Raw genomic sequence first — 144,179 nt, forward strand, 5'->3', positions numbered from 1 at the left:
ACAGATCAAACAGCTTAATGAAAAACATGACAGCCTTAATGAAAAATTAGACAACAATTCTAGACAGCTTAGCGAGCAGATTACAGCCGTTGCCGCGCAGTGTCATGATACTAAGGAACAGTTACGCGAGGAAATTGAGGCGTGTTCAAGAAAAAGTAGAGAAGAAATTAGATCTGTTGCGCAAGAATTAAGGGAAATGCAAACAGCTACAACAGAAACACTTAGAGCGGAAATTAGCGCAGTCGGTAAACAATGCTCTGAAAAGGCTACACAATTACGCGACGAGTTTAAACTAATGACAGCAGAACTTTCGCGCACAATGGATGCAAAGATAGACGCGAAATTCGACCAACAGAACACTCAGATTGACGAACGTTTTAATCACCACATACAAAACAGTGATACGCGTTTCCGCAAATTCATACAGGATCAAAATAAAATAAAACGTCAAGTAATGGAAACAATCACAGCACAGAGACAGGAAGACAAACGTAAATTGTTCGCGAAAGCAAAGACATACGTAGACAACAATATTGCTACAGTGTCCGACGAAATTAATACCATCAAACAGTCGAACACAGAATTACGTGACGAAATTTCCGATCTTAAATCGAAAACAGACACATACACAACAGATTTTCAAACAGTGACCGACAGACTCGAACAATTAGAGCTAACACAGGATTTCGATGTCGTCAAAGCTGACGTTAAAAAACTGAACGAAACTACACGTAAATTGCAAAAACAGATTAATGCCTCTGATACTAAAACCGATGATCAGGTAAAAATACTGACTGAAAAATGTGATGAATTGGCCAGTCATATTGACGTTATTGAAAGTAATAATGACAGCAAATCAGACGATACCTCACCGGTTTCATTTAATCAAACACCTGAATTTCAAAATCTACAGCAGTCGATTAATGAGATCGATTCGTCTAATAACACGTTGCGTAGAAAATTGTCAAGTTTACAGCAAGAAGTAACAGAGATGAAAAGTATTTCAGTTAATTACACATCACAGCAGACGTCATTTGCCGAACATTTGTCACGCTCATACAGCCAGTATAAATTAAGCAATTTACAGCGACTACGCGACTTAAAATCTGAAAAGCTACGCAACTTGAAATCCGAAATGACACAGACAAACAGATTCTCACACGAACCTGAACGTGTTCTCAAATTCAGAGACGATAACGTCGATTACGAGCAATTTTTATCTGTAAGAATATTTAAGGTATTTGACAATGACAGAGCACAGGTATACGCTTTGAACCGTATACGACAATTTGTTTTTGTGTTTTCAGTAGCATTGCCTATAATGCAGAAACTGGCATTAGTATGGATACAGCAATTTATTTCTGAATTTTTACCGCCATTGCCTGTTACACAAAAGCTGAAGTTTATTTGCAGCGCGTAATTGACCTCAGGGGATTCATTACGCTTTAATGCCGTAGCGTGCATAGGGCCCCGAGCTGTAGTAGTGCTGTTTCATCTTTAGTTTTCTGCACTGCTGCCTTCTCTTCTACTATCCTTTATATCTATCAAAACAGCTCTTTAACTATTGCTCTATCTAGAATTAAGAATATGTAATGAAAACCCGATAAGACGAAATTTTACCGAAAGTGACAATTTTCATTAGGCACTCCAGAATCACGAGAACTTTAATTACAGATAAAATCGTAATCATCAGTATGTACAAAATTTTGAGCAGTCGCAACCACATTTTTGTAACAATAGATGTTTTTCACCACAATAGCATGAAAGTCAGTCGCTTAGCATACGTAACCAACAATGCAGTCTACAAGGTCAACCAAACTTTAATGTTTCGCCGCGTGCACGTATAGTCCCAGCTCCAACAAATAATAACGCACGACAGCAAAGAAATAACTAAGTATAGAAACACACTACTCCAATTCTTATCGCACTACACTGTATAGAAGTGACTATCATGACAAACGTAAAAAAATAATGAGCACAATTTTCAGCGTACATTTAATAACAGTCGATCTTTTCAGCAGCAAGAACATTAGCAACAACATATTATCATGAATGAACCAGACAATAGGTGTCATCTATAGCGTAACACGTCAGTAAGAAATAACAGAGCAGTTCAAATAGTGGATATGCCACAGCATCCTCCCGTAAAATAAATAACAGCACGTACGATAGAATTTGACCACATACAGTACAGGTTGCATATTCCAGTAACGCAAGCATTAATTTTGACACGCAGAATCTTGTTCACGAGAATGTTATTTGAAACACGCCTTGTTGAATGCACCACTTTTATCGCACCCAGACCTTACCAAAATTTTTCCGTTGCCACCGACAGTTCTAACACCGCTTTAGGCGTACATATTTTTCAGGAAATTGAAGAAGATGGTTGTTTGTTGTTTGTTGTGGTCTTCAGTCCTGAGACTGGTTTGATGCAGCTCTCCAAGGTACTCTATCCTGTGCAAGCTTCTTCATCTCCCAGTACCTACTGCAGCCTACATCCTTTTGAATCTGCTTAGTGTATTCATCTCTTGGTCTCGCCCTACGATTTTTTCCCTCCACGCTGCCCTCCAATACTAAATTGGTGATCCCTTGATGCCTCAGAACATGTCCTACCAACCGATCCCTTCTTCTGGTCAAGTTGTGCCACAAACTCCTCTTCTCCCCAATCCTATTCAGTACCTCCTCATTAGTTATGTGATCTACCCATCTAATCTTCAGCATTCTTCTGTAGCACCACATTTCGAAAGCTTCTATTCTCTTCTTGTCCAAACTATTTACCGTCCATGTTTCACTTCCATACATGGCTACACTCCATACAAATACTTTCAGAAATGACTTCCTGACACTTAAATCTATACTCGATGTTAACAAATTTCTCTTCTTCAGAAACGCTTTCCTTGCCATTGCCAGTCTACATTTTATATCCTCTCTACTTCGACCATCATCAGTTATTTTGCTCCCCAAATAGCAAAACTCCTTTACTACTTTAAGTGTCTCATTTCCTAATCTAATATCCTCAACATCACCCGACTTAATTCGACTACATTCCATTATCCTCGTTTTGCTTTTGTTGATGTTCATCTTATATCCTCCCTTCAAGACACCATCCATTCCATTCAACTGCTCTTCCAAGTCCTTTGCTGTCTCTGACAGAATTACAATGTCATCGGCGAACCTCAAAGTTTTTATTTCTTCTCCATGGATTTTAATACCTACTCCGAATTTTTCTTTTGTTTCCTTTACTGCTTGCTCAATATACAGATTGAATAACATTGGGGAGAGACTACAACCCTGTCTCACTCCCTTCCCAACCACTGCTTCCCTTTCATGCCCCTCGACTCTTATAACTGCCATCTGGTTTCTGTACAAATTGTAAATAGCCTTTCGCTCCCTGTATTTTACCCCTGCCACCTTTAGAATTGGAAAGAGAGTATTCCAGTCAACATTGTCAAAAGCTTTCTCTAAGTCTACAAATGCTAGAAACGTAGGTTTGCCTTTCCTTAATCTTTCTTCTAAGATAAGTCGTAAGGTCAGTATTGCCTCACGTGTTCCAGTATTTCTATGGAATCCAAACTGATCTTCCCCGAGGTCGGCTTCTACTAGTTTTTCCATTCGTCTGTAAAGAATTCGTGTTAGTATTTTGCAGCTGTGACTTATTAAACTGATTGTTCTGTAATTCTCACATCTGTCAACACCGGCTTTCTTTGGGATTGGAATGATTATATTCTTCTTGAAGTCTGAGGGTATTTCGCCTGTCTCATACATCTTGCTCACCAGATGGTAGCCCGCATCTCGTGGTCGTGCGGTAGCGTTCTCACTTCCCACGCCCGGGTTCCCGGGTTCGATTCCCAGCGGGGTCAGGGAAGCTTCAATCTACTTAATCTGTCGTGTGTGAATTTAGCTGAAAGTAAAAATTGTATAGCTCTATGGTCTGTGTAGACGGTGGTATGTCTGCCATAAAGGAAGTGCCGAAATCTCGTAAAAGCCCATAAAACACATAACGTTTCCAGTTCTCTAACAGAATAATTTCGTTCCGCAGGTGACAGAATGCGACTTGCAAATGCGATGTTTTTAATTACTGTACAACCATCTTAGTGAACGCATTATTGTGGCCAAGATAGATACGAAGCCCACACCTACTACAGTAGTACAAGTTTATATGCCAACTAGCTCTGCAGATGACGAAGAAATTGAAGAAATGTATGATGAAATAAAAGAAATTATTCAGATAGTGAAGGGAGACGAAAATTTAATAGTCATGGGTGACTGGAATTCGAGTGTAGGAAAAGGGAGAGAAGGAAACATAGTAGGTGAATATGGATTGGGGCTAAGAAATGAAAGAGGAAGCCGCCTGGTAGAATTTTGCACAGAGCACAACATAATCATAGCTAACACTTGGTTTAATAATCATGATAGAAGGTTGTATACATGGAAGAACCCTGGAGATACTAAAAGGTATCAGATAGATTATATAATAGTAAGACAGAGATTTAGGAACCAGGTTTTAAATTGTAAGACATTTCCAGGGGCAGATGTGGACTCTGACCACAATCTATTGGTTATGACCTGTAGATTAAAACTGAAGAAACTGCAAAAAGGTGGGAATTTAAGGAGATGAGACCTGGATAAACTGAAAGAACCAGAGGTTGTACAGAGTTTCAGGGAGAGCATAAGGGAACAATTGACAGGAATGGGGGAAAGAAATAAAGTAGAAGAAGAATGGGTAGCTTTGAGGAATGAAGTAGTGAAAGCAGCAGAGGATCAAGTAGGTAAAAAGACGAGGGCTAGTAGAAATCCTTGGGTAACAGAAGAAATATTGAATTTAATTGATGAAAGGAGAAAATATAAAAATGCAGTAAATGAAGCAAGCAAAAAGGAATAGAAACGTCTCAAAAATGAGATCGACAGGAAGTGCAAAATGGCTAAGCAGGGATGGCTAGAAGACAAATGTAAGGATGTAGAGGCTTATCTCACTAGGGGTAAGATAGATACTGCCTACAGGAAAATTTAAGAGACCTTTGGAGATAAGAGAACCACTTGTATGAACATCAAGAGCTCAGATGGAAACCCAGTTCTAAGCAAAGAAGGGAAAGCAGAAAGGTGGAAGGAGTATATAGAGGGTCTGTACAAGGGCGATGTACTTGAGGACAATATTATGGAAATGGAAGAGGATGTAGATCGAGATGAAATGGGAGATACGATACTGCGTGAAGAGTTTGACAGAGCACTGAAAGACCTGAGTCGAAACAAGGCCCCCGGAGTAGACAACATTCCATTGGAACTACTGACGGCCTTGGGAGAGCCAGTCCTGACAAAACTCTACCATCTGGTTCAAAAAATGGTTCAAATGGCTCTGAGCACTATGGGACTCAACTGCTGTGGTCATAAGTCCCCTAGAACTTAGAACTACTTAAACCTAACTAACCTAAGGACAGCACACAACACCCAGCCATCACGAGGCAGAGAAAATCCCTGACCCCGCCGGTAATCGAACCCGGGAACCCGGGCGCGGGAAGCGAGAACGCTACCGCACGACCACGAGCTGCGGACACAATGAACATTTCCTGATCCTAATGAACACATAGACACTAATCCCTCCCCTGCACCTTCTACCACAACTTCACTTTATCCCACCATGACCCCAAATTCCTAAACGCCAAATCCCTCATCCCACAAATCAGGAAGTTCATCCTTCACATTCCCATCATCCAAATCAAACTCCCGAAGGATTCAGTACTTATCAAATCGACGAATTCCAATTTTCGCCGGCCGCGGTGGTCGTGCGGTTCTGGCGCTGCAGTCCGGAACCGCGGGACTGCTACGGTCGCAGGTTCGAATCGTGCCTCGGGCATGGGTGTGTGTGATGTCCTTCGGTTAGTTGGGTTTAAGTTATTCTAAGTTCAAGGGGACTTATGACCTAAGATGTTGAGTCCCATAGTGCTCAGAGCCATTTGAACCATTTGAATCCAACTTTCACTCAGACCTCCTCCTTAATTTTCCACATGTTGCCTTTGGCTCTCATGCCTCCCTCCCGCCCTTAAATACTGCCTCACCTTGCAACAAACCCAGCCTCCTCACTGTCCAACCAGCCTAACGAAAGTTGGCCCTGAGATCATGTCGGTAGTCTCTCCCATGAATTCTAATCTTGTCTTAGAAATCGGCATAGCAAGCTGTATCTACAGTGACCTAAGTCTCACCTTCCTTATGCAAGTCTTTACACAGTCTGTCCTAACCATCGATCATCTCCTCATGGAGGGGGTCATGATTTACAATCACTGTCATCAAGTCACACTCTCCAAATGCCCCCCCCCCCCAGTCCTGCAGTTGCCAAAAATGCCTCCTTTAAAATGATCTCACTCCTAATTCTAACATCCACCCAACTGTCTTCACTGTAAAGCCTCCAACTTCCTAAAATAAAGTCCAAACCTCGCTTTCTGTCTTCCATGCAACACCTGCAATGGTAACCACTTGACACACTTTGGTAAACGCAAAGCCAAACACCAATCTGTCAAGCCATAATTAACTGTCCCTGTTCATCCTATTGATCATTCTGTCCTTCCCAATAACTATCTCCACACACTTTCCACTGTGAAAGATTTCAGATTCCTCATTGCCATCCTCCAAAATATCCATCCCTTCCAATGACTGCATACCTTAAGCAAATTTCCCTTGCCACCCACTCTGTTTTCCACCTCAATGCCCAAGCCACCTACTCTGCAAACCAAGTCCATTATCTTTTTACCTTCGTTTAAAATTCTCCATGCTATCATCCATACATCCTACTCCCTACTCTCTCAACAGAGTGTAACAGTTCTGCAGCACTCTACATCACAATGTCCACTCCCCACCTACCAACAAGTTCCTTTTAATGCATACCCTGTCCCAATGCAACGTCGATACCTTTATTCTGAATGAAACATTTCTTCATTTCAATCCTATCTCGCCATCTGAACCTCTCCCTATATGGTCCCTCATACATATAGTCCCCTTCCCCTGGCCAGAGCTAGAGTTGCAATCGGCGACCACAAGGACACCCCAATTTGGCCACAAGTGTTACTCAATAGTTATACAAAACAGCTTATGCTTTACTTCAGAACTCTGTTACCTGTGCTACTATCTACACGTGACCTAATAATCCTATCCCCTACATTCATTCATCCACATAGCCCATACCTTTTCCAACTATATTATTTCTGCTGATCTCAACATCAATAGTAGATTCCCCACACAACTCCAGTGGCAGTGCCCTTTTACAGACCCCCTCCAAGGTATTGTTCCCATTTTGCAGCACACTTGTCCTGAACGCAACACCACAACAGATGTCGTCCTAGCATCTCCCAGCCTCCATGGACACTTCACTGCAGAAATCATCAACCCAATTGGAAGTGACCACCAAGCCATCCTGCCCACCATGTCCTTGCAACCATGCAATTCATCCCAATCTCTAACCAAAAATTATCCATGGCTACTCCCACTACAACAAGAATGGCTACTTGGGGGTGCATAGGTATCAAAAATGGCTCTGAGCACTATGGGACTCAACTGCTGCGGTCATCAGTCCCCTAGAACTTAGAACTACTTAAAACTAACTAACCGAAGGACATCACACACATCCATGCCCGAGGCAGGATTCGAACCTGCGACCGCAGCAGTGCATAGGTATCCTGATTGGAAGCAATCCCCTAACCTTCCAGCAACCTGACGGTATAGGCCATGCCATGGTCTTCCTGCAGCAGACCTTGTTGGACAATATATCTATCCACATCTCTACCAAGGGAATATATCCTCAACATACCAGTCTCCTCTCACAAGCCACTCACCTTCTCAAGATCCTGACGCTCATACTGCTCCGAGTCCTAAAGCCTTGTGATCCAGGATACAATCACGCGACACTGGCAAATACAGAGACACATCGGTATTTGCTCAATGATAAAAAATGACGTGACTGACGCCATTCATTCACTAGACTCAATGTTACACTCTCCATACCCTTTCTAAGTACTGAAAAGGATCACAGTGACTCACTGGCAGTCATTCCATCCTTCACTACCCACTCCTCCACATCAACCATGCCTTATCTGACAACTTAACAAAGCGGACCAATTTGCATCTTATTTGCCTGATATCTTCTCAACCCTCAACGACAAACACTTCGATTACTCCATGTTTTATACCATCCATGAATGCACAAATACAACTGTCCCTCATCTAGCTCTCTGCTTTCAGTAATTCGATAACATAACACAAACAGAATTAAAGATCCCAATCACAGCATATGATGTAAGAAAAGAACCTCATCGAAAACGCAACACACCCCCTGGTTATGACTTCATTGCCTATCGACATCTATACCCTGTCTCTTTTCTAGTCACCCTTGCCACCCCTTAAACCACTATGCTCTCCACAGGTTTCTGTTCCAAAAAATAGAAAGCCTACAAAATCCTAGTTTTCCTCAAACTTCACAAACACTCTGCTGATGCCTAGTCCTGCCACCGCATCTGCTTCCTTCATCATATAGGAAGGTCTTCGAATCTATCCTCTCCTGAAGCATCCATCAACAACTGAACCAACATCGCCTACTTCTCATTAATGAGTGTAGTTTCCACCCCACCGTCTCCTCTGATGATCAGCTCTTGCACCTCACCCCTCTCCTATTCCACCAGTTCAATACCTGTAAATCCGCTATTTTTATCTCCTTCGACCTAGATAATGCCTGCAACAGTGTATAGAATTCCAGTTTCCTTTTTAAACTTCAGACTTACACACTTTCAATTAATTATGCCCGTCTTATTGCATCCTTCCATTCTAATCGCCCATCCTTTGCCACTGTTAGCAACGCCAATTCCCATATCTTAATCCCAGTGTAGGCATGACCCAAGACTCAGTCCTCTCTCCTCTCCTCTGTTTTACACTGCAATATGCCCAAACCACCTCCACCAGTCCAACTTCTTCAGTATGCTGATGGCAACACTTCCCTTGTGCTCTATCCTACACTCCAGAAATCCCAACAATTCTGACAATCCCACCACAATCAGTTTATTTCCTGGCGCTCCCGTTGGCTTCCCAAGATCAATTATTCCTAAACCCAAGCCATAGTTATAGGACAAACCACTCGCACCTTCCATCTCCATGATTTCTACTTTATCATTTACAACCGTCTTGTCCAATTAAGCAATACACTAAAATACCTTGGACTAACCATTAAGTGGCAACTAACGTGGAAATCTTACCAACTAATCAACCAACACAATGTCTACAGTAGATTAAAACTATTAAAGCTATTATCTGGTCGAACTTAAGGATTGCACTGTCCTCCACAGCTACGAAACCTTGATGTCTCCCATCCCTTGCTACACAAATGTTCCGTCAATATCCAGCCCACCTAAATTTTATAAGTCGCTCCAGCTCATGCAATGTCATGTGCTCTGCCATGCTTTCCTGGAACCCTTACCGATTCATCAGATTCCCGCCTCTGCTCACTCACATTGAGCAATTCCGAACAACCTACACCACCTGCAAACTCGATTCCTACAATCCTACAGTTTCCCATCTACTTTCCAATTCTCGTATGGTAATGCGCCTCTAACAACACATCCCGCCAAGTGTACACCTACACACACTCCACATACTCTTCCAAAGAAATTTCGATCATCTCTCCCTCCCACATTATGAACTCCATCCTTACATTTACCCACCCTAACAACTTCAAATCCGTCCTACCCATTCCACCTCATCACGGCTCTCCCTCCACACCTTTTCCTATTTCCTGTACCTATTTTTCTCTGTTCTCTCCCTATCCCTTTTCCCCATCAAAATTTAGCCTTACTGATACTCAATCTACTCCTCCCCTCTTATATCCCAATAGACAATCCTACCCCATCGACACTGTGCACCAGTCCTCCATCCTTAAACCACCACTCCTCTACCCTCCTCAGCAACCAACCTTTTCCCCTGGAGCAACAGAAGACCTATCCCAGGGCAAAGCCTTCCAGTTTTAGTAAGAGTGAAGTGCTTTTTTAACATCGGTATTTTTCATCATGTTTTAAATGTACTCTTACTGTGTTTCGTTTCTACCAGTTAATATTATTCATTTTATGTTCACCTTCATTGTAAATATCTCACCTTTTGTTAGTGTTTATTTTCGTCTCAGTGCTGACTTGTCACTTGGCTGACGAGCGCGTTTAGTGTATCGCTGACAGCTGCCCCCGCCTCCCACCCCTCGCCCCCTGCTGTCCGTCACATATCGGGTGAGGGGAGGATGAAATTACGATAAAGAACTCACTTTCAGTTGAGTGAAGAATTGAGTCCGTGTTTGTGGATCATCTAACTCTGCTATTACTTTCTGCAGTACTTTGTAGAAGAAGTTAATAACATAACTGGATCAAAGATAATTTGAGTACAGAAAATCCATCTGCGCTTACCACTGAAGAACAAGAGCAATTTATTGATATTTTTTAGACTCAACGTTGAAACAGAAACTCGTCTTCTCACCACTACCTGAGTTTCGAAGCTTGGTGAAGCAGGAGTATACGAAAGATTTAGCACCTTTCGCAACCTCCTATTTCAGAGATATGGTTTTCACCATTGACAGTCACCGATACGAACATAGATCGCTAAAGAATGTGAAGAAAGAGATGCGAGTAGCAATTTCCAGTTTAGTGCCGACATTAGATGAACTGATGATAAGGAAACGGGCTTATTCTTTCCACTGATTTAGTTCCAAGAATAAGATGTAGTGACAATGAAAGTTGATTAAAATTTCTCATCTAACATTTATTAAAGAAATAACTACTCTTACTCATTCTTTTCGAAGGCTTGTTTATCCCACACTTCGAGTCGGATGTCACTTGGGAAAGGAGCCACGGATGTTTAAGTCAAGAGAGTTCTGGATCCAAAAAGTTTGAAAACCACTGGTATATTAATGAAACTTGCTTCATATGTGCTAGATGGTGAAATAGTTCTTCTTTACTCAGCCATTATAGCAAAAACCATCAGCAGCAGCAACAGCAGCAGAAGTAGCACCTACTTGTCAACCACTGTTCCAGTTGATCTTTCCATGCACTAAGGTCTTTTGCCATACACATCCATGTGGCTGTTGCATATTTTCCAATTTCCTCTGCCCATCTTCAATTGCGTCATCGTCCCTGTCTTTTCTTATATGTCGAACTGTCTATTATTCATTTCCCAGGCTACGTACATATCCCTCGCAAGTCTATTTAATTTTCATTAGGTCAGCGTGACGGACTGCCGTCCTAAGTGGCCCGGGTTCGATTCCCGGCTGGGTCGGAGATTTTCTCCGCTCAGGGACTGGATGTCGTGTTGTCTTCATCATCATTTCATCCCCATCCGGCGCGCAGGTCGCCCAATTTGGCGTCGAATGTAATAAGACCAACACCAAGGCGACCGGACTTGCCCCATAAGGGGCCTCCCGGCCAATGACGCCAAACACTCATTTCCATTTCCATTTTCATTTGTCAAAATTACATCTAGCAGTCCAGTCCATTCTTTGAAACACTTGACTTTATTCCAGTCTCGTCCTGTAATTCGCAACTTGATGACAATAAAGAGACTGTTCTGTTTAAAATAACTTTGCAACTGACGTCAGTGTGTGCCACTAAACTGTTGCCACAACGGCTGTCGTCAGCTGCTCAAGTAGGGAGCAGGTTGCTGCTGTGGGTACAGCGCATTGTTGCCGGCTGCTGTCTGCTAGCATCTGCCGTTGGGAGCTCTCGGTGGAGGAACTCGGTAACAAAGGCAGAAGAGCAAGCTAAGAAGTAATTGTAATCGATTATGGTAGTGATGCTTGAATACCACGAAAGGAAAATGTTATTTCTTGCATACAAATCCTACGTCTCTGTTATATTTATTTAGGAGTTCATTTTCTCTTTGTTTTCAATACGTTGATTGCAACATGATGAATAAATGGACAACCGTTGTCAGGTGCACTTAGCTGGCCACTTGCAAAAACTATGCAGCCCCAAAGTACTGACTGCACTCAGACCAGCGCAACGCTGCAATACAGCATCAAGAAGGCACTGACCCGCGAGCCAGTGGAAAGAAAGTGGGCAGGGCCACACCTCCAGGAAGACAGAGGTCAGTGCCTCCTGTCAACGCCGGCTTTACCAGCCTCCCACCGCTGATCTGTCTCAGTTCTGTCTCAGTCTTTGAGAGCGTTAGTACCGAGTAATATCAAGACGACGCTTAGCCTGCGTTCTGTGAGTGGCAACAGAGAGTAAAGTACTTGTGTGCAGGCGACAATAAAGAGGCACAGGAATCAGGTTAAGTTATGGTTTTCTAATTTTTAGAAATAAAGTCTAGTATTAATCAGCATGTGATATGTACAGATCCTTTTGGATTCATCCCACTGGTCATCGCAACTTCTCTCCTTCCTTGTTTGAGTCGCTGCTGACACCCACGGTAATTAATTCATCGAGAATAAAATAAATAAATGGAACATATAGTTCTAAACCAATTTCCCAAGCTCCCAAGAGAGCTGGAAAATCCTTTCACGCCACCATATCAAAAGTCCTAAATGTCCCTATTAATCAGAATCTAAATCGTAACAATGTAAATATCATGCAGTAATTTACGGCTACTGCTATGTAGGATAAATGTAAACCCACTAATAATGAAAGTGGATCGTACATCCTAAGTGCATTGATGAGTCAAATGAATCTAATTATTGGCTGGCAACAGATAACCACTTATTAATATAACAATCGGAAATAGACCTACGACCACATTTGCTATATCTGTGATCATGACCAACCTGTATTCATGGAGCCAAGATCTAATTCAGGAACAAATGAGGATCCAGAGTAGTAAATTTGAGTGGAGATTTCGTAGAGGTTCGTAAAATTATTGTCGTATTTCCTAACAATGTCCACATGCGGTTTATAGAATAATGCAGGAAGAGACCTCATTAAACACAAGCTACACAAAAATTACTACATGAAACTGGTCCCAGCGTTTAAGAAACTTAGTTTTGCTGTTATAGAGAAGACAGCATTTCCTTATAAGTATGTGATCATAAGTTTGAGGATGGATACGGGGCAGCACATAGCACAGGTATGCTAAAACGGACAGCATTCATTCTTGCATGCATACAACATACCAGACACAGTAGATTTCTCTTCTATAGTTCAGGATCATGTAAACACTTCGAATGACACAGAAGCAGAGCTGTGTTCTCAGGAGACGTCCTTAATTCCAGCAAAAAGTTAATTCGAGAATAACAAAAGCACACAAAATTTACGGTATCAGAAGGAATCAGAAAACTGATTTCTATTTATTAAGCAACATGACAGGGACCTACGCACTGACTAATACGAAAATGACTGGACATGTGTGAAGCACAAAGAAAGACTAAACATTCAACTTTAAATTAAGTAAGAATAGTATATACACAAATTAAATAATTAAGACACTTATTAAAGTCTTAAGCTCAATCGTCATATACTGCCCATGTGGATATTGGGTCGACAAAAAGGGTTATCTTTTTAAGTACTCTCATAAAATATAGTGGATTTATGTTCCGTGTTAAGCACATATCTCTCCTTGATATTATTTCTACATTATAGCAATGAATTTACTTTGAGAAGCAATCAAACAAAACGCGATTCCTTTGTGTGATAAAAAGCACATGTGCACCTTGCCTGAACGCAAGGAATTTCTGTGAAAATCGCAGGAACTCTTATAAAAGCAATATCATACTCATTTCAACAACTAAACCTTCTAGTTATATTCTAGTGCTGAAAAAAAGTGTTAGTAAGGATACTTTCTCACCTAAGCACCATTATCATACTTTCGTCATACAGGTTCCAGAGTAAATTGCAACCACGTCTCCCTTACCCGAAGTCCAGACGAAGAGTGTCGTACATAACCGTGTACGTTACCTTGCCCGTGTTAAGCTGTGGCAAGAAGGGGAACAGTACTCCAAAGAGGCTCTCCGCTCCCTCGCCATCTAGCGAAACTACTTTGGCAAGGGAACCGCTCCTGCCGCCACAGTTAACCTCTCTTTGCACATGCCAGTATCCCCAAGATGAAAAAAACTGAGTTAACAGAACGCGAATACCATCACCCACAAGGAATTACGTTCGATTCAATTTATCACGTATTCAGATTCATAGAGATGTTCGGAGTAAAGAAAATAATGCGATACTCTTGATGCAGAACTGAAAATAAGGAAACAAAACTCTTTTCGTTCCATGAGGTCAACTACTATCAAAAACATGTAGCAAGAGGGAGAGAGAAAACAAAAGAGAAGATTAACTACTATGGGAGAGATCTAACAGATCCCGTTCAGAGGAAATTTTCTTTATTGCCGCACATAGTCTACAAACGGATGTTCTTCTACACTGTGACGATTTCTGTGAAAATGAATTGTGTATGGAATAGAAATTCTGTGCTGACACACAGTCGGCTTGTAATGAGAATGAAAATGGACCTGCCACATCCCATGGATGTATCTGCAATAACAAATATTTTACGTTACTATTGTAGGAAATATTGTTAAGATTTTGCAATCTTTATCCAGGATAATGGCACAAAATCTCATGTGCAGTAAAAGCATGTTACTGATCGTCATATGACCACGATCCAATAGTACTCATTTAGTTTCTTTTACGTTACCAAACGTTTAAATGAGAAACGTCCACTTCCTGTCAAGTCGTCTGTGGTGACATCTTTGTCCCTCAGATGCTTTTTTTTGCAGGAATATGGATTTCAAATATTAACAGATGTTACACCGATATATTCTTGTTTTTGAATTTTCACTACGTTTAATTCAGTATATCGGTAGATAAATACGCATAGGAGTATTCCTCTTTGCGCACTATCGCTTATTGTAAAATTTCAAAATTTTAAATAGTTCATGAAACGTTAGGAATGTCTACAGTATATTAACACATTAAAGATCGTGTCATAAGGGCAGAGGCATCAAATAAGTTTCATTGATCGTGGTGTAAATGACATGAATGTCTCAGCGTTCAACACTATCACATTAACCAATTTCCAACATATCTTCTAAAAAGACGTCGTAACTAGTTAACTTTACTCAAAGCCCGTAAAACCACAAACTGAAATACTTTTTATAAGTACATGTGAACTCACTGCTTACAAATTGTTAGTGAAATATATATTTATACAGCATAATATCCCCTCTAGCACTACAGTATTAGTGTGATTGTATGTATCAGATGAATCGTAGCATTCAGACTTCACTGTCACTTGATACACATTTTCAAATCTCCCGCTTGTGCCATATTTAATGAGAATCAGCGTTCTCATCGTAATTCTACAAATCGCACTGCAACACTTGTCAGTGACATGCCGATTCCGCTTCCTTCTCTGAACATCTGATCCCTTCTTACTTGGTTGTAAACCCAGAAACAACAGACATTTGTGTGTTTCCGAGCGATAATATTATATCTTGGTTGGTGCATAAGTTCGTAGCGTTTTCAATAAATACAAGAGATATACGTAACAGAGACTTTAGTGATCAATAATGTATTCTCCTTCACTGTTTACAACATTCTGGCAATGATGGGATATCTTTTGATTCCACGAGTGTAGAAATCACGTGAGTATGAGGCGAAGAACTCGTCGAACCAAGTACGAAGCGAATTTTCAGCCAGAAACGAAGGTCCTTGAAAGTTGTTCGCTAGGGAGCGGAAAAGATGAAAATCTGAGGGCGCAGGATCAGGTAAATGTGGTGGGTACGGAATGACTTCCCAACCCAATTACTGCATAATGTTTCTGCCAGTGTAGCAGAACAAGGTTGGGCGTTACCGTGGAGTGGCATCACTTCACGTGGTCTTCCTGGTCGTTGTTCTTGGACTGCGTCAGCAAGACGAATCAGTTGTTGACAAATGTCAGCAGTGATAACTAAACCTCGGGAAAGTAAATCGTAGTACGCGACCAGACGTATACCATTCTCCTTCGTCGATGCGCGCGCTCTTTGTACGGGAAGTTGCTGCTTCATTTGGACCCTACCATTCCTTTCTTCTTCTTATGTTTGCATAGACACACCATCTGTCGTCACCAGTAACGATACAGGATAAGAATGATCGGTGTTGTTCACGAGCCAGTTGATGACGAGCAGTCAGAGAGGCACATACAGCCACTCGCTGAGTTTCGTGATTGTTGCTTAGAGCACGCGGTATGCATACACCCGATTTTTGAACCTTGTCCATTCCATGCAAATGTCGCACGATAGTGGAACGATCATAGTTCATCACATTTGCCAGTTCTCGAGTACACTGACATGGATCATCATCGATTAATGCGTTTATACGGTCTTCATCAAACCCCGTAAGTCTTCCTGAACATGGAGTTTCAATACTATCCTCCTTAAAACGAGAAAACCAGTTTCTTGCTGTGCAATGTCCACTGAAATTATCTCCATATATACCGGAGATGTTTCTGGCTGCCTCTGATGCTGTCACCCCTGTAATCAACTCAAACAAAAGAATGTCGAATTGTTCGATTTGTCCACTTCGTACTTCATTTTCTACCGATCCACTTTCGATCTCCGAAGCAACCGGAATACCAACACGCTAAACAAAAACACCACGAACATATGCACTAACGTGATAATTTACAGCGCATGTCTGACTTGCACGCCATTTATCGCAAAATAAAAGCTTTACATGAAAAATTGTACATTAGTGGTTTTATTTGTAGAGAAAGAAAGTACAGATTTATACACAGAAAAAATATAGCCATATAGCTTTGAAACATACAAAATGGCTAAATACAGATTTTCTAACATCTGAATGTGAAAAGGCTTAAGTTTAATACAAAACATATACATACCTATCTTTTTTTTTACACGTTAAGTATATTTGAGACCTGTTCGTCTAGCGCAAGGTGTAGCGAATTAGCTTGTGTGGCAGAGACATGAACTAGAGCCAGGCAGAATCCGCGTGACGCATTGAAGGCCGTAGGCTGGTACAATGACCAACCCGGGTGTTGCTTCCAGGCGGTTTCCCATGATCATTTAGGTCCCCAAAATCCGCCTCAGAGGACAAAATACAGGAACTTTTAAAGTAGGATAATACACAGAATAAAGTTCACACAATTCGCAATCAGATGGCGCGCGCGACTTCCCTCTCTTAGGTCGTCTTCGACGACTGTGACGACAGGCCACAAAGTTAAATAATAAAATAAAATAGAATTTTCCAAATTCTGAAAAACGGGAACACCGGATTATACGGGATAAACGCTAGGAAAACGAGGAAGAAGTAGACGAACAGATTTTAATTCAGTTCACAGTCAATTCAGATCTTGTGGGTAGATGTATACGCTATAAAATAAGTTTCCTGTTATTAGCATTCAAGACGCCACATGCAATTCATTAATTATCTCTGCTCATTCGCAACAGCACTAATCGCGTTGAGACGTATATCCTCTTCCCACAGAGGAGAAGCACGTCTAAGTTGCTTCGACAAAAGAATAAACATCGCATGTAGAGAGTAGACTCAGTATTGGTGGAAAGATTTAAACATTGGATTTTCAAGGATTTCGTCCTAGAACTGATGTCTTCCCATCCGTCTCTGTCCCTCCGGCTGCCTTCCCGCTCATCTCGGCACTTATGTCCTCGAGCGTTCGGCCCTTCGTTTCTGGAATCAAGAAGAACGTGAATATGAATTCTGCAAAGGCGCATGCTCCGAAGAACCAGAAAGGAACGTAGGTGCCGAGAGCTGACGAGACGATCTGGAAGAGTTTCATGATGGCGAAAGTGACAACCGCCGTCAACACCGCCACTGCTGAGTTGGCTAGACCTCGGATCGAGGTCGGCACGATCTCGTTCACCACTGTCCACGTGAGCGCGTGGGCGCCCATGTTGTAGGTCACCTGCGGAACACGACAGCTGCTTAGTTCTCGAATTACTGCAAAGGGACTTGCTATCCGTTCGAGTCCCTAATGATAGAGACCGCAAGGTTAACAGGAAGTAGTAGCATTTAACTTACTAATCGAGGAGATATTTGCTAAAACAGATAATTGATTATATAGAATCAAAGTGACAGATATGAACATGACCGAACTATCAGTTTAATAAGGCATGGCTGTAAATACAGGATGTAACTAAATTCCATTTGTTGACTTTGAGGACTTGTAGTGGGAACAAAGATAGTTATGTTTAGCACAGAAACTCACATCCAGAAATGTACTGTTTTCCAGATACATAAAATATCAACAGACACACTGCTCCCTGCCTATTGCTGCTTGTGGTTTGGATCCAGTATCAAGTAGGGTTCGATGTGACTATCATCGACGTCAGTACAGATACGGTACATCTATACCATGTTCCGGTGCATACGATCACCAATCCCTGGTCCTCCGGGATTCACCGCAGTCGCGACCCGTGCCACTAGGTTTTCCTCGGATGCCACAGGGGCCTCGTAAATCAAGGATTTCATCTGACTCCACAGGTAACAGTCAAGCCGGTTCAAGTCGGGAGAACGTGCAGACCAAGCAGTCGGGCCACCACGACCTATCCACTGCTGTCAAGATCTATGGTCCAGATGATCTCGGACAGTACGAGAAAAATGATGTGGTGCGCTATCGTGCTGGAACCACATGTTTTGATGTACTTGCAATGGGATACCTCCCAAGAGACAATGCAGTATCCCGTTAATGAATTGCAAACTCGCGGTACCCCTGAGATATGTCGGAAGAAGGTTTAGCCCAGTCACACGTCTATCCAGGAACCCTGTCCACTTGTTCACACCATATAGTTCCTGAAACCGATGAGAGTGTTCAGCATGTGGGCTTTTCACGCGTGACTGTTGTGGAAATTGAGAGAATTTTCCCTAGTAAAGTTGACTTAATCCGTGAAAAGGATCCCCCGTGGGAAGTCGTGCTCGTCCACAGAATGGTGAAAGAATCACCAGCAGAAGTGACGTAAAATCGCGTGGTTACATTGTCTGTGCCTTTTGGAGGTGTATTTAATACTCATGCTTAACAGGCCAAACAGTTTGGTGATCCAAAATTCAATCTACCTGCTACGTTCCTGGTACTCGCCGTCCTCTTCCACTGCGTGGAATACAGTCTTTCAGTGTAGGGTGCGCTGTGTCGGCGTCGAGCACTACAGTCGGCTCTGATGGTGATGAATTTACCCTCTCTAAGGCACACTTGTACACCGTAGCAAAGAGGGACTGCGAAGGTATTTGGCTGTGTATAAAACGCTGCATGCACGAGTGACGAGCAGGCTTACTCTTGCACGGAGCTTCGCCGTTCAGTAACATCATGTCGGTGTACGTGTAGTTCACTATGGTCAGTAGCAACACACTAAAAATGAAATGTACGTACAGTTTGCATTCTATACTGAAGTGAACGATTACTACCACACAACAATACAGTATGACCAAATACAACAAGCAAAACAGGAGGTATAAACCTTTCTGATCACGATCTCAACTGAATGACATTTAAAGAAACTTGTAGTGTGCATGGGACATTAGGTGATCGGTGAATGACGTACGTTATAACCTAGTCAGTAACGCCGAAAATGCTGGAGGGTTGAACTTGTGTTGTGGTATTTTGCGTCTAGCGAGAAAACGGCACGTATCTGGACATGTGTTTCTATGCTGAACTTAGTCGTCTTGGTCCCAACGTCTGTAAGACAATTTAATTATGCTCTGTGTACTAGCACAAAATATTAACAGAAGAATAGAAAAACGGCTAGAAGCCGACATCGGGGACAGTCAGTTTGAGTTCCGAGAAATGTAGGAAAGTACACGACAATACTGACCCTATGATAGACTGAAGAAAGGCAAAAATACCATTTGTAAGTATAGTTAAAACTTTTCGCAATGTTGCCTGGGCCACACTGTTTACAATTCTTAGGGTAGCTGGTGTTAAACACAGCAAGCGAAAATTTATTTAGAACCTGTACAGAAACCAGACTGCAGGATCATGTTCTTCGACTCTACAGTCGAAAGACATGGAAGGAAAGCATTGGTTCTGAAGGAAGTGAGATATGGTTGTACAAGTCCCCGGTGTTGCTCAATACGTGCGTTGAGCAAACGTTCTTTATCTTTAGTCTTCGTTCCTATATACATTTTATTTCTCAACGTAGTCATTATGGCGAAGAAAAAATTTCTCCCGGTGAGACTAATTTGTTGTTTCGTCACTGTGAATGTTTGACTATGCTGACGGAGCCACACCTCTGAGGGTCAAGTCGGAAATGTATGGAGGCCGATTGATGACAGTGAACCCAAAGCGTCGGATTGTTTGAGAGGTCGCAGCAGAGTGGCATTGTCACAGTGAAGGAGAGAGTGCTCCATAAATGGATGATCTCTTACAATTCGTGCTTTCAGTTTTCTGAGCCGACACACGTTAACACACCGTCAAGTTACACCCTACAATATGGAGCCCTCCAGCGGCAATGAGCTGCGAATTGCGTCAGCGAAGCGGAAAGATCGACCGAGTAATATGCATGACATGTAATGCCTCAGCCGATATTAAGAATGCAACAAAAATTCGGACGCATTACTTTTCAGCACTGTCTCATAAAAAAACTGAGGTTTTCCGATGACAATGTAATTCTGCCGGAGACAGCAAAGGACTTTGAGCAGTTTAATGGAATGGATAGTGCACTGAAAAGAAGTTACACGTCGAACATCAACAAATGTAAAACAAGGGTAATGCTAAGTAATCGAATCAACTCAGACGATGACGGAGGAATAAGACACTAAAATATTGTTTTTTTCTTTTTTTGGGGTGGTGGTGTGGTGGGGGAGGGGGTTTGAAGCGGCCCGCCATGAATTCCTCTCCTTACCTCTTCATCTCTGAGTAGCACTTGCAACCTACTTCCTCAATTATTTACTGGATGTATTCCAATCTCTGTCTTCCTCTACAGTTCTTGCACCGAGCGAGGTGGCGCAGTGGTTAGCACACTGGACTCGCATTCGGGAGGACGACGGTTCAATCCCGTCTCCGGCCATCCTGATTTAGGTTTTCCGTGATTTCCCTAAATCATTTGAGGCAAATGCCGGGATGGTTCCTTTGAAAGGGCACGGCCGATTTCCTTCCCAATCCTTCCCTAACCCGAGCTTGCCCTCCGTCTCTAATGACCTCGTTGTCGACGGGACGTTAAACACTAACCCACCACAGTTCTTGCCCTCTACAGCTTTCTCTAGTACCATGGAAGTCATACCCTGATGATGTTTTAACAGATGTCCTATCATCCTGTACCTTCTCCTTGTCAGTGTTTTCCAAATATTTCTTTCCTCTCACATTCTGCGCAGAACCTTCTCATTACTTACCTTGTCGCCTGTAGCACCACATTTCAAATGCCTCGATTCTCTTCTGTTCTGGTTTTCCCACAGTCCAAGTTTCACTACCATCCAATGCTTTGGTCCAGACATATTTCTCAGAAATTTCTGCTTCACATTAACTCCTGTTTGATACTAGCAGACTTCTCTTCGCCAGGAATACACATTTTGCCAGTGCTAGTCTGCTTTTGCTGTCCTCCCAGCTTCGTCCGTCATTGATTATTTTGCTGCCTATGTATCAGAATTCCTTATCTTCATCTACTTTGTGGCCATCAAACCTGATGTTAAGTTTTTCGCTGTTCTAATTTCTGCTACTTGTGATTACTTTCGTCTTTCTTCGATTTACTCTCAATCCATATTCTGTACTCATTCTATTGTTCATTCCATTCTGCATATCGTGTAATTCTTCTTCACTTTCACTCAGGATAGCCATGTAATCAGCGAATCGTAACACTGAAATCCTTTCACTTAAATTTTAATTCCACTCTTGTTTTATTTCCATCATTGCTTCTTCGACGTACAGATTGAACCCAGTAGGGGCAAAAACTACATTCCTGTCTTACACACTTTCTAATCTGAGCGCTTCGTTCTTGGTCGTCCACTCTTATTATTCTTCTTTATCTCTTGTACATATTCTATACTATCATCAATTAAATTTTCCATTATCCTTATATATAAAATTCTCGTGTCAAAGTGTTAGCTGCCATACTCCTCCGAAACGGCTTGATCGTACATGTATATTCGGTAGGTCTGAAAATTGGTCGTAATCTATTTTTCATACCCCTAAGTGATAAGGGGTGGACCACCCCAAAATCTTTTTCTTATTTTTTGGACAGAACTTTTTATTTTTAATAGCGATTTTAGTAATTTAATAATTTTTAACCCCAGTCGATAACTGATCAGTTATCACTTGATCTACGGCTGGATCGATTTTGATGAAATTTTACATGTATATTCGGTACGTCTGAGAATCAGTCGTAATCTATTTTTTATACCCCTAAGTTATAAGGGTGGTCCACCGCAATAATTTTTCCTTAATTTTTGGACAGAAGTTTTAATTTTTTTTTTTTTTTAATGATGTGGCATTACAAAATACACGCAGCCCTAAATTTTCACCCTTCTACCACCAACCCTTATTTTTTAATAGCGATTTTAGTAGTTTAAGAAAACGTACCAAAAGCAACGACTCGAATATCCCTCTTTGAATCGACGTAACTAGACCGAGAAGTTTATCTAGGTAGCACCCGTCGTTCGCCAAACCAACATTTAGGCCTAGCGCACTCCCATCGATTTTTATCGTACGGAAATATATCGTACGATCGAATTCTTTTAGTGGAACAAAGAAGTTCCTATGTTCTCTTTTGTTCCTCTAAAAGAATTTAATCGTACAATATTTTTACGTACAATAAAACTTGATGCGTGCGCGCTTGGCCTTATTCATAATGCTGGCGAACACGTTTCGACTCGAAATTGCCGCTATTTTTGTATGCTCATGGACGAGCCGTGTATCAGCTGCAATTGTTAAATCCGCGCTATCTACCGTAGAATCGCTAGAACTAATAGTGGCCGATACTACCGGACTTCCCCCTAAGCCTTTTCTCACTCCCTATACAGTTTTCGGCCATTATTATTGTTTGTGTCACGAGCTATCGGCAACAACGACTATTGTGTTACACGTATACATTGTGTTACACGTATACATTATTCTTACAGACTAGAGATAATTTATATGGCAAAACAACGTTTCCCGGGTCAGCTATAACATGTAAAGATTTTCAGAGGCAGAACGAAGTTAGCCGGGTATAGCTAGTTATGTATATTATTCTTGTCAGCAACTTGGGTGCATGAGTTGTTACTGATTGTGCGATATTTCTCGCACTTGTCAGTTCTTGCAGTCTTCAGAATTGTGTGGATGATATTTTTGCGAAAGTCAGATGGTATGTCTACACACCAACGTGAGTAGTCGTTTTGCTGGTTCAAATGGCTCTGAGCACTACGGGACTTAACATCTGCGCTCATCAGTCCCCTAGAACTTAGGACTACTTAAACCTAACTAACCTAAGGACATCACACACATCCATGTCCGAGGCAGGATTCGAACCTGCGACCGTAGCGGTCGCGCGGTTCCAGACTGAAGCGCCTACAACCGTTCGGCCACACGGGCTGGCCGTTTTGCTGCCACATCTCCCAATGATTTTAGAAATTCTGATGGAATGTTACCTATCCCTTCTGCCTTATTTGATCTTAAGTCCTCCAAAGCTCTCTTAAATTCCGATTCTAATACTGGATCCCCTATCTCCTGTTTCTTCATCTATCACATTAGACAAATCTTCCCCCTCTTAGAGGCCTTCAATGAACTCTTTCGACCTATCCGCTCTCTCCTCTGCATTTGACAGTGGAATTCTCGTTGCACTCTTCATGTTACCACCCTTACTTTTTGTGTCACTGAAAGTTATTTTGACATTTCTGTATGCTGAGTCAGTTCTTCGACAAAAATTTCTTCTTCGATTTCTTCACATTTTTCACACAGCCGTTTCGTCTTAACTTCCCTGCACTTCCTATTTATATCATTCCAAAGAGATTTGTATTTCTGTATTCCTGTAATTCCCTGAACATTTTTATACTTCCTTCTTTCATCGATCAACTGAGGTAGTTACCTTTCTTGTACCTATGTTTTTCTTTCCAAATTCTGTGATTCCCTCTTTAGAGATGCGCATTCCTCTTCAACTGTATTGTCTACTGAGCTAGTCCTTATTGCTGTATCTATGGGCTTAGAGGACTTCAAGCGTATCTTGTCATCCCTTAGCACTTCTGTATCCAACTTCTTTGCGTGTTGATTCGTCGTGACTAATTTCTTCAGTGTACTCTTCGTCACTACTGCATTGTCATCTGAGTCTATATCTGCTCCTGGGCACGCCTTACAATCCAGTATCTGATTTCGGAATCTTTGTGTGACCATGATGGGTCTAACTGAAATCTTCCCGTATCACCCAGCCTTTTCGAAGTATATCTCCTCCTCTTGCGAGTCTTGAACTGAGTATTCGCTGTTACCACCTGAAGTTTATTACAGAACTCAATTAATCGTTCTCCTCTGTAATTCCTTATCCCAAGCCCATATTGTCCTGTAACCTTTTCTTCTTCGAGTCCTACACGACTATTAGATTTTCATATCCCTGTTTTTACTGTATTACCCTTTCAATATTCTGATACACTTTCTTGTCTCTTCATCTTCTGCTTGCAACGTCGGCATGTATACCTGAACACCGACAGTGTTTGTTTGCTGTCGATTTTGACAAGAACAACCCTATGACTGCACTGTGCACTGTAACACACTCTTTCTATTCATAACGAATACTACTCTCGTTATATAATTTTCTGCTGCTGTTGATATTACCTTATACTCATCTGACCAGAAATCCTTGTCTTCTTTCCATTTTACTTCATTGACCTCTACACTATCTAGATTGAGACTTTGCATTTCTCTTTTCAGATTTTCTAGCTTCCCTACCACATTCAACATTCCACACCCTGCCTCGTAGAACGTTATCTTTTCGTTGATTTTTGAATATTTTTTCACGGTTACCTCCCCCTTGGCAGTCCCCTCCCGGAGATGCGAAAGGGGGACTATTCCGGAATCTTTTGCCAATGGAGAGATCATCATGACACTTTTTTAATTACAGGCCACGTGTGCTGTGAATACACCTTATGTGTCTTTAATGCAGTGGTTTCTATTGCCTTCTGCATCCTCAAGCCATTGATCATTGCTGATTATTCCGCCTTAGCGGGAATCTTCCCACCCTAAGGGCAAGAGCGTGCGCTGAACGTCCGCCCTCTCCTCCTCTTTTTTTGACAAAGCCGTTGGTAGAATGAGGGTGACGCTCGCCAACGCTGATTATTCATAAAAATGTAAGGGGTGGCGTGTGTCGAAACTGGGACCGAAGAGGTTTCGATTACTATTCAAAGACGCTACCCCCACTTGTTTTTGTGGATCTTATTTTGTTCATTAATTGTTAGTTGTATTTGTTGGGGGCGGAGGTCCCATGACGCTTGTTCAAGTTCTCCGTTGATGCATTAACTCAGTTTTTCTTTTTTTTTTATTACAGAGGGCAGCTAACCCTTGTCCGAACACGCTGAGCTACCGTGCCGGCAATCCATAGATCATTGTGCTGTTTAGGCAGCAAGATAACTGATAATAGGAGACATAGCGAGTATACAAAATGGAGACTGACTATAGCAAGAACAATATTTATGAAAAAGGGGAATTTGTTAAAATCCAGATTAAATTTAAGTGTTAGGAAGTCTTCTCTAAAGATATTTGTTTGAATTGTAGCTTTGTAAACGTGTACGATAAACAGTTTAGACAAGAAGAGAATAGAAGCTTTTGAAATGTGGTGCCACAGAAAAATGCTGAAGATCGGATAAGTAGATCGAATAAGTAATGAGAAGACACATAATCTACTTGGAGTTAAATGTATGACACAACTTGACTAAAATAAGGGAGGGGCTGATAGGAAGCAACCTGAGGCATCATGGAATCGTGATTTTGGTAACTGAAGGAAGTATGGGGGACAAAAACTGTAGAGGGAGACGTAAGCATGAATCCAGTGAACAGGTTCAAACGGGTACCTATGCAGAACGACGCTTGCACACGGTAGACTAGCGAGGAGAGCTGGAGGAAACAAGTTCGCCGGCCCATGTGGCCGAGCAGTTCTAGGCGCTTCAGTCCGGAACCGCGCGACTGCTACGGTCGCAAGTTCTAATCCTGCCTCGGGCATGATGTGTGTGATGTCCTTAGGTTAGTTAGGTTTAAGTAGTTCTAGGTTCTAGGGGACTGATGACCTCAGATGTTAAGTCCCATAGTGCTCAGAGCCATTTGAACAATTTTTTTTAAACAAGTTCTCGGACTGAAGAGCCACAACAACAAGATCAAAATCTGAAATCAGGACAGGATGAAGAATAAGAAAACAGAATTCGCTATAGCACAACTCAGGCACACAAATCTGGTGCCCCCTTTCACTAATAGCCACCTTAGTCGTGACAAGAGTAGGTTTTTCTGAAAATGCAGTACTGCTAGATATTTTTCACTGTTAGGTAAGTATAATAGCAACAAAACATGACACAAAATGTCTTCCTAGTATTAAATGATCATACTCAGTTTCTTTTTCTCCTTCCTTAAATTAAGTTTTCGTTACAAATACTAGACTCAGATTGTAAATTCATCGTATTTCTCATCAGCCGTTAAATGTATCTCCACATAAAAGCCTTATTTTCCCCCTTTTTAGTTAATATAATGGAACTTAACATCTGAATTGTTGATTACCACAAAGCAGATTAAGTCAGGGGATTCTGCTACCTAAACCTATTGGGACGGAGTAACGAGGACATAAAAAGCAAACTAGCACAGGCAAAAAGTGAATTCCTGGCCAACAGAAGTATACTTGTGTCAAACATAGGTCATACTTTGAGGCAAAAGTTCTGAGAATGTACGTTTGGAGCATAGCATTGTATGGTAGTGAGACAAAGACTGCCGGAAAACCAGAACAAAAGAGAATCGAAGCATTTGATATGCGGTGCTACGGAAGAATGATGAATATTTGGTGGACAGATAAGGAAAGGAATTAGGAGGTTCTCTGCATAATCAGCGAGGAAAGGCATATATGGTGTAAGTAGGCTGTTTAGGTTTTTTTATTGGTAACGCCACCTCTGTATGAAAATCACTGGCTGTGCTGTGTGCAGTCTGTGGCTGCTTTGCATTGTTGTAATACTCGCCATTGTAGTGTTAGGCAGCTGGCTGTGAACAGCGCATAGCGTTGCGCAGTTGGATGTGAGCCGCCAGCAGTGGTGGATGTGGGGAGAGAGATGGCGGAGTTTTGAAATTTGTCATGAACTGCTGTATATATTATGACTATTGAGGTAAATACATTGTTTGTTCTCTATGAAAATCTTTCATTTGCTAACTATGCCTATCAGTAGTTAGTGCCTTCAGTACTTTGAATCTTTTATTTAGCTGGCAGTAGTGGCGCTCGCTGTATTGCAGTAGCTTGAGTAGCGAAGATTTTTGTGAGGTAAGTGGTTTGTGGAAGGTATAGTTTAATGTTAGTCAGGGCCCATTCTTTTGTGGGGATTATTGAAAGTCAGATTGCGTTGCGCTAACAAAATATTGTGTGTCAGTTTAAGCACAGTCGTGTAAAATTGTTCAAAGGGGACGTTTCATATGTCGACCCTTAGCCGAGGATACCTCACTGGAATCTTCTGATTTTTTTTTGTAGTTTGTGTAATTAGTGTAGATTTTGTTTATTGCTAGCGCGTAATTGTAGAGAGAATCTCCTTTGTAGTTGCAGTCTTTCATTGTTGTACAGTAAAATAGGTGTGGCACGCATGTAGATTTGCACCAAGTATTTCGCTGCTGCAATTAACTAGATATTATTTTCAGTGTTATGTTAATGTGTTCTCTTATTTTTGCTCTTCAAATTGTGCTTTTCTGTGTTGTCGTGTGAAATATTGTGACAATAATGGCGTGTGAAAAACGTAATACTAGGCTCCAAAGTAAACTGAGAAATGACAGTGAAGACGAAAGCAGTGTGTTAGCGCCGCAGAGTAATGAATTAACTATGTTCAAAGTAGTAATTTGGTAATTGTGCATAGGGAAATGGAGCGGGCGGCAAACAATGGCATGGACAGTGAAACAATTAGTGAAGAGGGAAGCATTATCGATCGATCGGTCGGCAACAGCTTGCCTCAGGAATCGGGAATGACAGAACACAATATTGCAAATACTGTACATTCAGGTTTTGCGTCCTCACCCTTTTCTCAAATAAGTCAAGCACATTTTCTGCTTTTCAAACTGCGAATATTACCGGTTCAAATGCATTGCCGAATAGCACTGAGGAACATGTTTCAGACACCAGTGCATTGCTATTACAATTAATGCAACAAATGGGACAAAAGCTTCAAAAGTTAGACACAATGGAACAAAATCTTCAAAAGTTAGACACAATGGAACAAAATCAGAGACAAACACAGCAAAAGTTAGACACAATGGAACTAAATCAGAGACAAACACAGCAACAGCTTTAAAAGTTAGACTCATTGGAGCAAACTCTTGAACAAACACGTGAGGATTTAACTACTGAGTTACATCACATTGAATCGAAATGTCAAAAAGTCTGTAACGACGTAAAAACCCAAATTTGTGAGCATTTCCAACCTATTTTTTCGCGTCATGAAAATGCACTACAGAATCACGAAGCAGCCATAGAACTGTTGTTCATGAAAATCATGAGACCTTGCAAGCTAAATTTGACTCAGTTGCATCTACCAATTCGGTTACGCAACTTGCAAAAACTCAGGAAAACTTAAAGGACACAGTAGATACTCTGAAACTTGGTTCAGAAAAACACACTGAGGAAATAAGTACACTATCGGACAAAGTAGCCGAACTTTCAGATCAGTTCACTAACTTGTCTACAAAGGTAGATGATGATCTGAATGACACAACACCTGTAGCCTTCACTGACACTGCAGAGTATGAAGAAATTAGAAAATTCAAACAAAATCAAAATCAAATCAATACACAGTACAAAAGAGAAATCCGCGAAGTACAAGATCAGCTGACACAGGTAATACAAGAATTACGTATTTCAGAGGACACTCGCGCCCCAATACGGGAAGAGGGACATAGAAATACGGAACAACCACAAAATAATAACACAAGACACTTCGGAAATTATGAAAGAAATTGGCAAGGCACACCGAATTTTGAGATGGAACCGCCGACACGACGTAACAATGACCGCTATGCGACTCGCCGACATGATGATTTTGACTATAAGCTATTCATTACTACACGTAAATTTAAAACATTTAAGAATTCTGCCAACGACATTCATCCACAAGCATGGCTCCATCAATTCTCTCATTGTTTTCCTCCCAGCTGGTCGTTAGAACACAGATTAGAATTTATGTGTGGCTACTTAGAGAATGAACCAGCTGTAAGAATGCGATGGGTCATTCACGATTGCCACAGTGAAGGAGAATTTTACCATGCCTTCCTCTCAGCATATTGGTCTCAAGCCACACAAGACCGAGTAAAACATGGCATCATAATGATGAAACATTTCGAACAATCTGAATTCTCCAGTCTTGTGAAATATTTTGAAGATATGTTGCACAAAAATCAGTACCTGTCAAACCCATACAGCTCCTCAGAACTCATCCGCATTTACTTAATCAAATTACCTGAACATTTACGACATATTATTTTGGCAGGACGTTGCAAAGACGACATTGAAGCTTTTCAGGGACTGTTACAAGAACTGGAAATTGACACTGACAATCGCGGAACGCAGGAGCACAACAATTACAGATAACATCCGTCGCAATTCCGCGATGAAAGAAATAATAACTGGACGCGACAAGGCTATTCTCACAACACAAATCGTGACCGAAACAGACACCACCCGTATAACAACCGTTGGCATAGTAATAATTACAGGGAAAGATCACCTCTCCGCGGTAATGACTATCACAGAGACAATCAGAGAAACAGACAATATGGGAACCAAGACAATTATTATTACGAGAGACAGAATAACTTTAGACGCAATGGTCCAGCGCGCAGTTATGATTCAGGGAGAAATTCTCCACCACTTAACCGACAAGAAAGAAACCACAGGAACTACCGACATGACGATAGACGATATATTCGTAACGACAGACCTGAATTGCATCAGAACTGGCGGGATTCTAACACGGCTGGGCCCTCTCGGCAAGGCGAATTTGTAGAAGTTAGGTCTCCTAATCCCAATAACGGCGCGCGCCAACAAAGAGACAGACAATGACTCGCACCGCAGGGAGCCGCGTGCGCCGGCTGGCTCAGAGAAAAATAACATAGACGCTAACCTTGAGAAAAATTCCAGTATTCTTTACCAACGTACACCGCATGACAATTGCATTCAAGTTCAAACTCTGAGTACTAGGAAGAGTAAAGGTTTACACCACATTTCACATGTAAAACCGTTTATTGAAAGATAATCTGCTTTTTAACTTTGTCTTTGCCATATAACTTTTCACTTTACATTGCTAGTAAGCTTTGTCAGACTTAAGGAACTGTTAACATACAACAATGTTTGAAGTTAAATATCCAATCAAGAACCAAGAGAACTTATTTAAACAGAAATTACGAATGCATTGTTATTGTGAACAGACGACACAGTGTTATTGTGTGTGTGCATTCTTGCTTGTTTGTTGCACGATTACGTAACGACTATAAGGCTCACATACTTAGAACATTTGGCAGTACTGTTAATGAGATTTTAATGCAACATTTTGGTTTATTTGAAAATACATTCTGAAATTAAAGTGCTTTCTGAGAGATACCAGATGACACAGAGGTTAGTTTATGTGACAGCTACACGATTTTATCACGACGCTACTAATGAGTGACAATTTACAATGTTGCTTTTGCGGTGTATCTGTTTTATATCTGCACAGCTTTCTGAATTCTTCTGGAAAGAAAAACATGTTTTAGTAGTAACTTTTGTGGTATAGCTACAATGAGACTGCCTTTTCCGTAGCACAACAATACGTTACAGCACAGTACTTTCCTCATCACGGCAATAAGCGTAATAACTAAGATATCTATACGCAAAGCATTTCACTTTTGTGTATCATGAGGTAAGTACATTGACTTCAGCAGAACTTTGCTTACAGAGGACGATAAATACGAGACTTCCACAGAGATTATCTTACAACATGATGCACAGTTTAGTGCTACAGTACACGTATTTGAGTGATTAATTTCGCACTTAAAACATTTTTTTTTAGATATTTGAAGTGCAATGATACAAGGGTTTTCCGTGATATATTTCATTCCATTGCTGTAATCTGTAACACCTGAGGGTATAATTACATTAATCCTCAGGGGGGTACACGCTTACTCTGTGTACCATATGTTTGGCAAGCACAAGGAGCCCTAGCTAATATGGTATTTGCTTAAACAACTTTACACATCGGTACCATATTTCTCCAACACAAAATACACAGCTATCTGATCATTTAACTGTGAGAGACAAACTTTTTTACTACATCAGTGACACATGTTTACGTAATTACACCGTTGGATAACTTCACACTTATGAAATTGTATTTTGTCTGTACTTTGTGAAATGCTCATATTTTTTTGGAACCATTGTGATACTATGAGAGCTTTGAATGATATATTTGGTATGGGATCATGATTTTTAAAGTACGTTTGAGGTAGATGACACTATTTAAATGAGCAGAGAATTTTTTTTTAGGTTTTGAAATTATTGGAGGAAGCTACAACGATTTTGAGAATTGACTGAGATGTTATGATATTATTACGACGACGATGTGTACTATGCTGTTGAGATATGTTTATGATCAATAAGATGATGCTGCCATATATGAGGAATAAGAAGTATGTTGGAAACCAAGAATCGTACTTTAAGAGTTATGAAATGTGTGACTGTATCACAATGCTGACGAATATTTTTTTTGGACACTGTTATATCAATAAGATTTTGTTTCTACAGATTTGTAACGCTAATTCTTGACCTGTGAAATTTTTTATATGAGACTGTCACTGTAGCGGAAACTGCTGTCATAAATATTTCCGTACGAAAGTTAAGTGACCACCTGCACGTAATGCGTCGCAGGCACCCAGCTGTGTCAGACGCCTGGAGAAAAAGCCATTATTGCGAGCCCTTTTCAGCGGCACAGGTAGAAAAAAAAGGGAGGCCATTATTCTCGCTATTGACGTTCCTTTGTAGAAAGCATCGCAAAAACGACACGGTCGAACTTGAAAACATATGATTACACTGTGGAGCTCTTAATTTATGATATTTACTGCAATGAAACGATGAGAAACATTTCACATCTATTGTCTATCTAGTTGAAAGATTGGTTATTGCACTATGAAATGCCATATGGCTAGTGAATGACGTTTCACGCCTTGCTTTGCCTATTTTGTTTAATATCTTGTTTCTAGCTGCACTGCAGCATTGGTTAAAATAAAATGTTATTGATGTACTAATATAAATATTTTCTGTCTACAGATCCAGTAAATAATAGTTTTGTGATATATTTCCAAAAAAAAATGAGGGAGCACAAAAAGACATTTCCCTTCACAGGAACTCCATACATAATTTTCTTTACAATACTTGGTAATTTATTTCATAGAATAAGTTTTTGTGGTGCACCACTTTAATTACATAGACATTAAGATGTGAATATACATTTCCCTTGTCTGCATTGTTGTCTTTACTGTTATATTTTTCTGCTTGAGCTTTGTCATGTTTAGATATAATTTATTACCTTTGCTTCTGCTGTTTGCGAGGCATAGCGCTACTAAATTTCACTTTGTATTACTCTGTTAAGCCAGTTTTACTACGAATTTATTTTTCTTGTTTGCTGCGCATTGCCTTATATTAGTTGTAATATTGCAATTGCTTTGCTAATTTCTATAATGCTGCTTGCTTCGCAAATCTGCATTTTTTTATTGCTGTTTGTGTTAATTGTTTTGTGCTGCTGCATGGCCTCGTCCCTTAGTTTAGCATCTGAGCTCAGTAGATTTAAGTTAGCTTAAGAGGGGGTAGACTATATAAGAACCTAACTATGGAGAATAGGGAAAGAATGCTTTGAAAGTTATATGAAAACGATTTGGGCCCAAATGAGTATTGTACAATGAGCCATATTTATTTTGAAAGAAATATGGTTAGAATACAGAAAAGAGGTACAGATAGGACTTTTTGGGAATAATGATGAACGAAGGGAGATCTCCAAGAACAAAAAAGGTTTTGTTCGCAAAATACTGCAGTACCAAAAGTTACACTGAAAACGAACCCTGTCCTTTCCATTGTGTTATCCCCCTATGTGTTTGTGTACCCTTGTGTATTTTTTCTTCCTGTCTCTGTGTACTGTTTCATAGAACCTTTTTCTCTTCTAATACTAAGTTACATTCACTATGATGAGGAATACTGTTATCCTCAAATACAATTGGCATTAATAATATGTTATTTACTTTGTAAAGATGTTTAGACATTATTTATTCTGTTTTGTGTTAATGCTCATGTGTGAAGTTGATGTTTCGAAAGTTATTCTGATCTTTTATGTATGTACTCTTGTCATAATTCCTGTAACACTGACGTATATGTCTATTTTTATTCTTTTGTAAAGCCCATATTACTACAAATGTTATCTGTATTGTTATGTTCTTTAATGATGTATTTTTTACCTTTGCAATTGTATTCTTATGTTATAAAATTGTAATTGACACCAGTTCATCAAATTAAGTAACTTGTAAGTTACATTTCACTGCACACGTTTCTGTTGGTCATAGTATATGGACAATATGTGAGAAGTAGGGACTGTTAGTGTTTGCACGTGTGTTAATAATTCAGCAAGGGACTGGATAACAGCATTGCTGGTTCTAAGGACAATTTCAAAAACTTTGTGAGTGCACAAGTGGTGGTTTATGGACTTGCTATATTGTCCACAAGACTCTTCGATGGTGATTGTGCACCTGCACAGTTGCAACAGATGGCTGCTGGCCATCTCTACAAGGACTAAAGTGGGTCTGCATCTTTGATGACCCAACAATACCATTATTTCTACAAAGACTACAGTGGGTCTACACTTTTGCTGACTCACCAGTACCATTATTTCTACAAGGACTGCAGTGGGTCTGCACATTTTTGATGATCCATCAATACCATTATCTCTACAAGGATTACAGTGGGTCTACATCTTTGATGATCCATCAATACCATTATTTCTACAAGGACTGCATTGGGTCTGCACCTCTGGTGGCCCACCAATACCGTAATCTCTACCAGGACTACAGTGGGTCTGCTCTGTGATGACCTACCCACCAATACTCTTCAAAACGTCGATTGACTCCGCTGTGGGTTTGCTCTGTTGTGGCCCATTACCTGTCAGCATGTCAAGAGTCAGCACTGTCTTTCCGTTGGAAGGACAACACTACTTCTTCAAGACTGCATGGAAATCCACTACTTCCGTGTGCATTTTCTTTTACTGCTCAGAATTTGAGAAAAACACTGATATTTTACCTTGAAGAACGATTAGGACTGTCTTTATGGACTGTGAGAAAGTTTAGCTTTTGACCAACATTGTATCAATAAGTGTGTGCATTTGATTTCTTTGTTATTGTAATTATGAAAAATTTTTTAAAATCTGTATTGGCCACTGCCCAAACCAATTTGTAAAATTTTTTGTGGGGAGCATGGGGGCTATGTAAGTAGGCTGTTTAGGTTTTTTTATTGGTAACGCCACCTCTGTATGAAAATCACTGGCTGTGCTGTGTGCAGTCTGTGGCTGCTTTGCATTGTTGTAATACTCGCCATTGTAGTGTTAGGCAGCTGGCTGTGAACAGCGCATAACGTTGCACAGTTGGAGGTGAGCCGCCAGCAGTGGTGGATGTGGGGAGAGAGATGGCGGAGTTTTGAAATTTGTCATGAACTGCTGTATATATTATGACTATTGAGGTAAATACATTGTTTGTTCTCTATCAAAATCTTTCATTTGCTAACTATGCCTATCAGTAGTTAGTGCCTTCAGTACTTTGAATCTTTTATTTAGCTGGCAGTAGTGGCGCTCGCTGTATTGCAGTAGCTTGAGTAGCGAAGATTTTTGTGAGGTAAGTGATTTGTGAAAGGTATAGTTTAATGTTAGTCAGGGCCCATTCTTTTGCAGGGATTATTGAAAGTCAGATTGCGTTGCGCTAACAAAATATTGTGTGTCAGTTTAAGCACAGTCCCGTATAATTGTCAAAAGGGGACGTTTCAATGGAAAACACTGACAAGAAGAAGGGACAGGATGACTGGACATCTGTGAAGATATCAGGGAAGAACTTCCATGTTACCAGAGGGAACTGCAGAGGGATAAAACTGTATAGAAACACAGAGATAGTAATACATCCAGCAAGTAATTGAGGACGTAGCTTGCAACTGCTATTCCACATTAAATCAGACAGAAGACTGACAAGCAAAGAAAAGGGAGAAAAATATTATTTCTATGTGACAGTAAATGTAATGTTTTCATATATAAATACACTCCTGGAAATGGAAAAAAGAACACATTGACACTGGTGTGTCAGACCCACCATACTTACTCCGGACACTGCGAGAGGGCTGTACAAGCAATGATCACACGCACGGCACAGCGGACACACCGGGAACCGCGGTGTTGGCCGTCGAATGGCGCTAGCTGCGCAGCATTTGTGCACCGCCGCCGTCAGTGTCAGCCAGTTTGCCGTGGCATACGGAGCTCCATCGCAGTCTTTAACACTGGTAGCATACCGCGACAGCGTGGACGTGAACCGTATGTGCAGTTGACGGACTTTGAGCGAGGGCGTATAGTGGGCATGCGGGAGGCCGGGTGGACGTACCGCCGAATTGCTCAACACGTGGGGCGTGAGGTCTCCACAGTACATCGATGTTGTCGCCAGTGGTCGGCGGAAGGTGCACGTGCCCGTCGACCTGGGACCGGACCGCAGCGACGCACGGATGCACGCCAAGACCGTAGGATCCTACGCAGTGCCGTAGGGGACCGCACCGCCACTTCCCAGCAAATTAGGGACACTGTTGCTCCTGGGGTATCGGCGAGGACCATTCGCAACCGTCTCCATGAAGCTGGGCTACGGTCCCGCACACCGTTAGGCCGTCTTCCGCTCACGCCCCAACATCGTGCAGCCCGCCTCCAGTGGTGTCGCGACAGGCGTGAATGGAGGGACGAATGGAGACGTGTTGTCTTCAGCGATGAGAGTCGCTTCTGCCTTGGTGCCAATGATGGTCGTATGCGTGTTTGGCGCCGTGCAGGTGAGCGCCACAATCAGGACTGCATACGACCGAGGCACACAGGCCCAACACCCGGCATCATGGTGTGGGGAGCGATCTCCTACACTGGCCGTACACCACTGGTGATCGTCGAGGGGACACTGAATAGTGCACGGTACATCCAAACCGTCATCGAACCCATCGTTCTACCATTCCTAGACCGGCAAGGGAACTTGCTGTTCCAACAGGACAATGCACGTCCGCATGTATCCCGTGCCACCCAACGTGCTCTAGAAGGTGTAAGTCAACTACGCTGGCCAGCAAGATCTCCGGATCTGTCCCCCATTGAGCATGTTTGGGACTGGATGAAGCGTCGTCTCACGCGGTCTGCACGTCCAGCACGAACGCTGGTCCAACTGAGGCGCCAGGTGGAAATGGCATGGCAAGCCGTTCCACAGGACTACATCCAGCATCTCTACGATCGTCTCCATGGGAGAATAGCAGCCTGCATTGCTGCGAAAGGTGGATATACACTGTACTAGTGCCGACATTGTGCATGCTCTGTTGCCTGTGTCTATGTGCCTGTGGTTCTGTCAGTGTGATCATGTGATGTATCTGACCCCAGGAATGTGTCAATAAAGTTTCCCCTTCCTGGGACAATGAATTCACGGTGTTCTTATTTCAATTTCCAGGAGTGTATATATACCATTTTTGTATATACCATTTTTATATCTTCTGTACCTCGTAATGTCTGCGTAAGTCGCACATCACTATTATCTGTTTTTGTGACATGCAGTTGTCACTGAAGATGGCCTAAGAAATCGTAACCTGGTAGGTGACCGAATAAATATAGTATTGCAGGACATCGGGACGTATTTTCCCACTTAATATTATTATCATGTTGTGCCACACACCAAAAGCAAATTCGGTTCATTTTATAATAAATTCATTTGTAATGTATATCACTCGATAAACTCTTGAAAATTAAGAATTATTAAGGACAGCACAATATTCACAATATCAATAGAAACCATTCTTTGTACTTGATCATATGCTGTAGTAGGCAAACTGCGTGAGGTTCTTCATCTTAATGGAAAGTTTTTATAGCATACTGCCTTCTAGTTTCGTCATGCGACGACATTGCCTGTAATGTGTCAGTAGGGAAGAAGTTTACACTACGGACTCCATCTATAAAACTGATGATTTAGCAACAGATGAATTTGTACAGTTAGAGAGATGTATGTTTGAAGAATATGATGGATCCAACATGGTATACAAATGAAAAAGTAAGGACGCCTCATTCACCAGATGCGTAGCTACAGTATGATCAAAAATGAGTAGCTATAATATGATCACAACGAGTAAAAATGCATAAGTTGCGGTAAATCGTAATGCTGATGACTTCACACTAAAGTCAAGAATAAGCAGAATACACGACATACTATGATATTAACCAGGAATTGACGTATTTTGAAGAATTTGGCACAACAATTTCCAACTTTTGTCATTGCCATGGAGTGCACATGAATACGAATGTTGTGTTTACACACTTTATGTAACGATTGAATACAACGAATTGGTGAAAAACTTTAACATTAATTAAGTCAAATACACAGTACACGGTAAATTTTCGCTGTTGTGATATGAAACAGTGTTACTGCACTGCAGCTTGAATGCATTAATATATAGAATTTTCAGTGTTAAAACCATGTTATGTTCGAGTTGTGACCCGAGCTTTCGCAGATAGTGTCAACCTTCACCATCGGGAGCAGACTGAATGCTCTTTTGCATAGCAGTTGCCTGGTTTAACAGCAAAGGAATGTCGTCATCTGCACTATCCCCTCACATTAATTTGATCATACGTGAAAAACCCTAACGGCCATTTTTTGCAGCGTGGTCCACTGGAGAAGTGCTGGAAAGTAGTCAGTGATGTTCTGGAAAGTACAAGGAGGGATATGGAGCCATACCGATTCCATTACCGTGGCCATTTGCGCTAGCTTTCTCGGCTGAGGATGCATGGTGTGAATAGCCCTATCGGGATGCTCTCACAGATTCACCATTGACTTTAAATCCGAGGAGTTTGGTGGCCAGAGGAGTACGGTAAACTCATGCTCTTCGAACCACGCACGTATTCTGTGAGCTGTATAACACGTTGCACTGTCCTGCTGGTAGATGCCATTGTGCCAAGGAAACAAAAACAGGGGTGCACATGGTCCCCAAGAATAGATGCATATTTGTGTTGATGTATTGTGCCTTCTAGAATGACGAGATCACTCAGAGAATGCCACGAAAATATTCCTCAGACCACAACGCACCTTCCTTCGGGCTGGACCCTTCCGACGCTTGTAGCTGGGTGTTTCACGCCGTACACGTCAACAGCCGTCTGTTCGATGGAGCATAAAACGTGATTCATCTGAAAGGCCGCTTGTCGCAACTCAATGGACGCATTGTTCCGGTACTGCCGTGCGAATTCCAGCCTTCGTCAGTGATAAAAAGCCGTCAGCATGGGTGCATAAGCCAGGCGCCTACTCCGATAGCCCACACTTAGTAACGTTTGCTGTACGGCCGTTGAGGATACACTGTTGGTAGGCCCTTGGTTCATGTGTGTGATCAGTTGCTGAACAGTTGCATGTCTATTCACCTGTACATATGTCCGCAGCTGTTGACACCTGTCATCTATGGCCCGTGGTGCACCACAGTTGCCTCGGGGTCGGTTTTGGATAGCGACATTTTGCCACGCACGGAATACCTGAACTATGGCGGCAAGCGAACACTTTACGAAGTTAGATGTTTTGGAACTGCTTCCACCCTTAGACCGAAAGCCAATGACCATGCCCTTTTGGACGTCAGATAAAACGGGTTTTTATATGCCTGTCCTTGTGATCGATGGTCCGTGAAATACACGCAGCCGTCGTTTTGATGTTATTTTATTGTATGGCAACCAGTTTCGGGAACTTAGTACGCCATCTTCAGCCCTTAGCTGATGCTGAGTGGGTGAACTCCGATCGTATACGCGATCCAATAATGAGCAATATCTGTGAACTGGCTTCCATAGAATACTGTAACAGCGATGTTGTTTCTGTGACTATCAATAAGTTGGTACGGTTGCACGTATTTCATTTTATCACGGCAAATAAATCTCTCCGTTTCCGTATTACGACGACTGCACTATTTTCTGCGGTTCTGGACACGCTTTACATACCCTCCACTGATAGCCATGCTACCTGCTGTCTGTGACTGTGTAAGTAGGCTGTTTAAGTTTTTATGTTGGTAACGCCATGTAGCGCTCTATATGAAAATCACTGGCTGTGCTGTGTGCAGTCTGTGGCCGGTTTGCATTGTTGGAATATTCGCCATTGTAGCGTTGGGCAGTTGGCTGTTAACAGCGCGTAGCGTTGCACAGTTGGAGGTGAGCCGCCAGCAGTGGTGGATGTGGGGAGAGAAATGGCGGAGTTTTGAGAGCGGATGATCTGAAAGTGTGTCCATCAGAGACAGTAAATTTGTACTACTGGATGTCATGAACTCAGGGTGAGTCACCTAACATTACCGCTGGATATATTTCGTAAACCACATCAAATACTGATGAATCGATTCCACAGACCGAACGTGACGAGAGGGGCTAGTGTAATTGGTTAATACAAACCGTAAAAAAATGCACGGAAGTATGTTTTTTAACACAAACCTACGTTTTTTTAAATGGAACCCCGTTAGTTTTGTTAGCACATCTGAACATATAAACAAATACGTAATCAGTGCCGTTTGTTGCATTGTAAAATGTTAATTACATCCGGAGATATTGTAACCTAAAGTTGACGCTTGAGTACCACTCCTCCGCTGTTCGATCGTGTGTATCGGAGAGCAGCGAATTACGTAGGGATCCAAAGGGAACGGTGATGGACCTTAGGTACAGAAGAGACTGGAACAGCACATTACGTCCACATGCTAACATTTTTTTATTGGTCTTTTTCACTGACGCACATGTACATTACCATGAGGGGTGAGGTACACGTACACACGTGGTTTCCGTTTTCAATTACGGAGTGGAATAGAGTGTGTCCCGACATGTCAGGCCAATAGATGTTCAATGTGGTGGCCATCATTTGCTGCACACAATTCCAATCTCCGGCGTAATGAATGTCGTCCACGCCGCAGTTCATCTGGTGTAATGTCGCCGCAGGCTGCCACAATACGTTGTTTCATATCCTCTGGGGTTGTAGGCACATCACGGTACACATTCTCCTTTAACGTACCCCACAGAAAGAAGTCCAGAGGTGTAAGATCAGGAGAACGGGCTGGCCAATATATGCGTCCTCCAAGTCCTATGAAACGCCCGTCGAACATCCTGTCAAGGGTCAGCCTAGTGTTAATTGCGGAATGTGCAGGCGCACCATCATGCTGATACCATATACGTCGACGCGTTTCCAGTGGGACATTTTCGAGCAACGTTGGCAGATCATTCTGTAGAAACGCGATGTATGTTGCAGCTGTTTGGGCCCCTGCAATGAAGTGAGGACCAATGAGGTGGTCGCCAATGATTCCGCACCATACATTTACAGTCCACGGTCGCTGTCGCTCTACCTGTCTGAGCCAGCGAGGATTGTCCACGGACCAGTAATGCATGTTCCGTAGATTCACTCCCCCGTGGTTTGTGAAACCCGCTTCATCGGTAAACAGGTAGAACTATAAAGCATTCTCTGTTAATGCCAATTGACAAAATTGCACTCGATGATTAAAGTCATCACCACGTAATTGCTGATGTAGCGACACATAAAACGGGTGAATGCGGTGACGATGCAGTACGCGCATTACACTACTTTGACTCAGTCCACCGGCTCTCGCAATGTCCCGTGTACTCATGTGTGGGTTCATAGCAACAGCAGCTAACACACCAACTGCACCCGCTTCTCCTGTGACGGGCCTGTTACGGACCTGTTTGCGTGCTACGACCATACCTGTTGCATACAGTTGGCGGTAGATGTTTTGTAATGTGCGGCACGTTGGATGCTCTCTGTCCGGGTACCGTTCTGCATACACCCTGCAGGCTTCAGCTGCATTTCGTCGACATTCGCCATAGATGAGTATCATCTCCGCCTTTTCAGAGTTCGAATACACCATGGTCACAGTTCCCACAACACTACACTATCCCAGACGTCTGGTAACACGCAACAATCGGCTACACGGGTAGCAGGGGTTGTGTGGCGTGGGCTGGGCGGTTTTTTAGGTTAGATGGCCTTGGGCAAGTACAGAAAGGGCAACAGCCTCAACGGGTGCGGAGCAAAGTCAAGACATGCGGGGACCAAGCAGCAATCGGTATTGTAATTGTCAACTGTCGAAGCTGCGTTGGTAAAGTACCGGAACTTCAAGCGCTGATAGAAAGCACCGAAGCTGAAATCGTTATAGGTACAGAAAGCTGGCTGAAGCCAGAGATAAATTCTGTCGAAATTTTTACAAAGGTACAGACGGTGTTTAGAAAGGATAGATTGCATGCAACCGGTGGTGGAGTGTTCGTCGCTGTTAGTAGTAGTTTATCCTGTAGTGAAGTAGAAGTGGATAGTTCCTGTGAATTATTATGGGTGGAGGTTACACTCAACAACCGAGCTAGGTTAATAATTGGCTCCTTTTACCGACCTCCCGACTCAGCAGCATTAGTGGCAGAACAACTGAGAGAAAATTTGGAACACATTTCACATAAATTTTCTCAGCATGTTATAATCTTAGGTAGAGATTTCAATTTACCAGATATAGACTGGGACACTCAGATGTTTAGGACGGGTGGTAGGGACAGAGCATCGAGTGACATTATACTGAGTGCACTATCCGAAAATTACTTCGAGCAATTAAACAGAGAACCGACTCGTGGAGATAACATCTTGGACCTACTGATAACAAACAGACCCGAACTTTTCGACTCTGTATGTGCAGAACAGGGAATCAGTGAGCATAAGGCCGTTGCAGCATCCCTGAATATGGAAGTTAATAGGAATATAAAAAAAGGGAGGAAGGTTTATCTGTTTAGCAAGAGTAATAGAAGGCAGATTTCAGACAACCTAACAGATCAAAACGAAAATTTCTGTTCCGACACTGACAATGTTGAGTGTTCATGGAAAAAGTTCAAGGCAATCGTAAAATGCGTTTTAGACAGGTACGTGCCGAGTAAAACTGTGAGGGACGGGAAAAACCCACCGTGGTACAACAACAAAGTTAGGAAACTACTGCGAAAGCAAAGAGAGCTTCACTCCAAGTTTAAACGCAGCCAAAACCTCTCAGACAAACAGAAGCTAAACGATATCAAAGTTAGCGTAAGGAGGGCTATGCGTGAAGCGTTCAGTGAATTCGAAAGTAAAATTCTATGTACCGACTTGACAGAAAATCCTAGGAAGTTCTGGTCTTACGTTAAATCAGTAAGTGGCTCGAAACAGCATATCCAGACACCCCGGGATGATGATGGCATTGAAACAGAGGATGACACGCGTAAAGCTGAAATACTAAACACCTTTTTCCAAAGCTGTTTCACAGAGGAAGACCGCACTGCAGTTCCTTCTCTAAATCCTCGCACAAACGAAAAAATGGCTGACATCGAAATAAGTGTCCAAGGAATAGAAAAGCGACTGGAATCACTCAACAGAGGAAAGTCCACTGGACCTGACGGGATACCAATTCGATTCTACACAGAGTACGCGAAAGAACTTGCCCCCCTTCTAACAGTCGTGTACCGCAAGTCTCTAGAGGAACGGAGGGTTCCAAATGATTGGAAAAGAGCACAGGTAGTCCCAGTCTTCAAGAAGGGTCGTCGAGCAGATGCGCAAAACTATAGACCTATATCTCTGACGTCGATCTGTTGTAGAATTTTAGAACATGTTTTTTGCTCGAGTATCATGTCGTTTTTGGAAACCCAGAATCTACTATGTAGGAATCAACATGGATTCCGGAAACAGCGATCGTGTGAGACCCAACTCGCTTTATTTGTTCATGAGACCCAGAAAATATTAGATACAGGCTCCCAGGTAGATGCTATTTTTCTTGACTTCCGGAAGGCGTTCGATACAGTTCCGCACTGTCGCCTGATAAACAAAGTAAGAGCCTACGGAATAACAGACCAGCTGTGTGGCTGGATTGAAGAGTTTTTAGCAAACAGAACACAGCATGTTGTTATCAATGGAGAGACGTCTACAGACGTTAAAGTAACCTCTGGCGTGCCACAGGGGAGTGTTATGGGACCATTGCTTTTCACAATATATATAAATGACCTAGTAGATAGTGTCGGAAGTTCCATGCGGCTTTTCGCGGATGATGCTGTAGTATACAGAGAAGCTGCAGCATTAGAAAATTGTAGCGAAATGCAGGAAGATCTGCAGCGGATAGGCACTTGGTGCAGGGAGTGGCAACTGTCCCTTAACATAGACAAATGTAATGTATTGCGAATACATAGAAAGAAGGATCCTCTATTGTATGACTATATGATAGCGGAGCAAACACTGGTAGCAGTTACTTCTGTAAAATATCTGGGAGTATGTGTGCGGAACGATTTGAAGTGGAATGATCATATAAAATTAATTGTTGGTAAGGCGGGTACCAGGTTGAGATTCATTGGGAGAGTGCTTAGAAAATGTAGTCCATCAACAAAGGAGGTGGCTTACAAAACACTCGTTCGACCTATACTTGAGTATTGCTCATCAGTGTGGGATCCGTACCAGATCGGGTTGACGGAGGAGATAGAGAAGATCCAAAGAAGAGCGGCGCGTTTCGTCACAGGGTTATTTGGTAACCGTGATAGCGTTACGGAGATGTTTAATAAACTCAAGTGGCAGACTCTGCAAGAGAGGCGCTCTGCATCGCGGTGTAGCTTGCTCGCCAGGTTTCGAGAGGGTGCGTTTCTGGACGAGGTATCGAATATATTGCTTCCCCCTTCTTATACCTCCGGAGGAGATCACGAATGTAAAATTAGAGAGATTAGAGCGCGCACGGACGCTTTCAGACAGTCGTTCTTCCCGCGAACCATACGCGACTGGAACAGGAAAGGGAGGTAATGACAGTGGCACGTAAAGTGCCCTCCACCACACACCGTTGGGTGGCTTGCGGAGTATAAATGTAGATGTAGATGTACTAAAGTTGGTCTGCGTGCGGAGACGAATGCAGAATAACAATAGCAGCAAGCGCTACATGCGGACACTGCGGCAGCTAGACCAAACCACAACAGTGCACTACAGCCACACTCGTAAACACGATCGTCATCGTAAACATGTCCCTGCAGATGCTGTTCGCCGACCGTGGCCCGTATTTGTTACAACACGCAACTGAACGTCGGAGGTTTCAAGCGTCAACTTTAGGTTACAATATCTCCGGATTAAATTAACATTTTACAATGCAATAAACGGCACTGATTACGTATTTGTTTATATGTTCAGATGTGCTAACAAAACTAACGTGGTTCAATTTAAAAAAGCGTAGGTTTGTGTTAAAAAACATACTTCCGTGCATTTTTGTATAGTTTGTATTAAACAATTACACTAGCCCCTCTCCTCACGTTCGGTCTGTGGAATCGGTTCGTCAGTACTTGATGTGGTTTACGAAATACACTCCTGGAAATGGAAAAAAGAACACATTGACACCGGTGTGTCAGACCCACCATACTTGCTCCGGACACTGCGAGAGGGCTGTACAAGCAATGATCACACGCACGGCACAGCGGACACACCAGGAACCGCGGTGTTGGCCGTCGAATGGCGCTAGCTGCGCAGCATTTGTGCACCGCCGCCGTCAGTGTCAGCCAGTTTGCCGTGGCATACGGAGCTCCATCGCAGTCTTTAACACTGGTAGCATGCCGCGACAGCGTGGACGTGAACCGTATGTGCAGTTGACGGACTTTGAGCGAGGGCGTATAGTGGGCATGCGGGAGGCCGGGTGGACGTACCGCCGAATTGCTCAACACGTGGGGCGTGAGGTCTCCACAGTACATCGATGTTGTCGCCAGTGGTCGGCGGAAGGTGCACGTGCCCGTCGACCTGGGACCGGACCGCAGCGACGCACGGATGCACGCCAAGACCGTAGGATCCTACGCAGTGTCGTAGGGGACCGCACCGCCACTTCCCAGCAAATTAGGGACACTGTTGCTCCTGGGGTATCGGCGAGGACCATTCGCAACCGTCTCCATGAAGCTGGGCTACGGTCCCGCACACCGTTAGGCCGTCTTCCGCTCACGCCCCAACATCGTGCAGCCCGCCTCCAGTGGTGTCGCGACAGGCGTGAATGGAGGGACGAATGGAGACGTGTCGTCTTCAGCGATGAGAGTCGCTTCTGCCTTGGTGCCAATGATGGTCGTATGCGTGTTTGGCGCCGTGCAGGTGAGCGCCACAATCATATGACCGAGGCACACAGGGCCAACACCCGGCATCATGGTGTGGGGAGCGATCTCCTACACTCGCCGTACACCACTGGTGATCGTCGAGGGGACACTGAATAGTGCACGGTACATCCAAACCGTCATCGAACCCATCGTTCTACCATTCCTAGACCGGCAAGGGAACTTGCTGTTCCAACAGGACAATGCACGTCCGCATGTATCCCGTGCCACCCAACGTGCTCTAGAAGGTGTAAGTCAACTACCCTGGCCAGCAAGATCTCCGGATCTGTCCCCCATTGAGCATGTTTGGGACTGGATGAAGCGTCGTCTCACGCGGTCTGCACGTCCAGCACGAACGCTGGTCCAACTGAGGCGCCAGGTGGAAATGGCATGGCAAGCCGTTCCACAGGACTACATCCAGCATCTCTACGATCGTCTCCATGGGAGAATAGCAGCCTGCATTGCTGCGAAAGGTGGATATACACTGTACTAGTGCCGACATTGTGCATGCTCTGTTGCCTGTGTCTATGTGCCTGTGGTTCTGTCAGTGTGATCATGTGATGTATCTGACCCCAGGAATGTGTCAAATAAGTTTCCCCTTCCTGGGACAATGAATTCACGGTGTTCTTATTTCAATTTCCAGGAGTGTATATACAGCGGTAACGTTAGGTGACTCCCCTGTATATTATGACTTTTGAACACTATAAAGGTAAATACATTGTTTGTTCTCTATCAAAATCTTTCATTTGCTAACTATGCATATCAGCAGTTAGTGGCTTCAGTAGTTTGAATCTTTTATTTGGCTGGCAGTATGGCAGTAGTAGCGCTCGCTGTATTGCAGTAGTTCGAGTAACGAAGATTTTTGTGAGGTAAGTGATTTGTGAAAGGTATAGGTTAATGTTAGTCAGGGCCATTCTTTTGCAGGGATTATTGAAAGATTGCGTTGCGCTAAAAATATTGTGTATCAGTTTAGTGTTGATCAGAATAGGTAAAGAGCGAAATGTCTGAGTACGTTCAGTTCTGCTCAGTTGTTTGAAAATCAAATAATTTAAAAGGTTTATCAGCACAGTAATTCATTAATTTTTCTAAGGGGACGTTACAACTGGTTAATGCACGTTGACTTCGAAGAAAGGTGGTGGTCACATTAATGTGACTGAACAGTGTGGGACGGCATCTGCGTCCGACAGTGCACGAAATGGACAGTGAGGGGAGTACAGCCGCCCCTCTGCTAACCCACTCCCCCATCCCCCCCCCCAAGCCCCCCCCCCCACCCCACCCCAACCGGTTAAGAATTCCGTGGTGGAAGGAGACCAGAGAAAGCCCGCAGCGCCAACACTTTCCTTTGATATAAGGTTTTTAATTTTGGTTGTACGTGACCGCCGCGTTCCCAGCGTCGGCTCCCGGCTCCACTAACATTATGGCTACAGACGTCTCTGTTAAATTTACTTTTACACAACCTAATTTCTACCGCTTCTTTTATTACAGAGTCCCAGTAAAACGTAGAATGAGATAAGATCTTCGTCTTTTCAAACGAGATGTTCTGTCCTTTTGTAAGGCTATATTCCTCTATCGTTAACGTCAAGAAAGTGTAGCGTCATGAAAGAGAACTATGGCACTCGTGTCTACTGTTTCTGCACCTCGGTAGCGAGATAAAAGGGCGTATATTTTGTCAGTTTATTAGTCATTTTAAAAAGTAAGAACTGATTTCTCGCTTTGAGTGTTTTATGATGCACGATCCACCAAACGGCATGAGAAAAGTTCATCCAGAGCAAGTCACATGAGGCTGTTATGGCAATAAGCGATTCGAATCTGCGATAGCAAGGGTATCTACGGTCCACAGCATGGTAATTGGGGTTTATTTTTGATTATTATCATGTAATGCAATTTTATATGTTTGTTTTCCCGCTGCACTTTCATAGAACGGTCCAAAATTAGTCTAGAGAGACATTTGTTTCATCGATATGTATGAAGAGGGACATTAAAATACGAAGGACGACCAGTACCCAAGTAGCGCTCCCGCATTGCGGTAGCAGCCAGGGCGGGCTAGGGCACTGTTCAGTCGCTTGTGGAGTATTGGTTATTCTTCGTGTTTTAATGTCCCTGTTAATGTAATCGATAAAACGAATATCGTGCTAGACTAATTGGGGAGCGTCAGGTCGAATGGGCACGTAAAATTCTACTGTAAAACTAATTTTTCGGTAACGGGAAACAAACCTATGCTTTCCGCTGACACAGAGCATTGCATAAAAAATGTGATAAATACAATTTATTTGGTTTGATTCTAGCTACAAATTAAAAAAAAAGAAATTGCAAATATCTGCCGAACACCAGAGAAAATGTGCCTGACGCCTCTCAGGAGGAACACCCGGTATACGCTGCTTCTGACAAAAAAAGTAAAGCTCCCAGAAACGAGCAGATTGAAACGAAATAAAACTTTACTGGTTGAAAGGATATGCGAACTTTTTGGGAATTACGAAATCTAATGAAATTTATGAGAACTTGGGACTCTATTATCAGTATGACTTTGCACTCTCTCTTAGCCTGCCGGCGTGGCCGAGCGGTTCTAGGCGCTACAGTCTGGAACCGCGCGACCGCTACGGTCGCAAGTTCGAATCCTGCCTCGAGCATGGATGTGTCTGATGTCCTTGGGTTAGTTAGGTTTAAGTAGTTCCAAGTTCTAGGGGACTGATGACCTCAGAAGTTAAGTCCCATAGTGCTCAGAGCCTTTTGAGCCAACTCTCTCTCACCACGAAGCGTGCACTGATTCGGTTGGCAAGGGTGTCGTAAAGTCGTTTTATCTCCTCCTGAAGCAAGGCGCTCCACAATTTTTGTAACTGGTTCTTGATAACCTGGATATTGAGAGTGGGACGTCCGAGCTGGGCCCATACATGTACTATTGGGGAGGGATCGGGGATCTTGCTGGCCACTGCAGTACCTCAGCATGACGCAGACAATTCAGAAAGACACGGGACGGGTGCGATCGTTGTCCTGTTGAAAAATGGCACCACCATACTGATGTACGAGAGGCAGGCCAACCGTAACATACCGTTGTGCCGTCAGAGTTCACTACCAGCCGTGACCCGAATCGTAATCGGTAACTACCCTAACCATGACACTAGGAGTAGCACTGCTGTGGGTCTCCAAAACACTAAGAGAACGGCGTCTCTCTCAATATCGCCATGGTAATGCCGGCGATGGTCCCCAGGGATAGTTCAGAGCCGCGATACACCGCTGAACACAAAGCGACGCCGATCATCAGCAGTACATTCTTATCGGCCACGGCACAGCTCCAAAGGCAGCCGTCTGTGTTATGGTGTTACAGGCAGCCAGCACACGGGGCAGTAATTCTGTAGCTCGGCTGTAACTAGTCTCCGACTATTGTTCTAGCTAGTCACCGACCAATGCTGTAGCTAGTCTCCGACCAATGCTGTAGCTAGTCTTCGACGGGATGACTCAGCACGTTGCAGGGACTTCATTACTCGTTCCCGGTCGGCAGAGGCTGTTGGAGATTACGGTGGTGTTGGTGGTGGTTAGTGTTTAACGTCCCGTCGACAACGAGGTCATTAGAGACGGAGCGCAAGCTCGGTTTAGGGAAGGATTGGGAAGCAAATCGGCCGTGCCCTTTCAAAGGAACCATCCCGGCATTTGCCTGAAACGATTTAGGGAAATCACGGAAAACCTAAATCAGGATGGCTGGAGACGGGATTGAACCGCCGTCCTCCCGAATGCGAGTCCAGTGTGCTAACCACTGCGCCACCTCGCTCGGTTTGGAGATTACGACTTGCTTGCTAGTTAGTCGCACGGTACGGTAGCCGTTATGATGTGGAACGTGTCACGTGTCAAGTGCACAAGAAATGCACACACACACACACTATATATATATATATATATATATATATATATATATATATATATATATATATTGCAATACAGAGCTAAGGATTAATATTTCTATTATTTACCCCATTCCCTTAAATGGCACAAAATGCATATACTGTTTTTATAGATTTATTTATTCCTATTCAAGAATTCATCTGTGGTATAGAAGGAGTTGTCAAGGAGATATGATTTCAATTTATTTTTGAAGTTATTACTGCTGTCTGTCTGACATTTTATTTCGTTTGGTAATTTGTCGAAAATTTTTATAGCAGCGTATGTTACCCCTTTCTGTGCCAAAGATAGGTTGAGTAAAGTGTAGTGTAAGTCTTCCTTTTTTCTGGTATTATAATCATGAATGTCACTGTTGTCTTTAAACTGGTCCATGTTGTTGAGAACAAATTTCGTTAGTGAGTAAATGTACTGTGAGGCTTTTCTAAGAATTCCCAATCTCTTAAAAACATGCCTACAAGACGTGCGACTATTAACCTCACACATTATTCTAACCACTTTCTTTTGAGCAGTGAATACCTTTTATCTACATGTTGTGTTATTTCAAAAGTTTATTCCGTATGACATCAGAGAGTGAAAATATGCAATGTATGTTAGCTTACTAATTTCTATATCCTCAACATTGGCAATTAATCTGATTGAAAAGTTGCTGAACCTAGTCGCTTTACAAGATCCAAAATATGAATTTTCCAATTAAGATTCTCATCTATGTGCACACACAAAAACGTAGTATTTTCTACCCTGTCTATTGATTTCTGTTGCTGTGTTATATTTATTGAAGGAACTGTACTTTTGGCAGCAGAAAACTGGATGCACTGTGTTTTTTCAAAGTTTAGAGCAAGTCCATTTGCAGAAAACCATTTAATGACTTTTCCAAAGACCTTATTTGTATCATTTTCAACTGGAGTTTATTTTACCTGATTAATAATGATGCTTGTATCATCAGCAAACAGTGTCAGTTCAGCTTCCTGTTTCAGATAGGAAGGGAGGTCGTTCACATATATCAAGAACAGAAGGGCACCAATGATTGAACATTGTGGAACACCTAATGTAATTTCACCCCAGTTAGATGAAGTGGCAAACTTATTTAAATCACTTGACCCATATAAGGAAACTTGTTGCTTCCTGTTCTGTATGTACGACTTAAATCACTCATATGCTATTCCGTTTATACCATAGAACTGTAATTTCTGTAACATAATGTCATGGTTCACACAATCAAATGCTTTGGCAAGTCACAGAAAATTCCTATAGGTGACATTTTACTATTTAAAGACTATTACGTGGACAGTTCTGCACATATCCTCCCTTGTGATTGGCTGACGTGGTCGACCGAAAGCTTGGCGACGAGTATGCCTGACCATACGTTCCCTTGAAGTTCAACAGCAGGCCACTGTCACATATGCCACAGAAATATGGAATGTTGCACTATTCGGCAAGCCGGCCATATGGAGACCCACAGTGAAGTCCCTGTCAAACTCAGTCAGGTGCTGATAAGGCTGTCTCAGACGTGTACGCGGCATCTGAGGCTTATATACGCTACCAGGCCTGTAGCACTTAACACAAGCAACACTAAACCAGTTTAAGACTTCCCTGACGTAGTAACTGCTTCATTGGTTCACGGGCCTCGCGTCGGATAATGCTCTTGAAGCTGCACAGTATTCCGACGAGCTAACTGCTCGTCATCCTCAGGCACTTACTGACGTGTTGCTGAAATGGCTAGCCAATATATACGCTGACTCGCAAGAAAAGCGCAGGCGCTAAGGGTTGAGGCTATAGCGTCATCGTAGACGAATCGTAGAGGACGGCGACATCCAGTGCCGCTACCAGACAAACGGGTCACGGGCTTCTCAGTCGCGATGCGGGAAAAGCGCGGCGGCCAGCAGCGGCCCAGCGCGCGCGCTGGCAGAGTGTTGGCGCCCAGTTTAAGCGTGCGGACTTTGATTCTCCGTCTGTATTGTCTCGTAATCGTTCGCTGCGGCCGACGATGCCTTAGTACGGCAAGTGCTGGTTCCCATTCCTTGCTGAGTTGAAATCCCTGTCTCTACTGATTAGGCCGTTACTTATACGAATTTTGACTGCTTCTTCAATGGTGGAGTCCCCCAGTACGCGACAGCGGACAAAAGAATCTTTATAGCCGACAGAGATAGTACCGAAAGTGCTCTGGCTATTAACAATGACACATTCAAGGATAGCTGTTGGAACTGAAATATTATCAATGCCATCGGTTTATGCCAGTGCTCTAAATCAATCTCGGTTAAATTACTAACTGTAATTGAAACATTCAGTTTTTTAAAATGAACAAAAATCTGTTAAAGGATAAACTATGGATTCCGCTATTTGTTTTATACAAGCACGTTTGGAAAGTGAAAAAAAATCGCTGTGTATTTTCTGTGGAAAAAGCTATAGAGTAGGAATACGTATGGCGTGAGCATAGGCAACTGTGCCAGTAGTCAACATTACCCAAAGTGGTTAGATGATATTAGTATGACGCCGTTGCTTCGATAAGAGCAGAAATTTAATTTTAGATGTATTTTTATCTGTTTTCACGCACTATTTATTAGTAACAGCAGTGGCGCTGAACTGTCGCTGTTACGGATACAAATTGAAATTCGTCCAAGAGAGAACAGTCTCTTTTCATAAGTAAGTACTAAAGTGTATATTTATAATTATAGTACTAATAAAAGATCTTCTGTGTGTTGATTAATACTGACAACAAAGGCATAAAATCATAGGACTAATTTACGTGACTGTATCGACATATATTTAAGAGAAAAGTGCTAAACAAATACTGGTAATGTGGGAGTGGGCTCCCAGACAATTCGTTGAATGTGCACGAGCAGAAAGGATTCGTATGTGGTAGTATACGAGGGTTGCCCAGAAAGTAATGCCCGGCATTTTTTTCCTTCAACGATCCTTTACCGCACATAATGCGAATTACACGCACGAAAGAATGGTGTTCTATCTACACATCATATTTTTCCACGTAATCTCCATCCCGTTCTATGGGCTTCCTCCACTGCGAAACAGGAGCGTGTGTCCTCTGTCGCTACCAATCCTGGTCCTGGTGGCGGAGCCAGTGCTTCACTGCGTCAACTTCCTTTACTGACTGACAGATGCAGTGACAACGGACGAGACGCAATGCGTCTGTCCTCGCGAATGACATCAGCTCGCGGCAGCATGCCAGGTGTGACAGCCGTGGGTGGTCTCCCCGACCGCTGCAAATCGTGGAACTCCGCCGAACCGCCTTCAGATGACGTCACCCTCCGTGCGCAACTACTAACTGTACTTGTATCGGCCGGCCGCGGTGGTCTCGCGGTTCTAGGCGCGCAGTCCGGAACCGTGCGACTGCTACGGTCGCAGGTTCGAATCCTGCCTCGGGCATGGATGTGTGTGATGTCCTTAGGTTAGTTAGGTTTAAGTAGTTCTAAGTTCTAGGGGACTTACGACCACAGCAGTTGAGTCCCATAGTGCTCAGAGCCATTTGAACCATACTTGTATCGACAGCAGATGCTCCATAGACTTTGCAACAAACGTTTGTGAATATTCCCCACAGTTTCTTTCTCTGCACTGAGAAATTCAATGACAGCATGTTGCTTGTAAGGTATATAACCTACAGACGCAATTTTGAAACTGTCCTGCAGCTACGCTATCTGTCGGAAGTGACGGGAACTTGGCGCGCTCACTCAGGAGACTTCAAATAATACATACGTAACGTTTCGCATTCGTAGCATTGCTTTCGGCTGAGAAAAAAAATGCAGTGCATTACGTTCTGGGCAACCCACATACATATCTCGAAAACATTGTGCTCATTTTTAAGTAGTTACAAAAGGGAACCGAATACTAGTACCTCCGATGTGGAGAATGAATATGTGTGATTGATATTTTAATTTGCCAAGAAGAGCCGAAGATTAGCAATATAGTACATGAAAGCGTAAGAGGAAGAATTTACGTCTTAAAAAATTTCAAAGTACGATAAGTTGCTAATTTGAAACAGATTCGATGTTTTCTTTGAGACTTTCAATTTGACGAATTGGGAAGCTATTTCGCAATGCCGCGGTAGCATATGTATTAAAACAGAGGCACAGCAATACGGTAAAGTTCACCACAAAACATAAAAACATTGTTATGGGTACCCCTTCTTTTCCTGTGACAAAAAACAACGTTTCTGAGCTGTGATACTGGCCGCCAACTAACGAAATTCCCTTGCTTTTATCTGCTGCATGTTTTAAGTCACGTTAATTCAAAATATCGAATTTAAAATGTTAGGATTCCAATGAAAGGTATGTACAAAGTGCAAGTTATTTCTGAACGGAATACGTCTGCTGTAACGATGTAAAGACATTCAACGGTTGCAGAGCACTTGCAGATAAGCCTCACTTCGCATCGCAGTCGCGTGACTATTGGCCAACGCACTTCGGTGATAAAGATTCTGTTCTGCCCTCTGAGTGCTCATTCCATAGATATTCTTACTCAATGGGGAAAGCATGGAGGTATAAGGAGGGGAGATGCCATGACGTCACAAACTTGAAGCCGACAGAAACCGAGCTCCGCCACTGCAGTTTGGTCAGGAGACTCGTTTCCGATTGTGCTACTGTCTAGAGCTGCTGAAGGTTTTTTCATTTTAAAATGCCGGTTTGCGTTGTTTACGGGTGAACTAAAAGGAATCACGTTCCATGCGTAAGTGGCCCCGTTCGTAAAATGTTGTCGTTTATATTCATGAGATGTGCGGCCTTGTTTACGTTTTGTGAAACTGTTTTCTTCTTATTTTATTTCAGATTTCCGATCAATGAAGCTCGTAGGGCTCTGTGGGTTCATATGCTTATTTTTCTTGACAAAGCACAAACGATGTTTGTATTTACAAATGAAATTTTGTATAAGTGTGTAAACGAGTAAGAAATATCATCCGATATGTAAACTAGCATAGCTTTCGGGTTCTGCTTTCAGTTTACATCGACACAAATGCAGTAAAAGGTGATTTGAGTTTGAAAAGAGCTTTGTACACTGTTATTTTTCATCATTCGAAGTTCGTATCCAAAAGAAACACTTACGTTAACGAGACCAAATCAGTTGTATTGCTGGGGCAAAAACGCATTAAAAACAAAACGAAAACACCTGAAAAAGCTATTCTGACGTTGTGTTATGCATGTAAACATTGTAACACTCATCATCTGAAATTATTTCGCAGACATAACGTTAAATATGAAGAACACGCAATTCTAACAAGAGCTCTGTCACTGTTTTGACCAATCAAACATGGCGGCCCACCGGCTTCAAACAGACATACAGCAGACGGCCATAGTGCCATCTCCCCTCCTTATACCTCCATGGGGGAAAACATCTGCCATCATATTAATACTTCCGTTCCTGCTTACGTTGAGGAGAAAGTAATTAAGTAACAGTTTTCAATTGAACCAGTTTGGATACGTTTTGGTTTATTAGGCCAGTGGAGCTCCGTAATCATGAAGATATAATAAGGGGAACTGTCATGACGTCACAAACTTGTAGCTAATGTCCGCCATGTTAACTGCTCCACTTTCTGATGAAGTGTTTTGATAAGAAATGGCAGCCTGCGTCATTTACGCGTAAACTAATCATTGTTACTTTAAAATGTAAAAGAAATACTTTTCATTCTGTGGCCGTAATTTTTAAGTTGATTAAAAGACGCGCTCTCTGACCGGTAGATAGGGATACCATCTGTAACAACGATGAAAGATAGCGAGGCCAAAGATTATTATTAATGAGCAATCCAGTGTGCACTAATTAGGGAGTAGCTGTTTGCCTGCGTTGAGATCCTAAAGAGACTAGACGCATGCGTAACACACCAAGTATGAGTCATCTAGTAGATGCGTTACTTAAAGTTTACGTGTGAAAATATATTCAGGACAATTTTAACAAGTTGTTTGAATATTTATTTGTTAGTCTTTAAAAGCACAGCGTAATGCTTGGACGGTCGTGGAGCTTGCAAGCCTGCCGTCAGCCGTTGTACTACACTTACACACGTGTGACCAATGAGCGCCATGGGCAAACAGACGTGGGCAGTCGGTAGGTCTGTAATTAGTCTAACTTCGTTCTCGCTGTCCATACAGGAAATATAAGTAGGAAGCTGAAGAGTATCTGTAGATTCCCCTGGTACACTGAGGTGACAAAAGTCATGGGATACCTCCTAATATCGTGTCATGCCTACTTTTGCCCGGCGTAGTGCAGCAGCTCGACGTAGCGTGGACTAACAAGTGGTTGGAAGTCCTTTGCAGAAATATGGAGCTATGCTGCCTCTACAATCGTCCATAACTGCGAAAGTACTGCCGGTACAGGATTTAGTGCACGAACTGACCTCTCGATTATGCCCCGTAAATACACTACTGGTCATTAAAATTGCTACAATCCGAAGATGACGTGCTACAGACGCGAAATTTAACCGACAGGAAGAAGATGCTGTGATAAGCAAATGAATAGCTTTTCAGAGTATTCACACAACGCTGGCGCCAGTGGTGACACCTACAACGTGCTGACATGAGGAAAGTTTCCAACCGATTTCTCATACACAAACAGCAGTTGACCGGCGTTGCCTGGTCAAACGTTGTTGTAATGACTCGTGTAAGGAGGAGAAATGCGTACCATCACGTTTCCGACTTTGATAAAGGTAGTATTGTAGCCTATCGCCATTGCGGTTTTTCGTGTCGCGAGACTGCTGCTCGCGCTGGTCGAGATCCAATGACTGTTAGAAGAATATGGAATCGGTGGGTTAAGGAGGGTAATACGGAATGCCGTGCTAGATCCCAACGGCCTCGTATCACTAGCAGTCGAGATGACAGGCATCTTGTCCGCATGGCTGTAACGGATCGTGCAGCCACGTCTCGATGCCTGAATCAACAGATGGGGACGTTTTCAAGACAACAACCATCTGCACGAACAGTTCGACGACGTTTGCAGCAGCATGGACTATCAGCTCGGAGACCATGGCTGCGGTTACCCTTGACGCTGCATCACGAACAGGAGCGCCTGCGATAGTGTACTCAACGACGAACCTGGGTGCACGAATGACAAAATGTCATTTTCTCGGATGAATACAGGTTCTGTTTATAGCATCATGATGGTCGCATCCGTGTTTGGCACATCATGGTGAACGCACATTGGAAGTGTGTATTCGTCATCGCCATACTGGCGTATTACCCGGCGTGATGGTATGGGGTGCCATAGGTTACACGTCTCGGTCACCTCTTGTTCGCATTGACGGCACTTTTAACAGTGGACTTTACATTTCAGATGTGTTACGACCCGTGGCTCTAAATTTCATTCGTTCCCTGCGAAACCCTACATTTCAGCTGGATAATCCACTACCGCATGTTGCTGGTCCTGTACGGGCCTTTGTGGATACAGAAAATGTTCGACTGCTGCCCTGGCCAGCACATTCTCCAGATCTCTCACCAACTGAAAACGTCTGGTCAATGGTGGCCGAGTAACTGGGTCGTCACAATACGCCAGTCACTACTCTTGAAGAACTGTGGTATCGTGTTAAAGCTGCATGGGCAACTGTACCTGTACACGCCATCCAAGCTGTGTTTGACTAAATGCCCAGGCGTATCAAGGCCGTTATTACGGCCAAATGTGGTTGTTCTGGGTACTGATTTCTCAGGATCTATGCACCTAAATTGCGTGAAAATGTAATCACATGTCAGTTCTAGTATAATATATTTGTCTAATGAATACCCGTTTATCATCTGCATTTCTTCTTGGTGTAGCAATTTTAATGGCCAGTAGTGTATAAGATGGAATTTATGTCCGGCGATCTGGGTGGCGAAATCATTCGCTCGAATTGTCCAGAATGTTCTTCAAACCAATCCCGAACAACTGTCACCCGGTAACATGGCGCATTGTCATCCATAAAAATTCCGTGCTTGTTTGGGAGCATGAAGTCCGTGAATGGCTGCAAGTAGTCACCAAGCAGCCGAACACAACTTTTTACAGTCAATGATCGGTGCAACGGGATCAGAGGATGATGTCCATTCCATGTAAACAGAGCCCACACGTTTATTGAGCCATCACCAGCAGGCGCAGTGCCTTGTTGACAGCTTGAGTCCATGGCTTCGTGGGGTCTGCGCCACATTCGAGCCCTGTCATCAGCTCTTACCAACTGAAGTCGGGATACATCTGACAAGACCGGTTTTCCAGTTCATATGGTCATGAGCCCAGCAGATGCGCTGCTCCGATGTGCTCCTGTCGGTCGTCTGCTGCTGTAGCTCATTAAGGTCAGATTTCGACGCAATGTCCTAAAAGATACGTTCGTCGTAAGACCCGCACTGATTTCTGACGTATTTCTTCAGTACTGCTTGTCTGTTAGCACTAACAACTCTACGCAAATGACGCTGCTTTCTGTCGTTAAGTGAAGGTCATCGACCACTGTGTTGTCCGTGTTGGGAGGCAATGCCTGATATTTGGTATCAAGATCTGAGGAGTCCCGCAATCGAATGCGCACATTTTAACTTGGTTGATTTGGAATGGGAGTGTGGGATGTGCAAGAAGCAAGGGTCGCTACAGAGAGGAGTGGTGCAGAGGAAGCATTTTTTTAACAGGTGTCTACCTTCAGTGTGGCAACGGCCTTGCCGCAGTGGATACACCGGTTCCCGTGAGATCACCGTTGTTAAGCGCGGTCGGGCGTGGTAGGCACCTGGATGGGTGACCGTCCAGGCTGTCATGCGCTGTTGCCATTTTTCACGGTGCACTCAGCCTCGTGATGCCAATTGAGGAGCTACTCGACCGAATAGTAGCGGCTTCGGTCAAGAATACCATCATAACGACCAGGAGAGTGATGTGCTGACCCCACGCCCCTCCTATCCGCATCCTCCGCTGAGGATGACACGGCGGTCGGATGGTCCCCGTAGGCCACTCGTGGCCTGAAGACGGAGTGGGTGAGTGCTACCTTCAGTGTGGATAAATAGGTTTCTTTTCTGACAACGAGTTGCAGGCAGCATTTGAGATGCACTGAGAACTATTTCATCATCCTGCAGAAGAAAGTTGTTAAAAATAAGCAGAACCAGTTGTCTCGTTGACATATGAGTTCGTGGTTTAATAAAACATCTACAAAAATTAAATATCAATTATCTATAAGCATTTTGAAAATAAAAGTATCGAAAGAAAATTCTTCTTGTTTCTAGGTTCTTGTTAGGTGTTAATGTTGATGATGGCGGCGGGGTGGGGGAGGGGTGGGTTGGGGGGGGGGGTCAGGGATTCTAGCAAATATTTGCTTGCTCTCGAGCCCAATTGTATCAGAAAAGTTAGGAACCACTGGTGTAAGTTTTTTCATTTTCATTTTATGATGTGTGAGCCGTGTTAAAATTTGCTATTTTGAAGCGCGCGCCGCAGCGCGTAGTGTGAAGCAGTCGCCTTCCGTTTCTGGCGGTGGCGCCGCTGTGGCAATCGCAACTTTGGTGTCTCCCTCTGGTGGGAAAGGGGAAAAGTTGCCTGTTCACGTGCATTTAAGGGGCGCTATGAGCTCGCCAGCAGGGTCAGACGGAGACAGTATGAGTCTGGTCAGTTGGTCAGCCGGGTCAGTGTGGGGCAGTCAGTGTTTGTCTGTCGTCCGGAGTGCTAGTATGTGTTAGGCCGCCAGTCTGTTCGACTTTGCTGAGGCAATGGGCATTGGCGGTTGGATCGATCGGTTAGTCGGTCGAGCACTGGGAAACAGCATGACTTGTCCGTCTTGAGCATCGGCGCATGTGAGGTCGCTACGTCAGTCCAATGGACCGCGCCGTATAGCGAGGGGCAGTGGCTTCGCGGCCGACACAAGAGCAACAGGAGTCAACCCATGACATCGGTCTGTCCGGCGCGAGCTGTGACACCGTGAGACAGGAGATCGGCGCGCTTTCCTGCGTCCGTTGAACCGGCTGGCAGCGGACGGTTCGGGAGACCGTTTTGGGTGTGCTGCGCCAGGTCTTAGCCGGAAATCGCAGCTTTTTAAAAGTTAAGTGATTCGTGATATGCTGTTTCACTTACTTGTTAAAATCCTATTGGTTTTCTTGCTCAGTCTCTCGTCCCCCAGCTTGCTCGTCTGTCTCTCGTCCACATTTGTTAGGCAGTTACTGTCGGTGCGTTCGTCTGTCGGTCTGCCGTACGTTAATAGCTGCCTGTGTCATGTTTGTCGGATTCGGTGTTAACGAATTTATAGAATTAAGGTAAAGGCCGAATTCCTGAAATATGTTTTTATCTTGTCTATCATCTTGCGAAGCGATATACGTGTAATGTAGAGCATGTTGTACATTTTATGTAAGACTGAATTTCATGGGTTTTATTTAAATAGTCATTTTGATAAAGTTGCCATCCTTCCACCGTAAGAGCCGTTTTAAAAGCAAATTGCACTTTTGGTGGCAAATAATTTCTTTGTGTGAGTGTGTGTACCATTTCCATCCCTCTTACGGGGTTGCACGATCACCTAGTGTGATTAAATGTGCTAATGTTCTTGGTGAATCGCTAGTAAAAAAAAGGAAATTCTTTAAGAAAAGATTTTGAAAGTCTAAATCAACGGTTCAGTGTGCATAATATTTTCGGAATCCTTGATAGTTCTCGTGAAAGAGCTCATTATGTTCGAGATAAAACGAGTATGCAGCACGACGGTACTTACGAAGAAGCACACGAGGGCGGTGAGTGGCAGCCATCCGAGAGGCTCTATGACGTCCTGGTCGGCGTGCTCCCTGAGGTAGAAGTAGACGCCCTCGACGGTGACGGAGATGGTGGCTGCGAGGTAGGACGTGAGCAGCACAGGTCGCCTGCCTAGGCGGTCCACCACCAGCGAGCCCGCCAGCGAGGACGCCAGCTGGATGCTGCTGAGGATGATGGTGGACACGTCCGAGTCCATGGCGCTGCCGCTCCACAGGAAGATCTGCGTCGCGTTCGCGGTCATTGCGGAGCTGCCGCACAGGTTGTACAGCCCAGCGAACACTAGCGCCATCTGGCGCGCAACAGAAAGGAATATCCAGGTCATAGCACCGCCGACGACTTGGAAGAAACTGACACCCCAGCATCACAAGAACTGTGGGCACTATCGGAGTAGTCCAAAAACCGTAAAGCTGCTGTACTGCGCAGACAGCTTGGAAACAGGACCTCCAAACAATGACTCTTATGCCTGTAAGCTCTGTTCCTTATGAATTCCGAGCATCTACAGTTTTAAGACTATACAGAAATGATAGGGACAAATGTCACATACACTGAAATATTTTAACACGACGGAAAAGAGGTTTCGAACTGCCACTGAGGAGAAAAAAGCCACATTGCTTATGGACTAACAGTCATTATTAATGAAGAACAAATGTCATTGATCAGAAACATCATTAGACAACTTTTCATCATAAAAGAAATAAGGGGTTAGTTTATGATTTGCTTATTTGACTGTCAAATTTTTATGTTATCTGCCGGCCGAAGTGGCCGTGCGGTTCTAGGCGCTGCAGTCTGGAACCGCGAGACCGCTACGGTCGCAGGTTCGAATCCTGCCTTGGGCAGGGATGTGTGTGATGTCCTTTGGTTAGTTAGGTTTAACTAGTTCTAAGTTCTAGGGGACTAATGACCTCAGAAGTTGAGTCCCATAGTGCTCAGAGCCATTTGAACCATTTTTTATGTTATCTGTTTGAAGCCTGATTGATAACTGGTGACGGCAGTTTGAACAAATTCACTTATATGTTTCTCAGATAGCTCAGACTGATGTTGCGGATGGTGCTCCAGTGGCAAAACGCATGGCTGGAAACCGAGAAGTCTTGAACTTTTTTTGGTCTTAAGTCTTCCAAACTATTTTAAATTCTGATCCTATTACTGAATCCCCTATCCTTTCTATATATAGACTCCTATCACGCCATCAGAGAAGTTCTCCCCCTCATAGAGGCCTTAATTGTACTCTTTCCACCTATCCGCTCTCCCCAACACATTTAATAGTGAAATGTCCATTGCACTTTTAACGTTACTGCTCTTGCTTTTAATTTATTCGAAGGGTTTTGTGACTGTTCTATTTGCCAGTCAGTCATTCCGACAATCATTTCTTTTTCGATATCTTCATATTTTTAATGCAGCCATTTCGCCTTAGCTTTCCTACGCTTCCTGTTTATTTCATTCCTAAGTGATTTGTATTTCTGTATTACTGAGTTTACCTGAACATTTTTCTACTTCATTCTTTCGTCGATTAATCGAAGTATTTCTTCTGTTACCCATGGTTTTCTCGCATTTATCTTTCTTGTACCTATATTTTTCTTTTCAAGCTCTATGGTCGCCGTTTTAGAGATATCCATTCCTCTTCATCTGAACTGCCTACTAAACTATCATTATCATAGTATCTATGGCCCCAGAGAACATTAAATTATATTTTTGTCCCTTCTCTCCGTGTCTCCGAGTCTTGTCCAAGTATACCTCCTCCTCTTGTGATTCATGAACAGCGTATTCCCCTTTTTTGTGCGCCGATTATTCCTGACTAGGCTCTTAAACTTCAGCATTGTATTGAACTGTATGTTAACCGGGGGCCTAGAAACGACGGAGAGGCTCCGGCCCCTCCACAGCCCCAGTGGTCTGCAACACCACGACGACTACCGCAGTCCACTTCACCCCACCGCCACCCCACACTGAACAACTCTTTCAGGTTGTTGTGCGGTTCGACCCCGATGGAACCCCCCCCCCCCCCCACTCCCACCTCCAGGGAACGTCTCACACTGGACGAGTGTAGCCCTTATATTTGCGTGGTAGAGGAAGGGTGGTGTACGTGTACGTGGAGAAATGTTTGCGCAGCAATAGCCGACATAGTGGAGCTGAGGCGGAATAAGGGGAACCAGCCCGCATTCGCCGAGGCAGGTGGCAAACCGCCTAAAAACCTTCCACAGACTGGCCGGCTCACTGCACCTCGACACAAGTCCACGGGGCGGATTTGTGCCGGGGACCAGGCGCTCCACCGCCCGGGGTGGCCGAGCGGTTGTAGGCGCTACAGACTGGAACCACGCGACCGCTACGTCGCAGGTTCGAATCCTGCCTCGGACATGGATGTGTTTAATGTCCTTACGTTAGTTAGGTTTAAGTACTTCTAAGTTCTAGGGAACTGATGACCTCAGAAGTTAAGTCCCATTTGAACCAGACGCTCCTTCCCATTCCGGAATGACTTGCGTTAGACCGCACGGCTAACCGAGCGGGCCTAAACTTCAGCACAGTCTTCGTCATTACTAAATTGCGATATGGGTCTATATTTGCTCCTGAGGACACCTTACAATCCAATATCTAACTTCGGAATCTCTGTCTGACCATGGTGTAATACAGCTGGAGTCTTCCCGTGTCTCCAGGTCTTGTCCAAATATTCCTCCTCCTCTTGTGATTCAGGACCAGAGTATTCGGTACTGACGTCTGAAATGTATTGGGGAATTCAATTAGTCTTTGTCTTCTCTCGTTCCTACTGTCAATCCCATATTATCGCGTAACCCTTTCTTCTATTCCTTCCTCAATAACCACGTTCCAGTCCCCCATGATTGTTAGATTTTCATCTCAATTTACAAACTAAATCACCTGTTCAAATCATCGTATTTACTTTCAGTGTCTATTCTTCTTCTTCTTGCGATCTCGACATGTATACCTGAAGTGTCATTGTCGATGTTGATTTTCTGTCGAATCTGATGAGATCTGACCTATCAATGAACTATTCCCTGTAATTCACTTTCTGTCCTACTTTCGTATTCATAACGAATCCTACTCCAGATATAAGATTTTCTGCTGCTGTTGTAACTTCCCTACATTCGCCTGACCAGAAACCCTTATCTTCTTTCGATTTCACCTCACTGACCCCCACTATATTTAGACTGAACCTTTGCATTTCCATTTTCCTACTTTCTGTATTTCATACTATGTCCAAAATCTGGCATTCCACGCTCCTATTCGTAGACTGTTATCCATTCGTTGGCTATTGCATCTCTTTCTCATGGGCACCTCTCCGTTTCTGTTCCTTTCCGCAGATGCGAATGGTGGACTATCCGGATTCTTCCGCCAATGGAGAGATCATCCTGACACTTTTTCAATTACGGGGCAGTTAAAGGCCACACATTCTGTGGATATACATTCTGGATCGTTAATGCAGTGGTTTCCACTTTCTGTATTCTCAACCCATTAATCATTGCTAAATCTTCCTCCTTTTAGGGCAGTTTGTCATACTAAGGCTAAGAGAATGCCTTGAACCACTATTCTCTCCTATGCCCTCTTTGACAAGGACGTAGGCGGGACGATGGTAACTTCTTATGCTAGAAGTCTTCTGCTGATACTGCTGACGACTTTTATTCAGAATTTAAGCAGTGGCTAGGTTCGAACCCAGGACCCAGGTCGTTCTGATTACTAGTCAAAGACGCTACCCCTAGCCCACGTGCGAATTTACACTCGTTATTTCCCACAATTCACAGATTTCAACAATAAAATGATTACGCAGAAACTGTCACCCGTGCATAAGAACGTACTTCAGATTCCCTCAGCCTTCGTGTTAAACTCGTCCCTTGGTTGATCACTCGCGACTTAGAACGTACGCAACGAACATAACCTCTGCCCCAGAAGGCACGCTACGTATACTCCCCACGAGGGATCCAACCGACTCTTCGACTTCGATAGCTCCAGATTACTCCAAGAAATTGTTTCAAATATAGGCTTTTCAGCCAATTAGAAATTAAGAGGTAATGTAGGCATTGTCTCTGGCCATTACCCTCTTCCTGCTTACGGCACTTTCGTAAGGTGCTTTCCCATGGCAGATCAGTATGAACCCTACCTGCAAACGGTCCTCTGGTGAAATTTCTCTTTCCCTCCAAACGGCTATCGTTCTAGGGAATATCCAGGCCGTCTTCTCGAGGCTGAACAAAAGTGCCATTCCCCTGCACCTGTAAACTGTCTGAGGTGACTACAATACTGAAATCGGCCTAGAACAATTGCGCGGCTGGGAAATGACGTAGTACGAGATCTATTTAGAACAATGCATATTGATAACAATCACTACCAAGATACACTATTACCACAATGTATTTGGCTATCGGTCAATTTTGTCATTTGAAGTGAAGTAGCTGACAGCTTTTAGAACTAACTGGAAATCATGTGGATGCTGAAAATATAAACACTGTGTACTGCGTTTTCAAATTAACAAGAAGCTTGCGTGTTTACAACATTGCCCGGTCGACAAAAGCCGCTTCATGTCGAGGCAGGAGACGAACGTGGATCGCAAACAGCGTTATGGTTACCCCCGGTCCATTCACTGGCGGTAGAGTAATTCCTTGCGAAGTGCCAACAGTTGCAAAAAATAATTATGACCTTAATCTCTCACAATGAATGTATCGCCTTCCATTTTTCGGTCAAATGAGAAATTTACCTCCAGCGTAACCCTCGCATTATTTATAACGAATGGACGTGATGGCTATTTGGCGATACTTTTTCCCGATAGTATGCAGAGTGATTCCGTGATGGTGTTACAGACTTTCAGGAATGACGGAGAAGGGTAAATGAGGGATCCCGGTTCGGGAATGACCAAGTCGAAAGGTATAAGCGAAGATCTATTCAAGTTTCGCCTTAGCCACGCGCAGCATCAAACTAAGGTTCCCAGTTTCCGAACCTTGATCATGACGTATAGAATTCCCACTGAATACTCCCCAATTTCCTCAAATAATTTCCCCTGATTGTAGACTAGTAAGGGTGTGCGTAAGATAATGGCAGAAAGACGTTTACCTGTATAAGTTCCATAAGCTGAGACATTTATATCCAAAACGCCGTCAAACAGAGTCAACGCAGGCACGTAGTTACGTCGTATCCATTCCAATGCCGAACATTGTCGCAGGGAGTGATAATTCTTGGCAGGAGATCCTTTTCAGTCTTGTAGGGTGCCTCGTACGCAAGATTTTTCACAAGGCTCCTAAAGAAGAAACCAAATGGGGTGAGGTCATGTGAACGGACTGGCCATGAAACAGGAGGACACGCCACGTACATCCACTTTTCAGGAAATTTCTGATACAGGTATTCACGATCTCTCATTCAAAAGTGATGTGGGGCTGCTTTATGTTTTAACATGTAGGATATATTCCAGGAATCTGGGAAACATACATCTGATAAACAGTGTCTCGATGCATTTAAAAGGTGAGGAACAAATGGTCCTTGTACGTAATCATCGGATACGACCTGCCCACACGTTGACTGGTAATCTGTATTGATGGCTCTTCATAACTGTAGTGTGGGGATTCTTATCGCCTCAAACATGACTACTGCAACTACACTCATGCTCATAAATTAAGGATAATTGCAGAACGTGGTGCCACAAAACGTGGCACTACACAAAACTGGGGCTAATAGTATAGGCACATAGGGAACACACATGACACATATCTGTAAGTCCACTGTATTGGTGATAAGTTGAGAAAACCTTACCAAAACACATCTGCTACAAAATGCCACTGTTTCCTGCGCATGTACCCCGACATCAATATGGGATATGATCACCATGCACACGTACACAGGCCGCACAACGGGTTGGCATACTCCGGATCAGGTGGTCGAGCAGCTGCTGGGGTATAGTCTCCCATTCTTGTACCAGTGCCTGTCGGAGCTCCTGAAGTGTCGTAAGGGTTTGAAGATGTGCAGCGATACGTCGACGGAGAGCATTCCAGACGTGCTCGCTGGTGTTTAGGTCTGGGGAACAGACAGGCCACTCCATTCGCCTGATATCTTCTGTTTCAAGGTACTTCTTCACGATGGCAGCTCGGTGGGCAGTGCGTTATCATCCATCAGGAGGAAGGTGGGACCCACTGCACCCCTGAAAAGGCGTACATACTGGTGCAAAATGACGTCCCGGTACACCTGACCTGTTACAGTTCCTGTGTCAAAGACATGCAGGTGTGTACGTGCACCAATCAATAATCCCACCCCACACCATCAAACCACGACCTCCATACAAGTCCCTTTCAAGGTCATTAAGGGGTTGGTTTCTTGTTCCTGGTTCACGTCAGATGAAAACCCGGCGAGAATCACTGTTCAGACTATACCTGGACTTGTCCGTGAACATAATCTTTGACCACTGTTCCTATGACCATGTACTGTGTTCTTGACACCAGGCTTTACGGCCTCTCCTGTGACCAGGCGTCAGTGGAATGTACCTTATAGGTCTCCGGGTGAATAAACCATGTCTGTTCAGTCGTCTGTAGACTGTGTGTCTGGAGAGAACTGTTGCAGTGGCTGCGGTAAGGTCCTGAGCAAGGGTACCTGCAGTACTCCGTGGCCGTCTGCGGGCACTGATGGTGAGATATCGGTCTTCTTGTGGTATTGTACACTGTGGACGTCCCGTACTATAGCGCCTGGACACGTTTCCTGTCTGCTGGAATAGTTGCCAAAATCGTGAGATCACACTTTGTGGCACACGGAGGGCCCATGCTACGACCTGCTGTGTTTGACCAGCCTCCAGTCGCCCTAATATTCTACCCCTCTTAACGTCATCAGTATGTGTTCTTTGAGCCATTTTCAACACACAGTCACCATTAGCACATCTGAAAACGTCTGCAAACTTACTCGCTGCACCGTACTCCGACATGCACCAACACACCTCTGCACATGTGGACTGCTGCCAGCGCCACCGTGCGGCGACCGCAGGTCAAATGCACCGCATGGTCATACCCCGAGGTGATTTAAACCCGCAAACAACCCACCAGAGCGTTTTTTCACAATGTATCAGCATTATCCTTAATTTATGAGCATGAGTGTATTTATAATTCCATCTCTGGTGAAAAGGTTTCAACCGTGAAAAATACATACCAAGGAAAGTGAAGATAGACTGTAATGTGATGCTAGAACCATTGGCTGAAGAAGGCACGAGGTTCAAGTCAGCAGGAGTCAAAGCATGCAGTTTCTGTTCATGGTAGGGTATAGAAATCTGTGGATGGTAGGGTATAGTAACACTCATCACACAATACAATACTCTACAAACATTCATTTCACATGCAACTGTCGAGTACTGCATCATCTGAGTCGGGAGTCTGTATAGTTCGTCCACTTCCTCAATAGCTGTACTGTGGTACCAACTGCCCTGTGTCACTGACGGTAACTTGTGTGTGAATCCGCTTCGAAAAATCAATCGTTTTATTTTTGATTTGAAATCAGTGTGATAATTAAAGAAACTAATTTGGACATCAGGACGTTATTTTAATATCCACTTAAAGATCTCTCGGCGTGCGTCCGCACCCATTTTTCCGCTGCTTTCACGCGTCAATGTGGCCGTTAGACTCCTGTTCGAGAAACATGTACTATGCACGCAGCCATACATTATGTCTGTGACTATACAACTGTTTTTCAAGTTGACAGCACTGCTAGAAGATGGTCTTATGTATACCTGTTTCTCGAGCTTTGTTTTCCTTACAAACTGTTCTGTAGTTTGACTTTCTGCTATTTTGTCATTCTCGAAAGTTGTTATGTCGGTAATTTGTTTTAATATGAGGCAGTTAGCAGGTGTGAAGTTCTAGAGTTGCTAGCAATGTAGTCTGTATTTGATATGAGACAGTCACTGTTAGCAGTCGATTTGATGACAGTGACCGAAGCTGAAAGACGGGTCCTTGAGGCAACCAAAGACGCTAGAGTAAAATGGGAAATAAGAAAAGAAGAGAGAAGTTGAGGAGCATGTAACCCAAGAAGATTATGCAAATGGGGTGTGCTACAAGCAACAGACATGAGCCATAGATCAAATATAACTCTGAACTGAATTTTCCTAGAATTAAATTTTCTGACTTATTTTGTACACAAAAAATCTATTAGAGATAGAGGCCTGAAATTTTTTGGGAAGTTCCATAGTAGTGTTTGGAGGGAAACAGACTAAAGACACTAACATACTATCAACGGGAAGGAAAAATACATACTGATTCCTTACAAAAATGTAACCTAAATCTACACTCCTGGAAATTGAAATAAGAACACCGTGAATTCATTGTCCCAGGAAGGGGAAACTTTATTGACACATTCCTGGGGTCAGATACATCACATGATCACACTGACAGAACCACAGGCACATAGACACAGGCAACAGAGCATGCACAATGTCGGCACTAGTACAGTGTATATCCACCTTTCGCAGCAATGCAGGCTGCTATTCTCCCATGGAGACGATCGTAGAGATGCTGGATGTAGTCCTGTGGAACGGCTTGCCATGCCATTTCCACCTGGCGCCTCAGTTGGACCAGCGTTCGTGCTGGACGTGCAGACCGCGTGAGACGACGCTTCATCCAGTCCCAAACATGCTCAAGGGGGGACAGATCCGGAGATCTTGCTGGCCTGGGTAGTTGACTTACACCTTCTAGAGCACGTTGGGTGGCACGGGATACATGCGGACGTGCATTGTCCTGTTGGAACAGCAAGTTCCCTTGCCGGTCTAGGAATGGTAGAACGATGGGTTCGATGACGGTTTGGATGTACCGTGCACTATTCAGTGTCCCCTCGACGATCACCAGTGGTGTACGGCCAGTGTAGGAGATCACTCCCCACACCATGATGCCGGGTGTTGGCCCTGTGTGCCTCGGTCGTATGCAGTCCTGATTGTGGCGCTCACCTGCACGGCGCCAAACACGCATACGACCATCATTGGCACCAAGGCAGAAGCGACTCTCATCGCTGAAGACGACACGTCTCCATTCGTCCCTCCATTCACGCCTGTCGCGACACCACTGGAGGCGGGCTGCACGATGTTGGGGCGTGAGCGGAAGACGGCCTAACGGTGTGCGGGACCGTAGCCCAGCTTCATGGAGACGGTTGCGAATGGTCCTCGCCGATACCCCAGGAGCAACAGTGTCCCTAATTTGCTGGGAAGTGGCGGTGCGGTCCCCTACGGCACTGCGTAGGATCCTACGGTCTTGGCGTGCATCCGTGCGTCGCTGCGGTCCGGTCCCAGGTCGACGGGCACGTGCACCTTCCGCCGACCACTGGCGACAACATCGATGTACTGTGGAGACCTCACGCCCCACGTGTTGAGCAATTCGGCGGTACGTCCACCCGGCCTCCCGCATGCCCACTATACGCCCTCGCTCAAAGTCCGTCAACTGCACATACGGTTCACGTCCACGCTGTCGCGGCATGCTACCAGTGTTAAAGACTGCGATGGAGCTCCGTATGCCACGGCAAACTGGCTGACACTGACGGCGGCGGTGCACAAATGCTGCGCAGCTAGCGCCATTCGACGGCCAACACCGCGGTTCCTGGTGTGTCCGCTGTGCCGTGCGTGTGATCATTGCTTGTACAGCCCTCTCGCAGTGTCCGGAGCAAGTATGGTGGGTCTGACACACCGGTGTCAATGTGTTCTTTTTTCCATTTCCAGGAGTGTATATTACCTTCTGATTACTTACAAAAATGTAACCTAAATCTAGATTACCAGCTGTAAACATTTGTAGAATAGAAACTTGCAGCTGAAGTGACATCTACATTTTAGACAGATATGTTGGTAATATCTACTTAAAGTTTGAAGAATGTAAGTAACATTCAGCGCGAGAGAGCTGACTGGACACTGTAATGAAAAACTGAGTCGAAGGATCAACAAACGAATTTGACCGAATGTCATGTGACGTCGGCAGTGACCAAACACAACGATCAACAACGAACAAAATGCAAAAAAAAGGGCTAGCATCGTTGATTCAGGCTCAAAACGTATTCCCTCCCGGGTTCGAATCCTGCTGCTCCATGAATTTTGATTAATAATCAGCATTGGCGGCCGAAGACTTCCGGGATAAGAAGTCACCCTCATTCTGTTAACAGACTTGTCATAGAGGGCGGAGGAGCGGACAGAGGTTCAAGGCAAACTCTTGTCCTAGGGGTGGGAAACTGCCCCCAAAGGTGGAAGAATCAACAATGATCAACGGCATGAGAATACAGAAGGTAATGGAAACACTGCACTGAAGACACGTAACATGTATCCACAGGACATGTGGCCTGTAATTCAAGAAGTGTCATGACGATCTCACCATTGGCAAAAGATTCCGGCACAGTCCCTCATTCGGATCTCTGGGAGGGGACTGCCAAGGAGGAGCTTATCATGAGAAAAAGATTGAATAATCAACGGAAGGTTAACGTTCTACGAGTCGGGACGTGGAATGTCAAAAGCTTGAACTTGATAGGGAAACTAGAAAATCTGAAAAGGGAAATGCAAAGGTTCAATCTAGATATAGTAGGGGCCAGTGAAGTGAAGTGGAAAGAAGACAAAGATTTCTCGTCAGATGAGTATAGGCTAATATCAACAGCAGCAGAAAATAGTATAACGGAAATAGGATTCGTTATGAATAGGAAGGTAGGGCAGAGAGTGTGTTACTGTGAATATTTCAGTGACAGGGTTGTTCTTATCAGGATCGACAGCAAACCAACAACGACAACGTTAGTTCAGGTATACATGCCGACGTCGCAAGCTGAAGAGATAGAGAAAGTGTATGAGGACAATGAAAGGGTAATACAGTACGTAGAGACGGATGAAAATCTAACAGTCATGGGGGACTGGAATGCAGTTGTAGGGGAAGGAATAGAAGAAAAGACTACAGGAGAATATGGGCTGGGGACAAGGAATGATAGAGGAGAAACACTAATTGAGTACTGTAACAAGTTTCAGCTAGTAATAGCGAATACCCTGTTCAAGAAACACAAGGGGAGAAGGTATACTTGGAAAAGGCCGGGTGATATGGTAAGATTTCAGTTAGATTACATCTTGGTCAGACAGAGATTCCGTAACCTGATACTGGATTGTAAGGCGTACCCAGGAGCAGATATAGACTCAGATCACAATATAGTAGTGATGAAGAGTAGGCTAAAGTTCCAACATTATTCAGGAAGAATCAATACGCAAAGAAGTGGGATATGGAAGTACTAAGGAATGACAAGATACCCTTGAAGTTCTCTAAGGCTATAGATACAGCAACGAGGAATAGCTCAGTAGGTAGTACAGCTAAAGAGGAATGCACATCTCGAAAAAGGACCATCACAGAAGTTGGGAAGGAAAACATAGGTACAAAGAAGGTAACTACGAAGAAACCATGGGTAACAGAAGAAATACTTCAGCTGATTGACGAAAGGAGGAAGTACAATAATGTTCTCGGAAACTCAGAAATACAGAAATACGTGTCGCTGAGGAATGAAATAAATAGGAAGTGCAGGGTAGCTATGAAGAAATGGCTGCAGGAAAAATGTGAAGACATCGAAAAAGAAATGATTGTCGGAAGGACAGCCTCAGCATACAGAAAAGTCAAAACAACCATCGGTGACATTAAAAGCAAGGGTGGTAACATTAAGAGTGGAACGGCAATTCCACTGTTAAATGCTGAGGAGAGAGGGGATGGGTGGAAAGAATACACTGAAAGCCTCTACGAGGGGAAAGATTTGTCTGATGTGATAGAAGAAGAAACAGGAGTCGATTTAGATCGGTGATCCAGTATTATGATCAGAATTTAAAAGAGCTGTGGGGGACTTAAGGTCAAATAAGACAGAGGGGATAGATAACATTCCATCAGAATTTCTAAAATCATTGGGGGAAGTGGCAACAAAACGACTATTCACGTTGGTGTGTAGAATGTATGAGTCTGGCGACATGCTATCTGACTTTCGGAAAAGTATCATCCACTCATTTCCGAAGACTGCAAGAGCTGACAAGTGCGAGAATTACAGCACAATCAGCTTAAAAGCTCATGCATCCAAGTTGCTTACAAGGATAATATATAGAAGAATGGAAAACAAAACTGTGGATGCGCTAGATGGCGATCAGTTTGGCTTTAGGAAAGGTAAAGGCACGAGAGAGGCAATTCTCACGTTGCGGTTAATAATGGAAGTAAGACTAAAGAAAGATCATAGGATTTGTCGACCTGGAAAAAGCGTTCGACAACGTCAAATGGTGCAAGATATTCGAAATTCTGAAAAAAGTAGGAGTAAGCTAAAGGGAGAAACGGGTCATACAGAATATGTACAATAGCCAAGAGGGAGTAATAAGAGTGGCCGACAAAAAACGAAGTGCTCGTATTAAAAAGGGTGTAAGACAAGGATGTACCCTTTCGCCCCTACTGTTCAGTCTGTACATTGAGGAAGCAATGATGGAAATAAAAGGAAAGTTCAGGAGTGGAATTAAAATTCAATGTGAAAGGATATCAATGATACCATTCGCTGATGACATTGCTATCCTGAGTGAAAGTGAAGAAGAATTACATGATCTGCTGAACGGAATGAACAGTCTAATGAGTAAACAGTGTGGGTTGAGAGTAAATCGAAGAAAGACGAAGGTAATGAGAAGTAGTAGAAATGAGAAAAGCGAGAAACTTAACATCAGGATTAATGGTCACGAAGGAGATTAATAAGGAATTCAGCTACCTAGGCAGTGAAATAAACAATGACGGATGGAGCAAGGAGGACATCAAAATCAGACTGGCAATGGCAAAAAGGGCATTCCTGGCCAAGAGAAGTCTACTAATATCAAATATCGCCCTTAATTTGAAGAAAAAATTAATGAGAATGTACGTCTGGAGTACAGCATTGTATGGAAGTGAAACATGGACTGTGGGAAAACCGGAACAGAAGAGAAACGAAGCATTTGAGATGTGGTGCTACAGACGAATTTTGAAAATTAGGAGGACTGAAAAGGTAAGGGATGAGGAGGCTCTACGAAGAATCGGAGAAGAAAGGAATGTGTGGAAACAATGATAAGGAGAAGGGACAGGATGATAGGACGTTAAGATATGAGGGAACAGCTTCCATGGTACTAGAGGGAGCTGTAGAGGGCAAAAACTGTTGAGTAAGACAGGGATTGGAATACATCGAAGCAAATAATTGAGGACGTAGGTTGAAAGTGCTACACTGAGGTGAAGAGGTTAGCGCAGGAGACGAATTCGTGGCGGGCCGCATCAAACGAGTTAGAAGACTGATGCCAAAAAAGAAAAAAAAGTATGATGAAGTCAACGTGAGAATTAATGTGATTAAATGTATATCAGAATGTTCACCAAGAAACACTCCTGTTGCCCTACTGTATTTCCATTCCACCAGGAGTCACGTTTTTTAGTCAGACATGTAAACTTTTTGAAAATTGTTAGTATTTTTCCAGGCTTTCAGAGGCAAGCTAGCTTAACTGTTGGAACGGTTATGGAAACGTTGTGTGAGCCATACGTCTTCCATGAGGATATTTGGTGCCGCACAGTTTTTCCGCTTATCTGCTGCTTTCATCTGTTTGCTCATACACGAAAATCATGGCTGCAAATTCCATCACTGGGTAAAGCTCCATGTGGTTAGAGCTGTTCGACGCTACTACTTCAACTTGTGAACACAGACTGCAGTCAACTACGGTACACCAAGATTTCTCGTGTCAGTACGCAGTATGCCATCTGCATTGGATTAGTTATGTAATCATCCTAACCTCTACAGTCCACTCCTAAGCTCTTGTTGGGATTACCTACCCCACAATCTTAGCAACGTAGGTACTGATACATGTACTCCACTTCAGACATATCAGAGCGATTTTCGCTTATGGCTTTCGACTCGTCATTGCCGGATACGTCACATTGATACTTTTACATCATCGTTGAAAGTTTGTTAAAATCATCAAGGAATCACCCTGTATAGATCACTTCTGTATTCCAGTTGACACGCTCCTCATTACAGCGAACACGATCCGCGGAACTAATTAATTAACGGGATACAATCGATACGAGAGCCACGGATACACGCAGGCTGTATGAGCTGCCACGTAGGACCCGCGCCACAACACAGAAATGTGAAATAAGAAGTCCTGTTTTCAACCCTGTAGTGCAGACCTTCTTGATATCGTCAAAGACGTGGACGTGCTTACTTTGTGTGACCGTATACCGCTGAATTACGCAGAGAATTGGTTTTACGAATCAGGTCAGCATTCAGCTCTCAAAATATCCCCCACTGTCTTGCCTCAGATTCTCGGTAGTGGCAGGTCAGAGTGAAACACAATTTCATTTGCCAAAATAGCTGAGCATGCTTAACGGAATCATGACAATTTAATGTGAGTTCGATAACCCGAGAAGGTGATTTCCCCCCCCCCCCCCCCCCATGAACCATGGACCTTGCCGTTGGTGGGGAGGCTTGCGTGCCTCAGCGATACAGATGGCCGTACCGTAGGTGCAACCACAACGGAGGGGTTCTGTTAAGAGGCCAGACAAACATGTGGTTCCTGAAGAGGGGCAGCAGCCTTTTCGGTAGTTGCAGGGGCAACAGTCTGGATGATTGACTGATCTGGCCTTGTAACATTAACCAAAACGGCCTTGCTGTGCTGGTACTGCGAACGGCTGAAAGCAAGGGGAAACTACAGCCGTAATTTTTTCCCGAGGACATGCAGCTTTACTGTATGATTAAATGATGATGGCGTCCTCTTGGGTAAAATATTCCGGAGGTAAAATAGTCCCCCATTCGGATCTCTGGGAGGGGACTACTCAAGAGGACGTCGTTATCAGGAGAAAGAAAACTGGCGTTCTACGGATCGGAGCGTGGAATGTCAGATCCCTTAATCGGGCAGGTAGGTTAGAAAATTTAAAAAGGGAAATGGATAGGTTAAAGTTAGATATAGTGGGAATTATTGAAGTTCGGTGGCAGGAGGAACAAGACTTTTGGTCAGGTGATTACAGGGTTATAAATACAAAATCAAATAGAGGTAATGCAGGAGTAGGTTTAATAATGAATAAAACAACAGGAGTGCGGGTTAGCTACTACAAACAGCATAGTGAACGCATTATTGTGGCCAAGATAGACACAAAGCCCATGCCTACTACAGTAGTACAAGTTTATATGCCAACTAGATCTGCAGATGATGAAGAAATTGATGAAATGTATGACGAGATAAAAGAAATTATTCAGGTAGTGAAGGGAAACGAAAATTTAATAGTCATGGGTGACTGGAATTCTTCAGTAGGAAAAGGGAGAGAAGGAAACATAGCAGGTGAATATGGATTGGGGGGGGGAAGAAGAAATGAAAGAGGAAGCCGCCTTGTAGAATTTTGCACAGAGCATAACTTAATCATAGCTAACACTTGGTTCAAGAATCATAAAAGAAGGTTGTATACCTGGAAGAATCCTGGAGATACTAAAAGGTATCAGATGGATTATATAATGGTAAGACAGAGATTTAGGAACCAGGTTTTAAATTGTAAGACATTTCCAGGGGCAGATATGGATTCTGACCACAATCTCTTGGTTATGAACTGCAGATTGAAACTGAAGAAACTGTAAAAAGATGGGAATTTAAGGAGATGGGACCTGGATAAACTGAAAGAACGAGAGGTTGTAGAGAGTTTCAGGGAGAGCATAAGGGAACAATTGACAGGAATGGGGGAAAAAACACAGTAGAAGAAGAATGGGTAGCTCTGAGAGATGAAGTAGTGAAGGCAGCAGAGGATCAAGTAGGTAAAAAGACGAGGGCTAATAGAAATCCTTGGGTAACAGAAGAAATATTGAATTTAATTGATGAAAGGAGAAAATATAAAAATGCAGTAAATGAAGCAGAGAAAAAGGAATACAAACGTTTCAGAAATGAGATCGACAGGAAGTGTAAAATGGCTAAGCAGGGATGGCTAGAGGACAAATGTAAGGATGTAGAGGCTTGTCTCACTAGGGGTAAGATAGATACTGCCTACAGGAAAATTAAAGAGGCCTTTGGAGAAAAGAGTACCACTTGTATGAATATCAAGAGCTCAAATGGCAACCCAGTTCTAAGCAAAGAAGGGAAGGCAGAAAGGTGGAAGGAGTATATAGAGGGTTTATACAAGGGCGCTGTACTTGAGGACAATATTATGGAAATGGAAGAGGATGTAGATGAAGATGAAATGGGAGATACGATACTGCGTGAAGAGTTTGACAGAGCACTGAAAGACCTGAGTCGAAACAAGGCCCCTGGAGTAGACAACATTCCATTAGAACTATTGACGGCCTTGGGAGAGCCAGTCCTGACAAAACTCTACCATCTGGTGAGCAAGATGTATGAGACAGGTGAAATACCCTCAGACTTCAAGAAGAATATAATAATTCCAATCCCAAAGAAAGCAGGTGTTGACAGATGTGAAAATTACCGAACTATCAGTTTAATAAGTCACAGCTGCAAAATACTAACGCGAATTCTTTACAGACGAATGGAAAAACTGGTAGAAGCGTACCTCGGGGAAGATCAGTTTGGATTCCGTAGAAATGTTGGAACACGTGAGGCAATACTAACCTTACGACTTATCTTAGAAGAAAGATTAAGAAAAGGCAAACCTACGTTTCTAGCATTTGTAGACTTAGAGAAAGCTTTTGACAATGTTGACTGGTATACTCTCTTTCACATTCTAAAGGTGGCAGGGGTAAAATACAGGGAGCGAAAGGCTATTTACAATTTGTACAGAAACAAGATGGCAGTTATAAGAGTCGAGGGGCATGAACGGGAAGCAGTGGTTGGGAAAGGAGTGAGACAGGGTTGTAGCGTCTCCCAGATGTTATTCAATCTGTATATTGAGCAAGCAGTAAAGGAAACAAAAGAAAAATTCGGAGTAGGTATTAAAATGCATGGAGAAGAAGTAAAAACTTTGAGGTTCGCCGATGACATTGTAATTCTGTCAGAGACAGCAAAGGACTTGGAAGAGCAGTTGAACGGAATGGACAGTGTCTTGAAAGGAGGATATAAGATGAACATCAACAAAAGCAAAACGAGGATAATGGAATGTAGTCAAATTAAATCGGGTGATGCTGAGGGAATTAGATTAGGAAATGAGACACTTAAAGTAGTAAAGGAGTTTTGCTATTTAGGGAGTAAAATAACTGATGATGGTCGAAGTAGAGAGGATATAAAATGTAGACTGGCAATGGCAAGGAAATCGTTTCTGAAGAAGAGAAATTTGCTAACATCGAGTATAGATTTAAGTGTCAGGAAGTCGTTTCTGAAAGTATTTGTATGGGGTGTAGCCATGTATGGAAGTGAAACATGTGCGATAACTAGTATGGACAAGAAGAGAATAGAAGCTTTCGAAATGTGGTGCTACAGAAGAATGCTGAAGATAAGGTGGGTAGATCACGTAACTAATGAGGAGGTATTGAATAGGATTGGGGAGAAGAGAAGTTTGTGGCACAACTTGACTAGAAGAAGGGATCGGTTGGTAGGACATGTTTTGAGGCATCAAGGGATCACAAATTTAGCATTGGAGGGCAGCGTGGAGGGTAAAAATCGTAGAGGGAGACCAAGAGATCAATACACTAAGCAGATTCAGAAGGATGTAGGTTGCAGTAGGTACTGGGAGATGAAGAAGCTTGCACAGGATAGAGTAGCATGGAGAGCTGCATCAAACCAGTCTCAGGACTGAAGACCACAACAACAACATACTTAGTTGACCTAAAGCAGGATCCATTATTCTTCTGTTCTTTTAACCAGGCACCAATACTTTAGTTAAGAACAAAATAATACCTGGGGAATAACATTTATTAAAGAGACATTGCGGGAAACGGGAAGCGCGCAAAATGTCCTCCATAACGTCTGGCATACAGCTGACTGACTCTTGTCGTAGTAGCAGGCCACAAGACGACAGTAAACACTTAATGCGGGACATTCAAGAGCTAAAAAAGCAAATGTCTCTTCACCCTTTCACTACCATTCGAACGTATGTCCTAGGACAGGTTATCAGAAAGACAGTGGTAATTTGCTGCATGTTACTGCTATGTATCAGGTCCCACTCTAAAGAGAAGTCTGCTACTGATAGTTTTAGGAGTTATTGTAACTACAGCTGGCACCCACAGGTTGTGGTGTCTTCAAGTTTCATTGTTAACCCTCTGCTCCACCCAGGTCCACATTGTCACATCGAATTAGTTTGTGCCTGCAGATAGGCAGCCGAAGAAACTGATTTTTAAAGCTAATTGCCGTCTCCCCCTCCCGAGCAATTGGTGTTAATGAACTGCACACATACAGTGTGTTTCCGTAAGAGCGTGCAAAAATGTAACAGGACATAGGGAATGCTCCACTGAGAAATTTGAGATAAGAAACGTGTGGTCGGAGGGGCCAGCTTAAGGAGACGTGTAAATAAACTTGTCTACCGCTTTGTCTAACATTACTGTTTTCCAGTTTATTTACAACTAACATGCGTACAAGTTTACACGTACCGTGCTGTTTATTTTCATGTACAACTTTATTTCTTGCAAGGAAACACGGAGGACGGCCTGATTACTAGGAAGTCATGATGCAGGTTTTGTTTACTTGACTTGTCCATAAGTTGCTCTGTTGTATTTACATCGTCCCATGACAGAACGCGCTATGAACCGACGACAGTTCCTTCATTACTGAGTGCTATTCACAGATGTACAGTGCATTACGATGGAACAATACAGGTGCAGTTTCGCGGACCTCACTGGCATGCACCTTGTGTGGGTGGAAGTACGTTCCAATGCTCTCGCTGCTGAAAGGCTATGCAGGGAACGATTGCCTAACAGGCATCATCCGTCACGACGACTGTGTATTTCTCTCGACCGACGGATGCTGGAGACTGATTCATTGGAAACGAAAAGCGAGGGGTCTTGCAACATGAGGACCACCCGCACACCCGATTTTGAAGAGGAGGTGATGGAATGTGTTGTAGCGAACCCCACTACAATTACTCATCGTATTTCAAGTGAAACAGGCGCTGCAGATACAGGCGTGTGGCGAGTGTTCAACGAACAACAACTACACCCATATTATGCACAACGAGTCCATGCAACGCTTGGGGCTGGCTGCGTACCAAGGGTCGCATTGTGTCAGTGGTTGCTCCAACAACGGATTGATGACCAGACTTCCTCCAAATCATGCTGTTCACTGACGAGACCTCGTTTGATCGTGATGGTATTTGGAACAGGGGGAATAGCCATGTGTGGGATGAGGAAAACCCTCACGCTGTAGTAGAGTTACACCATCAAGTACGTTTTGTTGTGAATATCTGGGCCGGCATTGTAGGCGACAGTCTCAGTGGTCCATATCTTCTACCTGGCCGTTGAATGGCCACCTGTACTTGAGGGTCATGCAAAGAGATCTACCTGAGTTGTTCGTGAGAGGATGTGGATGCAAGATGACGGTGCACTGTCTCACTTCAGTGTGGATGTCCGCAACCATCTCAGTGCCGTATTTCCTGATCGCTGGATTCGAAAGGGAGGTCCTATTCCATGACTTTCGAGGTCACCTGTCCTGAAGCCCCTTGGTTATTTCATATGGGGACATCTAAAGTCACTCATGTATGAGACACCAGTGGATACAGAGATGCAATTAATTGACAGAACTGTAGCTGCCTGTAACGCGATTCGAAAAAATACCTTGTATATTTGTCAGATTGCATCAGAATCCTGTTCGCCGATGTCATGCTTGCATTCATGTTGATGGCAGCCAGTTTGAGCACATTTTGTAAGATATAGTACAAATCGTACGTTCATTGTGTCAGTGATGGTATTTTCAGTTAACTGTAACTAATGCAAATAAAAAAGTACACAGTAATGTGATTTTATTCCTATTATCTCCTTAAGCTGGCTTCTCCGACCTCAGGTTCCCTACTTCAGATTGTGCAGTGGAGCATCCTCTAAATCCTGTCAAATTTTTGCACCCTCTGACAGAAATGCCGTGAATATTGATGTTTGCTGCGTCACAAACGGTGTCCATACTGAGAACCTGTAATGGGAGTTAGAATGTCTAAGAGAGGCTCTATCTACTGATGTGTGTCTCTTCTGTGAGCATTATAGCATTTGTACGGTCGTCTACTGCAACCCCAGAAGCACTTACGAATAACACTGCATGTCCCACCCCTCCTCGCGGTGTCAAACAAAGTAGTGGGAATTTTTTTTTTCGTATTATTACCTCTGAGTTAAAGTAGTAGATGAGTTTTGCCACTTGGGCAACAAAATAGGAGATGATGGCCGAAGTAGAGAGGATATAGCATGTAGTCTGGCAATGAAATGTTCCTGAAAAATAAAAAATTATTCGTATTGAATATAGATTTAAATGTTAGGAAGCCTTTTCTGATGATATTGGTTTGGAGTGTAACCATGTATCGAAGTGACACATGGACGATACACGTTTTAGACAAGAAGAGAATAGAGGCTTTTCAAATGTGGTGCTATAGAAGGATTCTGAAGATTAGATGGGTAGATGGCATAACTAAGGAGGAGGTACTGAATGGAATATGAGAGAAAAAAACACTGTGGCACAACTTGACTAAAAGAAGGAATCGGTAGGTAGGACACGTTCTGAGACATCAAGGGATCACCAATACAGTATTGGAGGGAAGTGTGGGGGAGGGGGGAGTAAAAATCCCACAGGGAAACCGGGAGGCGAGTACAACAAGCAGATTCAGAACGATGCAGGTTGCAGTAGTTATTGGGAGATGAAGAGGCTTGCGCAGGATGAAGTACCAGATATGGCTGCGTCGAACCAGTCAACCAGTCTTAGGAGTTAAGACCACGACTGCAACAATCTCTGGCTATGACATTAATCAAAATAACCCTACATTAAGGTGTTTCACCCCCACGCAAAAAAAAAGGTCCTGAAAGTGTTACTCATAAAAAAAACGAATATATTTTGATGACATATTTTGTAGTCCCGATAATTGTACTATTGCAAACTGAAAAAAAAAAAATTCACAAAGCTGTCAACGTCCCTATTACGGCATTATCCGTCACTCTAGGAGAGTGACAGGAACATAAGAGCAAAGTGTAAAACGCTTTCTAATTTTTTGTGTAATCTAATGTGGACCGCCATAAAATACAAAGTGGACACCGTAAAAAGGAGAAAAGTTCAAAAGTGGCAAACGCAAATTTTTTTCCTATTTTTCTTAGGTCGTCGATTCATTAAGTACTAAAGTGTAGAGTAACAATCCTTTTCATTGGAAAATTGCTGCAACATCCTGTTCTGTGTAGCTACACTATCGAAAAAAATTCATCACCGTCAAGGACTATGATCAGTGGCAGCAAGGTAAATATGTGGATAGTGAGGGATTGTAGTGCTGGTGATTCATTTGTCTTGTCATCGGCGATGACATGGCGGTCACGAGGCCTGTTTCGGAACCTTCTGTTTTGCGTCGACAGGCAGTGACTGTGTTGAGTTTAGAGGTAAAGAGTGTTTTCAAAAATCATTCTGGGGTACAACCCCGTCCCATCGTCTAGTAAGTACACCGGTTGAACTGTTTCCGCCATTTGGTCGGGGTGGTATTTTGTGCCTGCGGGAAGCTGAATGCACGTATCGACGGACTGATCCACATTTTGGGCACAATATGTTAGAGCTTTACTGTATGATTAAATGATGATGGCGTCCTCTTGGGTAAAATATTCCGGAGGTAAAATAGTCCCCCATTCGGATCTCCGGGCGGGGACTACTCAGGAGGACGTCGTTATCAGAAGAAAGAAAACTGGCGTTCTACGGATCTGAGCTTGGAATGTCAGATCCCTTAATCGGCCAGGTAGGTTAGAAAATTTAAAAAGGTAAATGGATAGGTTAAAGTTAGATATAGTGGGAATTAGTGAAGTTCGGTGGCAGGAGGAACAAGACTTTTGGTCAGGTGATTACAGGGTTATAAATACAAAATCAAATAGAGGTGATGCAGGAGTAGGTTTAATAATGAATAAAAAAATAGGAGTGCGGGTTAGCTACTACAAACAGCATAGTGAACGCATTATTGTGGCCAAGATAGACACAAAGCCCATGCCTACTACAGTAGTACAAGTTTATATGCCAACTAGCTCTACAGATGATGAAGAAATTGATGAAATGTATCACGAGATAAAAGAAATTATTCAGGTAGTGAAGGGAAACGAAAATTTAATGGTCATGGGTGACTGGAATTCGTCAGTAGGAAAAGGGAGAGATGGAAACATAGTAGGTGAATATGGATTGGGGGGAAGAAATGAAAGAGGAAGCCGCCTTGTAGAATTTTGCACAGAGCATAACTTAATCATAGCTAACACTTGGTTCAAGAATCATAAAAGAAGGTTGTATACCTGGAAGAATCCTGGAGATACTAAAAGGTATCAGATAGATTATATAATGGTAAGACAGAGATTTAGGAACCAAGTTTTAAATTGTAAGACATTTCCAGGGGCAGATATGGATTCTGACCACAATCTCTTGGTTATGAACTGCAGATTGAAACTGAAGAAACTGTAAAAAGATGGAAATTTAAGGAGATGGGACCTGGATAAACTGAAAGAACGAGAGGTTGTGGAGAGTTTCAGGGAGAGCATAAGGGAACAATTGACAGGAATGGGGGAAAGAAACACAGTAGAAGAAGAATGGGTAGCTCTGAGAGATGAAGTAGTGAAGGCAGCAGAGGATCAAGTAGGTAAAAAGACGAGGGCTAATAGAAATCCTTGGGTAACAGAAGAAATATTGAATTTAATTGATGAAAGGAGAAAATATAAAAATGCAGTAAATGAAGCAGAGAAAATGGAATACAAACGTTTCAAAAATGAAATCGACAGGAAGTGCAAAATGGCTAAGCAGGGATGGCTAGAGGACAAATGTAAGGATGTAGAGGCTTGTCTCACTAGGGGTAAGATAGATACTGCCTACAGGAAAATTAAAGAGACCTTTGGAGAAAAGAGTGCCACTTGTATGAATATCAAGAGCTCAAATGGCAATCCAGTTCTAAGCAAAGAAGGGAAGGCAGAAAGGTGGAAGGAGTATATAGAGGGTTTATACAAGGACGCTGTACTTGAGGACAATATTATGGAAATGGAAGAGGATGTAGATGAAGATGAAATGGGAGATACGATACTGCGTGAAGAGTTTAACAGAGCACTGAAAGACCTGAGTCGAAACAAGGTCCCCGGACTAGACAACATTCCATTAGAACTACTGACAGCCTTGGGAGAGCCAGTCCTGACAAAACTCTACGATCTGGTGAGCAAGATGTACGAGACAGGAGAAATACCCTCAGACTTCAAGAAGAATATAATAATTCCAATCCCAAAGAAAGCAGGTGTTGACAGATGTGAAAATTACCGAACTATCAATTTAATAACTCACAGCTGCAAAATACTAACGCGAATTCCTTATAGACGAATGGAAAAACTGATAGAAGCCAACCTCGGGGAAGATCAGTTTGGATTGCGTAGAAATGTTGGAACACGTGAGGCAATACTGACCCTACGACTTATCTTAGAAGAAAGATTAAGGAAAGGAAAACCTACGTTTCTAGCATTTGTAGACCTAGAGAAAGCTTTTGACAGTGTTGATTGGAATACTCTCTTTCAAATTCTGAAGGTGGCAGGGGTAAAATACAGGGAGCAAAAAGCTATTTACAATTTGTACAGAAACTAGATGGCAGTTATAAAAGTCGAGGGGTATGAAATGGAAGCAGTGGTTGGGAAGGGAGTGAGACAGGGTTGTAGCCTATCCCCGATGTTATTCAATCTATATATTGAGCAAGCTGTAAAGGAAACAAAAAAATTTGGAGTAGGTATTACAATCCATGGAGAAGAAATAAAAACTTTGAGGTTCGCCGATGACATTGTAATTCTGTCAGAGACAGCAAAGGACTTGGAAGAGCAGTTGAACGGAATGGAGAGTGTCTTGAATGGAGGATATAAGAAGAACATCAACAAAAACAAAACGAGGATAATGGAATGTAGTCGAATTAAGTCGGTTGATGTTGAGGGTATTAGATTAGGAAATGAGACACTTAAAGTAGTAAAGGAGTTTTGCTATTTGGGGAGCAAAATAACTGATGATGGTCGAAGTAGAGAGGATATAAAATGTAGACTGGCAATGGCAAGGAAAGCGTTTCTGAAGAAGAGAAATATGTTAACATCGAGTATAGATTTAAGTGTCAGGAAGTCGTTTCTGAAAGTATTTGCATGGAGTGTAGCAATGTATGGAAGTGAAACATGGACGATAAATAGTTTGGACAAGAAGAGAATAGGAGCTTTCGAAATGTGGTACTTCAGAAGAATGCTGAAGATTAGATGGGTAGATCACATAACTAATGAGGAGGTATTGAATAGAATTGGGGAGAAGAGGAGCTTGTGGCACAACGTGACGAAAAGAAGGGATCAGTTGGTAGGACATGTTCTGAGACATCGAGGGATCACCAATTTAGTATTGGCGGGCAGCGTGGAGAGTAAAACTCGTAGAGGGAGACCAAGAGATGAATACACTAAGCAGATTAAGAAGGATGTGGGCTGCAGTAGGTACTGGGAGATGAAGAAGCTTGCACAGGATAGAGTAGCATGAAGAGCTGCACCAAACCAGTCTCAGGACTGAAGACAACAACAACAACAACAACAACAACATGTTAGAGGCGTGTAGATTAAAACTTCCTGGCAGATTAGAACTGTGTGTCGGACCGATACTCGAACTCGTGATTGTTTTAACGGTGGTCTAGAGACATTCTCACGCCTGTAGAATAGGTCCTAGGCGTCCGCGTAGTAGGGCGCAGGTTAGGATCGACGTATTATGCGAGCAGCGGTGATAGAATGAATGTCGTCCAGGGGCGAAATGTGGACACTTGTTGCACCTGATGTATAATCAGGAACCACTGGTAACTGTATGCCTGCAACAACATTGAGACAACTTGTGAGGAAATTGGATATATATATATATATATATATATATATATATATATATATATTTTTCTTTTGTCCGTCTCTGTTGCGTTGATATACAATTTCTACTGCAGTGGTTACTGGTTGACGCGCCCATTCTCAAACCGCACACCTTTGCTATTGACCGTGACTAGTCATACAATATAGTAACAAAAGACACAAATAGCTTCAGTACAGAATGTTAACCTGTGGGCAACAAGTACTTTCACTGAAATTACCTTATGTGTCTAGCGTTGCACCTGACACAACCAGTTTTCCTGTGCTAGTGCCGTTTCTTCGAATGGAAGGTGACGTGATTTTTCAGCAGAACAATGCATTCCACATACAGCTACTGCGACGGAACGTACTGTTCGTGACGTACAATAACTGCCCTGGTCGGTAGGATCACCGAAAACTCTCTCCAGTTGAAAACGTGTGGGATATTATGGAGAGGGAGCTCACTCCTTCCACACGGCCCGCAAGAACAATTGCCAAATTGCAACACAAGGCGCAAGATACTTGGGGCAACCTGTCGCAGAATGCGTTACGGCACCTATATCATATTAAGAATATTTTGGAACATTGTTCTCAGGAAAACAGAGATCGATAATGCTTTAAGGTAACTGCCATCACACTGGACTCGCATTCGGGAGGACGACGGTTCAATCCCGCGTCCGGCCATCCTGATTTAGGTTTTCCGTGATTTCCCTAAATCACTCCAGGCAAATGCCGGGATGGTTCCTCTGAAAGGGCACGGCCGACTTCCTTCCCCATCCTTCCCTAATCCGATGAGACCGATGACCACGCTGTCTGGTCTCCTTCCCCAAAACCAACCAACCAACCAACCTAACTGCCATCGCACCATACACGCTGTGTGAACTAGGGTCTGCCCACACCTCACAACGCTTACACTCCTGGAGATCTCTAACTAGGCCACAAATGTTTCAACCTGTGAAACAAGCACAATTATCGCAGGCGAGTGAGTATGTTCCGATCCTCTATACTACCACTTGTGCCACAGGATAGACGCAATGCAGTACTCACCCCAAGAGAGTGTACCTTTGAGCATGCGCCACTTTTAAATAAATTTTGCACTGTTATGTAAACATAGGCTGATCATCATATCGTCATGGCCTCTGTACTCACTGCTTGTGCTACTTGTCATTCAAAATATCCCCAAAAATGGCTCTGAGCACTATGGGACTTAAATTCTGAGGTCATCAGTCCCCTAGAACTTAGAACTACTTAAACCCAATTAACCTAAGGACATCACACACATCCATGCCCGAGGCTGGATTCGAACCTGCGACCGTAGTGGTCGCGCGGTTCCAGACTGTAGCGCCTAGAACCGCTCGGCCACTCCGGCCGGCAAAATATCCTCATATTAAAAAAAAAAAGCGTTACTATCTGGTACTTCTAGTAAACATTTTCTTTTATTAATAACCTCCTATCATAGGTTTTAGCTGTCTATTCTCGCTAATACTTTTACGCAGTACGAATTTGCTACATAATGACTACATACAGTTTGTCGGCGCACACTATGATACTGCTACTATCGCTTAGATGCTCCTTTCAATATTTATATAACTGTGCAATTGTAATCTAGATGTGCATATTGTTCCTCATCTCCACAAAATGTGTACTGCATTTTGTAATTGGTATTTAAAACATGTCTTACTCATCGCCTTTGTAAAAAATGGCGTGGCGTCGTAAACGGTTATTTTACAGTTAATTTATCATAATTGTACAACAGGCAACTAAATATTTATGTAAATGTGTAAGACAGCTGCAGATATTTTCTCTTTAGGCAGTACTTATCGAATTCCGCATCATTCCCGAATCGATGCCGCAACGTCTTTGGCTCACGGCGGAACTTACCAACACACATTCGTCACTTTGGTAATCAGTTGGCACCCTATCAGCAATTTCTGCCACGATCACGTTGATTTAAGCAGCATACGTATAATGAATACAGCCAGTGTCATTGGGCGAGGCATTCTGCTCTAATGTATGTCTCTTAGGTGTATTCGTAATAACCGTGGTTTTTCTATGCTTTCTTTTCTATCAGTAACTTACAATAATATACGTTTACAAAGAGAAACGGTTCTCTACGATTGGCTGTTGGTGGCCCTATGTAAGAGCTCCCCTCAGCAGTGTTCCACGCACTTCCAGAGCGGCCTGGTCCACGCCACCACCAAGGGCATACCAGCCATATATTTCATGCTATTTTCCTTCTATGACTGTATTCATTCTTCGAGCATCTACAACATGTATGCTCCTGTTTGCAGAGTAAAAAATGTTCAAACATGTGTGAATTCCTAAGGGACCAAACCGCTGAGGTCCTCGGTCCCTAGACTTACGCACTGCTTAAAGTAACTTAAACTAACTCATTCTTAGAACAGCACACACACCCATGCCCGAGGCAGGACTCGAATCTCCGGCGGGAGGGATCGTGCAGAGTGAAAAATGGTCTGATGATGACCTGAGAAAAGACCGAAACCAATCGCCAAACGAAATGTATGCGAATTTCTTGCGAACTAGACTGATTCACTGGAATTTATAGTGGTAACCATGCGAGAATACACATTAATGCGTCTGTTTGGACACCTTTCAGGATGACATGAGATTTTCATTTGGTATCAGTTTGTTATCATATACTTCCATAATCACGTCCGCCTCCGTAGTGTAGCGGTAGCGTTACCTCCTACCAGGCCGGGGGCCTGGGTTCGATTCCCGGCAGGGGACTGGGTATTGTGCGTCCTTCATCATCATTGACTCGCAAGTCGGCGCTGTGGCGTCACCTAAAAAGGACTTGCAATACGGCGGTTGAACTCCCCCGAATGGGGCCTCCCGGCCAACAATACCATAGGATCATTTCATTTTTTTCTACAATAACGTATTATCTGTCACTTCATTTGTCACTAAATTGTTTTTATCCACGACGTTGTTGCATTTATCTTTTCCGGCAGCGTAGTTATAAGAAAATTTTCCCTGATGTGTCCCGCTCCACAGGCTCAGCCCGGTGGGCTACGAACCCTAAATACGCACCACCAGCGCCCTCCTTGCCGCAGCGCTACGCCGCAGCTCCCGGAAGGCCTCTGCAGTGCCACTACCGCCCTTTTGGTCGCTTTGCTCTGCAGAGCGCAGGATCTGCTGCAGCTCGCCCTCCACCTCTTTGGCAGAGTCCTTCCCGCGCAGCCGCATCAGCGCCTCCGTCGCCTCCTCCGTGCGGCCTTTCGACACCAGGTAGTACGGGCTCTCGGGCATCCACCAGAAGGTCACCACGAACAGAACGGGGACCGCCAGCATGACCTCGCACAGCGTGAAGAAGTCCACGTAGGGTGCTATGCTGGTCATCAGGATGCCGCCGATACCCATCATGACCATGCCCATGGAGATCATGAGTCCACGCACGCGATCCTCAGCAATCTCCACCTGATACTGCGGGCTCACCTGCCAACAACCGGAGAAGCGCCGTTAAACAGGTGCACATAATTACAGGCTTGCATTGTTAATATGAAGCTCTTGTACAATTTTGGAACACGTTCCTTGCTGACATAAAAGAATCAAAGCAAGAGAGGCGTTCAATAAGTAATGCAAAACATTAATTTCTAAGAGCACGTTGGTTTTATTCAGGATTACAATACACCATTTTATTCCCCACTCCCTTGGGTTCAAAACCCTATTTTCTAATATAATTTCCGTTCAATGCGCTGACCTTACGCCACGCTACTGGGAGGGCCTGTATATCCACTTGGTAATATGATCATTTCCATTTACCACTCTACTGGCCGACGTCGGAGTCAACATTTTGCTGCGTGAATAACCTTCCCATCATTCACTTTGTGGTTAAAAAAAATGGTTCAAATGGCTCTGAGCACTATGGGACTCAACTGCTGAGGTCATAAGTCCCCTAGAACTTAGAACTACTTAAACCTAACCTAAGGACAACACACACATCCATGGCCGAGGCAGGATTCGAACCTGCGACCGTAGCGGTCGCGCGGTTCCAGACTGTAGCGCCAGAACCGCTCGGCCACCAGCGGCCGGCTCACTTTGTGGTTCCTGCAGAGTGCATCCTCCATTGGATCAGACAGATGGAAGTCGTAAGGTGCGATATCCAGGAGGTAGGGTGGATGAGGAAGAACAGTTCCATGAAGTTTCGTGAGCTCCTCTCGTGTGCACAGATTTGTGTGAGGCCTTCCACTGTCGTGAATAATGAGAAGCTGTTTCTTCAATTTCACGACTCTGTGCGGCCGACCGGCACGCGGGAGATATGTCAGGTTTGGACGACCTTGTTGCGATGATGACAGACGCCCCGTCCAACGACTCATCGTGCTTTTGTTCTCTTCCAAGACTACGTAGACATTCAGCAAGCGCCTATGAATACTTGACATTCTCTGGTTTCCCTCCAAAATAAACTCAGAGACAGCTCTCTCAACTTGGAACGTACCTCCATTACAGCCCCTATTTTGTGTACCACATGTAGTGCAGCTGCCCATTGGAACTTCATGAACCCATAGGGGCTGAAGCGGGAATATTCCACGACGTCCCACAACAAATACCGCGTCTTATCCGTCGCAATTTTCGTAGAAAAAATGTGTTACATTACTTATTCAACGCCCCTCGTAGATAATATCTTGTGAAACTGATCTCGCTATTTTCGCATTTGATGTACGGAGCGCCGTATGGAACGACATCCTAGATGACGGATTGTCCCTCGGGTTCTGTAAGGCACTTGATATAGTTACACACTGTTACTTATTCAACAAAATACCAACGTACCGACGATCAGGTTATCAAGCTCATCCATTACGGATATTTTAGAACCCGTGACAGTTAATTGAATGTAAATAAGTTACATAAAACAGCAACAAATCACTTTTTTGAATAGTTATGTTTACTCCAAGAACCTGTTTTTGAATCTTTTCAGGTTCATATTCATATGGTTTCCCGAGGTTACGTCCTAATTTTTAGCATAGTGCTGGGTGCTGGCTCTGTGACAAGAACACGGAACACGCTTTAATGTATCGCCATGACTATTGTTTATCCGACGATATGATGTAAATTTAGTTTTTTACGTACTCCGACAGAATCGGCGGCTATTTTCGTTAGTATCCACCTGTCTGCATCCATGTGGATGGTTATTTGGTATATCACTTCGCACATTTTAACACAATATATATATTAATTTACAGTCTGACAGCGAAACTTTGCCAGCATCCAGCATGTGCTGTACAACTGTTGCTTGTAACAAAGATCTTTAGAAAAACGTATGGCATAGGCCTACTTTGCACAGAGATGTAATTTGTTCTCTTTTTCATGTATTAAAGTCGATATAAGTGCAAATATTTTAATCAGACGGGCGATAACGTGAGAGAGCAAAATAAAATAAATAAATAAATTACTACAAGAACAAACTTCAACTGATATGATGTCTTATTTCTATTTGTATATTAACGTATAATACAGTCAGTTTATTGTATTTACAATGAGATATATCCGTTTGTATGACCATGACCTTTACATTTAAACCTGCCAGGTTAGCCGAGAGCGCTAATGCGCTGCTTCCTGGACTCGGGTAGGTGCGCCGGCCCCGGATCGTATCTGCCCAGCGGATTAACGACGAGGGCCAATGTGCTGGCCAGCCTAGAAGTGGTTTTTAGGCGGTTTTCCACATCCCACTAGGTGAATACCGGGCTGGTCCTCACGTCCCTCGTCAGTTACACGACTCGCAGACATTTGAACCACGTTCACACCGTTTCATGAATTACACTATACACATACAGCTGGAGCGCACTGATTCTGTCACGGGGGTACAGGGTGGCGACAGAGAGAGCATCAAATTAACCATGCCAAATCAGATTGTAACCACGCCGATCCTGTGAAAACTGCGGGACAAAGGCGCAAGAGAAAGAAGAATAAGAAGAAGACCTTTACATTGAAGTTTAAATTTTAAATAATAACCAACCTTCAAATGAACTGTTGATTTATTTCTGTTTTTACGATAACATAATCTGCAATATTAGTAAAGGTAGATTCTATTTTTTTAGCTAAGGTAATATGTATAAAAGTTATAGTGTTTCTAATGGACTAAAGCTGTTGATATGACAATACACTTCATATCTAAAACCAAAAACAAAAGTTTAAGTGAACTGTCGCCTCATTTTTGTTCTTACATTAACGTGATCTGGAATATTGGTGAAGACAGATCCTGTTTGTTCCAGCTAGAAGTAACATGTATAAAAGTACTGATTTATTTTAACAGTAGAGGGCTTTACCATTTACAAATATAGTATAGGTTTTATTCTGTGGTGGCAAATTTACATTGACACCAGTGTAGTTAGGATGTAAGGAGAAGGATAGGGGGGAGTGGTTATGTGGGAGGTGAGTGGTGAGATGGAGTAGGATTGGTTGAGTGGTTACTTGTTTTGAATTAGTAAATCTTCAAAGTTCTGAAGGAAAAATTTGTTTCTCAGTTCAGTTTGGTCATTGTGTAAGTAATCAGATGCTGTATTTGTATAGATAAATATTTCAATTTCTTCAAGAAGGTGATGTATCGTGCCTTTGTTGGCAACATGGAGTATTTTAGATTTGTTCTTTTCTGTTTGCAGAATGATTGTGTTGGGCAAGATGAGAGGCAAAGCTGGATTTATTCAGGTTGTTAAGAGGAAGTGCATCTATGTGTTCTATAAATCTTGTTGTGAAGCTTTTGCCGGTTTGTCCAATGTAGAAGCTGGGACATGAGTAGCAAGTGAGCTTATATACACCTGACTTTTGATACTGCTCTATAGTAGTTTTGGTGGTGTGTATGATTTTATTTTGTATTTGTTGTTGGTGAAGAAGCTTATTTTTATGTTGTATGTCTTGAAGAGGTTGGCAATTTGGTGAGAAACCTTCCCTAGAAAAGGCACGCTTATAAATGTGTCAACATAGCGTTTGTTGATGATAATCTCATTCTGTTCAATGGAATACAACCGAAAACAGCCGCCCATACTGTCGCTAGCAAGCACCCAGCATTACGCTAGAAATGATGTAACTTCCAGAAACCATCTGAAGATGAACCTGAAAAGGTTCGAAAACCGCTTCATGGAATAAAACATAATTATTCAAAAAATGACTGGTTGCAGTTTTATATAACTTATTTACAAGACAACAAGTGTCTAGAGCTGTTGTCAGATCGATTACTGCTGCTACAATGGCAGGTTATGAAGATTTAAGTGAGCTTGAACGTGGTGTTACATTCGGCGCACGACCGGTGGGAGACAGCATCTCCGAGATAGTGATGAAGCAGGGATTTTCCCCTACGACCATTTCACGAGTGTACCATCAATATCAGGAATCCACCAAAACATCAAATCTCTGATATCGCTGCGGTCGAAAAAAGATCCTGCAACGGGACGAACGACGACTGAAGAAAATCGTTCAACGTGACGGAAGTGCAACCCTTCCACAAGTTGCTGCAGATTTCAATGCTGGACCACCAAGTGTCAGCGTGGGAACCAGTCTACGACACATCATCGATATGGGCTTTCGGAGCCGAAGCCCTACTCGAGTACCCTTGATGACTGCACGACACGAAACTTTACGCCTCGCCTGGACACGTCAATGCCGACTGTTGATGACTGGAAAGATGTTGCCTGGTCGGACGAGTCTCGTTTCAAATTGTATCGAGCGGATGGACGAGTACGGGCGTGGAGACAACCTCATAAATCCATGGACTCTGCATATCAGCAGAGGACTTTTCAAGCTGCTGGGGGCTTCGTAATGTTGTGGGGAGTGTGCAGTTAGATAGATATGGGACCCTTGATGCATCTAGATACGATCCTGAAAGGCGTACGTACGTAAGAATCCTGTCTGATCACCTGCATCAATTCATGTCCATTGTGCATTCCAACGGGCTTGGGCAATTCCAGCAGGACAATGCGACACCGCACATGAGCTGAATTGCTACAGATAGGCTTCAGAAACACTCTTCTTAGGTTGAACACTTCCGCTGGCCACCAAACACCCCAGATATGAACACTATTGAGCATATCTGTGATATCTTGCAACGTGCTGTTCAGAAGAGATCCCCACCCCCTCGTGCTCTTAAGGATTTATTGACAGCACTGCAGGATTCATGACGCAGTTCCCTCCAGCACTACTTCAGACATTAGCTGAGTCCATACCACGTCGTGCTGCGGCGCTTCTGCGTGCTCGCGGGGACCCTACACGTTACTGGGCAGGTGCACCAGTCTCTTTGGTTCTTCAATATATTTCTGCATTTCATCAGAAATATTACCTCAAGACTACTTTGCCGACAATGTGAAGAAAGCGTATTCAGCATCAGGAAATAAGATAACTCGAAATAGTTATTTTCAGTTTTCATACTAGAAATGACAAACTATTCGTCACACCAGTTCTTCAGTTGAACGTCGGGAATCGAACCTGGCTGTAAATATCGGCGGGAGACCAACAATAGTTCCTAGCCTGGCTGGAGTCCAGGCTGCGAGTATACGTTATAGCAAATCTCGCAGCACCTGAAGAAGACAGATGGGTCGGTCCTCGAAACGCTGTGCAGAACGTGGAAAGGTGTGCGGAACTGGAAGCTCACTATCAACCAATCACGTCGATGAAATCTGAGAGATCAGATCTGAATAAAGCTCTTTTTCATCTAAATGTGTCCACTATTCGTGATTATGGACCGCACTGCACTTGTCTCGATATTTCACGAGAACACACTGAACCACTTGTCAGTATTTTCACAGTTGATCTAAAAGCATTGGTAGTGCTCTGCGTTTTGATTAGTCACGACTGTATTGTTTACTGTAATGAAACCAGGTGTTTCCTACAACTTCTGCGGAAGGCCATGTGCAATAATATAGTGGTTCGGTAGTATACACTGGCCTGGTATGTTCCGGGGCCAAAGAGATATGCGGGTACCGTGGCGGAAGCGCAGTACGGCCACTACAGGCCTTAAAAGTTGCAGCGACCTTCTCCAGAGGGCACCAAGTTACAATTTGAGACCAATTTTAAAACTTCGTAGCCATCACGAACGTCTCCGAGGACACTTCGTAGCTGTGCGTTTGGATAGACTCACGCTATAGGTAACATATGACGAAGTTAACGAGTTTATTGGGCGCCTTTTCATTGACTTACTGATTTCCCTCCTGGCTCTGAACGTACTCCAGCGTTCACGATGTACGAGAGTCACCTGATAAGCTTGGTAAATTTCCTGAAACAATGGAATATTTTTGTTGCTCCTTCATAGTTGGTAAGTTTGATTATCCCAAGGATAGTATAAAGAATTTCAAAAACGTACAGTGTAGACAGCTATCTCAACTGGTCAGTGTGTCTTCTGTGATTGAAAATGGAGAAAACCGAGCTTCGTGCTGCTATGAAACATTTTTAGTTGAAGGGTTGGACTGCCGCACAAATCAAAACAGAGCTGGCTGAAGTTCATGCGTGCTCTGCACCATCGTTGGAGACCATTTACTCCTGAAGTAATGAATTTAAGCGTGGTCGAAGCACCGAAACGAAGCGCACTTCGGCCATCCAGTGCAGGACACCTCAAAGGAAAGCTCTGGGAAAATCCATGATATCGTAATACAAGACCACTGAATAAAAAATCGTGGGATCGCTTGCACTGTAGGCACTCGGCTGAGTGACAGCGTAATATCCTGCTCGGGGAATTGTCTCCAGAGAAGTTGTGTGTAAAGTGGCTGCCGTGGTCGCAGTCGACCGAAGGCGAATTCGGCACAATATTTTAACACAATGCATGGCGATGTCTAATCGCACTCCTCAAGACTTTTTACGCCGATTTGTGACTGTTGATCAAATCTGGAGACATCATTACACACCAGAGTCGAAACGGAAGCAAAAACTGTGGACAAAGGCTGGAGAAAGTGCACTGAAGGAGACAAAGACCATTTTGTCAGCTAGTAAGGTGATGGCCACTGTTTTTTGGGATTCTCGAGGAATAATCCTCATACAAAACTTGAAAAAAGGCAGAACCATAACTGAGCCCTATTACGCTTCCTTGGTGGATCGTCTGAAACTTGCGTTGGCTGAGAAAAAGACCAACGCTGACACACAAAAATTTGCTCTTTCACCAGGATGATGCACCATCTCACTCATCATCGATAACAATGGCGAAAGTCCATGAACTGGTCTTTGAATTATTCCTCATCCACCCTATATAACAGAGCTGACTCCCAAGTGACGTTTTACTGTTGCCGAAATTGAAACTTTGGCTTGCTGGAAAGAAATTTCCGTCAAATGAGGAAGTGGTAATCGCACTTGACGAGTATTTTGCAGACTTTGACAGAACTTTATTTTCCGATGTGATGAAAAAGCTGGAGGATAGCTGGACCAAGTGTATATCCCCTAAAGGAGACTATGTCGAGAAGTAAGGTGAGTTGTTTACGAAACAAAAATTTTTTGTTGCTTTTTTATCAGACCTATCAAACCACCCTCGTATGTCGGACGAGGCAATAGGGTGACGTCCCAACTTCGTTGCTGGGGCCCGATTTCCCCGGGTTTGCTCCTCGTGTCATCTCCTCCTGTTGGGTCTTTGTTGTTGTTTTGAGTGTTCGCTCGATGGTCTGCTGGTGATGCCACCAGGCCAGTCGATTAGCCTCTGTGTATCATTTGAATTGTTCCCGACGATTCCCTCCCGACGGAGGTTCGAATCCTCCCTCGGGCATGGGTGTGTGTGTTGTTCTTAGCAGTTTGGTCTCTTAGGAATTCACACACATTTGAAAATTTGAATATTTACCGACGTTTTTAACCTCAGACGCAATCAGAAGGGCGTTATAAGTTTGACGTGTGTATCTGTGTACTGGTCTGTGGCGTCGTAGCTCCCGAACGAAAGGACCGATCTTAAGAGAGTTTTTTTATTTTAAACATGGTGTAATCGGAATGGTTGTTAGCTACGTTCCATGAATGTCCGTTTACATTTCATCAGGTGAATTAAGTTAAAATATTTTCCGCCAGAGCGCTCTCTTGATATACGCTGCGTATCATAAAGAGCTAAATCCGGTTACGTAATACCAGGTTGTAGAGTCCAAAAGAATCTAAATAAAAATCCGCTAGAACATAGGCTTATCTTTTACGGCTGACAAACAATGATGATTTTGTGACAAAATGAAACACCTACAGTCATCCTTAAGATTTTATTTTATTTTGTCGCAACCAGTTTCAACGCTTCAATGCGGCATCTTCAGGCCTGTATGCATAAAACAGTAACGGGAGCATTATCAACTTATCAATCAAGTTACATAGAAATAGATTAAAAACAGAATGAGAAACATTGGCAAGACTCTACAAGTGAATTTACACCGAAAATTTGATAGAACGAATAGATGCCACTGCCACATATCTAAAATATACCGTAACGAACTTCCACTTAATGCATTGCGCAATTATACTATCTATTAAAAACTTCTTTAAATAACTATTCATGATTTTTATTGGTCAATCGGATATACATTATCCGCACAACCCTGAAATAACCTACTGTAAGACAAAATAACTGTAGAAGGTGATAAATGGATGGAAACAATACCTCATAAACAAGTAAAGAGAAGGAACATAACCTCTGTATCACATCAAAGTATAAAATGCTTAGTTGTACACTGATGAGGGGCATACACTATGTCTCATCTATAAAACGAATATCCAAGACATGTTACAAAACCGAACGTAAGATCCACCTCAGATCATAATATATGTAGAACGTATGAAAGACGCCCACAAGAAAACTGATCATGATGAATGTTTTCATGTGCAAATGCATCTATATATCATGTACTGCCACAAAACAATCACACACAGTGATACTAACAAGGGAACCTCCCCATCGCACCCCCCTCAGATTTAGTTATAAGTTGGCACAGTGGATAGGCCTTCAAAAACTGAACACAGATCAATTGAGAAAACAGGAAAAAGTTGTGTGGAACTGTGAAAAAATAAGCAAAATATACAAACTGAGTAGTTCATGGGAAGATAGGCAACATCAAGGACACTAAGAACACAGCAGCGCCGTGGTCTCGTGGTAACGTGAGCAGCTGCGGAACGAGAGGTCCTTGGTTCAAATCCTCCATCGAGTGAAAAGTTTAATTTTTTTATTTTTAGTTTATGTGACAAACTCTTGTTTGTTCATCACTTTTTTGGGAGTGTATCACATCCACAAGAAAACCTAAATCGGGCAATGTAGAAGAATCTTTTTACCCATTCGCCAAGTGTACAAGTTAGGTGGGTCGACAACATATTCCTGTCATGTGACGCACATGCCGTTACCAGTGTCGTATAGAATATATCAGATGTGTTTTCCTGTGGAGGAATCGGTTGACCTATGACCTTGCGATCAAATGTTTTCGGTTCCCATTGGAGAGGCACGTCCTTTCGTCTACTAATCGCACGGTTTTGCGATGCGGTCGCAAAACACACACTAAACTTATTACAGTGAACAGAGACGTCAATGAACGAACGGACAGATAATAACGATGCAAAAATAAAGAAAGTAAAATTCTCACTGGAGGGAAGACTTGAACCAAGGACCTCTCGTTCTGCAGCTGCTCAGGCTACCACGAGACCACGGCGCTCCTGAGCTCACATTGTCCATGATGTTGCCTATGTGGCCCATGGACTACTCAGTTTGTATAGTTTGCTTATTTTTTCACAGTTCCACGCAACTTCTTCCTGTTTTCTCAACTGATCTGTGTTCAGTTTATCAAGGCCTATCCACTGTGCCAACTTATAACTAAATCTGAGGGGGGTGCGATGGGGAGGTTCCCTTGTAAGTAGCCATCAAGGATGCACTGTATCACAAAGGATGACTCAACAATATACATGAAAAACCAAAAAAGCTTACTGAGTAGCATCCCACTGAAAAGGTACTCCTGTGTTTTAAACATAAGGAATAATTGAGATCTAAAATAATTTATAGTTATGAACAAATGCATTGCACGCGGTACGCACTTACGTCTTTCAATGACATTGAAACCGAAAGCCATTACATGCAAGCAATTAATTTTTTTCATACGAAAATACATGTCACAGAAATCGTGTCAAAGTCAGGTCACATTATTAATTGACCAATGAGGAGACCACACACGATGCCCGTAATTAAAACGTAAGTAACTGTAATTTTCATGTCAAACGTAAACTGTGAACGTGTGACAGAAATCTATAAGTTGGCAATACAAAAACCATTACAACAAAAACACTGGCAATGCCACGAGTCATATATAGTGGAATTTTAAGTTAAGGTAATGCAAGACAGGCACATATCACTAAATGTGGGCGTCTTTCATACGTTCTACTTATGTTATGATCTGCGGTGGGTCTTACATTCGGTTTCATAACACGTCTTGGACATTCATTTTATAGATGACATAGTGTATGCCCTTCATCTGTGTACAACTAAGCATTACACTTTGCCGTGACACATAGGTTATGTTCTTTCTCTTTACTTGTTTGTGAGGTATTGTTTCCTTCCATTTATCACCTTCTACAGTTATTTTGTCTTACAGCATGTTATTTCAGGGTTGTGCAGATAATGTACATCCGATTGACCAATAAAAATCATGAATAGTTATTTAAAGAAGTTTTTAATAGGTAGTATAATTGTAGAATGTATTGAGTGGAAATTCGTTTAGATACGTGACAATGGATGTATCTGTTCGTTCTATCAAATGTTCGGTGTAAATTCACTTGTAGAGTCTTGTCATTGTTTCTCATTCTGTTTTTAATCTGTTTCTATGTACTTGATTGATAAGTTGATAATGCTATCGTTACTCTTTTATGCATACAAGCCTGAAGATGGCGCACTGAAGCGTTGAAACTGGTTGCAACAAAATAAAATAAAATCATAAGGACGGCTGTAGGTGTTTTACTTTCTCACAATAGTAAATGGTCGTCGTCCCAGAGATATACTCCCATAAGCATAAGGATGGACACGCAATTGATAATTTTTGTCTGCAAAACAGGAAAAAGGTGATTGTGACTCAGCTGTAAAAGGTAAACATAATTATGCTCTCGCATGATCTTTTGTAATTCTTTCTGGTCTACAATTCAGTAATAAATGAAATGATTTTATCACAATAGTTTAGGCAGCTATTGCAAGAGAGCGCAGTGGGAGCCCACTTTGTTCCAACTTTATTTAGAATTAGCGCCACTGCTTGTCGCTTCTGTTACGTAAATTAGCTGAATATATCCTACAACACAGTCAATGCGTAAATGTGCGGATTAAAAATATAAGCACGTAAATCACATAAACGAACAAAATATCAGAGAAAAGAAAACCGGAGGAACAATAATTTGAGGCTGAAACACGAAACCGCACGTCGATATTGCATTGCAATTGTCATAATATTTATGAAAATCCATCTATTGTGAGAATATGCAGATTTCGATGAGACAATTCGATGTTTCGTCCTCGAAAGTATTTATGTGAACGTGGGGACAGAGTGTCAATCGTCCCGTGTATACTGTTAAAATATAAAGTTTAAAAAGCACTAAACAGAACTTAAAAATTAAGTAAAGGCACAAAGAAACCTTTAAAAAGTAAGAAAAAGAATATCTATTGTCCCTTTAAGCTGAATATAAGTACTAATATTTTTATCCAAGCGTCATCGTGTCGGGGACCGTTAAGTAAATAAAATAAAAACAATACATAAAAAAATGAAAAAGTATCAAATTTAAATACTAGTAAACTATCTAGGTGGCGTAGGTACATATTAAAATCATATCAAATTGTTGAGTCGAAGTCTTAATCAATTTACTACGAAAAATTAGCAATGTAGACACTACCGTCAACGACGCTTTCCCTCACACAGCTGCCCGTTCAGGTCGTCGCACGTGGTCACGAAACGCGTGACTCACGCTAGCGGTTTAGTGAGGCGTGCATCAGTACACTATCACCATTCCACTGCAGAACATAGGAATCGTATGGTAGATTCGTAAGTGAAACTAAGTTCGTATGTAATTATGTAAATATATGCTTTAAGATAAGTAGGTAGTCTTTAATTATACACTGCTGGAAATGGAAAAAAGAACACATTGACACCGGTGTGTCAGACCCACCATACTTGCTCCGGACACTGCGAGAGGGCTGTACAAGCAATGATCACACGCACGGCACAGCGGACACACCAGGAACCGCGGTGTTGGCCGTCGAATGGCGCTAGCTGCGCAGCATTTGTGCACCGCCGCCGTCAGTGTCAGCCAGTTTGCCGTGGCATACGGAGCTCCATCGCAGTATTTAACACTGGTAGCATGCCGCGACAGCGTGGACGTGAACCGTATGTGCAGTTGACGGACTTTGAGCGAGGGCGTATAGTGGGCATGCGAGAGGCCGGGTGGACGTACCGCCGAATTGCTCAACACGTGGGGCGTGAGGTCTCCACAGTACATCGATGTTGTCGCCAGTGGTCGGCGGAAGGTGCACGTGCCCGTCGACCTGGGACCGGACCGCAGCGACGCACGGATGCACGCCAAGACCGTAGGATCCTACGCAGTGCCGTAGGGGACCGCACCGCCACTTCCCAGCAAATTAGGGACACTGTTGCTCCTGGGGTATCGGCGAGGACCATTCGCAACCGTCTCCATGAAGCTGGGCTACGGTCCCGCACACCGTTAGGCCGTCTTCCGCTCACGCCTCAACATCGTGCAGCCCGCCTCCAGTGGTGTCGCGACAAGCGTGAATGGAGGGACGAATGGAGACGTGTCGTCTTCAGCGATGAGAGTCGCTTCTGCCTCGGTGCCAATGATGGTCGTATGCGTGTTTGGCGCCGTGCAGGTGAGCGCCACAATCAGGACTGCATACGACCGAGGCACACAGGGCCAATACCCGGCATCATGGTGTGGGGAGCGATCTCCTACACTGGCCGTACACCACTGGTGATCGTCGAGGGGACACTGAATAGTGCACGGTACATCCAAACCGTCATCGAACCCATCGTTCTACCATTCCTAGACCGGCAAAGGAACTTGCTGTTCCAACAGGACAATGCACGTCCGCATGTATCCCGTGCCACCCAACGTGCTCTAGAAGGTGTAAGTCAACTACCCTGGCCAGCAAGATCTCCGGATCTGTCCCCCATTGGGCATGTTTGGGACTGGATGAAGCGTCGTCTCACGCGGTCTGCACGTCCAGCACGAACGCTGGTCCAACTGAGGCGCCAGGTGGAATTGGCATGGCAAGCCGTTCCACAGGACTACATCCAGCATCTCTACGATCGTCTCCATGGGAGAATAGCAGCCTGCATTGCTGCGAAAGGTGGATATACACTGTACTAGTGCTGACATTGTGCATGCTCTGTTGCCTGTGTCTATGTGCCTGTGGCTCTGTCAGTGTGATCATGTGATGTATCTGACCCCAGGAATTTGTCAATAAAGTTTCCCCTTCCTGGGACAATGAATTCACGGTGTTCTTATTTCAATTTCCAGGAGTGTATTTATTTTATATAATAAGCAATTATAACTTCAACAGGTATTCTGAGGTATGGATGCGCGACGAGCAGGACTGGAAGGGATGACGGCAAATAGAAGAAGCTTATACCCAGTAATAATGAAAGTATGCTGTTCTAGAAAGGATAGCTGCTGTTACCTTCTTATTTTTATTAATTTACTCAGTGATCTCCTGACACGACGACACTTGAACTAGATATTACTACGTATGTTGAACTAAAAGGGGAAATTCATATTATTTTTTTAATTTTTAGAGGTTTTTGTACCATTTTTCTTCTTTTTAACTTTGGCAATGGCCTTTCCGCAGTGGGAACATCGGTTTCCGTCAGCTAACCGAAGTTAAGCACTGTTGGGTTTGGCCAGCACTTGGATGGGTCACCGTCCATATCTACAGAGTGCTGCTGGAAAGCGTGGTGTTCTCAGCGTTTGTGAGGCCAATAGAGGAGGTACTAGAGAAGTAGAAAATGCAGGATGCATGGCACCTGCTACTGATATATAATTCTTTTTTGCTGAATTGTATGTAAATATTTGTAATTTAAATGCTTTCTTTTAATAAGTAAGGACATTCCTTCACTGTATATGTAAATTCAGGTAGAAGTATGCTGACATTTCATTGTATTTATCTGTGCCTTTCTGTGAAACTTATAAGCTCTGGGGAAAAGCCAAAAGAGTTGTTATTTGCATCGACTAGCAACGATAATAGCAGTGCTTGTGCATTGTAAAATCTTTGGGTAGGGGTTGCGCAGAGCGCACGGAGAGAGGGAGACAGGTTCCAGCGCTTGTAGTGTGCGGAAGTGTGGTGTCAACGATCTGGCAGTAGAGTATACCATTTCGGCAGCATCATGTACGCACGCCGGCCAGCTGTCTAGTAGCAGGAGTACGGACAGTGGACGGGTGGAAGAGGCTGTATTAATTACGATTGCCCGTTACTGTAACTAACCACGTTCCACAATTACGATTGGCCGTTACTGTAACTAACCATGTTCCACAAGATGCTACCGTCTTCAACAACAGCAGCAGTTCCAGCAACAGAGACGTTCTCGGCTCCGAGTTTCGTGGGATGCACGGCACTGAAGTAAGACTATTCATTGGTAGAAAGTATTAACGGCTAACCCAGCAGCACAACTGAATGTGATTTGATTGATAAAATTTATTTAAATAATAATCTGTTAAACTCAGGGTGATTGTGTCCTCATTGTCCTCAGACACTGTTACCAAGCAGGGTCCTTGTTCCTTTTTTTTCCTTATATGCTAACCGAGTGTCATAAGAAACAAATTGAATAGTTACAGCCAGTTTATTAATGAATAATTCCACTTTTAAGAATTTTAGCCTGAGTCTACTTTCAATTAACTGTTGTATGACAGAGGTTTCAGTATATGAGTAAAGTAAACCAATTTCAGTTTTCAAGTTTGAGAATCAATTACTGGAAAAAATCCAAATCTAATGAAATGTACAAATTAAGAGTGCAGAAGTTTTATTTATTTTAAATATAGCTTAAAGCACATAGCTATTTGGTTTGTTACATATTCTATTATTTATTTCTGTTCAAGTCAGTAAAAAAGGCTCAGTTGTTCAGACAATAATTTGAAATCCAATTTGCAAAATAAGTAATTGAGAAGTAAAAGTGCTTGCTTTTTTTTTAAATTTCATTGATGACGTTACGTTGAAAGTCATTGTTCACGTGACGAAGTTCAGTACTAACATATAGTTTAATTGCATATTTACAAATCATTACTCGACTCTTTTATTTCAAAATTTAATGAAAAACATAAAATAAGGGTGACTTTTCTCTTCATCATTACATACTCACTTAAAATTAATGTCAAGAAACACGACAACCTTCAGTTGCCAAGTCAGTGTTTAATAATACATGTTTCTCTTTCCCATCATCCTGTACAGGATTTTGGTTGTAAACTGCCCTAGTGGGCTGGCGACCAGTAATTATTCCCTTTTCGTGCTTTAGTGCAACTTTTTGATTCATGATCAGTGGTACCCCTTTTCTGTCCAGTGTTGTTCGTGAGTGAATGTACAAATAAGTTTCATTTTTCCAAATTATAAACATGTTAGGTTTAATTACTTTTTATTTTTAGTAGACTTTTTTATCGGAAGGGTCTCCTACTTATCGGTATTATTTCTTCGGGAAAGATAGTCTTATCCAGTTAGTAAAAATCCATTAGGCATAAATGCGATCCACGACCATATTTTATATCGCAAGCAGGATAGGCCGATTAGTAAGGGGGAGGTTACAGCAGCACCTGTAGTGAAAGCCGACAACGGCCGGAAGAGTGGTGTGCTGACCACATGCACCTCCATATTCACATCCTGTGGCGCCTAAGGGCTGAGAATGACACAGCGGCCGGTCAGCAGCAGCGTTGATCCTTCAAGGCCTGTTCGAACGGTGTTTCTTTTCGCATGCCGGCCACAATAGTAACATTTATGTTAAGATTAACAGTAGATTCCTCCCTCTGTGTCTCATGATTACGAGCTATGCGTTGCAGTGTGCCGGTATGTAATTTATTGCTTTCTGAAAATGAGCACATAAAACTTTTTAAGACTAGCGCAGCTGCCTACACGTGTTAGGCACCGAGCAGTGTGGGGTACTGACCGGGATCACGATGCCGATGCCGACGCCCCAGATGACGGCAGTGGCGAGCAGCTCGCCGAACGTGGTGGCGAAGCGCTGCCACAGCGACGCCACGAGGAAGGGCAGCGCCGTGCACAGCAGCAGGCGCCGCGGGCCCACCAGCTGCACCAGCCAGCCGGTGAAGAAGTTGGGCGCGATGCCCACCAGCGGCGGCACCGCCGTCATCCACGACGCCTCCTCCGCCGTCAGCACGATGTGCGACGTGTTCTGCTGCAGGCGCGGCATCATCGGGGCGTTCCACAGCACCGCCATGCCCACCGACATGTACGCCAGGGAGCCTGTGCAAATATGACACTTCTTGTTCTCTCAACACCATATCCGAAACTTACCAAACGGATTCTCCAACGTTTACACGCCTATGCTATGTGTTGATTAAAATTTAACCCTGCCTAAGCATCCTTTCACCATTTCTTGGTCATACAACTATTTTTACGTGGGTGAAAACAAACTGCATTTATGTTCTAATACACTACTGGCCATTAAAATTGCTACACCAACAAGAAATGCAGATGATAAACGGGTGTTCCTTGGACAAATATATTATGCTAGAACTGACATGTGATTACATTTTCACGCAATTTGGGTGCATAGATCCTGATAAATCAGTACCCAGAACAACCACCTCTGGCCGTAATAACGGCCTTGATACGCCAGGGCATTGAGTCAAACAGACAAAACAGCTGCCCATGCAGCTTCAACGCGACACCACAGTTCATCAGGAGTAGTGACTGGCGTATTGTGAGGTGCCTGTTTCTGGGCCACCATTGACCAGACGTTTTCAATTGGTGAGAGAAATGGTTCAAATGGCTCTGAGCACTATGGGACTCAACTGCTGCGGTCATAAGTCCCCTAGAACTTAGAGCTACTTAAACCTAACTAACCTAAGGACAGCACACAACACCCAGCCATCACGAGACAGAGAAAAACCCTGACCCCGCCGGGAATCGAACCCGGGAACCCGGGCGTGGGAAGCGGGAACGCTACCGCACGACCACGAGATGCGGGCTAATTGGTGAGAGATCTGGACAATGTGCTGGCCAGGGCAGTAGTCGAACATTTTATGTATCCAGAAAGGACCGTACAGGACTTGCAACACGCGGTCGTGCATTATCCTCCTGAAATGTAGGGTTTCGCAGGGATCGAATGAAGGATAGAGCCACGGGTCGTAACACATCTGAAATGTAACGTCCACTGTTCAAAGTGTCGTCAATGCGAACAAGACGAAACCGAGATGTGTAACCAATGGCACCCCATACCATCACGCCCGGTGATACGCCAGTATGGCGATGACGAATACACGCTTCCAATGTGCGTTCACCGCGATGTCGCCAAACACGGATGCGACAACCTGGATTCATCCGAAAAAATGACGTTTTGCCATTCGTGCACCCAGGTTCGTCGTTGAGTACACCATCGCAGGCGCTCCTGTCTGTTCAAAAATGGTTCAAATGGCTCTGAGCACTATGGGACTCAACATCTTAGGTCATAAATCCCCTAGAACTTAGAACTACTTAAACCTAACTAACCTAAGGACATCACACACACCCATGCCCGAGGCAGGATTCGAACCTGCGACCGTAGCAGTCCCGCGGTTCCACACTGCAGCGCCAGAACCGCTAGACCACCGCGGCCGGCGCTCCTGTCTGTGATGCAGCGTCAAGGGTAACCGCAGCCATCGTCTCCGAGCTGATAGTCCATGCTGCTGCAAACGTCGTCGAACTGTACGTGCCGATGGTTGTTGTCTTGCAAACGTCACCATCTGTTGACTCAGGGATCGAGACGTGGCTGCACGATCCGTTACAGCCATACGGATAAGATGCCTGTCATCTCGACTGCTAGTGGTACGAGGCCGTTGGGATCCAGCAAGGTGTTCCGTATTACTCTCCTGAACCCACCGATTCCATATTCTGCTAACAGTCATTGGATCTCGACCAACGCGAGCAGCAATGTCGCGATACGATAAACTGCAATGGCGATAGGCTACAATCCGACCTTTATCAAAGTCGGAAACGTGATGGTAAGCATTTCTCCTCCTTACACGAGGCATCACAACAACGTTTCACCAGGCAACGTCGGTGAACTGCTGTTTGTGTATGACAAATCGGTTGGAAACTTTCCTCATGTCAGGACGTTGTAGGTAACGTCCACTGTTCAAAGTGTCGTCAAAGTGTTGTCAACCTTATGTGAATGCTCTGAAAAGCTAATCATTTGCATATCACAGCATATTCTTCCTGTCGGTGAAATTTCGCGACTGTAGCACGTCATCTTCGAGGTGTAGCAATTTTAATGGCCAGTAGTGTAGTATTTATTTGTTTCGAACCAGTGTTTGACTTGTTAGGCCATCGTCATCAATCAACTGACTAGCGTCCACAAGGGATACTAGAGCGTAGGAAACCGAAGATTGGAAACAAAAATATTATCATCCAGTGATCTCTATAGTATCTGGATGTAGACACAGTCCGAGTGACAGCAGCGCCAAGTGGCCAGCAAGCGATACTTCTGAATACGAGGTCGGATGAATGCGAATACTGACATTTATATTGATTTTGCAACATACCTCTTACAATAGGGAGTCTATGCAGTGCCACAAAAATCTTCAGTAACTACAAAATGACACCACATTTCTCATTCTTTAGATTCGTAAATACCGTGGAAGGTACGATTCGGTACATTACAGGACAGTTTATTTACGATACGGCTGTAACGTACAGATGTTTACTGAATAATGTCGTTTTCTTTTAACAACAAAATATTGATAGTAAGGACAGAAAGACCTGACCTTTTACAAAAAGAGGTTGTGTATCTACTCAACAAAGTGGAGTTGGGTTCGACACTTCCAGCCAAGTCAGTGAATTGGGAACGTGCAGAACCTATATGGAATGTAATACTTATTGTAGTCTGCGAAATAAGCCACCACATCTGCACATTAAGAGAAAACGACACAGCCTTGATAATAAATCGTCAAAAGCAATAAAATTGTTTTTCAACACAGAAGAACCCAATTCCACAACTGTTGCTAAATTTGAACCACAAACGGCAAGAATCACTTTTGAAGCAAATGTAATTACATTTACAGATTTATTCGTGTATCAGAAGGCCGAGGGAAGTGTTAGAATGGGCGAATCATTAGACTTCATAAAAATGTTTAAGTGTCAAGCAAAGAGCCTATGGTAACAACAACATAAAAGAACAGACACATAGGTTTCTCATATGCGAATATATGTTTATATTCTCTTGCCTTCAGCGGAGTAAGCCGGAAAAAGACCCATCATCGAAAATATTTCTTCAGAAATAAGTTGTAGCTTATAGCACTGAGTCATTAGGCTGGTTTTACATGTGTTTCATGATAATTTATGTCTGTTGATAATTTATTAACATATGGAACGCAAAATTATAACAACTATTTAATTAATTAAGTAGTAACGTAATTAATAACGAACATTATCCTTAACACGAGTGCGATTGTCTGCTTTACAACTCTTGGAGCGCTACTATCGGCTCAGCTGTCAAACCGTAACAACTTCCGCGCCAAAGACTGCCGTGACTTTATTTATTAGACTATGATGAAGGTGTCTGATTTCATATCATAGAAACTGACTCGCCTATAGATCCTTCTTATCTACATAGTCCGCCATGTTGTGATTGGACAAAAAATTTCCACCCGTCTGCACGTGATACAAATTCTTTACTTATTTGTGACTTTCAACTTTTGTATCAATACGCCATGAATAGGTTGATGGGAGAGCAGAATCGACAAGTATTTTCATTTTGCGTTCTCGTAACATATCTTGGTAGACGTGTTGTAATTAGGTGAGAAACGAAATACGAGCATCTTTGGCTGGCACGTTCAGACAGCTGGAGATCGATATCTAGGTAATATAGAGATCACTACTATCAAGACGCACGGACTTTTTGGTCATGAAATTAGATGACAACTGTCATAGCGAAACTCATCCCTCATGTTATATTCCAAACATGTTAAATTAAAATTTACAAGATGGATAGTAGCAAACACATACATAGCGAAAGGACACAGTATTAAAATATACTAAACGCTATAAGGGAAAACAAAGTCAGTAATATGACAATTCTATTGTGATACAGGTTTGTGGAAATGATTGTGGTCACTGCTTTTGAGGTCTGGGACTACCTGGGTAGCTGACTGGTTAATGTGAAGCTTAAGAGTGAGCATGTGCTGAACTCTAACTGGTCATTTAGTACCGGGTGATGATCTAGAGATAAGTACTTATTTACGTCAAATGCCTCAACTTAGCTTATTTGCAGTACTTATGGCAAATAAGCATTCAGCTGTAAACGATCAGCTGCAACTGAGTACATCCCCACTCCTCGACTTCGCATTAGTCACTCAACATGCCACATATTCTGTTCTCAATCCCAATGATGATACTGATCTCCACAACTTGTACCGCTATGGAACTGTCATGAAACTCACTTAGTTTATGCTCACAACCTTTAGTATTATGTACAGTCGTGGACAAAACGAGCGAGACCCCTCGCCTTTTCGTTATGCTGATCCGCACGGCTTTAAAGTCTGCTACACAGCATAACAGGCAAGGCGACGAAGTGCTACCAACATATTATGCACAGGCGTGAAATTGACAAACTATCTGAAGTTTTTTAGACTGTTTTCCATAATTTGTAAGACTATATTAATGCTGATTAGTGTGTTAAATACAACACGTAAATATAAGACTGAACTGAAAGAAGAAACGCTAATTTGTATGAAACGGACGAATAAAAATGAATTTCAGCTTATCCAGATAACATAACTGTTTCAGTAAGACAAAGAATCCCAGACCGTTACGAATTAGCAAAATATTATCCGCATACGGTCGCGAAACGGTCTGTGTCAACGTTCAGACCAGTCATACTGGATTACCGTTGCTGACCTACCATGAAAGTGTGCAAATTTAGCAATGCGTGAAGATTCATAACGAAATTAACTTAAACATCATTCAGTGCCACACTTAAGTCAATTCCATTATTGACAGAAGCGGAAAAAGGAGGCAGTATCATGTATGAAATTCTAAAAGAGTGTCATATTGACATCCACAGAGCGCCAGTACAGAATAAAGGTAGCGATAAATCGTATTGGGGGCGCGAGAATTTCTTAAAATTGCTTTATTGATATTCTACCTGCCTCCATAGAGATTAGAACCGAAAACAAATCAGACCTTCCTTTCACTATGCTAGCAGACAACATAGGCAAACAGCCCTCTATTATTACCCCAGACATGAACAAGCCGGCAATTTCGCAATAAAAATCTGCAGTTTCTGTTGCATAGAGCTTTCTGGACTCAAAAACATGAATTTTCTTCCTTTATGTCACCACTTATGGGACAATCATTCGGGATGATAATCGAAATAACAAATTACTGTTATTAGAGAGTAAATTTTGTAGGATAATTCTGCACCACCCCAGGAAATAAACGGCTACATAGCTGCCAAACGTATTCTACACTGTTTCGAATTCTCCACTAGACTCGCCACAGCCAGAAAACGTTCATTAGCCGAAGTGTTTCTTAAGCTAGCTAGCAATGGGAATGTTCGTACTTCTAAAACGCGGTGGCATTAATACTGGGATGTGAATTACCACGTGTATAGGCAAATGGATTCTATTTGCATTCCTGTAAACGTGATTTGGATCGAAAGCGTAGCTACGATTAATGTGCTGATGTATCGACTGCAACTAGAACATTTCGAATAAAGAGTAGCGGGTGTTATTTATGCGGCCCTCATCTTCAGTAGCTGTCGTAGCTGTTTTCGTTGTTAGGATTTCGTCACCTTACCCGGTAAAAACAGAACCCTACTAGTCTCACTTTCTTGACCGTCTATCGGTCTACCCAACCCTTAAAACCAGTTTACCTCCAGAACGGATGGACATAATAAGCGGAAATGTATCGCACTTCTTGCTGTAACCGGTCCCTTGGTGGTGTAAAAAAGTGAGCTTCTACGTCAACGCAATCAAAAGATACGACGGTTTATGTAAAGAAAATTTACGCGAAAGGTCAAAAAATGGCTTCAAGAACTATGCGACCTAACTGCTTAGGTCATCAGCCCCTAGACCTAGAACTACTTAAACCTAGCTAGCCTAAGGGCATCACAGACATCTATGCCCGAGGTAGAATTCCAACCTGCGACTGAAGCAGCCGTGCGGTTCGTCACTGAAGCGCCTGGAACCGCTCGGCCACCGCAACGCGGCGAAACCCTACTCACCTCATGTATAATGATAATATATACTGTCTAGTGAGGATAAACTGTATTCGCCAGCAACTCAGATCGTTTGATCACGGAACTTTTACGAAGCTACATTCGAACTTTGTTCGAAGTCGTTTGCAATATCCATTTATAAACACCCTAGGAACGTCGTATGCGATATCCACTTCTGAAGACGCTGGCAGATACTGCAGCACTATAACAAGTAGGTGGGAATTTATTGTTATTGGTCCATGCATGACACTTTATTTCAATATCAATTTAACGCGCCTAGGTGTTCGTATATGGCTGAAATTAATGAAGTAAATAAACAGTATACAACTTCGATGTTCAGATCAAGTGAAAGTCACATGTCGTAATTACAACATAATTTCGTGGTTACATCTACATGACTACATCAACAGGATTTCTTTGCAATCCGGACTTACGTGCCTGGCAGAAGGTTCGGATTATTTCTCTACCGTCCTACTCATTAACAGTGTGCGGGAAAAGGGACCACTTAAATCTTTTCTTGCGAGCCTTGAATTACATTATTACTATGGTTTCTTCCTGTGTAAGTTCCCTAGGAAATAATGTTTTGGCATTCAGAACAGATGGTGGTGATTGAAATTTCGTGAAAAGATCTCGTGGCAACGAAAAACGCATATGTTTTCATGAATGTTACCCCAACTCGATTATCAAATCTGGAATCCTCTCTCCCCTATTTCGTGAGCGTGCTACCGTTCCTTGGACGTTTTTGCGTGCACAGTCAATCACGTCTGTCAAGGATATTATAGCAGTGGACGGACAAACGTAGTGTAGGCAGTGTTTTCAGTTGGCCTGTTGCGTATTCTTAGTGTGCGGCCAATAAAACGCAGTCATTCGTTTGCCTTCCCCACAAAAGTATGTTTTCGATCTTTCCAGTTTAAGTTTTACTGGGTACTGAGATGAACTGACAGTGCTTCGACTTGTGTTTTGTCATGTAACCGAAAGTTAATTATTGTTATTGGACGCAGCTTTCGTGTTTAATGTATTCCTCAGTCAACACAGTACACTCCTCGTACACCACACATAACTGTTTCAAAGTATTAAATTGTTACTGATCTTACCATGTTGCAGTGGTCATCTTAACTTGCCGTTTTGAAACAAAGGAAAATATTTTACCGAAATGTAGCAACTAAGAAGCGGAGTATCCAAACAAACGAACATTTACGGTTTAAGTAGTTGCAGTAGGTCTACTACACAGTAACGTAAATTAGGAGCAAAGTCCATAAGTAGATCCTGATCAGGAAAACCAGCCCTCATAATGCAAAGTGCCACTACAACAAAGAAAGGTTCCAAACATGTCAATGAGTAGTCGAGGAAAGTGGACGCATTCTGTCTACTGAATCCCAACGCATGCAATTTACGAGGGGACACGCCAAGTGTCACACCCCGATCTTGCTGAAACTACGCTCATTGAAAGAGGGGACAAAATAAGCTTAAACTCTACCGCTTCTGAGAAAACGACGGTCAAAGTGTTCAATGCGTTGTTGCTATAGTGTAGATACCTCTTAGCGGGTAAGGATTCAACTGAAGCGGTGGCTCTGCGGCTACCATAGCGACTTCGGAACTTTGCGCTGCGAATTCGAAACCCGGTTTTTCCTTTTTTTCCCCCTCACTCTCTGAATTATCTACGAATGTTTATTCCAATTTATGATGAAACACTGTTGTCGTTATTCGTCAGTTAATTTGCTGTGTACAGAAATAAGTTAAAAAGGGAACACACAGTGCGTAGTGGGGCGATCACTCTGTTGTAGAAATAATTCAGAAGCCAAGATCGCTTAAATACTGTCTACTGGTTAACCGGTTTCTACACACTAAAGGTGCCATTATCGGATCTAAATGTAGATTAACATTGATAAACCATTTGGATATAACGATACATGAAGCAGACCAGATGATTTTAGATCAGCTTGTCTGATTCGTTTATTATTTTTTTAATTCATTAATTACACATAAAGTTGATTGTCGAGTAATGACAACATTATTTCTACATAAATTAGAAAAAAAGACATTCGTAGATAATTCTGATAGAGAGGCAGGAAAATAAAATAATAAACAACCCAATATGGTCTCGAACACGGGAATCAATGTTAAGCAGGAACGACGGTAGCCACTGAGCCACGACTTCAATTGCGTTCTCGGCTGCAGAAGGTATCTACACTAGAGCAACAGCGCGTTGATAACTTTGACCGTCGTTTTCTCGGAAACGGTCGAGTGCTGCAGATAAGTCGAAACACATGTTCGCTTATTTTGTCCTCTCCTTCACTGAGTAAAGTTTCGGGACAATCAGCCTATGACACTTGGCGAGTTCCCCTCGCTCGTCGAGTCGCTTCTTACGCCCGGCGAGAATTATGTATGCCTCCGAGTAACTGCGCCACCTGGAAACACGGCGAGCGGGGATAAACACGTTTTCCTTCATATAAGGCAACCCTCTACAGATAAAATTCATGAAGTGTTCTTCAGGTTGCCTCAGATATTTCAGAAATGTTTCTTGCGTTAGGCCTGCCACATATGCAAAACGTCAACATTTCATTTCATGTAATATTTATCAGGATAAGACATGACAAGAGTGGACCAGTCCCTTCTGAGAAAAATTAGAGATTCTAAGTTGCTCCACTATGTAATGACACGGGTATGGGCTTGCGATCTCTCTTTTATGCCATCGATTTCCGTGTTACATATACTTGGCCACTGCGTTGTGGCTGCCATCGTGGAGGAGGCAGTCTGTTTCCTGCCAGCGCTGTTTCCGCAGCCAATATTAACCGCGACTAATCATTCAGTCAACGCTAAATGGCCCATCTGGCTGAGGCAGACAAGGGCGCTATAATAGAACTCCATGCAGAGGGATCTTCAAATGCCGACACAGCAAGAACTATGGGTCTTCACAAGTCGACGGTAGCCAGGTGGATCAGACGAAAGGAAGAGAGTGGTAACCTGAATGGGAGGCCTCATGGCCGTCGCCGCAAAACAACAGCAGCTCAGGATCAGCAGATACGCCGTTTCAGTGAGGACCACCCATTTGTCAACGCACGACAAATTCAGCAAACTTTGGGTCTCAATGTTAGCAGTAAGACCGTCACTCGTCGTGTAAGGGAAGGTGGACTGAGAGCAAGAAGCGCTGCTGTGAAAGAGACATTGACTGTTTCCCAAAGAGAAGCTTGCCTTGCTTTTGCTACTGAAAATGGCGACAAACCTCTCCAGTTTTGGAGGCGAGTGATTTTCACGCACCAAAAAGTTTTCTCTACGGCATCAACCGGAAAAGTACTTGTTTACCGGCCTAAATGTGCTAGGTATAATCAAAAATATATTTACAGTTGCCGAAGGAGTGGCAGGTTGTCGGTGCCGGCCGGTGTGGCCGTGCGGTTCGAGGCGCTTCAGTCGGGAACCGCGTGACCGCTACGGTCGCAGGTTCGAATCCTGCCTCGGGCATGGATGTGTGTGATGTCCTTAGGTTAGTTAGGTTTAAGTAGTTCTACGTTCTAGGGGACTGATGACCACAGATGTTAAGTCCCACAGTGCTCAGAGCCATTTGTAGTCGGTAACGGTATGGGCGTGGATATCGGCCGAAGGGTGTGGGCTCCTGTGGGAAGTGGAAGGAAGATTCGATGCGCGCAATTACATATCAATTCTGGAGAACGTGATGTTGCCTGCTGTGGCAGCAAGATTTGGCGATGATCAGATCATGTTCCAACAAGATCGCTCGCCTATTCATATGGCACGTGTGGTTAAGAGGCGGGTCGACGACCATAGTAATATTACTGTAATGGAATGGCCACCTAAAGGAACTGACACGAACCCCATTGAGAATATATGGGCAGAAATGGTCAGAGTAATACGAAAAAAGGGCAGTCACCGTCGACTCGCCGACAGCTTTCTGATGTGATTCATGACGCTTGGAATGAGTTACTTGAATCTCCTAGTTATGTGGCTCGAGTTGTGGGCTCAATGCCCAACAGACTTCGAGCTGTTGTGGAAGCCAAAGGAGGCTTCACCAATCAACTGTTTCAAGCTTTGTTTCTTTCTTCTTCTTCTTCTTTTTTTTTTTTTTTTTACTTACGGACGTATATTTTATATAATTTCAAGGAAACGCAGTAAATGGAATGTGGACTGTTTTTTGAGGCTTCATTTTATGACGGCTAAACAGTGCTGCATCATGGGACCCGCTATTTCTCCACATGTGGCTGAACATCAGAGGTGTAAAAAATTTTGAGGTGCCGAAGTTCTCTGGAAGAATAACGTCTTTTAGACAAGGAGATGATTTTTAGTTCATTTCATTTTAACCATTCACACTATGCTTTGACATTCTAATCTTTGATTTCATTTTATTATTATGTATCTTTTCTCCAGTGAAAGTCAACGGTAGTAAGTTTCAAGATATGAAGAATAACTGGAAGTTTTTAATTTGTGGAAAGCGTATTTAACAGTTCATATTTTCAACAAATCTGTAGTTATAGGACATATTAAGAAGCAAGTCAAAAATGGCATTGTGGAAAGACCAGGTTGGTCTCTAAAGGGTAACGACGATAAAATAGACAATATGAAACTATGGGTAACAACTATTGTTGATGGTGAGGAGCCATAATCGATATGTCACTTTTCCGTAATTGTATTTCTGAAGTTTATCGTCAATCCTAGGACTGACACCGATACTCTGTTTTACGTAAAGAATACAAGCTTCAAAATTTATTTAGCAGCGCAGAATATTAAATCACAGTTTATAGATCAGGAACCTAATCCAACTGCCTTTAATTTTATTTTCACGGATGACATTGAGACAGTAAATAACAAGAGAAATAACAAAACTCTCAGAATCAATATAGAGAATTCAAGTATCATGTGGATTCAAAAGTTTGCTATAATAGCGATTAATTGCTTTTTACAGACTCCTTCATGCCTACGTTCTCTGTCAGACAGACAATGTTTGAAACTAGGACTAACAAGGTAAACAATTTTTCCACAAATTGTCAAATTGGAAGTCGGAGAGCCAGTTACATAAATTACGATGACAACAAACGTTTTTCAAGTAAACTGATCACAGGAGGCATCCAACGCATTTATTGTGTGTTACATGCACAGTATGTAAACTGGCAACGCCACCAACACACAATACCACTAACAGGGGAACATCCCCATCGCACCGCCCTCAGATTTAGTTATAAGTTGGCACAGTGGATAGGCCTTGAAAAACTGAACACAGATCAATCGAAAAAACAGGAAGACGTTGTGTGGAACTATGAAAAAAATAAGCAAAATATACAAACTGAGTAGTCCATGAGCAAGATACGCAACATCAAGGATAGGGTGAGCTCAGGAGCGCCGTGATCCCGTGGTTAGCGTGAACGGCTGTGGAACGAGAGGTCCTTCATTCTAATCTTCCCTCGAGTGAAAAGTTTAATTTTTATTTTCAGACAATTATTATCTGTCCGTCCGTCCGTCCGATGCGAGGTAACTGCGCCGTAGTATGATGACGCTACACCTAAACAAACATCGAAAGACATGACGTCAGTCGAGTACAGCGCACGGAAGAGAGAGTTTTCCTGCTAACGAGGCTCCCTGGCTGGCAGTTGACTGTTCGCTACTTTGGACGACAGTGTATTAAATACGTGAGATGCATTGCGTGGGCAATATGAATCCAGCAAATATAGCTCGTGACTTCAATAACAATGTCAATGAATATTTTCCGAACTGTAAGGCATCGGAAAGTTCCTTAAGGTACCGAACGATTGTCGAACATTTGTATGATTATTTCCTACATTTGTTGATAAACAGTACGTGTGGTGATGATTGTCTGAAAATAAAAGAAATCAACTAACTCACCCGAGGGAAGACTTGAACTAACGACCTCTCGTTCCGCAGCTCCTCACGCTAACCACGCGACCACTGCGCTCCCGAGCTCAAGCTATCCTTGATGTTGCTTATCATGCGCATGGACTACTCACTACTCAGTTTGTTTAGTTTGATTATTTTTTTCATAGGTCCACACAACTTCTTCCTGTTTTCTCGAATGATCTGTGTTCAGTTTTTCAAGGCCTATCCACTGTGCCAACTTATAACTAAATCTGAGGAGGGTGCGATGGGGAGGTGCCCTTGTTAGCTATGAAACAACTGTAGCAAAACAGAGCATCCTCGTTATCCATGTGATGGATAAGACGACTAATTCGCAACATAAATGTCAATGTAAGCATCAGTTTCTGTTGGAACATGCTTCTTGGACCAAATAACATACATTTCCTACGTCTTCAATGCGAATCATGTAGCAAATGTAATTTAAAGGACATAAAAATATCGAGTGAATTTACCAACATAATTATGAACCACTCACAAACATAGTTGTCAAAATTGTTCTACAGCATTGCCATTGTCCACTAGACTAGCAGCAGGAAGAAAACGTTCGCTCAGCTGTGCTGAGATATCTTGCACTAACGAAGCTCGAGCTTCGAAGACGCCACAGCATCGCCGGCCACCATTTCATGGGAAACGAAATATCTCAAGTGTACAGTCTTAGACGTAAAAACTGACCGCAGGCCGGCCGCCACAGAGACTAAGTCCGAGTCGTTCACTTAACGTGGCCAATAAAACTAACCGCCCCTGACAACTCTAAGTCCGGCCATCTGCACAATCTGGCAACACTGTTAGATGCGGAAGTGTTAGGAGAAATTGTTGTTTACTTCCGAGATGTTCTCGGATTGTGTGAGCCCATGGTCTAGTGACAGAGCGGTCCCCTTATTTGTGAGCACATTAGTCAAACTATGGCACCGCCATCCGGACAGTCTGACGAGTTTGTTAATAGAAGAACTAGCACCGCCCTCCCTGCTGCCACCTGTGCCGATACACCACGTCCCCTCCTCGCTCTTCTACATCGGTGTCTTTACCTCGAACTCAGTTACGTTCGACTTGCCTTCCCAGCGACCCAGCTGGCGATGGCAAAGACGGTTTATCGGGTCCTGCAACGTGGACGACCCGATAACGTCGTGGAGAGGAAGCACCCGAACGTCAACTGGCAAGTAGTGTGGAGGACAATTCATCACGTAACACTGGACACTGACGTCACGGCGATTTGGTATATCAGTGTCGACGGTAAGCAGGTGACCAGATCAAGGCTACGTGCGATCCACGTGGTAGACTCACCCACGTGCACGAGCTGTGGCGTTCAAGACGACGATGAACACCGTCTTAGCTGTGGTGAGTCGGCGGCAGTGTGGCACTTAGTGAGGCAAATGTCAGCATACTTCCTTTCAGTAACGCCGAATCGCCGGCCGCTGTGGTCTCGCGGTTAAGGCGCTCAGTCCGGAACCGCGCGACTGCTACGGTCGCAGGTTCGAATCCTTCTTTGGGCATGGATGTGTGTGATGTCCTTAGGTTAGTTAGGTGTAAGTAGTTCTAAGTTCTAGGGGACTGATGACCACAGATGTTAAGTCCCATAGTGGTCAGAGCCATTTGAACCATTTGAAGTAACGCCGAATCATATCGACCTCAAGACTGTCTTATTCCCGGATAAGACGTATTACCCACGCACTAAAACTAATGCAATGACGTGGCTTCGTGGACATGCACTGCATTATTTGTTTCAAGACGGCACTAAGGATACTTTAGACTTTTGGAACTATTTGCAGGAACGAAATTGCAAGATCCTTCGTAACCCAAAGTGTCGACAATATTTTTCCAATTATTTGTGGAGTGCGTTCCACGACCCTCCACGTAGCTGGAACATCACGGGTAAGAGAAGCTAAAATTACAAGACGATGATAGAACACTACACGGTACAACGTGGGATCTACCTTGGTCATTACGAGAAGTCATACCTGGATGATACAGCAGATGGAGAGTTTCGCCGTGAACCCTCACACTCTGTAGCAGTATTTGCCCCATTTCCTCTTTTTGTCCCCGGTGTGATAAAGGTTTTCGCAGTTTTTGTTTCCCATGCGGTGCAAGATGTAGCACTTGTTAATGGGGCTATGGATTCCACCCTTTAGTTTTGTTTCATGGTTTCCTTAGCCTCGCACTTTGTTCTCTTCCTTTATGCCTTTTTCTCCAACCATTAGCATGTTTTTAGTTATGGGCGTCCCCAACTCGACACAACGAGTGCACTTACTACTTTTCAGTTCCTTACTGTTAAAAAAAAAGTGGTAATCTTCGTGCATTCTAAACTTATGGTCGCCTGTTCGCAGTCCAACTGTTTTTTTTTTTTTTAACCACACTTCGGTCTACAGTTATGAGTCTGATTGAGCATCGAAGATAATTCGCTAAACCTTCTACCCACCAGCAATAACAAGTATTCCAGAAACAACTCCACAGGACAGCTCGTGGATACGACGCGATCATAACAGCTTACTCTCGAGCGTTTCCTCGCGCTGCAGCGGCTACCGGCCACCCGCCAGACGCCACCCGCCGCCTGAAATCCGGGGCCGCCCATGTGAACGCAGCGCCACGCTTTCAGTGTATGTATCAACTGTCATGTTCGAATTTGAAGTTCTAGTTATCGACTTTGAAGTGAAGCACTGGATTTTGCATACTTGACAATCATGAAATACAGTTAAGCATTGTAAAATTGAGTCCCAAGTGGAAGTAGGTGTAACATCTGCAACACAACATTTACTTTTGGTATAACAGAGGGGTGAATGCAGAGGAGGCAGCTAGAAAGATTTTAACTGTGTTTGGAGCGAGTGCTTTTGGGAAAAATACGCCAGAAAAAGATATTGGTGTTTTAACAAAGATTGTTCTGGCATGAATGATTTTCCACATTAAGGAAGTCTCGACTGCTGATATATGTGATAGATTACCATTTTACCATCATGCGACATTTGCATTCAACAGGCAAAGTTCAGAAGTGTGGTGTAGGAGTACTGCGTGCTCTAATTCGAAACAACAAAAATCAACGGAGTGACTATTATTGAACGTCATCAGGTCACTCATCGAGCATTCCTATGCAGTACTGTTACTGGTGACGTGTTATGATGCCTTTATCGTTAACTTCCTACGAAGAAATGAAAGGCTGAGCCCCACCAAAAGACGTAAACTCGTGGATAGAGTTGTGTGAACATAATATTTTACATCTGATAAATCCAAAAGTGTGTTTTGGGCTACGAATTCTGCCCCCAGGGTGTGTGCAACACAGCTGGAATTTGTTGCCAACAACTGAGACACCTTTCGGTCACAGTGTAAGAAAATCGAGCAACAAAACTACATCACCTGTGCTACTGCATGATAACGCACTATGTTGATTTGAGAAACAAAACTATCCAGGAGATTTATAGGACAGTCGTCTCTCAGGCACTTGTATTGATAGGGAAGTCCTCTCTCAAGCACTTGTCCCTCTCGTCATATATTTGTAAAATTTTACCTTTCCCACTCTTGATCGATCAACCGTCAAGGCAATTCATTTCTAGACGAAAATACTATTTAAACTACTCTGGTTTAACGACATCGTTAGAACCACTAGGTTTCTACAGGCGTAGAATTTGTAAACAACTTTAGCATTGTCATATCGTTTTAGATATCGTGAAAGAAAATTCTACTGCTAATTAATTTCTCTTTGATAATTACTGTTGCGTTTAGTAAACTAATGGCAAATGCAATTAAAATATTCACTGTACTAATACAAATTAAATTCAGCTTACTACAGAAACATCACGACGGCAGTCTATCTTAATAAAGCATTAAGTTTCTGTGAGACGATTGAGCCTATTTTAACACGAATTAGTAGGATATTACAGACTTTACACTTCGAAAAGATCTGTATTTATTTCATTTCCTGTACCATTCGTAAGTATTATCAAAATGTGACATTTCATAGATAAAATTATGTATTCACAACAACAACAAAAATGTCGGCAGAAAACAAAAGTGGCATTATGAATCTGGCAGTACCGTAAGGTTATCACTCTGACACTAAGATTTGCTGAAAGTAGCAAGACGAATTTTGCTCGAGCGTTGTCTTACGATTCCCTTATTACGTTTTTATCTGCCTGCTTGTAGCTGTGCAACAAAAGAATTAAAAATCTGGCTTTCAGCAAGTCTCGAAAGGCGAACAAAAGCAGCTTGCACCTGGCTACTAAGCATGTTACCTGGGAACTGTTTTTTTCTTAAAGTTGGAAGACATCCTTTTGTGGTTCAATTGGCAAATGTCAGTCAGACGTGTGACGTTAGTCTAAGCGTTTCGGTGTGTTGAATTTGTACCAATGATTTTTCTACACGTTTTTTCTGTCCCAAATAGAGTTTAAGTCTCCCATTAGTATTTTCACGTCATCTTGGTGAATTTTGCTCATGGTGTTTCCGAGTGTGTTCCAGAATTTTTCAACATTCTCGGTGTTTTTCTTATTTTCGATGTTGATGGGTTCAAATGGTTCAAATGGCTCTGAGCACTATGGGACTTAACTGCTGTGGTCATCAGTCCCCTAGAACTTAGAACTACTTAAACCTAACTAACCTAAGGACATCACACACATCCATGCCCGAGGCAGGATTCGAACCTGCGACCGTAGCGGTCGCGCGGTTCCAGACTGAAGCGCCTAGAGCCTCTCGGACACTCCGGCCGTCGATGTTGGTGGGGACACGTGCATTGATGAGTGTATATGTTTTACTGGGGCTCTGAATGACCATAGTCATAAGTCGCTTGTTGACGGGCCAGCCGCGGTGGCCGAGCGCTTCTTGGCTCTTCAGTCCGGAACCGCGCGACTGCTACGGTCGCAGGTTCGAATCCAGCCTTGGGCATGAATTTGTGTGATGTCCTTAGATTAGTTAGGTATAAGTAGTTCTAAGTTCTAGGAGACTGATGACCTCCACTGTAAGTCCCATAGTGCTCAGAGCCATTGGAAACTTTTGATTGTCGATCGTTGTGATTTCTTTGACAGTGTTGATAGATCGGTGTTCGAGAAATGCAATGCCGAGGATTGGTACGCCTTTCGCTACCTTTTGTTGTATTCTGCTCTTGAAGATGCAATGGTTTCCCTAATGTATGGTTTCATTGTCAGTTAGTCGTGGTTCTTGAAGTGCAAGGATGAGAATTTTTTGTCGGTTCATTTCTTTTGTGAGATTATTTTGTTTTCGTGTTTGGATCAAGGTATCGATGTTTACTTTTAAATTCATGTTTTTTGCTTGTAGGGAAATTTACTAGAGATCTTCGATATTCTCTGTCGTGCTAACCTGGACTCCCCAGAATCCGAAAATCCAACTGCCGCCTGTCGACAGCCGGGTTGTGTACCACCTGGGATAAAGGTGACTTTGCTTGCATAGTTTACGTTTGCTTGTGTTTCATTGGTTGTGCTTGGGTGATACCAGGACCGGACAGGACCAGAGGGTGTTGAAGCATTTGAAAGCAAATATTTTCAGCCAAGCTCATTGAGCTAACAGACGGTGACCAGAGTAGCGGTGATTTTCACTCAGACGTGTCTGCATTTTGCGTTCAACGGATTGAGTAGCCGTTCAGGATTGTGTTAGTATTTGGTTCACCCCTAGTATTTGATTTCCTCGGTGCCACCCATATGGGGGAGGGTTTCCACTATCCGCCACACGCGATTATTATTATTATTGTCATTATGTCTCAGCAAATCCCATATGGTGTATCTTCCCACCACTGAAATAGATGTGTATTGTTCGATTCAGTATTTTCATCACATAAATGTGGTTTATAATTACGTTACATTGCTACTAGTAGACATATTTCTCACTTTTTCTTAGACAGTTGCTACCTGTTACTCCATCATAGGAATTTATGTGCGAAGCATTGTTGCAATACAGACGTTCAAATTATCCGATTTCTGTAATTACATTTCGATACCAGATCGTTCTAATCGGATTCAGCCAGGTAGTCCTAATGTGGATATCCGACCACGACTGTCATCATATGATAGACTGTGTAAACCACATTCTTTATCGGACTGTTGAATATAGGTCACTTATCTATGACAGGACCTGAATTCTTAAACACTGTGGAAAATAATAATCCGATGTGCTTATTACAAATACGTTATTTCAATATAAATATGTGAACTAACGAGATAACAGTTTATTTACAGGAGCAGAACTAATGTTCAAATGTGTGTGAAATCGTATGGGACTTAACTGCTAAGGTCATCAGTACCTAAGCTTACACACTACTTAACCTAAATCATCCTAAGGACAAACACACACACCCATGCCCGAGGGAGGACTCGAACCTCCGCCGGGATCAGCCACGCAGCTCATGGCTGCAGCGCCCCTGACCGCTCGGCTAATCCCGCGCGGCTACTAAAAGTATACTCGTCCACAAAACCCATGTGGACAATTATCTGATAATCGGTCAAGCTTTGCTTTGTCGCAGCTCTTTAGGATACAAGTCCATTTACTTACAGGCTCCTCCTTACAATTCTTGCAATGCAAGGTAATTGAAAAAATTCATCCACTCGACGCCAACTGAGGAACTGACTGGTGCATGTGTTGTTCAACACACAGTAGTTGTCACCCTCACTGGAATCAATGAGTGAGTGTGTGTGTGTGTGTGTGTGTGTGTGTGTGTGTGTGAGTGAGTTTTCGTGTTCATGCACAATCTGAATCAATACTATTAACATTAGACAGACAACCGGCAATAAATATTGCATCAAACAAGACTGTAAAGTATGTTAATGCGATGGGAAATTACAAACTGAATTTTCACCCAACCCACGTCCTGCATATTACGTTAAGTAAGATGTATTAACTCCATAGTATCGTTAGCAGAGAGTGCGCTCTTGTTGTGGAGGCCTGCGACAAGCGCAGCGATCAGCAGTGCCTAATGCCGCCGCGATTTGTTTATGTTGGCTGAGCGTGGACACAGCAGCAGACGCTTCGCCATAAACAGAAAGAAATCACCTAGGCTCTGACTGCAGTGAGCGGATATCACTGCCTGCGTGTTCTTATAGTAACCAACGTGAGACTCTACTCACAGGTGCCATGGAGCAATTGCAACGGGTATCATGTCATTAGTCATGAGAATATTAACCAGTGATGAAATGTCCACTCTATTTGAATCCTAAGAAAATAGGAACCTTCTCACAAAGGAATGTGAGGTGATATCAAAATTTATCCAACATACAAAAATTAACTGCAGGGCTTTCATGTATGCAGTAGTAGCACACAAGGAAATATTATGTCTTGGAAGCGTATATTTCATTTCCTCCTCTCATATTAACGTCCTTGTTTTAGAATGAAGTGAGAAAATTAAAAAATGGTTTAAATGGCTCTAAGCACTATGGGACTCAACTGCTGTGGTCATAAGTCCCCTAGAACTTAGAACTACTTACACCTAACTAACCTAACGACAGCACACACATCCATGCCCGAGGCAGGATTCGAACTTGCGACCGTAGCGGTCGTACGTTTCCAGACTGTAGCGCCTTTAACCGCTCGGCCACTCAGGCCGGCTGAGAAAATTAACACGAAAAACATAAGTTCCTGAGAAGCATATAAGTCATTTCCTCTTCTCACATCATAGCTTTTGTTTTAGTATGAGGTAAAAAAATAAACAGTTTACGGCTCTGAAACATAATATAACACCAGATTCTTATCGTAGGCGCTATCGGAAACGCAAAAAGCAGGGAGCTGTCCAATCTTTTGTCCTAAAGTCTGTTTCCTTTCATGCATTATTCACGCTGGGAGGTTTTTATTTAAGGACTTGTGGGCATCAAGTTCTTCAGCAGAACAAGCCTTATGTTATTGTGCTAATTACGGTATGGAAAAAATGCAAAAAAGACGAGTTCCCCTAGAGCAGTGAGGATATTTGCACATGTCTGCATTCAGCAATGACTGCCAGCTGCCACAACACTTCACAGAATCCTTGCGGCAGGCAACATAACTGTGCGTGCACTTCAGACTTCATTCAGTAAGACGTCCGGAGATGGTTGGAAACGTCAAATTAACGTTGCTTTCCGAGTCGTATTCAATCCAGAATGAGGTGTTATTAAGGTAGTTGAACGTTCTAGCAATTACACTTCTATAATTCCCATATGAGTATTCCGATAGCCAAAAGAAACCGTTAGTGTGAAAACATCTGGAACTGCATTAACATCAAACTGCGAGAACCTGAGACAACACGTGGACTCTTCTCTTCGCTAGGTGACCTATTACTGATATTTAGGATTCTCTTCGTCCTAGGCGTAATGGAAATGGAACTTCAGAGGCGCTTTCCGATATTCTTGACAAACATGAGAAACTTGTAATCACTGCGAGTTACAACTGCGTGATGATAATGGTTCAGGTTGTCAGTAGTTGTGGTGGTGTTATGCTGTCAAACTGCTTACTGCAACGTTAATGGTGGCGCTCATAATTTAACGCTGACTACCTACTTATGTAGAGATAGTGTTGTGGCGTCGTCGCTTGACTTTATTTGGCCTCAGCTTGAGTAATCCAACTTAACGATCATAGTACTACATTCGCGGGCTGCTAATGATACAGTATGACTACAGAGATCATCGTGCGGATATTACATTAATTCTGCAATGAATTGCTTAAAAAATATTAGCCTCAGCTATGCAGGTGGAATGACTCATTACGCAGGTACTCTATGTTGCACTTGGTTAAGTGATTAGTTCGCTGCAATCCTGCTTCTACTGTTTGTAAATACTTGTATACTTCAAAAATGGTTCAAATGGCTCTGGGCGCTATGGGACTTAACGTCTGAGGTCATCAGTCCGCTAGAACTTAGAACTACTTAAACCTAACTAACCTAAGGACATCAGACACATCCATGCCCGAGACTGGAGTCGAACCTGAGACCGTAGCTGTCGCGCGGTTCCAGACTGTAGCGCCTAGAACCGCTCGGTCACCCTGGCCGGCATACTTGTATACTGGCCATTCGTTATTTGACTAAATATGAACTACAATCTAATTCGCATGTATATGACATGAGTTAGCGCCGGCACAAAGGTATGACTAAGGATTGGATGCCGTTGGAGTCCCGTTATTTTGATGGCAAGACAAATGTTCGCAAATCACCTCTATCGCCTCAAAAACCCTAGAGCCGATTTGTTCGTTCGGATTATGAATAGTGCAGTCCTCATAAAAGAACGCAAAGACGACCTCAGAAGAGCTACACGTGGTGTTATCAAGAGAAGTCAAATGTGCATTGAAGTTGGAGGGGAATTTTTGAAAATCAACTTTGAACGTCCTCATTTGCCTTTGATTTGAGTTTTTTACGGTTACGTACTAACAGCTGTATCTTTGTCCTCAAGTTCCTCTCGTTAGATCCTGGGGATAGGAACGATCCTGTTAATGTAGCATGCCAGCCTAGATTACATCCAAAAGTACTATGGCAATTGGATCTGTATAAGACTTCCACCAGCACACACCAACACTAGAACCGTCTATGATTATATTACCAGACATCGGCTTCACAAACCAATTCCGGTAAATTAACCTACAAAAAACTGGAGGAACGTCTGGAAAAATATCAACAATAAAATTCTACCAACTAGAGTCAGTGCCGCATGGTACGACGTTGTAAACGAAACCATACCCACAGCGGAACGATTATGAAAAATCAAATTGAGACCATCTCCATACTGCGACAAATGTGGGCTTGTAGAAACTGTAGCGCACACCTTATTATGTGAAAATAGACTCAGAATTTGGAACTGGACTAGGAATAAATTAGCACTGTCAACAGAACCGCAGAAAGTCATATACCGATAACTGAAGCTTTACAACCCGACTGGAAAAGTTACCGTCCGCATAGAATAACAGTTATTCGTGGCTTCTGGGTATAAACTTAGAACTTAGAAGAGTACATGTTTTATATTGCAGGAGAACATTTTACGCTGAAGAAGAATAACAAATATAACGAACGGTTTCAATTTTTTTTATCTATTGTTTTATGTGGGCTACGAAGAGGTGGACAGTTTTTTTATTAGAAGCAGAATACTATTCTTCTACTTTTTTTTATTCCTGGAATATTCCTTTACGTTGGTTCTAAAATCAGAACTGTTCTAATTTGGCAAAACCCCTCCGGCTCCGAAATTTTTTTCATTTGATGAAAAATATATGGCTTCCGTACAGACCTCATATGCACCCAGTGCATAATAACTTAAATTGTGAATATATTTCTGAATGAATGTTTGTTATGTATTTTTCCGTCACCCTGTTCACTGTTATAAGTTATGTTCCACAAGGAACGCACGCCATTGGAGGCGACAATCTGTAATTTATTTTACCTTAATTACTACTTCAATTTTGTTCTACAATTTAAAGGAATATATGAGTGCAAACATGGAATACATGTGAATAATGCAGCTGTTCAGTGACAGGTATGGGGTAGGCATTGTGGCCAGGCCTCGGATTTTCGACCCCTGCCTTCTTTGCCTCCACCTACCTGGTGCGGAAAGTCTTCTCAAACTTTAAAAAAAAAAAAAATAGTTCAGTGGTCAGCACGTCTGTCTAGTAAGCAGGAGGTCTAGGTTCGAAGCTCAGTCGGTCACAAATTTTCATCTGCCGTCGTTGCTGTATTTCAACGCGTTGTGACAGTGTGGACGTCGGTCCTTCGATATTTTTTGAGGCGATAGAGGTGATTTGCGAACATTTGTCTTGCCATCAAAATAACGGGACTCCAACGGCATCCAATCCTTAGTCATACCTTTGTGCCGGCGCTAACTCATGTCATATACACGCGAATTAGATTGTAGTTCATATTTAGTCAAATAACGAATGGCCAGTATACAAGTATGCCGGCCAGGGTGACCGAGCGGTTCTAGGCGCTACAGTCTGGAACCGCGCGACAGCTACGGTTTCAGGTTCGACTCCAGTCTCGGGGAATGGATGTGTCTGATGTCCTTAGGTTAGTTAGGTTTAAGTAGTTCTAAGTTCTAGCGGACTGATGACCTCAGACGTTAAGTCCCATAGCGCCCAGAGCCATTTGAACCATTTTTGAAGTATACAAGTATTTACAAACAGTAGAAGCAGGATTGCCGCGAACTAATCACTTAACCAAGTGCAACATAGAGTACCTGCGTAGTGAGTCATTCCACCTGCATAGCTGAGACTAATATTTTTTAAGCAATTCATTTCAGAATTAATGTAATATCCGCACGATGATCTCTGTAGTCATACTGTATCATTAGCAGCCCGCGAATGTAGTACTATGATCGTTAAGTTGGATTACTCAAGCTGAGGCCAAATAAAGTCAAGCGACGACGCCACAACACTATCTCTACATAAGTAGGTAGTCAGCGTTAAATTATGAGCGCCACCATTAACGTTGCTGTAAGCAGTTTGACAGCATAACACCACCACAACTACTGACAACCTGAACCATTATCATCACGCAGTTGTAACTCGCAGTGATTACAAGTTTCTCATGTTTGTCAAGAATATCGGAAAGCGCCTCTGAAGTTCCATTTCCATTACGCCTAGGACGAAGAGAATCCTAAATATCAGTAATAGGTCACCTAGCGAAGAGAAGAGTCCACGTGTTGTCTCAGGTTCTCGCAGTTTGATGTTAATGCAGTTCCAGATGTTTTCACACTAACGGTTTCTTTTGGCTATCGGAATACTCATATGGGAATTATAGAAGTGTAATTGCTAGAACGTTCAACTACCTTAATAACACCTCATTCTGGATTGAATACGACTCGGAAAGCAACGTTAATTTGACGTTTCCAACCATCTCCGGACGTCTTACTGAATGAAGTCTGAAGTGCACGCACAGTTATGTTGCCTGCCGCAAGGATTCTGTGAAGTGTTGTGGCAGCTGGCAGTCATTGCTGAATACAGACATGTGCAAATATCCTCATTGCTCTAGGGGAACTCGTCTTTTTTGCATTTTTTCCATACCGTAATTAGCACAATAACTTAAGGCTTGTTCTGCTGAAGAACTTGATGCCCACAAGTCCTTAAATAAGAACCTCCCAGCGTGAATAATGTATGAAAGAAAACAGATTTTAGGACAAAAGAATGGACAGCTCCCTGCTTTTTGCGTTTCCGATAGCGCCTACGATAAGAATCTGGTGTTATATTATGTTTCAGAGCCGTAAACTGTTTATTTTTTTACCTCATACTAAAACAAAAGCTATGATGTGATAAGAGGAAATGACTTATATGCTTCTCAGGAAGTTAAGTTTTTAGTGTTAATTTTCTCACTTCATTGTAAAACAAGGACGTTAATATGAGAAGAGGAAATGAAATATACGCTTCCAAGACATAATATTTCCTTGTGTGCTACTACTGCATACATGAAAGCCCTGCAGTTAATTTTTGTATGTTGGATAAATTTTGATATCACCTCACATTCCTTTGTGAGAAGGTTTCTATTTTCTTAGGATTCAAATAGATTGGACATTTCATCACTGGTTAATATTCTCATGACTAATGACATGATACCCGTTGCAATTGCTCCATGGCACCTGTGAGTAGAGTCTCACGTTGGTTACTATAAGACCACGCAGGCAGTGATACCCGCTCACTGCAGTCAGAGCCTAGGTGATTTCTTTCTGTTTATGGCGAAGCGTCTGCTGCAGTGTCCACGCTCAGCCAACATAAACAAATCGCGGCTGCATTGGGCACTGCTGATCGCTGCGCTTGTCGCAGACCTCCACAACAAGAGCGCACTGTCTCTGCTAACGATACTATGGAGTTAATACATCTTACTTAACGTAATATGCAGGACGTGGGTTGGGTGAAAATTCAGTTTGTAATTTCCCATCGCATTAACATACTTTACAGTCTTGTTTGATGCAATATTTATTGCCGGTTGTCTGTCTAATGTTAATAGTATTGATTCAGATTGTGCATGAACACGAAAACTCACTCACTCACACACACACACACACACACACACACACACACACGCACACTCATTGATTCCAGTGAGGGTGACAACTACTGTGTGTTGAACAACACATGCACCAGTCAGTTCCTCAGTTGGCGTCGAGTGGATGAGTTTTTTCAATTACCTTGCATTGCAAGAATTGTAAGGAGGAGCCTGAAAGTAAATGGACTTGTATCCTAAAGAGCTGCGACAAAGCAAAGCTTGACCGATTATCAGATAATTGTCCACATGGGTTTTGTGGACGAGTATACTTTTAGTAGCCGCGCGGGATTAGCCGAGCGGTCAGGGGCGCTGCAGTCATGAGCTGCGTGGCTGATCCCGGCGGAGGTTCGAGTCCTCCCTCGGGCATGGGTGTGTGTGTTTGTCCTTAGTATGATTTAGGTTAAGTAGTGTGTAAGCTTAGGTACTGATGACCTTAGCAGTTAAGTCCCATACGATTTCACACACATTTGAACATTAGTTCTGCTCCTGTAAATAAACTGTTATCTCGTTAGTTCACATATTTATATTGAAATAACGTATTTGTAATAAGCACATCGGATTATTATTTTCCACAGTGTTTAAGAATTCAGGTCCTGTCATAGATAAGTGACCTATATTCAACAGTCCGATAAAGAAGGTGGTTTACACAGTCTATCATATGATGACAGTCGTAGTCGGATATCCACATTAAGACTACCTGGCTGAATCCGATTAGAACGATCTGGTATCGAAATGTAATTACAGAAATCGGATAATTTGATCGTCTGTATTGCAACAATGCTTCGCACATAAATTCCTATGATGGAGTAACAGGTAGCAACTGTCTAAGAGAAAGTGGGAAATATGTCTACTAGTAGCAATGTAACGTAATTATAAACCACATTTATGTGATGAAAATACTGAATCGAACAATACACATCTATTTCAGTGGTGGGAAGATACACCATATGGGATTTGCTGAGACATAATGACAATAATAATAATAATCGCGTGTGGCGGATAGTGGAAACCCTCCCCCATATGGGTGGCACCGAGGAAATCAAATACTAGGGGTGAACCAAATACTAACACAATCCTGAACGGCTACTCAATCCGTTGAACGCAAAATGCAGATACGTCTGAGTGAAAATCACCGCTACTCTGGTCACCGTCTGTTAGCTCAATGAGCTTGGCTGAAAATATTTGCTTTCAAATGCTTCAACACCCTCTGGTCCTGTCCGGTCCTGATATCACCCAAGCACAACCAATGAAACACAAGCAAACGTAAACTATGCAAGCAAAGTCAACTTTATCCCAGGTGGTACACAACCCGGCTGTCGACAGGCGGCAGTTGGATTTTCGGATTCTGGGGAGTCCAGGTTAGCACGACAGAGAATATCGAAGATCTCTGGTAAATTTCCCTACATGCAAAAAACATGAATTTAAAAGTAAACATCGATACCTTGATCCAAACACGAAAACTAAATAATCACACAAAAGAAATGAACAGACAAAAAATTCTCATCCTTGCACTTCAAGAACCACGACTAACTGACAATGAAACCGTGCATTAGGGAAACCATTGCATCTTCAAGAGCAGAATACAACAAAAGGTAGCGAAAGGCGTACCAATCTTCGGCATTGCATTTCTCGAACACCGATCTATCAACACTGTCAAAGAAATCACACCGATCGACAATCAAAAGTTTCCAATGGCTCTGAGCACTATGGGACTTACAGTGGAGGTCATCAGTCTCCTAGAACTTAGAACTACTTATACCTAACTAATCTAAGGACATCACACAAATTCATGCCCAAGGCTGGATTCGAACCTGCGACCGTAACAGTCGCGCGGTTCCGGACTGAAGAGCCAAGAAGCGCTCGGCCACCGCGGCTGGCCCGTCAACAAGCGACTTATGACTATGGTCATTCAGAGCCCCAGTAAAACATATACACTCATCAATGCACGTGTCCCCACCAACATCGACGGCCGGTGTGTCCGAGAGGTTCTAGGCGCTTCAGTCGGGAACCGCGCGACCGCTACGGTCGCAGGTTCGAATCCTGCCTCGGGCATGGATGTGTGTGATGTCCTTAGGTTAGTTAGGTTTAAGTAGTTCTAAGTTCTAGGGGACTGATGACCACAGCAGTTAAATCCCATAATGCTCAGAGCCATTTGAACCATTTGAACCCATCAACATCGAAAATAAGAAAAACACCGAGAATGTTGAAAAATTCTGGAACACACTCGGAAACACCATGAGCAAAATTCACCAAGATGACGTGAAAATACTAATGGGAGACTTAAACTCTATTTGGGACAGAAAAAACGTGTAGAAAAATCATTGGTACAAATTCAACACACCGAAGCGCTTAGACTAACGTCACACGTCTGACTGACATTTGCCAATTGAACCACAAAAGGATGTCTTCCAACTTTAAGAAAAAAACAGTTCCCAGGTAACATGCTTAGTAGCCAGGTGCAAGCTGCTTTTGTTCGCCTTTCGAGACTTGCTGAAAGCCAGATTTTTAATTCTTTTGTTGCACAGCTACAAGCAGGCAGATAAAAACGTAATAAGGGAATCGTAAGACAACGCTCGAGCAAAATTCGTCTTGCTACTTTCAGCAAATCTTAGTGTCAGAGTGATAACCTTACGGTACTGCCAGATTCATAATGCCACTTTTGTTTTCTGCCGACATTTTTGTTGTTGTTGTGAATACATAATTTTATCTATGAAATGTCACATTTTGATAATACTTACGAATGGTACAGGAAATGAAATAAATACAGATCTTTTCGAAGTGTAAAGTCTGTAATATCCTACTAATTCGTGTTAAAATAGGCTCAATCGTCTCACAGAAACTTAATGCTTTATTAAGATAGACTGCCGTCGTGATGTTTCTGTAGTAAGCTGAATTTAATTTGTATTAGTACAGTGAATATTTTAATTGCATTTGCCATTAGTTTACTAAACGCAACAGTAATTATCAAAGAGAAATTAATTAGCAGTAGAATTTTCTTTCACGATATCTAAAACGATATGACAATGCTAAAGTTGTTTACAAATTCTACGCCTGTAGAAACCTAGTGGTTCTAACGATGTCGTTAAACCAGAGTAGTTTAAATAGTATTTTCGTCTAGAAATGAATTGCCTTGACGGTTGATCGATCAAGAGTGGGAAAGGTAAAATTTTACAAATATATGACGAGAGGGACAAGTGCTTGAGAGAGGACTTCCCTATCAATACAAGTGCCTGAGAGACGACTGTCCTATAAATCTCCTGGATAGTTTTGTTTCTCAAATCAACATAGTGCGTTATCATGCAGTAGCACAGGTGATGTAGTTTTGTTGCTCGATTTTCTTACACTGTGACCGAAAGGTGTCTCAGTTGTTGGCAACAAATTCCAGCTGTGTTGCACACACCCTGGGGGCAGAATTCGTAGCCCAAAACACACTTTTGGATTTATCAGATGTAAAATATTATGTTCACACAACTCTATCCACGAGTTTACGTCTTTTGGTGGGGCTCAGCCTTTCATTTCTTCGTAGGAAGTTAACGATAAAGGCATCATAACACGTCACCAGTAACAGTACTGCATAGGAATGCTCGATGAGTGACCTGATGACGTTCAATAATAGTCACTCCGTTGATTTTTGTTGTTTCGAATTAGAGCACGCAGTACTCCTACACCACACTTCTGAACTTTGCCTGTTGAATGCAAATGTCGCATGATGGTAAAATGGTAATCTATCACATATATCAGCAGTCGAGACTTCCTTAATGTGGAAAATCATTCATGCCAGAACAATCTTTGTTAAAACACCAATATCTTTTTCTGGCGTATTTTTCCCAAAAGCACTCGCTCCAAACACAGTTAAAATCTTTCTAGCTGCCTCCTCTGCATTCACCCCTCTGTTATACCAAAAGTAAACGTTGTGTTGCAGATGTTACACCTACTTCCACTTGGGACTCAATTTTACAATGCTTAACTGTATTTCATGATTGTCAAGTATGCAAAATCCAGTGCTTCACTTCAAAGTCGATAACTAGAACTTCAAATTCGAACATGACAGTTGATACATACACTGAAAGCGTGGCGCTGCGTTCACATGGGCGGCCCCGGATTTCAGGCGGCGGGTGGCGTCTGGCGGGTGGCCGGTAGCCGCTGCAGCGCGAGGAAACGCTCGAGAGTAAGCTGTTATGATCGCGTCGTATCCACGAGCTGTCCTGTGGAGTTGTTTCTGGAATACTTGTTATTGCTGGTGGGTAGAATGTTTAGCGAATTATCTTCGATGCTCAATCAGACTCATAACTGTAGACCGAAGTGTGGTTAAAAAAAAAAAAACAGTTGGACTGCGAACAGGCGACCATAAGTTTAGAATGCACGAAGATTACCACTTTTTTTTTTTTAACAGTAAGGAACTGAAAAGTAGTAAGTGCACTCGTTGTGTCGAGTTGGGGACGCCCATAACTAAAAACATGCTAATGGTTGGAGAAAAAGGCATAAAGGAAGAGAACAAAGTGCGAGGCTAAGGAAACCATGAAACAAAACTGAAGGGTGGAATCCATAGCCCCATTAACAAGTGCTACATCTTGCACCGCATGGGAAACAAAAACTGCGAAAACCTTTATCACACCGGGGACAAAAAGAGGAAATGGGGCAAATACTGCTACAGAGTGTGAGGGTTCACGGCGAAACTCTCCATCTGCTGTATCATCCAGGTATGACTTCTCGTAATGACCAAGGTAGATCCCACGTTGTACCGTGTAGTGTTCTATCATCGTCTTGTAATTTTAGCTTCTCTTACCCGTGATGTTCCAGCTACGTGGAGGGTCGTGGAACGCACTCCACAAATAATTGGAAAAATATTGTCGACACTTTGGGTTACGAAGGATCTTGCAATTTCGTTCCTGCAAATAGTTCCAAAAGTCTAAAGTATCCTTAGTGCCGTCTTGAAACAAATAATGCAGTGCATGTCCACGAAGCCACGTCATTGCATTAGTTTTAGTGCGTGGGTAATACGTCTTATCCGGGAATAAGACAGTCTTGAGGTCGATATGATTCGGCGTTACTTCAAATGGTTCAAATGGCTCTGACCACTATGGGACTTAACATCTGTGGTCATCAGTCCCCTAGAACTTAGAACTACTTACACCTAACTAACCTAAGGACATCACACACATCCATGCCCAAAGAAGGATTCGAACCTGCGACCGTAGCAGTCGCGCGGTTCCGGACTGAGCGCCTTAACCGCGAGACCACAGCGGCCGGCGATTCGGCGTTACTGAAAGGAAGTATGCTGACATTTGCCTCACTAAGTGCCACACTGCCGCCGACTCACCACAGCTAAGACGGTGTTCATCGTCGTCTTGAACGCCACAGCTCGTGCACGTGGGTGAGTCTACCACGTGGATCGCACGTAGCCTTGATCTGGTCACCTGCTTACCGTCGACACTGATATACCAAATCGCCGTGACGTCAGTGTCCAGTGTTACGTGATGAATTGTCCTCCACACTACTTGCCAGTTGACGTTCGGGTGCTTCCTCTCCACGACGTTATCGGGTCGTCCACGTTGCAGGACCCGATAAACCGTCTTTGCCATCGCCAGCTGGGTCGCTGGGAAGGCAAGTCGAACGTAACTGAGTTCGAGGTAAAGACACCGATGTAGAAGAGCGAGGAGGGGACGTGGTGTATCGGCACAGGTGGCAGCAGGGAGGGCGGTGCTAGTTCTTCTATTAACAAACTCGTCAGACTGTCCGGATGGCGGTGCCATAGTTTGACTAATGTGCTCACAAATAAGGGGACCGCTCTGTCACTAGACCATGGGCTCACACAATCCGAGAACATCTCGGAGGTAAACAACAATTTCTCCTAACACTTCCGCATCTAACAGTGTTGCCAGATTGTGCAGATGGCCGGACTTAGAGTTGTCAGGGGCGGTTAGTTTTATTGGCCACGTTAAGTGAACGACTCGGACTTAGTCTCTGTGGCGGCCGGCCTGCGGTCAGTTTTTACGTCTAAGACTGTACACTTGAGATATTTCGTTTCCCATGAAATGGTGGCCGGCGATGCTGTGGCGTCTTCGAAGCTCGAGCTTCGTTAGTGCAAGATATCTCAGCACAGCTGAGCGAACGTTTTCTTCCTGCTGCTAGTCTAGTGGACAATGGCAATGCTGTAGAACAATTTTGACAACTATGTTTGTGAGTGGTTCATAATTATGTTGGTAAATTCACTCGATATTTTTATGTCCTTTAAATTACATTTGCTACATGATTCGCATTGAAGACGTAGGAAATGTATGTTATTTGGTCCAAGAAGCATGTTCCAACAGAAACTGATGCTTACATTGACATTTATGTTGCGAATTAGTCGTCTTATCCATCACATGGATAACGAGGATGCTCTGTTTTGCTACAGTTGTTTCATAGCTAACAAGGGCACCTCCCCATCGCACCCTCCTCAGATTTAGTTATAAGTTGGCACAGTGGATAGGCCTTGAAAAACTGAACACAGATCATTCGAGAAAACAGGAAGAAGTTGTGTGGACCTATGAAAAAAATAATCAAACTAAACAAACTGAGTAGTGAGTAGTCCATGCGCATGATAAGCAACATCAAGGATAGCTTGAGCTCGGGAGCGCAGTGGTCGCGTGGTTAGCGTGAGGAGCTGCAGAACGAGAGGTCGTTAGTTCAAGTCTTCCCTCGGGTGAGTTAGTTGATTTCTTTTATTTTCAGACAATCATCACCACACGTACTGTTTATCAACAAATGTAGGAAATAATCATACAAATGTTCGACAATCGTTCGGTACCTTAAGGAACTTTCCGATGCCTTACAGTTCGGAAAATATTCATTGACATTGTTATTGAAGTCACGAGCTATATTTGCTGGATTCATATTGCCCACGCAATGCATCTCACGTATTTAATACACTGTCGTCCAAAGTAGCGAACAGTCAACTGCCTGCCAGGGAGCCTCGTTAGCAGGAAAACTCTCTCTTCCGTGCGCTGTACTCGACTGACGTCATGTCTTTCGATGTTTGTTTAGGTGTAGCGTCATCATACTACGGCGCAGTTACCTCGCATCGGACGGACGGACGGACAGATAATAATTGTCTGAAAATAAAAAATTAAACTTTTCACTCGAGGGAAGATTAGAATGAAGGACCTCTCGTTCCACAGCCGTTCACGCTAACCACGGGATCACGGCGCTCCTGAGCTCACCCTATCCATGATGTTGCCTATCTTGCGCATGGACTACTCAGTTTGTATATTTTGCTTATTTTTTTCATAGTTCCACACAACGTCTTCCTGTTTTTTCGATTGATCTGTGTTCAGTTTTTCAAGGCCTATCCACTGTGCCAACTTATAACTAAATCTGAGGGCGGTGCGATGGGGATGTTCCCCTGTTAGTGGTATTGTGTGTTGGTGGCGTTGCCAGTTTACATACTGTGCATGTAACACACAATAAATGCGTTGGATGCCTCCTGTGATCAGTTTACTTGAAAAACGTTTGTTGTCATCGTAATTTATGTAACTGGCTCTCCGACTTCCAATTTGACAATTTGTGGAAAAATTGTTTACCTTGTTAGTCCTAGTTTCAAACATTGTCTGTCTGACAGAGAACGTAGGCATGAAGGAGTCTGTAAAAAGCAATTAATCGCTATTATAGCAAACTTTTGAATCCACATGATACTTGAATTCTCTATATTGATTCTGAGAGTTTTGTTATTTCTCTTGTTATTTACTGTCTCAATGTCATCCGTGAAAATAAAATTAAAGGCAGTTGGATTAGGTTCCTGATCTATAAACTGTGATTTAATATTCTGCGCTGCTAAATAAATTTTGAAGCTTGTATTCTTTACGTAAAACAGAGTATCGGTGTCAGTCCTAGGATTGACGATAAACTTCAGAAATACAATTACGGAAAAGTGACATATCGATTATGGCTCCTCACCATCAACAATAGTTGTTACCCATAGTTTCATATTGTCTATTTTATCGTCGTTACCCTTTAGAGACCAACCTGGTCTTTCCACAATGCCATTTTTGACTTGCTTCTTAATATGTCCTATAACTACAGATTTGTTGAAAATATGAACTGTTAAATACGCTTTCCACAAATTAAAAACTTCCAGTTATTCTTCGTATCTTGAAACTTACTACCGTTGACTTTCACTGGAGAAAAGATACATAATAATAAAATGAAATCAAAGATTAGAATGTCAAAGCATAGTGTGAATGGTTAAAATGAAATGAACTAAAAATCATCTTCTTGTCTAAAACACTTTACTCTTCCAGAGAACTTCGGTACCTCTCAAAATTTTTTCAGCTCTAATGTTTAGCCACATGTGGAAAAATAGCGGGTCTCATGATGCAGCACTGTTTAGCCGTCACAAAATAAAGCCTCAAAAATCAGTAAATAAAACTATTCTTGTACAGTTGCTCCGAATCGCATATACCAACCGCCCTTTGCTGCGACAACGACTCAAAGTCTATTGGGTATTTGATTTTGATCTGCTTTTTCGGGCCTCCTTACCTCTTCATCGGCGAGCTTCTCCTCAATATTTTCATTTTGTGCTGAACTGTTTTGTACCCTTCTTGCATACACACGAATGTCACGTATTTTATAGAGACTAAATGAATATGTAAGGTGAGTATTTCTTCTCTTATCAAATTAAATATTACATATCTTGCTGTGAATTAATTTGTTTTTCCCCATTCCACTTACTGCGTTTCCTTGAAATTATATAAAATATAAGTCTGTAAAAAAAAAAAAATCGCTTATAGCCTCCTTTGGCTTCCACAACAGCTGGAAGTCTGTTGGGCATTGAGCCCACAACTCGAGCCACAGAACTAGGAGATTCAAGTAACTCATTCCAAGCGTCATGAATTTGATTATTCGTCGTGCGTTGACAAATGGATGGATCTCACTGAAACGGCGTATCTGCTGATCCTGAGCTGCTGTTGTTTTGCGGCGACGGCCATGAGGCCTCCCATTCAGGTTACCACTCTCTTCCTTTCGTCTGATCCACCTGGCTACCGTCGACTAGTGAACACCCATAGTTCTTGCTATGTCGGCATTTGAAGATCCCTCTGCATGGAGTTCTATTATAGCGCCCTTGTCTGCCTCAGCCAGATTGGCCATTTAGCGTTGACTGAATGATTCGTCGCGGTTAATATTGGCTGCGGAAACAGCGCTGGCAGGAAACAGACTGCCTCCTCCAAGATGGCAGCCGCAACGCAGTGGCCAAGTATGTGTAACACGGAAATCGATGGCATAAAAGAGAGATCGCAAGCCCATACCCGTGTCGATACATAGTGGAGCAACTTAGAATCTCTAATTTTTCTCAGAAGGGACTGGTCCACTCTTGTCATGTCTTATCCTGATAAATATGACATGACATGAAATGTTTACGTTTTGCAGATGCGGCAGGCCTGACGCAAAAAACATTTCTGAAATATCTGAGGCAACCTGAAGAACACTTCGTGAATTTTATCTGTAGAAGGTTGCCTTATAAGAAGGAAAACGTGTTTATCCCCGCTCGCCGTGTTTCCAGGTGGCGCAGTTTACTCGGAGGCATGCATAATTCTCGCCGGGCGTAAGAAGCGACTCGACGAGCGAGGGGAACTCGCCAAATGTCATAGGCTGATTGTCCCGAAACTTTGCTCACAAGGGGAGGCGGCCAGTTGTGAAATTCAGATTCGATTCATATTGCGCATAATAAAAGCTTATGGCGAGAGGTGTAATGTGGCAAAGCACCAAGATGCACTTCTGAGCCGTTGTCGAGAAAATCGACAGTTAAAAGAAACCGTTGCGGTGAAATACTCTCTACGATTAATAACTTTCTACAGCGTCCCGGTGCAGCGGTAAGCGCTTGGGTTCGTAATCCGAAGGTCGCCGGATCGAATCTCGCACCATGCAATTTTTTTTATTATTTGTTTTTTGTCAGTGAAGGAGAGGACAAAATAAGCGAACATGTGTTTCGGCTTATCTGCAGACACTCGACCGTTTCCGAGAAAACGACGGTCAAAGTTATCAACGCGCTGTTGCTCTAGTGTAGATACCTTCTGCAGCCGAGAACGCATTTGAAGCGGTGGCTCAGTAGCTACCGTCGTTCCTTCTTAACATTGATTCCCGTGTTCGAGACCATATTGGGTTTTTTAATTATTTAATTTTCCTGCCTCTCTATCAGAATTATCTACGAAAGTTTTTTTCTAGTTTATGTTGAAATAATGTTGTCATTATTCGCCAATTAACGAATGAGACAAGCTGATCCAAAATCATCTGGGCTGCATCATGTATCGTTATAACCAAATATTTTATAAATGTTAATCTACATTTAGATCCGATAATGGCAACTTTAGTGTCTTGAAACCGGTTATCCAGTAAACAATATTTAAGCGATCTTGGCTTCTGAATTATTTCTACAACAGAGTGATCGCCCCACTACGCACTATGTGTTCCCTTTTTAACTTATTTCTTTACACAGTAAATTAACTGACGAATAACGACAACAGTGTTTCAACATAAATTGGAATAAACATTCGTAGATAATTCAGAGAGTGAGGGGGAAAAAAAGGAAAAACCGGGTTTCGAACTCGCAGCGCAAAGTTTCGAAATCGCTATGGTAGCCGCAGAGCCACCGCTCTAGTTGAATGCTTACCCGCTAAAAGGTATCTACACTATAGTAACAGCGCATTGAAGACTTTGACCGTCGTTTTCTCAGAAGCGGTAGAGTGTAAGCAGATAAGCCGAGACACGTGTTCGCTTATTTTGTCCCCGCTTTCACTGAGCGAAGTTTCAGCAAGATCAGGGTATTTCCTCGGGAACTTACACAGGAAGAAACCATAGTAATAATGTAATTCAAGGCTCGCAAGAAAAGATTTAAGTGGTCCTTTTTCCCGCACACTGTTAATGAGTGGGACGGTAGAGAAATAACCCGAACCTTCTGCCAGGCACGTAAGTCTGGATTGCCAAGAAATCCTGTTGATGTAGTCATGTAGATGTAACAACGAAATTTTGTTTTAATTACGACATGTGACTTTCATTTGATTTACACATCGAAGTTGTTTGCTGTTTGTTTACTTTTTGTTCAATAGTTTCAGACATATACAAACACCTAGGCCCGTTAAATTGATATTGAAATAAAAGTGTCATGCGTGGACCAATAACAATAAATTCCCACCTACTTGTTATACTACTGCAGTATCTGCCAGCGTCTTCAGAAGTGGATATCGCATACGACGTTCCTAGGGTGTTTATAAATAGATATTGCAGACGACTTCGAAAAAAGTTTGAATGTAGCTTCGTAAAAGTTCCGTGATCAAACGATCTGAGTTGCTGGCGAATACAGTTTATCCTCACTAGACAGTATATATTATCATTATACATGAGGTGAGAAGGGTTTCGCCGGGTTGCGGTGGCCGAGCGGTTCCAGGCGCTTCAGTGACGAACCGCAGGGCTGCTTCAGTCGCAGGTTGGAATTCTACCTCGGGCATAGATGTCTGTGATGCCCTTAGGCTAGCTAGGTTTAAGTAGTTCTAGGTCTAGGGGCTGATGACCTAAGCAGTTAGGTCGCATAGTTCTTGAAGCCATTTTTTGACCTTTCGCGTAAATTTTCTTTACATAAACCGTCGTATCTTTTGATTGCGTTGACATAGAAGCTCACTTTTTTACACCACCAAGGGACCGGTTACAGCAAGAAGTGCGATACATTTCCGCTTATTATGTCCACCCGTTCTGGAGGTAAACGGGTTTTAAGGGGTGGGTAGACCGATAGACGGTCAAGAAAGTGAGACTAGTAGGGTTCCGTTTTTACCGGTTTAAGTGACGAAATCCTAACAACGAAAACAGCTACGACAGCTACTGAAGATGAGGGCCGCATAAATAACACCCGCTACTCTTTATTCGAAATGTTCTAGTTGCTGTCGATACATCAGCATATTAATCGTAGCTACGCTTTCGATCCAAATCACGTTTACAGGAATGCAAATAGAATGTATTTGCCTATACACGTGGTAATTCACATCCCAGTATTAATGCCACCGCGTTTTAGAACTGCGAACATTCTCATTGCTAGCTAGCTTAAGAAACACTTCTGCTAATGAACGTTTTCTGGCTGTGGCGAGTCTAGTGGAGAATTCGAAACAATGCAGAATACGTTTGGCAGCTATGTAGCCGTTTATTTCCTGGGGTGGTGCAGAATTATCCTACAAAATTTACTCTCTAATAACAGTAATTTGTTATTTAGATAAACATCCCGAATGATTGTCACATAAGCGGTGACATAAAGGAAGAAAATTCATGTTTTTGAGTCCAGAAAGCTCTATGCAACAGAAACTGCAGATTTTCATTGCGAAATTGCCGGCTTGTTCATGTCTGGGGTAATAATAGAGGGGTGTTTGCCTGGGTTGTCTGCTAGCATAGTGAAAGGAAGGTCTGGTTTGTTTTCGGTTCTAATCTCTATGTAGGCAGGTAGAATATCAGTAAAGCAATTTTAAGAAATTCTCGCGCCCCCAATACGTTTTATCGCTACCTTTATTCTGTACTGGCGCTCTGTGGATATCAATATGGCACTCTTGTAGAATTTCATACATGTTACTGCCTACTTTTTCCGCTTCTGTCAGTAATGGAATTGACTTAAGCGTGGCACTGAATGATTTGTAACTGAATTTCGTTATGAATCTTCACGCATTGCTAAATTTGCACACTTTCATGGTAGGTCAGCAACGGTAATCCAGTATGACTGGTCTGAACGTTGACACAGACCGTTTCGCGGCCGAATGCGGATAATATTTTGCTACTTCATAACGATCTGGGGTTCTTTGTCTTAATGAAACAGTTAAGTCATCTCGATAAGTTGAAATTCATTTTTATTTGTCCAGTTCATATCAATTAGCGTTTCTTCTTTCAGTTCTGTCTTATATTTACGTGTTGTATTTAACACACTAATCAGCATTAATATAGTCTTACAAATTATGGAAAACAGTCTAAAAAAGTTAAGATAGTTTTTCAATTTCACGCCTGTGCATAGTATGTTGGTAGCACTTCGTCGCCTTGCCTGTTATGCTGTGTAGTAGACTTTAAAGCCGTGCGGATCAGCATAACGAAAAGGCGAGGGGTCTCGCTCGTTTTGTCCACGACTGTACATAGAACCTCAATATTTCAGTATCACGTTTTATCGTTATGTACTGTATTTGATACTGTGAGTTTGTGTGTTGTAATAGAATATTGTAATTTACCACCTTTGTTGCTAAACATTAGTGATGAGCACTCGATTAGATTTTCCTCACCTAATGTGATGACTATAGATTCTGTGTGTGTCATAGCTTCTTTGTTTCTAGTGTTTGTTTTCCTACAACCAGTGTCTCGTGTCATCGTTAGTAGATTGTCTCCTAACGATGGCCGAATAGGCCGAAAACTGGTTCGCGGGCCGGCCGGGGTGGCCGAGCGGTTCTAGGCGCTACAGTCTGGAACCTCGCGACTGCTACGGTCGCAAGTTCGAATCCTGCCTCGGGCATGGATGTGTGTGATGTCCTTAGGTTAGTTAGGTTTAAGTAGCTCTAAGTTCTAGGGGACTGATGACCTCAGAAGTTAAGTCCCATAGTGTTCAGAGCCATTTGAACTGCTTCGCGGTAAACAAACATCAGTAGGACAAAAACGTAGGTTGTTGGTTTTTAGACCACAAATTACAAAATTCAATCTTATACGAATCTATTTTCAGTAGATAAAAAGTAAATGCCCCTATAGGTGGAAAAATCAGCAATGATCAACTGTATGAGAATGCAGAAGGCAATGGAAACACTGCACTGAAGACACAGAACGTTTATCCACAGGACATGTGGCCTGTAATTGAAAAAGTATCATGATGAATTCCCCATTGGCAAAAGACTCCGGAACAGTCCCCCATTCGGATATCTGGGAAGGGCTGACAAGCGGGAAGTGACCATGAGAAAAAGACTGAATAATCAAGGAAAGGATAACGTTATACGAGTCGTGGTGTAGAATTTTAGAAACTTGAACGTAGTAGGGAAGCTAGAAATTCTGAAAATGGGAAATACAAAGGATCATTATAGATATGGGAGGGGTCAGTGAAGTGAAATGGAAAGAAGACAAGAATTTCTGGTCGGATGAGTATAGGGTAATATCAACAGTAGCCGAAAATGGTATAACGGGAGTAGGATTCGTTATGAATGGGAAGGTAGTGCAGAGAGTGAGTTACTGTGAACAGTTCAGTGATAGGGGTGTTCTTATCAGAATCGACAGGAAATCAACACCGGCAACGATGGTACAGGTACACATGCCAATATCACAAGCTGAAGATGAAGACATAGGGAAATTACATGAGGATATTGAAAAGGGAAAACAGTACGTAAAAGGACATGAAAATGTAATAGTCATGTGGGACTGGAATGCAGACGTCGGGAAAGGAGTAGAAGAAAAGGTTACAGGAGCATATGGGCTTGGGACAAGGAATGAGAGAGGAGAATGATTAATTGAGTTCTGTAGTAAAGTTCAGCTAATAATAGCTAATACTCTGTTCAAGAATCACAAGAGGAGGATGTATACTTGGAAAAGGCCGAGTGATACAGGAAGATTTCAGTTAGATTACATCACGATGAGACAGAGATTCCGAAATCAGATACTGGATTGTGAGTCATACCCAGGAGCAGATGTAGACTCAGTCACAATTTAGTAGTGATGAAGAGGAGCTTGAAACTTAATAGATTAGTGAGGAAAATTCAACATGCAAAGAAGTACTAAAAATGTCGAGACCCCACTGAAATTTTCTATGGCTGTAGATAAGGAATAGCTCAGTAGTTAGTACAGTTGAAGAAGAATGGTCATCTCTAAAAAGGGCAGACACGAAAGTTGGAAACAAAAACACGGGTACAAAGAAGGTAACTGCGAGGTAACCATGGGTAACAGAAGAAATATCTCAGTTGATGGATGAAAGAAGGAAGTACAAAAATGTTTAGGAAAACCAGGAACACAGAAATACAAGACGATGAAAAACGAAATAAATAGGAATTGTAGGGAAGCTAAGACGAAACGGATTCATGAAAAATGTAAAGAAATAGAAAAAGAAATGATTGTCGGAAGGATGGACTCAGCTTACAGGAAAGTCAGAACGAACTTCGGTAAAATTAAAAGCAACGGTGATGACATTAAGAGCGCAACGGGTATGCCACTCCTAAATGCAGAGGAGAGAGCGGATAGGTGGCAAGAGTACATTGA

The 144,179-nt window shown here is 43.0% G+C and overlaps 1 protein-coding gene across 1 annotated transcript; it reads right to left on the minus strand.

Moving 5' to 3' along the window:
- Window positions 1-17,241: 17,241 nt before the first annotated feature.
- On the minus strand, window positions 17,242-104,212 carry LOC126260561 (facilitated trehalose transporter Tret1-like). Its single transcript, XM_049957895.1, has 4 exons — window positions 103,910-104,212; window positions 87,897-88,301; window positions 59,944-60,270; window positions 17,242-17,856 (listed from the first exon to the last, which is right to left on the minus strand). Exons 1-4 carry the CDS (start codon window positions 104,210-104,212, stop codon window positions 17,515-17,517), a joined length of 1,377 nt encoding a protein of 458 aa, XP_049813852.1. The 3' UTR covers window positions 17,242-17,514.
- Between the last annotated feature and the right edge of the window lie 39,967 nt (window positions 104,213-144,179).

This window comes from Schistocerca nitens, chromosome 5 (assembly GCF_023898315.1).
Source record: "Schistocerca nitens isolate TAMUIC-IGC-003100 chromosome 5, iqSchNite1.1, whole genome shotgun sequence".
Lineage (NCBI taxonomy): Eukaryota > Metazoa > Arthropoda > Insecta > Orthoptera > Acrididae > Schistocerca > Schistocerca nitens.

Coding starts and splice junctions, on each gene's coding strand:
- LOC126260561 (XM_049957895.1), bottom strand. CDS start 104,212: ATGTCGGTGGGCATGGCGGTGCTGTGGAACGCCCCGATGATGCCGCGC. Junction 88,302..103,909: donor GCATCGGCATCGTGATCCCG/GTCAGTACCCCA, acceptor GGTTGTTGGCAG/GTGAGCCCGCAGTATCAGGT. Junction 60,271..87,896: donor CGGCAAGGAGGGCGCTGGTG/GTGCGTATTTAG, acceptor GTTGCGCGCCAG/ATGGCGCTAGTGTTCGCTGG.